Here is a 144,179-nt window from a genome sequence, read left to right on the forward strand (position 1 = left end):
GAACTTCTTCTCCAGCCAAAAACTGAGGAACTGCCCTATACCCCTTGGAAAAAATCAGCTGTGGTTCCCCCTGAACATCTGAGATGGATGCCTGCAAAGCCTCTTCAGATGTGCTGCCAATTGAACCCTCACTGGCCTCTGACACGGCTGCAGGAGAAACACCTGGCAGAGGCTGGACAGTGGAAGATTCTGGTCATACCTTTTTTACCTTCTTCCTCCCTAACGTCTGATCCTTGGGAAGGAGATTCATTCCATTGTATCTTTAGTGAGAAGCTTAAGACACTGATTCTCAAGATACAAGGAAAGAGAAGAAAGTCTACTGTGAAGTATTTTTGGAATGAACACCTGACAAATAGAATAAAATGTACAATCATGAGAAGCTCCTAGGCAAAAAAAAAACACTTATTGTGGTGGTCTTTATGGGGAATCTGTCTCCCACACTGCCATTTACCCTTCCTGGATGGCATTAACCCCAAGGAGTACAAAAAAGGTAAGAAAAAACAAAATCCCCAATGTGGCACTTATTTGCAACAGGCATAGATAGTCACTGGAGAATGAAAATGTATACAATTGGCAGAAAACAGATGCAGGCAAGCAGACCGATGGTAAAAATATATGTTAGACTGGTGACAAAGAAGTTCTGATTATGGTAGGCCTGAATATCATCTTTATGCCCTACACTACACAAGGAATGTTTGGGTGGTGTTTGGCATACAAAAGCAACAAATACTCTTTGGTAGACTGGCCGGATGTTCAGGCTTCCATGGCAGGGAATCCCATCTGTTCAGAATACTGCAGCAGTGAATGTAAGGACATTTTCCATTACAACTCCAGACAGACTTCTTTATAATCTGGAACTGGCTGTCTGCCACTACTTTATTTCTGAATTTCAAAAAGATGTGTATGATTTCCTTTGCCATATCATGATTGGTGCTCCAGCACTTTGTGAGAGATTTACCCCCTATTTTCCCCACAGCTCAGGTTGAGAAGCAGAAGTATCAGGGTGTTTGTCTTGATTTAACCCTATAATTCAAACGTGACATGGAATTTAGTGTGTATAAAGCTCTTTAACAAATCTAATGCCTTAACATTTAAGGTAAGGAAACAAACATGAGTATTCTGTTTCTGTGGTGGCCACTAATTCACTCAAAAACAACTTAAAACAGACTGTATTTAATAAAGTTTGCTGGTTCCTTTCTATTTTAGACCTTTGCGAGCATCATTGTTTAACATTAAGAACAGCCGGCTGACTCCTAGTCATTGCTGCAGTGTCCCTTTTCTAGGCCTGTCTGATGTTTAAACTCCTACTCCTATATTACTGAACACCATTTGCATGGAAAATTAGCTGTAAAATCCTCTAAGTTCAGAAAATCAAAATACTGTAAGGTTCTTTTTCCATAGCATTGAAGCCAAGGCCCTTTCCAAGAGCATCCATTCTACTTGGAGCAATCTATCTCCATCAATTAGAATTTACCAGAAAGACTAAAATTTTAGAAGAAAATTGTCTTGCTTTAAGAGACGTATAAATATCATTGCTTTAAGAAAACAGTTCTCAGTTGTTAGCCTCTGTGCTCCTTATGCCTATTCTGTTGTTTAACTCTTCCCTTTGATGTTATATTCCAGGTGGGCATGTTGCTGCATATTCATCAGCACAGTGGCACAGCCTTTAGCACTGCTGCCCTGCAGCACTTGGTTCACCAGTTCAGATACCAACTGCAGTGACTCCTTTGTGGAGTTTACATGTCCTTGCTGCATCTGTTTGTACTGTCACCAGGTGGTCTGATTTCCTGCCACATCCTAAAGACATACCTTAGGTGAATTACCGATCCTCTAAATTGCCTGTAGGTATTTATGCAGTGTCTGACTTGATTTCATATGTGCATACTGTAACAGACAAGCATCCAGTCTAAAAAATGGTTGATCTGGCTTATACACACTAAGTGACAGGAAAATATCCAGCTCCATAGCACTGAATTGGACTAAATGGGAAATCTGAAAATGAACAAAGGATGTATTGCAAAGATTACAATTTGTTAGCTAAGACAAGATGAAAATAAATAAAATGGTATTGGGATGTTTATTAAGACTACAGGCACTAACAATGCATTTTAAATTCTGACACTTCTATAAAAATATTAGTAACCATATAAAGATTTGTGTGTGTACTTCAATTCAATCTATTTTACTGTTTTACCTTATTTTAAAAATTATATAAATGGTATACTGAGCTACCCTAAGCTGATTGTTCCTAGATGTGCTCAGCTTTGTTAAAAAAGCTTATTGCAGCCATTTCATTGGATGAAGTTACAGGCACAAGTTTTGGACAGGTCCATAGTTAAATGTTTATTATGCTATCTGTTAAGTACACCAAGGATGGCAATCTGTTGTACTAAGTTTGGTAACCTTAGTATCCTAGTTCTTATGAAGTAGTTTGGTATGATCTCATCCCCTCCATCTACCAATTGCTGAATGACAGCCCCCATATGGCTTACAGCATGCAGAGTGAAAGTAACAGTGAATATCACGAGGAAAGCAAAAACTGGACTTGACAGTGGTGAAGATTTTCCTGGTACACATTTACATGGCCAGTAGTTTGACAATCTATAATACCAGTAACCTGAGCTGGCCTCAAGAAAAACATGTTGTAAGACTCTTCAGCATACTCATGCAGTAATTAGCCACAGGAGTCCAGCTCTTACTACTTTGCTAAAAGGGTCTTCTATATTTGATTTAAAACTGTAAGAAAGGCTAACCTGTACAATACCACATCTTTGCCCCATGCTATTGCCATTGGTATCCTTACACCCACACACACTATGCCATCCTCTTCAGGATGCCAAAGCTTCCAGATTTCTTCAGTGAGATTCTGATCTTATGTGTAATTATTTTCCCTTTAGAACAAAGTACCATCCAGAATGCCACTTGCACTATTTTAAGAAAAAGGAGAATCTGGCTATCAAAGCACTTTTCTTTTTACAAATCATCATATCTTTACACAGTCAAATGAAAACACAATAAATGTCACTTACAGGAAAAGGCAATTTGAAATATTGTTACTCACTTATAAACTTGTGATTTTACTTGTCACTTTACTGTAACTGGTAACAGTTACCTCAGTCCAGGTGTCAATGGAAAGTCTGACCACCAGGGTTTCTCAGATACATTTATATGTTTTTGTACGTTCCAGAGGGCTTGCTTAGTCAGCTATACAGCACAGCAGTTGCCTTATCTAAACAGGAAAGGATTCAACAAATGTGTTTTCAAATGCTTTCACAGACTTTCCAGAGAGTATCTACTTGGTGTTGGTCAGATTAAAAAAAAAAGACTTTCCAACCCTCTATTTAAAGCAGTCTGAATTTTTTGGAAGTGACTTTTTTCTTTTTTGCTCCTGTGAATCACTCTTTGCCACAGTATTGACAGAAGAGTGCACACTGCAGACAGAATGTATGTATTCCATTTATCCAACAGGGAAGCCGCTGCTTGTTATAAATTATACATCACTGCAGAGAAGTAGTGTTTTATAAATTGATTGCAGTTTCATCCAAATTGTTAGTGCTTTATATAAATCATTTCTGATCATGCCAAAGGATCTTTACAGTAGTCAATTTGTGTATGTCACCACAATGACTCTGTAATCTGTTCAGTCTTTTTTATATACTTTTTCCTTAATGGCAACGTGACATTCAACTAAGGGCAAGAACAGGGAGTTGTCAAGAAGACTTTGTCGCAGAGAAGTGCAGCATATTGAAGCCATCTACTGGCTTTCCAAAAGACTTGTGTTTAACTGTTATCTAATGGAAATTCAATACAAGTTCCCTTTCATCAGCATTTTGTTCAAGGCTCTCTTTTTTGTGTGTGTATATAAATTCTATGGAATCTTAGCAACTGTTCAGCCAATCGGAAGCCACAGCACCACTATGTATATTACAGGCCTTGCAGACAAAAGAACAGCATATGTTTGCTAAAATCTGAGAATAACTTTTTAAAGCTGAGGCTTTCAGACTGAAGAATCAACACCTATGATATATCACTGTGGTTACACAGTCTCTCCTTGACTTCAAAGAAGACCTTTACAGCTAATTATGTAGTAAATGCAGAAGAATTATATCGTCAAACTGCTATATCTGTTTATACAGTGAAAATCCTGTGTTTGTCAGGATGTAGGCTCTAGCAATTAAAAGGATAAAAGTTATATTTAGCAATGCTTTCTAGAAAAACAAATGTGTAAACATACTCTAAAAAAGGGATATGTTATTGTTAGAGGAATTGTATTCACTTTTACAGTTCCTTGTGTTTGTTTGATGATTAAATACTATCTGTTTGATATTCTGCATCAGAGCTCCCAGGACACTACATTACTGAACATCTAAGACTAAGTGTGAAGGAGTCAGGCATTTGGTAAGCTATTCCCTCACACTCTGCTAAGATGTCAGAAAATTGAGGTGCCTGTTGATACACAGGCTGCCCATGGTACATGCCCCCTCAAAAGATGAAAGCTGGGCAGTAGGTCCTAGAGGGCATCATGCTGTAGGGAAGCAGATTTTTAAATGACCTATCCTCATCAACACTCACTCTCCCCTCACATTTAGCAAACACAAGAAAAAAATGGGTTTGAGTGTGTTCTTCCATGGGTTCAAAGTCCTAATGCTTCTTCCTATATACTGTTCTCCTGCAATGATATGCTTTTGAGCTATGGGGAACAGAAGAGATTTGCCATTATACTTCCTCAGAAAAAGAAAGTCATCTAGTTCCTGATGCTGTCCTTTTGTTTCCTCATGGTGGTCCCTGGTATGCGGACCACTGAATGAGCCTAAGCAGTGACATTGCAGACAAAAGATCTCCATTTGGTTGGCAGTAGTAAGTGACTCCATGGCAGAATTCACTAATACCAGGCACAAATGAGAATGGGAAAGGGTGAAGGTCAGGATGAATAGAAAGTAGAATGTGAAATGCATTTAGTGGGTAGACAAAATAGACTTGCTGTGTCTTTTACCACGAAGCAAATGATGCATAGTATAATATAATGTTGCAATGGACTGCCTCAAGCACATTTTTTTTCACGTGTTATTAATAACAGTGATGTCACACGTTTTTTTCACTTGTTATTAATAACATTGATGTCACACATTTTTTTTCACGTGTTATTAATAACATTGATGTCACACGTTTTTTTTCACTTGTTATTAATAACATTGATGTCACACATTTTTTTTTCACGTGTTATTAATAACATTGATGTCACACATTCTTTTTCATATGTTATTAATAACATTGATGTCACACATTTTTTAACTCGCAGCACCAACCAGGCATAAAAAACATGCAATGGTTTTCTAAATAGAGAAACTAGGACCCTCTGCATGTTTTATTTCTTTGACATAAATGGATACAGCTTGAAACAAACAGCTGTTATCTTCACGGATAGTATGGGCATTTTGGGCTGAAATGTTACTTGCTTAGTTAAGTGATATAAACTGAATGTTGTGCGAGTCTAAGTCATGGCGCTTGATGTGCCAAATGTGTCATTAGTTTATTACTGCATCAGTTTAGACATTTTCAGAGAAACTGCTTAACTGTTTCTCTTTTCCATGCATATAACATTTCAAGGAAGTGAAGAAACATTAGGATTAACTTTCTGACTTCAACAAGTACATTTAGTTTCACAGTTGTTACCTGCACTTAGCTTAATATTTTGCTTTACCTGAACACTTGCTTTGCTGAGTGCACAATTAGTGGGCTAAAAATATAGTTATTAACCAGTTTTTGAAGCTGGATGCTATGTAACATGCAAAATAATTTTCTTGGCTAGCCAGTAAAATACTTTCCATACCATATAGTGCAGCAGTTGATAGTCAAAAAGAATGAGCAGTAATCCATGGTAGGTTCCATGGTTCATGAAGTAGATGGAGATTACAGTTGCCATTCAGACATGGTAACCCTTACACCCTACAAATGTCCTATGGTTTTAAGTGGGCTCCATCCTTTCACAGAATAAAAAGATGCATCCATCACATAATCATCTGCATTCATTCATTCTGCTTACCCAAGTTATACATTTCAGGGTGTCCGGTCAGCCAGAGCCTATCCTAGCATTCAGTGGGCAAAAGCAGGAAAACAATCCCTAAAAGCATATTAATATGTCATGGGATACAGAAATAAACATACATAAACACACACACACACACGTACACGCGCATGCGCACACACACAAATGCGCATACACACACACACACGCACCACCATGCACGCGCATGTACAAACACACACACACACACACACACACACACACACACACACGTATACACAAACAAACATACATATGCTCATGTGCAAACACTTCAGCCACAGCCTCAGCCAGAATGTATCCACAAACAAAGATAACATACAATAAAAGCCATATCATACATTTAGAGTGATGCAATTTAAGTAGACAAACATTTAGCATTTTACACAAGGAGTAGTTTGTTTGCATACAAGTGTACAGGTCTTGAGTGAGTTATAAATTCAAGTACTTAATTATTTATAAATTACATAATAAAGAAGTGAAAGCTTAATTAATGAACAAAGGAGCTAAAAAAAGTTGAGTTTGAGGAATATCTTTAGAGTTTAGGTAGAACAGGAGTGGGGAGAAGAAGAAGTGTATAGAAGATGGAGGCAGCATATGAAGAGAGGGGATGGGGAGGTACTTAGAGTGGGAGGATTCAAGTCTTAGTAGGTGCATCTAGATGATGGCTCTTTTTGGCTTAGAATGGAGTGAAGAACTGTTAGCACAGAGGTTGAAATTGTGTTATGGAGATAATTGAAGTATTTGCATATTACTTTTTCTTGTAAAAGGGTTATTAATTTGGATCTTAATTGGTTGTAGTCAAAGATGTTGTGGATGTGAGGTGGGAGGGAATCCCAGAATTCAGTTGCTAGTGTAGATAGGGTATGCTCTGCGGTGAATAATATGACTTCAGATCTAGTACATATGTGGACATTGTTGGCTTGAGACTGAAATCAGTTGGGCAGGTCTCTAAGAGTTAGTATCCTACTTAAACAGGTTGACATAATGGTTAAGGTTGTCACCTCATATACATAAGATACAGGGTTTAACTCTGACCTCGGGTTGTTGGCTAGATTTAAAATGGGCCTTCAAAACAGTTAGCCTATTACTCCCTTATATACTTATAAGTGGGGTGCAAATTCAGTGTAAAATGTTTTTGTGGACTAGTAAGAGGAGTAGTAGCTTGACAACTCTTTTAGGAAGCCACTTGGACCTTTAGAGTGTTATACAGTCATGTTCATTTCTAGGTGAGAAACATGTATTGACATATTTTGCTTGACAAAATTTGTAGTGCTTTAAGTTTTTTAGTGGATGAGTATGAGAACAGAGGTAGACTGTATTCATGTTAAGGCTATAGGACATTTTGCAGATGGCTTTTCTTCCATAAGGGATGACAGAATGTGAGAGTTAGAAGCAACCATCTTGTGTGATTGATTTTGGCTTTTATATTGTCGGCATGGGGTGAAGCTACTCTCTTCATAGGGTGGCTGATACAGAAGACAGAAAGATAGACAGTAAGGGGGATAGTTTTGTGCAGAACCAAAGAACATGAGTTCATTTTTTATTTTTTTTTTAATATTCCTTGTGAATTACTAGTTGTCAAAGGAAAAAACTTCAAAGACCAATACACGCAAGGTTCAGTTAAGGCACTTTAATTTACTTGCAGCAAGAAGACAAAAACATGCAAATACAAGGATTTGTCTAACTGCTAACAGGAAGTATGTTCATTCTTATACTATTTTACAAGACATGGCCTTCTAAGCTGACGTAATCAAACACAACTTTTAGCATTGTTCTACAGCAGATGTTACTTCAGATTTTCTGCTGACATGACTAGATTTGTGAGAAACTTTTCAGAAAAACAACCTGGCCTTGGTGACTATTAATCCGTTTACAAGCGTCTCTTGTACAGTGTTACTTTTCAAGGTACTTTTCTAATACAGATACAAGCAAATGCTGATTGCAGTTCATATTTTCAAGCAGGCGTTGTACTACTTATCTATAACTTCTACAGCTGTGTATTTTCTCATGGCACAGCGGAACTTCTTGTCTAAGTTTCATACAAGTAGTATTGTTCTATTCATTATTTTCCTAACGCAAGCAGAAATCACCTGCTTCTCAGTAAATTTTTGCTTTTGGCATGTAACAAGATTTTTGTCCAGTTCAAAGTTTTTAACTAATTTACAGTGCGTCAAGTGGATCCAGGAGGCACGCTCCACAATTTTGACTGCAGTGGGTGTTGATAGAAGCACTTGATATGGATCTTCCCACTTCGGAGACACCCAATTTTTCTTCTTAACTATCTTCAGCCAGATCCACGCTCCAGGGGGCACTGCCACTTCTGATGGTCTGGTTCGTTCTTTATCTGAAACAGAATTTAACTGCAACAAATGTTTAGAATTTAACAAATTACACATATACTCTGCTAATGTACTGTCAGTTTCCTGGTCTGCGGGCATGAGAGATTTCCACTGAGGTATATAGTAAGCCCTTCCAAAGAGCTTTTCAAAAGGAGTCAATCCTTTTGCATTTAGAACAGTTCTCATGCTCAACAGTGGCAGGGGCAGACAGTACACCCAGTTTCTCTGCGTTTCTGTTATAAATTTTCTTAGCTTACTCTTTAAAATCCCATTATGCCTCTCTACTAGCCCTGCTGATTGCGGGTGATACGCACAATGGTTCTTTAGAGAAATACAAAAATGTTTACTTAACTGCTGTATGGTCTGATTCATGAAGTGTGTGCCGTTGTCACTGTAGATCCTTTCCAGAATGCCGAATCTAGGGATGATTTCTTTGACAAGCACTTTGGCCACAGTCATAGCATCTGGATTTTTAGTCGGAAAGGCTTCCACCCATCTGGAAAACATATCTACAATGACAAGACAATACTTCTTATTTTCACATTTATTCAACTCTATGAAATCCATACAGATAGTATGAAACGGATACGGTGGTGTAGGGAAACTCCCTTCCTTGGGCTTTAGCACCCCTTGTGCATGATGTTTATTACAGATGTGGCATAACGAACAACATTTTTTAGAGTAGTTTGTAAATCTGTACGTCGTGAACACTTGGTTCACCAGCTGTACCATCCCCCCTGTTGAGACTTGCACTGCCCATGGCTCAACAAAGCTGCATATCTAAACAAATTAGACGGCAATATTGGTTTCCCTTCTTTAGAAATGTACAGCCCCTTTTCGAGAATTGCTCCTCATTTTACCCATCTTTGTTTTTCAGTTTGTATAGTAAGTGTTTGTATTGTCTTCAACATTTCTAAGTCTAAAATCTCAGAGGGTTGTAGTTCCTTATTCAAAAGAAATACTTCTGTAGCTGCCTGCTTTGCAGCTGTATCAGCTCTTGCATTACCTTTTGAAATCCTGTCCTGTTGCTTGGTATGAGCTGTGCATTTACAAATAGCTACTTTCTGAGGTAACTGAATAGATTCTAAAAGATCTAAAATAAACTGTGCATGATTGATTGGTTTGCCAGTAGATGTTATCATTCCTCGATTTTTCCACTGTTGCTCAAAAACATGTACAGTAGAAAAAGCATACTGGCTGTCAGTAAAAATGTTTACACATTTACCCTTTGCTAAGGTATATGCCCATGTCAAGGCAATCAATTCTGCTGCCTGTGCAGATAAACTATGTGGTAAAGATTTTGCTTCTATAATGTCTATGTCAGAAACTACTGCATATCCTACTAGGTTCTCTCCTGCAGGATCCCTTTTGCATGAGCCGTCCACATAGCATTTCACCTCGGCATCATCCAAGGGAACATCCGTAAGATCTTTTCTAGGCAGTGTCTTTTGCTCAATCACCTGCAGGCAGCTGTGTGGTGTGCCATCTGCAGGGGTTGGGAGCAAGGTAGAAGGGTTCAAAGTCATACATCATTCAATTGTCATATGAGGTTGGCTCAACAATATAGTCATACAGGAAAGATGCCTAGCAGGGGAAAGATATGCTACCTTCTCTTGTAGTAAAATAATCGCGACTGCATGAGGCACTCTCAATGTGAGAGGGTGGAACAACACTACTGAGGCTGAAGCCTGTACTGCCATTGCAGCTGCAACTACTGCTTGTACACAGTGAGGTAAAGACTGTGTCACTGGGTCTAGTTGTGATGAATAATAAGCAATAGGGTGTTGCTTGTCCCTATGCTGCTGTGTTAACACTGATGTCATATAACCTTGCTTACAATCTACAGTTTGGAAAAAACGTTTATGATAGTTTGGTAATCCCAAAACTAATGAGGACGCTATTAACTGTTTCAGTTTGCAGAAGGCAGATTCTGCTTCTGGTGTCCATTGTATCAAATCCTGTGCTGCCATAGGCTTTTTATAAATCAGGTTAGTCAACGGTGCAGATTCCAAGGCATAGTTTGGAATCCAACTCCGACAAAAATTAGTCGTACCCAGGAAGGACATAATTTCCTTCTTGGTAGTGGGTTTTGGTGCTTGCAAAATCGCTATTTTTCTGTCCTCATCTAATGTCCTGCCTTCCTTGAATATTACATATCCTAGGTATTTAACTTATTTTTTCCAAAGCTGCAGTTTATTTTTGTTTACTTTATGTCCTTCAGTGGCTAAAAATTGTAATAGCGCTATGGTATCTTCTTTACAGTCTTGCCGGGTGGGGGACGCCAGCAGGATATCGTCAACATAAAGCAAAATCTGACTACCTCTTGGAGGGGTAAATCCCGCCAAGTTGCTTGCCATTTCTTGTGAGAATATTGTTGGACTTTCACAATACCCCTGTGGTAGTCGCGTATATGTATACCTTTTTCCCTGAAATGTGAATGCAAACCAATGCTGGCTGCCAGGGTGTATCGGTATTGAAAAGAACGCATTGCTGATATCTACCACATAAAAATATTTCTGTTGAGGTTTTAAATCATTCAACAGGGTGTGTGGGTCTGGCACCGTAGGTGCCCTTGGTATTACTGCATCATTTACAGCTTGTAAATCTTGGACCATACGCCACTCCCCATTCACTTTCTTAACAGGAAATAAGGGTGTGTTACATGGTGAATCAGGAGATTCCACCAGCACCCCTTCCTTAAGTAAAGCTGCTATAATAGGTTTGATTCCTACCTCTGCATCTTTTCTTAAGGGATACTGTCTCTTTTGTGGTCTAAATGCTGACTTTGGCGTAATAGTAACTGGTCCCGCTGTACGAATAAGTCCTACATCTGATTTTCCTGTCGACCAGAGATTTTCTGGTATATTCTGTAAGGCATTCTCTTCCTCCTTCAATAGGAGTGCCAATCAGCTGTCCTTGCTAGACTGCAAGTGTACAGCTGGGTGGGTCTGAGTTATCCAGTTCAGCTTCTGCATTTGTATTCCCTGTTCTGACAGTTCTAACTCTGTCTGTTTTTCCCATCTCGTGACTTTTTCTCCTAAGTCTACCCAGCTAACATGTGGTAATCGATTAGATTTATAGAGTGCAAAGAACTCCTGGGGCAATGAACAGCTGGCTACACTGTTCCCTTCTGTGTCCCAGTACAGATTACGTAATACCAATCTGTTTGCACGATTTCTAAACAATTCTTGCTTATATTCCTTATCAGGTCCTGGTGTATTACAATAATACAGAGTACAGTGCAACAAATGCTGTTTATCAATGTCAAGGGAGGGGAACTTACTGATGGCTACGTTCATCAACTCCTCGGTCACCACCCCTGGACCAGTCGTAACTAAGTCCTGGCTGTACCAATAAAACATTTCACCCTCCAATTGCACTGCAAAGGTATCAATTTGTCGCTGTGCTTCCATACCCTGCATAGTCGGAACTACTGCTATACCAAATAACTGCATAAGGTCTCTGCCCAAGAGGTTTACTGGGCATTTTGCAGATACAACAATTTTGCTTTTCTGGGTCAATCCTGAAACAGGATCAGTTATCACAATATTATGGGAGAGGGGCTCCTGATACAGCTGTCCATTAGCTGCTTTCACTAATATGTAATCAGGCGACTCTGAATTCTCTGGCAGTTTGGAGGGATGTACCAGGGTCCATGATGCCCCTGAGTCACACAAGAATCTGACTTCCCTCCCTTCTACCAGGAGTGTAACTTCTGGTTTCGTGTCTGCTAAATAGAGCTCTAAGCTCAATAAAGCCAAATCCAATATTTAATTTTCTTCATTATCCGTGACTTCTTGCACTTCTTCTATTTCTTCTGACACATTCTCTACTCCCTCTATCACATACTCATTTGTCCTTTCTCTGCTATCCCCTTCTAGTGATTCCTGACTACCATATAGTCAGTCCTCACCCTCCTTATCCTCCATGGTTGCCTTCTTGTTTTTCTTGCAATCCCTTGCCAAGTGTCCTTTCTTACCGCATTTAAAACATTCACCCCTTTTCTTTCACCCTTCAAAGTCCTCTGATCGTTGATCAGATTGTTTGTTCCCCTGGGCATTTCTCTTGCCCTTTTTCCCGGACTGTACTACATAAACTTCTGCTCCATCTTCTACAGAAAATACTTGGGCTTTCTTTTTCTTTTTGCTATTAAAATGCCTTTTGGCATGCCTAGCATATTCAAGCAATGACTGTAACCTGCTTGTACAATGATCTACCATGCGTTTTGTAATAAAGCTGCCTATAGGTGCAATACTGCCTTTCAAAAATGCATTCTTTAACTGCTGCTTGTATGGGGAATCGTGTGTCTGGTCTTCAGGAACCTGCATTCCACAATGGTTATTAAAACAGTCTAATAGTCTGGCATAATATCGGTCAATAGCTTCACCTTCCTGTTGGATACATTGATTAATGCAAGTCTAGTCTGCCCTAGGTTTCCATTTCTCAGAGATTCGGTCTGTAAGACCTTTCACCCTGTTGTCTAACTCTGCGCTGCTATGTGGGAGGGGCCTGAGCGCAATGTCACGGGGATTCCAGTCACCACTAATCATGTGCCAATCTGGTCCCACAATTTGTCTGACTACCTTTTCTACCTCTTCTCCATTTAAATTATAACTCAGCCTCATTCCTTGCAAATCTTCTAAGAACTTTCTAAAATTAACTTTTGGATGGGGAATTCCCTCAGTGGCTTTCCGGATGTCTTCCGGAGTCCAGGGTCTATACACTAGAATAGTTGGGTCCTGACCTTCTTGCCCTGCCTGAGGATTAGGCACTTCTATAAGTGGGCATATTTCTTCTTCACTCATAAATCGTGAATTTCTACCCATTTGATATAACTCAATGTCCCCTTTTGAGTTTCATGCCCGTGTTCGACACCTGGTCTCGACGGGATCTCTAATAAACGGTTTCGCTTTTGTAGTGTCTCTACTCACAGTGACAGTAGGATATCGCGGGGGTGGACTAATTTGTTCACTTGCCTCATATTCTGGTAAGGGAGGTGGAGGGGCTGACGCTATTACTAAGTTATTGTCCTCCTTATCTAAAAACATTGCTTTTGAATTATTACTCTTTTGTTCCCTTCGGTTTACTTCCTCAATCCACCTGTGTGCCTGAGGAATTCCTAATTGACGTTGCTTTTTTACCCAACCTCTAGAATCGGTTTTAAGCTGTTTGACAAGTTTGACAAGTGAGGATTTTTCTAGTTTACCATCAAATTCATACTTATTAACCCATTTTGAGTAGTATTTAATATTATCAGCACGCTGTGACTGCATGTATATCGCATCTTCGGTTAACGGTGGATTTTGGGACCTTTTTGTACAATTATTACCCATTTTCTTCTACCCTTTTTAATCGTTATGTAACACCTTATTTTTAACATGGTACCACGGATATTTTTATAGTCTCTTCAGAATGACTGCCTACCTGCTCTGTTTCCCTGATCTATGACAAGACAGTAATCTTTCTGTCCCTGACTTATAAATAAAGTCTTTAACAGAACAAATACAAATCTAGTCCCTGATCTAAAACAGAAAAAGGAGGTAGATTCACCTTACCTGAGCCTTCGTGATTGATCACCTGGTTCGAGTAAACCCGTCCTTCAGTCGCAGATCAGAAAGTGGCTGGCCTCTTTTGTATGACAATTCAGTCAGAGGACTTTTCAAATAAGAGGAACTGATGTGGTTTCTTCCCCGTATGGTTTCAAGCCACCTGGCCTGTCTGATCCGATGTGAAGTGAAGGTTTCCGGTCCGAAGGACCAATCTGTCAAAGGAAAAAACTTCAAAGACCAATACACGTAAGGTTCAGTTAAGGCACATTAATTTACTTGCAGCAAGGAGACAAAAACATGCAAATACAAGGATTTGTCTAACTACTAACAGGAAGTATGTTCATTCTTATACTATTTTACAAGACATGGTCTTCTAAGCTGACGTAATCAAACACAACTTTTAGCATTGTTCTACAGCAGATGTTACTTCAGATTTTCTGCTGACATGACTAGATTTGTGAGAAACTTTTCAGAAAAACAACCTGGCCTTGGTGATTATTAATCCGTTTACAAGCGTCTATTGTACAGTGTTACTTTTCAAGGTACTTTTCTAATACAGATACAAGCAAATGCTGATTGCAGTTCATATTTTCAAGCATTTGCTTTGTACTAATTATCTGTAACTTCTACAGCTGTGTATTTTCTCATGGCACAGCGGAACTTCTTGTCTAAGTTTCATACAAGTAGTATTGTTCTATTCATTATTTTCCTAACGCAAGCAGAAATCACCTGCTTCTCAGTAAATTTCCAAGGCACAAGCAAGATTTTAGCTAACAGTACAAGGTCAGAAAGCAACTACAGTTTGTACAGATTTATGTAGTATGAAATATAATAAATGTGTTAACCCTTTTCAAGCTCTAAATGCACTAAGGATATTGCTAATACACACATTAATACATATTTTTCTAATACTGGTTAGCCAGGATTCCAGGTTGTTGAGCACAATCTAGACATTATGGTAAATGGTATTGTGATTGATAGCACACTGATAGAAGATAATATCACAAGCAGAGGGAATGGTGTTAGAGGTGTTCATATCTAGGGAAACTGAGTTAATGAAGATGCTGAACAAAGAGGCAAGGAAAGACCCTTGTGGACACATGCTGAGACATACAGACCTGTTTCAAAGCTAGTTCTACTAGAAAGGTAGTTAGTTAACCAGTGGATTGTAGAGGATCCAAACTTGGCTATTACAAGAGATTTGAGTTAATGGAGTTGAAGGCTTTGATAAAGTCCATAAAAAGTGTTCCTATAAGGAGTCTTTGATTTCTGCTACTAAATATAGAATCAACAAGTACATGTGGGGTTGTTTGGGTACTTTTACTCTGTACAAAACCATGCTGATATGAGGAGACAATGTTGTTTTTACAGAAAAAGTTTGCAAGATCGTTGTATACTGCCTTTTTAGGAGTTTATTGAGGTGTGGGGGAACTGAAAATCTGCTGTGCAAAAGGATTTGATGATTTTTGGCTTTTTTCATGTATCCGGGAAGAGCTCTTGAGAGATGGACAAAGTGGGAGACATAGTGGACTTATTTTGAGATGAAATCTGTGTGTTTCTTCAGGAACTAGGGAAGGAGACCATCAGATCATGGAGGGTCTGTGTTGGGAAATCTCTGAAGGAGATAATTTCTTTCTTGGAGGTTTATTTGAGGTAGAATGAAGATTACATAAGGTTTCAGGGGTTCTAGGTTAGACTGATTTATAGGGAGAATGTGGTAAGGGTGGTTGAATTTAGTACTAAAGTTAGAGGCAGTTATGTATTGGAGCATGAGTTGCATTTTCGTGTGACCTGTGATGTTGTTGGCCTCTTTTTAAAACATTCTGGGACAGGAGAAAGTAGAGGATTGCCTGCTGTAATGATATATTGTCTTGATTCTATGAATACCTTTCATAGCTTTATTGCATTGGTGGTCTCAGGGAAAGTGAGTGAGCTTGTTTAAAGACTATTCCGGGCTAAGTCTCGTTGCTTGATTTTTGTGTTGTGAGTTGAACCATGGCAGATGTGAAGTCATACATAACTGAAATACATTTGAGAAAAAATTGTGTTGTATGCTTAGAAGGGCTTTGATGAGAAAAGAGGTTGTTTAATTGGCATTTAAAATGGAGAAGAGAATTTACTAGTTAATGTTCTTATAGGTAAATATTTGGCTATTCTGCTGTAAATTAAGAGAAGCATAGTTAACATTCAGAGGTCAGAATCAAACACTGTACCTTTTATTTGTAAGGTAAGGGCCTTAACCATTGTACCATCCCTTTGTTGAAGCTTCCCTAACACCAGGAATTGAACCCTGGCTGAGGATGTGAGATTGCTTAATCCTTATCAGAAGCCCACCTAGGACTCCTCTAAAAGATGTAGGCAATGGCTAGTTAATAATCAGATGGTGATCAATGGGGAGAATGAAACCCTGTATTTTGTGTTTACAAGGTAAACACTTTAACTATTATGCTGACTATTAACCCCCTCTCTGTGAAAACATCAACTGCTTGGATGTTTGTTGGTGGGATTAGTAAGGGCTTAGTAATGTAGTCAAAGGCACATTGGCATTTTTTAATGTATTTATTTTATTTATTTATGTATTTATTTACTGACATTTGTTAACTGGGTTGGCCCACCTGGGCTTGTGGCCCATTTTTAGTGGAGACCCGAGGAGAAAACCTCCAGTTACAAACACTTTACAGCATATAAAAAATTTACAGTGTATAAAAAATTTCACAATCAAAGAATTACAGGAATTTGAAATACAACAAGTCTAAGATACAACGTAGAACATTAATCACACTTTGACTTAGGAATGGGGTCCATTTCCATCATGGTATTAGAAACATAAAAGATTTGGAGAAATTAAAAAAATGTGAAAGTAGCACCCACAGCCTTCTGCACTAAAGGCAAGCATGCTACCTGCTGTGCTACTAACACTGCTTAGCATGGCAAATATTAACTGAATAACTGCAATGTCTAAAATAGTTATATGTCTTGTTTCTCTAACCAATATGTTTTCTCTCCACTTTATTATACTTCATATTTAACTGTTACTATGACCTGTTACATAATTGTATATTCATTTGTTTTCTAATTATGTCTTAGTTCTCTTTGGAATTATTACATACATACATACAAATGTTTCAAGCACAGGCATTAAAGCCCTTCTAGCTTGCCAATATGCCAAAACACTTGTTCCCATAATAAATGTCCAGGCTGTTCTTAAAAATATCTAAACTAGTACTTTATTTAATGGAATTTGGTAGTCTGTTCCAAGCATCAGCTACTCTGTCAGAGAACCAATTAGTACACTTCTCATTCCTATAGCATCTTCTACATAGGTTATCTGATGATTTTCTAGTACTTTCTGATAACCCCAAACATTCCCAGAGGTAGTTGTCCCTAAATGCCCTATATACCTGAATAAGATTGCCACTTACATATCTGTAAGAGACACTGTACAAGTTCAGATATTTTAGTCTTTCATAATAACTTAGATTTTCACATCCATGGCCCTTAGTATATTTCCGCTGTACTCTTTCCAGTTTATTCATGCTTGTTTTCCTATAGGGTTTCCATATTGTTATTCCATACTCAAGTTTGGGTCTAATGTAACTAACAAACAATGACTTCATTATGTTTGATTTCCTCGACTTTATAAATCTTTTTATACAACCTATAGTTCTATAACTATCATTAGACAATTGGTTGATATGATTAGAAAAACTCATAGCTGAATCTACCCATATACCCAGGTCCTTAAATGAGTCTACAGTTTCAATCACTGTGTGCTGTATTAAATATTCACCTTTCAGTTTATGTCTCCCAAATCTCATATGCTTAGTTTTTGATGTATTTATCAACATATTATTCTCCTGTGCCCAAATGGTCAATTTAGTCAAATTATTTTGCAGACGTGCCTTATCTGTAATCAGTTTACCCAATTTCAGGTTGTCAGCATATAGATTGTAGAACACCTCAGATGAAAAAGTAAGGTCTGAAAGATACAATCTAAACAAGCAAGGGCCTAGTACAGAGCCCTATGGGACACCTTGACTGTAACCAAGGATTTCCCTTGTCCAGTTTGTGTGTGATACTTGCCATGTCCTATTTGTAAGCCATGCAGCTATCCATCTTATCAACAGTACATCAATACCTAATTGTACTAATTTATTGATCAGTGTTTTGTGCATGACCCTGTCAAATGCTGAAGTTAAATCTATATAAATCACATCACAGCACAATTTTACATTCATAGCTGTTATTATATTGTTATGGAACATCATGTTACAGGTGGTAATAGATCTGTTCTCAGCGTATGCATGCTGATATATGGTTTCAAGTCCCAATCTATCCAGTTTTGACAATAACTTACCCAATATTACCTTCTCCATTACTTTTCCACAACATGAAAGTAGACTTAAGGGTCTATATGATTCTGGGTTTGTCCTACTCCTCTTTCCCTTAAAGACTGGTTTAATAAGTGCATGTCTCCAATCTTGAGGAATCTCCCCATATTTATATGACATATTGAATAATAGATGTAATGGCAGTATACGTTCTTGCTTAAGTGTTCTCAAATCATTGTTACTTATTCCATCTCCTCCCTGCGCTTTGTTCGGATCCAGTTTGCACAGTTCTTTTTCAATATAATCTAATTTGATTCCAGTATCTGGGTTACCTGGATGTCACTAGGACAACTTACCACCCCTTTTGTGGAGCCAAACTGTTTTGTATAAGATTTTGTAAATATATCCATAATCTGTTGTGTCTGAGAATAAATTTTAGAATCTGCACACAGTTTATGAATTTGTGTGTCTTTACTCCTTCCACATCTTATGTATCTATGAAAAGGTTTCCTATTATGCTCAATATCTTTATATAAATTTTCTTCAATTTTTTTCTTGATCTTGTCTAACACTATGCTTAATCTGTTTGTCCAACTCGTTTTTTCAGTTTTCAAAGTTGTAGTTCGACCTCTCTTCCATTTCTTATATTTTTTGTCTCTCACCTTAATCAGGTATCTTGTTCTTATGGAAATATTCCCCCTGATGTTACGTGTCTAGATCCTGATGTTAACATTTTTTTTTACTTTTTGCACTCAAACAATTTCTCTTTTAAAACTTTCCACATTCCATCTGCAGTTTTTCACTGAACACCTCACTTCAGTTTGTTTTATATAGCAACTTTTTTGCTTCCTATAATCTGTAATTAACCTTCTGTACATTGGCTTAGATTTCAGTTTGGCAGAATTATCTAGCAACAAATTAACCTTTGTGACCCCATGATCACTGCACATCAATGGTGGTAAAACTTGACTTGATGTTATAGTAATTTCTTTAGGAACACAAACAATATCTAGTATATTCCATCCCCTGGTAGGTTTTTTACAATCGGAAGCATTTCCTGTTCCTGAATATACTCTGTGAATAATTTCTTTACTAACGTTGTTGAATCAATATTATTATAGTCTGTTTCTGGTAAATTTAAGTCCCCAGCTAATATTATTCTTCCCTCCTGTGTTTCATGTAAGAAATGTATGAATTCCTCTAGGTCATCTGCACTTGACTTTGGTGGTCTGTACACTCCAACAATTGTTATATGTTCCAGGGTTGTCTTTACTGTCACAGTTACACAGTCTATAGTATTGGTATTATCACTGAACATGTAATAATCACAAGTCTGTCACAGTTACGCAGTCTATAGTATTGGTATTATCACTGAACATGTAATAATCACAAGTCTCATAGCTATCTTTAATCCATGTAATAACACCTCCACCTGATTTTTTGTTAGAATGTCTGTTACAGTAAAAACATTTATACCCTGACAGAACTGGTTTCCAGTCATTGTTCTTTAGCCATGTTTCACAAACTATAACAACATCAATCTTGTGGAAACATAGCAAAATTTCTAATAAAAAAACTTTATTATTAATGCTCCTAGCATTAACAACCATCAGAGATGCATCAAATGTTGCATCTGTGAACTTCTACATTTTTGACCTGGCAAAAATCCTGGCTAGTGTTTGTCAAATATTGCAAAATATCTGCTGCAAAAATTCTCTTCCCTGATCTAGACAAATGCATACCATCCTGTCTGAACACGTGTGCCCAAAAGAAGGACATTTTTTCCATGTAGGTGTTTATCCAAAAAAATCTTTTCATTCCCAGTGACCTGACTATCCTTTCTATAGGTGATTTGTGAAAAATATGTCCTAACACCAGTACAAGCTATACTATCTAGGAAGGCTGTCAGTTCCCGACTAAAAGTCAGAGAATCTTTGTTGGTGACATCATTTGTACCAACATGAATAAAAACAGATCCATACTTCCTTACATTAAGGCATTCCAAGGCTTGTTTCACATCTTCTATTTTTGCTCCTGGCAAGCATAACACTACTCAATGTTTATTATCATCTCTGCAAATATAAGTATCAGTTCCACTAATAACTGAATCTCCATTTACGAGAATATCTTTGCTGACCATCACTGAAGAATCTTCAGCTTCTAATACAGTCATTTCAGCTCTATCAATTGTTATGAAGGATAGATCTTCATCACTATTAGTCTTATTAATTCCACTGTTTTCATTGCATATTAAATTCTCATCCAGCTAGCACTGTAAATTCACAGCTTGAGCCATGTAGTCAATATCTCTCTTTCTCTTCTTTTTTCTTACAGTAATTATCTTTAATCCTTCCATGTTCAGTTTTGATTTCTTCCTTTTCACCTGCTCCTTGCCTCTTTTTCTACCTTTTCCATTGGAAAGGTGATGGCTTTTTCTGTAGACTGAGGGTTTTCTGATAGACAGATATCTTCATTCCCTGTCACCAGTGTGTTACATAACAAAGCTGTGTCCTTTTTACTATGTATTCTCTTTCCTCTACAGCAAGAGGTTCTCCCATTCGATTCTTGGCTGAAGTGCTGGGAGTGCCTTCTCTGTGGAGTCTGGATGTCCTCCCCACGGTTGGATGGGTGTTCGAAAGGCATACGTAAATGGGCGTGCCTTCGTTGAAGGTTGGACATCGAGCTGGCACCTCGGCGTTCGTGAAAATCTACTGCCAATCATTAGCAGACCGGAGTTCCGCTGTGGCGACCCCTAACCGGGAAAAGACGAAGGACAAACAACAAACAACAACATTCTCTTTCCTTTACAGTCATTAGTCAGTTTCTTTTTCTTCCTTGTTATTTGTTGAGAACTTCTTCCTCTCTTTCTTTTTTTGTTTCCTTCTAAACAAACTGGATCCTCAGATTGCTGAGTACTTGCATCCACAATTCCATAGTTCTCAGGGGCCTCATCATCTTTTATAGGAGTTGAATGTTCTTTGCAGAAAATAGATGCATCATTTCCTAAATCTGTTCTATTTGTTCTATGTTCTATTATTTGTAACAATGTATTGTTATATTTGTATGTATTTTAGCATTCTCTGCATATATCTAAATGTATGTAAAAAGTTTAGATTTTCAAAGGAATGGTATTACTTAATAATGCATGCTGTTCATCAACATCACTGTTGCAGTAGCCTTTAGCTGTATGAGTTCTTTCCTGCCCAGGGTATAACATCTGGCCTGTCTTTCAAAGTCTCTGGTTTCACACTGTTCATTCATCCAGGCTGCTGTAGCATGAGTTCCAAAGGGGAAGAATCAGCACGGGTATAGAAAGCACACAGCACTTTCTTTCTGCCCTGGAGCCCACTCCTCCTGGGCTTCATTTGCTGGCAAATAAGTCTCCTTTGAGGAACCCTTTCACACTACTTTTTTTTTTAATTTCTATCTTATTTTTGACTAAACTGGTACTGGGTCTCTTTAAGTGGCATTTCATTCTGTTTCCTAATTTACTGCAAATATCTCATCTGGTTTTCTTTAGTGTTTATTTTTATTTGCAGAACTAAAATATGGTAAACATGTTCTGCTTTTGAACTATTTATATTTTATTTTAAGGAATTATGTATTTTTAGGCAAAAGTAACTGTGTTTAGTGCTTGTGCACACTTCAAGACAATTACTGGCATTTGGAAGTGTGTGTTCTGAACACTTTGGTGACAAGTTACCTACCAACCAACTCCTTCCAGCTGTGCTTACCAGTAAACAGATCTCTCTCTTAGCAGGAATATGAAAACCTTACCTATCCTGTGGTTCATTCTCCTGCAGAAGAAAAATAAAGCTATTATTGAGGCCTTGCCAAAACCATGGGCTCAGACAATGCCTCAGCCACTGGTGGGTGACTCCTTTGTCATCATGGCTTGCACCTCTGATCACTCATTGGTTCCCCAGGACCACTAGTATAATCCTACTACCACCATGGACTGGAGGTTAGCCATATCCTCTGTGGCTGTTCTTGTGTCTTTTGGGGGATGAGAGAACATCTTTCTTTGATCATGGATGTTTCACTGGGAGGTTTTTCCCAGGGTAACTGAAACAAAATAACTCTTTCCTGGGTTGAAGTGCCTTCTTTAAGTCATCCCCTTTCTAGGGGCATCTCTAGGAAAAAGAGACAAAAAAGTCAAACAGAATCCTTCTGTTAACAGTTTTTCTGTTGATATAGATGAACATCTTTGGCTGAGTGCTTATTGCAGGCTTCTAAATCCTGTAAAGCAACAGTAAAGTGTGAGTGTTATACATAATTTTTGTTTCTGAACTCGCCAGTATCCCTTGTCAGATGATTCTGATATGGATCGGGACATGGTTTCATTTGTGCTTTCTTCCAATGTCCCAGACTGTGCTTCCGAGGACAGTGTTTCCTCATTTTCTCCTGTAGAGGAATTTTGTTTGAGTCTGTGTCTAGAGTAAATAATTGATTTCCCTGGGAAATGGATGGATGTTCCCCCTTCTATAAGAGGCAGGGTGTCTGCACCAAACCTCTGAACACTACATTGCAATGGTTTCTGAATATCAGTCTGCGCTAACTAACTATTTTCTGCATCTGAAGTATCTCTCATACCAAAACCCTGTAAATGTCCTGGAAATGCTACACACCTCTTTAACTTTGGTTACCAAGATTGCTTGTACTTAATATACGGCACATTCTTTTAGCACATTTTATTCTTATCAGTATTCTTGACCAAAGTTTATTCATCTGTATTAAAACATTGCTTATATAAATCTGCTTTAATATGGCTGCATTTTAGGCCTATGAGAAGAGAATACTGTAACAAACTAGAATTAAGTGAAACCTAATCTTACAATTCCCTCTGAGACCTCTAAACAGGGGTTATTTTTGTAGTTCCTTTACAATATGAAATATAAAATGGAGACATAGGCCTAACCATACATTTCATGCAAGGTCTGTTTTACAAACTGTATTTATGTCGGATTTATTAAAATATAACAATTGCCTCTGAAATTACTGGACTCAGATTTACTTCTGCCATTCCTTTATACATTTATTAATATAGTCTGCAAAGGATACTATAATGATCACTAGAACTAATATAACAACTATAAAATAATGTCTTTATCTGGTGAATACACCTGCAATTTTAATTTTGACCATTAGGCATCACTTAAGCATTTATGGTCTGTTAATTATCTCAAAATCTTTTGAACTGAAGTCTCTTAAATTTATGATTTAATTATAACTGCACAATTCTCAATTATTCTATGTAACAAGAGGCATATAACCTTCCTTTTTAAGCCTATTTGTATCTCAAAGCATAGTTATTGTATACTGTATTAACCTGTTTCTCTAAATTTTCAGCTAGATTGATTGGGTTAAAGTGTGCATTCAACTTTTTAATTTGTATGTGTGATAGATGTCTGCATTTTAAATTTCTATGTCAAATATCCTGTAAACATCTATGTGCTGTAGTAGTGGAGTTACATTTTCTAAAATCTATGCCTTATGAATTTAAGAGCTATACCTTTTCATACTCCTAGTCCTTCTATTATGCCAGTCTTGGAGGATGTTGTTTACTTAACCTGCAGTAATCCTGATAGTCAATCTTCAGCCCCTAAAAAGGCAGACAGACTTCAAAAAGTTCATCTTCTGACAAGGATGGTAAAGATTTTGAAAGCTTTAGGTAGAGAATTGTTTCTTCTTTGCTTTAGCCTTGAGAATTTTGAACTGCAAGGCCCATATGTTGAACTACACAACGGCTTCTGTGGATAGGTTAAGGAACTTTATTATGACTTTTCCTTCAGAATGTAGATCCACCCTGAATCTTCATATTGCTATTCTTTTTCAAGTGTTTAAACATTCTTTAAAACGAGTGTACAACTGTGCAGATTCAGTGTCCAGGGCTGCAGCTATTCCTACTGTGATGAGACTTTTCACCTGTATACTTAATCAAATATTTGTTGAGGATGTTAAATCTGTAATGTTGAATTCTCATTTGGATTACTACTTTGGTACTCAAACAATCTGATAAAAGAGTCAGATTGATTCTAGGGGATTCTAAGATGCTTTTCAGTCCTGTTTTTTTTTTAAATCTGTTATAACCTCTGTCTCCTTTTTCAAAAAGCTAATCAGGCAACACGTTTCTGGCAAGTAGGACTCTAAGAAAAGTGGCTGGAGAGATCAAATAAAAAAAAAACAATGATCATTTCAGAAAAAGGGACAGGAAGGGTGGGAGGTTGGCGTAATGGTTAAGGTGCTTACCTTAGAAGCACAAGGTGCAGGGTTTGATTCTGACATAGGGTAATTGGCTAGGCTTAAAATGGCCCATAAGGGCAGTTAACCTAGTACTAACCTATGAACCTATGAACCTAATTGACTTCAGACTGTCCCAGAGACTGGTTCTCAGTCTTCCAGTTTGACAGCAGATTATCTTAGACCAGTAGGTTTTAGAGTTGTTTAAGAGGGTTACAGATGGCACTGGGGAAGCCTGCCTTCTTTTTGTGATAATCCACCTCATTCACCAAAACAGACAGAACTGTGTTCCCTTGTTCTAAATCATAAGCTTTCATGTGAATCATAGAAACAGATGCCCTTTATCAGATAGGGAAAAAATTATATTCAATAATGTTTCTGGTGCCAAAGAGGAATGATTCCTGGAGACCAGTTGTCAACCTTTCCATTCTCAATGTGTTTGTTTATGTAACAAAGATCAATATATTGGCTTTACGGAGTCTGTTACTTTCATTCCTCTGGAGTGTTTTATGGCGGTTCTAGACCTGAAAGATGCTTATAATCACATTCCCAGTGCCACAGACTTCAGAGGTTTCCTCAGATTTTCTGTGTTGGGGCCATATTTTCACTTCTCTGCATTATCTTTTCAGTTATCTACAGACCCCAAGGGTGTATATGAAGTGTCTAGATCTAGTGCTAGATCATTAAAGACTCCAGAGCATTCATATATTTCTTTATATAGACTGTTTGCTTAGCTTTGCAGGGTTTTTTACAGGTTTCAGGAGCCCTTACATGAGTTACAAATCTCCTTCCCAACCTGAGTTTTCAGATCAATAGTCAAAAATCCTCATTTCCTTCTGGATGGTGTTTCTAGGATGTTCTCTATATTCTTCCCTGAAAAAGGCATTCATAACTCAGTAGATAGTGGACTTGTATCTGAAAGACTTCCTGTATTTCTTCATTCAGTCTCATATTTCAGCCAGAGAGTATCTTAGTATTCTAGGATTCATAGCTCCCTCGATTCTTATGATTCCTCTTGCCAGGTTACACATGATAAAATACAATTGTTCTTAAAATCTGTGTGTGTACCCAACATTCTCACCTTCTCAAATTTTAAATCCTAATCTTGGGTTTTGGGAAGAGAGAATTGCTTTGCTAGAGAGAACAGATTCCCCTGAATACAGTCTCCCATTCTCCTTTTCACCCTCTGCTCAATTTGTTTCAACAGATGCATCAGTGGGGGTAAAAGTGCAGGATCTTTGGAACAAAACAGACAGGCCAAAGCACATGCATGTGAAAGAAATGTTAGCTGTTACCCATGCTATAGAATCTCTTCATCAGTTGCAGTCCCCTGGACCTCTGCAGGTGGTTACAGGCAACACCACAGTGCTCTTGTACCTAAACAGACAAGGGGGACACCAGATCTTATCCTCTGTGCAGGTTGTACAGTAGCTCACTCTGAAGCATTTTTAACCCTCCAACCTTTCTAAATTCTGTCAGAGCAAAATGTAGTGGCAAACCAGTTGAACAAGATCAGGACAGACCCTCAAAAGTAGAAACTGAACAAGGGGGATATTCCAAGATTTGATCCACTTGTGGGGAATACCCGAAAGAGATTTGTTCACCTCCTTTCAAAAAAAAAAAAAAAACAACTAAACAAATTCTGCACCAGGACTCTTTGCAGGCAAGCAGACAAAGAAAACAGGTGGGTTTTATGATTTTCCACCCTTTTCACTGATCTCCAGGATCATTCGAAGGATTCAGAAGGATTCTCCAAAAGGCATTGTGGTGGCTCCCTTCACGCCAAGGCAATGATGGTCAATTCTTCTTATGGAATTGGCCGAGGACAATTACCACAAGTTTACCCACAGAACACATCACCTTGCACAAGACTGGGAGAGTTTGATACACCACATTCTGAAAATTTGCAACTGACTGCCTGGCTAATTCAGCTTTGGCATCTTTCAAGCACCCATTTTTCTGAGGATGTGCAGCAGGTACTAAAGCAGGCAGAATTCTTATGTTGCTAATTAAAAAAAATGTAGTCGGTGCACCATTAATAACTAGGGCCCATTCAGGAAATCTGCACCACTGGTTCTTCAGCAGCTGTTTGCTTTGTTACTATCCACTGGTATGTCTTGTTCCTTTAGAAAGCTGCATCTGTCAGTCATTTCAACATGTCTGCCTATGGATCCTTTTCTTTCTTCTCAGACTTTTGCCAAGATGCACTTGAAAGGGATTTTGGATTTAAGAACAACTAGGAAACAGGTGGCAATTTGCTGAGATCTTAACTTTGTGATGGAAAGTTACATCTGTGTGGTTTTAAACCAGCTCTGCCAGCTGTTTTATGGCTCACAATTTGGAAGAAATTTTGCTTATCGTTTTGACATGTACAAGAGAGTATCTGAGCTGAAAGCTCTCAGTGGACGAATGCTATTTGGTTTTCCACAGAGATAGCATTACATTTAGAATAAATCCCTCATTCATGCCAATACTAGTTTCAGAGTTTACATTGAATCAGCCTATTAAGTTCCCTGAATACTTTCTGAACTTTAAAAAAAAATATATATATATATATATGGAGAAAGGACTGTCCATACTCTGGACATGGCTAGGCAACTCAGGTATTATCTCGACAGTCCTTTAGGAAAGCTGGACAGCTGTGTATATCCTACGACTGGACAAAGAAAGGTCAACCCACACCAAAGCAGACTATTTCCAGATGGTTGTCCCTTTCCATTGCATTTTGTTATTTCCACCATGGTTCATCACTTCCAGGCATGATCAAGATGCAGTTTACAAAAAACATGTCTTTTTTGATGGCATAGTGGAAAGGCATGGACTCTAGAAGCTATGGTAATCTACCCATAAAGCTAAAGACCTCCACAACACTGCACTTACTATAATAGTAGATGTTCAAAGTAATTACTAATGCAGTAGTTGCACCCTCCCTCCACCCCCTTCCTAGTCTGTTTATAGCTATGTTTTGGGATAAAGTTATGTGTTCCTAACATTTCTGTTTTTTTTTTCAGGACAGTAGGGTGTCTCTCTTTTGGGGGTCAGGAAAGTCCTGAGTGCTTTTGGTGCCCAGGCTGCTGTATTCTCCGTTTGGAGTTTGCGCTACAGTAGCTTGGGTTCATGTGTGGTGAGGGCCCAGAGACTTTAGAAGACTGTCCATATGTTATATACTGGGCAGGATAAAATCCATATAGCTAAGGGCTACTGTTGCAGTGATTAGTTCTGACATCTACTGCTGCGGTCAGTGCAACTTACTCAACTGTACTTTTTCTTTATTTGTTCTGTCTGAGTTTGATTATGAAATAGATCCAGATGGATGAGTAATCTTCTATGGGGAAAGAAAGAAAGAAAAAAGAAAGAAAGAAAGAAAGAAAGAAAAAAGGAAGAAAGACAACATAATATTGTGTGTATGAATATGTGAAAGGAAGTTCTGTTGAAATTTCACTTTGATATAAAAGGTGCAGAAGTCAACATTTACTTTTTAGGATGGCAAAGCTGCCCCTATGCAATGTACTTTGCCCATTTCAACTAAGAGAACATATTATTTGATCTGTGACACAGATCAGATTTGACCTGCTGTCTCTTTGTGCATAGCTGGACTGCAAATAAGTATACCATTATCCATAACAGCACATACAGTTTAGACTACTAAATGGACATGCTATCAATCTGAGGCCTGCATTACTGCCTCTAAGTTAGTGTCATCAGACCCCATGTACTATAATTCTTATAAAGAAAAGTAATATTACTTTTGGATCTCAGTAAAGTGAAATACTATACTGCTTAGAAATGCTTTACTTCTTGTCAGTAATGTTTTTTAAGACTTCTGTGGTTACAATAAAAACAAAACAAAACTGATCTTTAAAGACTAATGTATTATGTTCAATCTTTCAACCCCCCCCTACAAAGAAAATAGACATAGCTATAATGACTACTCATACAATCAATTGACCTGTGGAAAATATAATTTAAGGTTTCATTCTTAAAGCATTGTGGCTTAAATCCAAATGCCACTTGCAAATTCTATAGTACTAGCATGGGGAGAAATGTCTCAGTGGTTCACCTTTATAAGCTAAAGTAGGATTTATATGCTTACCTGTGCATATTTGATTTTACTAAGTTTTCAGTAAGAGAAAACCTCCCTGTTTGCAAATAATATTCTTGGAAAGGAATTGTTGAGTGCTGCTTTGGCTCTGTGATAAGCAAAAAGAACACCACCTTGCTTTGTAAAGGTGTATATTATGGGTTCATATCTTCAACAGTTTTCTTGCAAATGTATGCATATCTTTTATGCTGGCCATCTGTGGCCAGAAGGTTGCTTATAATGGCACAAGACTTAGTACCACAAATGTCTTAAATTCTTCACAGCTGAACTGCTGTTGTTGTTCAACCATTGTATGACTTCTGACCACTTTGAGTGTGCATCCTCTGTAATTAGGAACAATGAACGCCCAAAGGGTCAATACCACTATGTTGCCATGGTACAGATATGCATCCATAAGGGCACAGGGTGAAGGTAGTATGCATCCCAGACTATTTGGTATCCAGTGTAGCTTATAACACTTTTGTTTCTGTACTACTGCCAGGTTACCACAGACAGCTTCTTTTTGTTGTCCCCATGTATCCCTCATGTGTTGTATCTATCCCTTTGGGAAACAGCAACATTAGGCTTACTTCTCAATTGCTATGTAGTTAGATTATCTGATATGTGAACTGCTATTTTCCCTTTGCAGCAAAATTGGCTTATAGCAAGTTAATACACCCCAGCCTGCCCCTTTTGGCCAAAAATGATTATATGAAGCAGTAGGAAACATTTTCCGTCAGCCAAACTCTTCAGTCCAAGCTGTTTTTATTCTTCCAATGTACAAAGACACAGATTTAACGCTTTCATCTCCTAAACTAGGGACTTCATCAGAATCTAACTGCACTCCATAGTACATCCTTTAAATACTGTTAAAAATGAGTGATGTCATCACCCTTCATAATCCTTTAAAGATACAACTACCTTAATGCTCAAATGAAATGCACTACAAACAACTATTAACACAAGAACATTTTAATAAACATTATTTATAAAAAAGAACTTTTCAAATTCCAAGATATTCATCAAATGTAAACTTAAAAATTATTTAACATAAAAAAATCAACCACATTTTATCCGTTGACTTACTTTAAAACATATATATACTGTGTAGTTGAACCCCCCACACACACACACATACACACACAGAATAAGATACACAGTACTTATGAGATAGATTTCCTCACTAATATTGGTTTTAAGGATGCCATTTCATTAAGACCTGGTGCATGGGTCACAGCTAGTTTTATTTGCCACTTAATTTCCCTTTTGTCTATATAATTTCTCTAATATCCCCCTCTAGGATTTGGTCATACTCACTCCACAATACCAAATAAAAACTGAACAAAATTTGCACATACTAATGAATGTTTATATAGGGCATTATTTATATTTCTTGTAGCAATCTGGTACTGGTGCCCGTATATTCTGTCCCTAAGTCGCCTTTGTGTCTTGCCTATGTAGTAAGCTGTACAGGTTTTACAAGCTGCCAGATATATCACCCCTGATGTTTGACAATTTATTTTTTCAAAGAAAACCTTAGACTTCAAAATGTTTTGCAGGGTTACCATGTTCTTAGCTTGCATGAACTTGCATTGTGCACAAGCACCACATCTTGTTGTACCACTCTTACCCACTACATAACTTTTGTTAGTAAGTTCAGATACCCTTTTTAAATTGAGACCAATTTTGTATACAAAGGGGATTCCTTCCCAACAACTGTAAATATTTTCTAGGGTTATTTTTAAGAATGGGCCGGTTGTCATAAAGATCTTTTTCACTTGTTTGTTTTGTCCACAAACAAGAATAATGATAGCCCTATTAAATTGTTTCTCCTCTTCCAAATTTTCTTTTTCCTGTAATACATCACCTAACAGTGGTTTAAATTTTTTACCCCACTCACTTTTAACATATTCATAATTTTTTATACTATGTTAGTGGGATACATTCTTTCGTAAAATAGTTGTGCTGCTTTTTGTAAATCTCTATCTACATCTTCCTCATCAGAAGTCATACTGGCAACTCTAACTAGTTAACCTTTGACTATATTATTTTTTTGATGGTGGGGGTGATTACTAGTATACTCTAAATTTGAATTACTAAATGTGGGTTTTCTATGTTGTGGTTACGCAATTTCAAGTGCATCTCAACTACTTCAGTATTGCAGTGTTAGCGCAATCCCCAGTGCAATCGTTTTTCTACATTATTGTGCATTTCAGTATGCAGGCCTTCTGCTACAACTGCATCATACCTAGCAACATGATGTCTGACTGCTTCCAGTACTTTTTTACAGAAACTGCACCATTATTCACCTTTTGGTGTCAGTTCACCTCACCTTAAGCATTCCTGCATCAAATCCTGATTAGCTTGAGGTTGTTACAGGAGATCTCTGTACTTGCCACAATATTATACCTTTTTCACATTCCTTTCCTTCTCATCTGATCCTTCTCCTTAGATTCTTTCTGTTGTTTTTTGGCACATTCAGTTGTAGTCTGATTTATGTCTACTTCTTAAAAACAACATGCATCTGCTAAAATAAGGAGGGAAGTCATCTTAGACATCTTCTCCTCATGTTTTAAAACTTTCGATATGTTTGTATCTAATGAAGTTAGCATATATCTATGCAGTCCCACAACTGCATATCTATATCCGTAATCAATTTTGAGGAGACCCATACTTCCATCAGAACGAGGAATTTATAATCTTGGTATACACTGATTTTTATATTTCATTTGATAAGAGTGAAGCATTATTCTTGTTTTCATGTCCAATTGATATAAGATCTTTTGAAACCAGTCAATCACCTCAAAACTGTAAGTTAGAGGAGGAAGAACAAATTGGTTTATAGCTTGGACTTTGTTTCTGGATATCAAAGCTGTTTTCAGTTTTAGTTGTAGTCTTCTGAAGTATTCCTTACTGAGTTTTATTCACATTTGTTCATGTCTTATTGCCAATCCTTTGCCAATTTACAAATAATTATATACTCTTTCCTGCTCAAGTTCTTTTATATTACATTCCTGTCCCAGATTAATATTTTCTTTGTACTGTACCTTTCCTGCTTTAAATATTGCTTTTGCACATTTGTCAAGACCAAATAACATTCTTATATCATCTGAGAAAGTTTTAACCACTTGAAGTTGTGCTTTTAACTCCTCATCTGATGACCTATACAGTTTTAAGTCATCCACAAAAAGTAGATGAGAAGTCTTTCAAATAATATTGTTTTCGGGGAGGCAAATTGTAAACATGGGCTAATCTGCTAAGTAAACAGCTTAATGGAATAAGAGCAAGACAAAACAGAAGCAGTGACAAAGAATCACCCTGACATATCCTTCTTTGAATTTTTAGCCCTGGAATAATAATTTTCCCTTTGCCGTGGCTTAACTACAAAGTGGTTTGCCACTGGTTCATGGTTGCTGTAATGTAATTGATCAATGTAGGCTGTATCTTACATCTGTAACCAATCCTTTATCCATGAATGTGGAATGTTGTTCAATGTTTTTTGTAATCTGTCCATGCCATACTAAGATTTTTCACCTTTTACAATTCTATATTATGGCTTTATTTAGCAAGAAGTGATCCTTTGTTCCATATGACTTTATTTTGTTACCCCTTTGTTCTGTTTCCATGACCGAGGTTTTTTTTTTTTCTAAATGACTATAAACTCAGTCTGCATCGATTATAGAATATAGCTTGTACATTCTTGGAAAGCAAGTTATCGGTCTATAGATTTTTTAGGATGACTTACAAGTTAACTCATAAGGAGGAGTATGTTTTTTCCTGTTGTTAATGAGACTGGTGTCTGTTCAGGATGAACATTTAAGTAATTCTTAATCAGCACTAAATCTTTGTGTAATGATATGAATACATTTATCAAGAAGTTAGGTATTGTATCTCAGCCTGGGGTTTTCCAACTTGAAGCTTTTCTTAATTTTGTTTCAGTTTCTCTGACCACTACTTCATCCCATTTCATATTCTCTACATATGAACACCAATGTGTGCATGTATATATATATATATATATATATATATATATATATATATATATATATATATTCAGTATCTTTGTTATGTTCCAAAATGTGTCTGTTTCTTCTATTTTTGGTGATGTTTCTATTTGTTTTGCTGTGTTTCCCAGTTCTCCATAAAATTTTTTGGGGTCATCAGTAAATTGTTTATTTTGTACTTTTTCTATATTTATCTGCTTCTGCCTGTGTTGATATCTTTTGTTTATTATTTGTGAAGCTAACAATATGGGGTTGGAAGGGTGGCCTAATGGTTAAGGTAAGGCACAGGGTTTGAATCTCACAGCAGATAATTTGCTAGGTTTAAAATGGCTCGCAAGGGCAGTCAGCCTAGTACTAATCTATGAAGAAGCCCTATAAGGGATGAAAGCACTTAGCTCGTGTGTTTTTTATCCATTTTTATTTTTTATTGTGAATAAAGTGGTATTACTGCTGAGAAGGTATTTGTTTTTCTTCATTTTTGCATTATTTGTGATAGTGCATGATAGATCCTGGTCTGTTCTGATACTGTGTGTTCCTATTACCAAAGGGGGAATTCAGTAAAACTTACACTTTTTTTCATGTACACATTGCAACATCTATATGGACAGAAGAGGATGTAAAATTCCACAAATATGGACATAACTCCACTGAAAATAGTATATCACATACATATGTATACAAAACACATATTGTGGATGTTTGCAGAAAGAAAAGGGATATGTACATTTTTTTTTTATATTTTTCACGTTTGCACTATGTGCTGCATTGCACAAACATGCTTAACACAAAAATATGTTAAAATAACATTTCAAATGTAGTTTCACAAATGTACTGGTGGACCTTGTTGCATCTGGTCCGTGCAATGGTGCATTTGTGCTGTTACCCAGCTTACATGGCTAAGAACCATGCAGTTTCAAGGCTGTCAGTATAAATATGTATGCAAATGAGGTTGCTTTTTTGAATCGCTAAAAGGAGCAACCGTGTCCGCATATCCACTTCGTGTAGGCTTCTACATGGTTTTTATATTCCCACTGGATGTGGGTGACATTGGGGGTGTGTTGTGTTACTTTTAAGATGTTTTTAGTGCTCAGTACACATGTTTGTGCAGTGTGCCACATAGTTTAGCATGTTCGGGTGGACAAACTACCCAAACGACAGTGATGACATAGGCGTCTAGCAATTAAAACCAGATATATTCAATTAATAATATATACTTTTGTATAAAGTAGGGCCTTTAAATCATGTCAATTACATCCTAGGTAGGTGAACTGCATCATAATTAGTCAATCCCACATGGTGGACCTACAGCAGAACTGTATGAAGTATGCATACACCCTACATTCTGATTTTCACTCAGTACTCTGAACCATTATAGGAAATTTTAACTGATATAATGCTATAATGCTAGGGGCTGCTGCATCTATGCTACATCTGTATGTGCTAGATGCTGTAGTCAGTGCTGCTGATGCTGCTGACAATAGGAATAGGCAGAGAAGGAGAAGAGTGTTCATGCCCAGGGTAACCTTCCATGAGCTACATGAGCTGGAGATTGTAGAGAGCTACAGGGTGGACAGGGACATACTACAAGAACTCAGTGAGCTCTGCCTCCCCCAACTCAGAGCCAGAGCTAACAGAAGGGAACCCACAGGCATATGCATCCAGGATACTACAACAATTTCTGGATGCTATGTTCCCTCATGCTAGTGAGCACATATCTTTTCCACTTGACCCTGACGTGAGGGCCAGCAATATGCCACACTTCTACCATGTAGCACACTACCCTGAAGTACTGGGTGCCATAGATTGCACTCATGTCCACATCAAGGCACCACCTGGAGAACAGGGTAGAATCTACATTAACCGGAAGGGATACCATTCCATCAGCTGCCAAGTTATGTGCAACGCCCAGAGGATTATGATGAATGTGTGTGCTGGCAACCCTGGCACCTATCACGACTCCCATATCTGGCACACATCACAGTTGTACCAGATATTTGCTGTGGGAACATCCCACAGGGTCATTTACTGGGGGATGCTGGCAATGCGCTGGAACCATTTTCAGTGACTCAGCATGTTAATGATGTGTGTTTGGAATAACAACACAAACAGTTCGGGGTTTGAATCCACATTAGGGATACTTTACCTTACCCATGCAGATGGACAATACAGTTACGACTGCTGAATCCTACACAGATGCACTCTATAAGCACTTACACGAGTGCATGGATCGTGCTACCCCAAACAGAACCAAGACACTATCTTCTAAAAAAAGGAATCCAATCTGGTGGTCCCCATCCATAAACAAACTATACAACAGAAGGAAGAAACTGTTGCAAAAGAGAGTAAAATCCCATGAGTGGAAGAGTTCCCTGGTCAGCCTCAGTAAGAAGTGAGATCCCTTATAAGATCCTCCAAAGCTAGCTCAGAAAACAAAATTCCCACTGATTCTAAGGACAACCACAAAGCATTCTATAGCTATGTCAAGAATCTCAATGGCAACACCCAGATCTGCTCTGAGTTACAGCACAACGGCATGAAAATTACAGAACCAACTGATATTGTCAACGTCGTGGCAGATAGGTTCAGTGCTAATTTCACCCCCTCTCTCCCCTAAAGGGCCCATATCCATGCAGGAAGAATGCAGAGTTCCTGTAATCACAACTATGCAGGTAAAAACTGCACTCTCTAAAGCCAAAAACACAGCATCCATGGGACCGGACAACATCCCAGGCTACGTTTTACACGAACCTCAGAACGAACTGGCTCCCCACCTAAGCACCATGTTCAGTCACAGTCTCACATCAGGCTTTGTGCCCACTGAATGGTGCACAGCAACAGTTATCCCACTCCACAAAGGGGGAGCCACCATTGATCCCGGGAACTATTGACCTGTTAGCCTGACGAGCCTGGTCTGTAAGGCCATGGAACGTATCATCATGGAACTCATAAACAAAGACATTGGCAACCTCCAAACTCTAGATCCCACCCAGTTCGAGTTTGTGAAAGGCAGAACATGCCTTCTGAACCTGATCGACTTCTTTGAGGCAGTCACCAAAGCTGTAGATGAGGGTAAGGTGGTTCACACAGCCTATCTTGACCTCACCAAGGCTTTCGACACTATCCCCCATTCTGGAATTATAACTGAACTCACTAAACTAGGTATAAATCCCAATGTCACAAGATGGGTTGCCAATTGGCTCACTGACAGAACCCACACTGTAAAACTTGCAGACTCCAAATCTGACTTCAAACCAGTGACAAGTGGAGTACCACAGGGTTCAGTCTTGGGACCTCTCCTGTTTGGTATCTACTTCTCTGAAGTACAGACTAACACGGAAGGCCTTTGGCTAATGAAGTTCACAGATGACTGCAAATTAGTAGCCATAGTTGAGTCCCTAAATGATGTGGACATCCTACAGAAGGGCCTCACTGAGACAGATGCCTGGTGTCAGAGCCATGGCCTCAAGCTCAATGCCAAAAAGTGCATTGTCATCCCCTTTGGTAAAAACTCTGTACCCATGAACTACCACATAAACGGCAGTCTACTTAACACTGAATGTGTGATAAGAGACCTGGGGACCCGGGTGGACAGTAGTCTCTCCTTTGATAACCACATTGCCACAGTAGTCAGGAAATCCTTCTATGTGGCACACCTCATCACAAAAGGGTTCTCAACCTGAAAAAAATAGGTCATTTTTCGCCTCTACTCGACACTCATTAGACCCATTATAGAGTACAATGCCCCTTTTGTAATGTACCTCACAAGACATCTGCAGCAGCTGGAAAGGCCACAGAGGTACCTCACAAAGAGGATTACTGGCCTCATACAGATGCCCTACACTGACCGTCTCAAAAAACTCCAGATTTACTCTGTAGCATATCATGGGTCTATATTAGAACATCGAAGTTTCACAACTTAGAATGTTCTAATATCGACCCCTATTCAGCGAATGCTGAAAATAACGAAACGACAGAAAAACAAATTTTTTCCTACAGAAAGAATTTGGTTGCCCATTTCTGTCTCTTCGCTATATTCAGCATTGTGGTGGAAAGGTATGGGTCGGCTTCAGGTAAGTGTGCGATTAGGCATGGGTTAGGTGAGTTAGGGTTAGGGTGCGGGTTTGGTATGTGTGGGATTGTGTGGACATGAGGGTTAGGGTGGGTTAGGAGAGTTAGGGTTAGGGTGTGGATCAAGTAAGTCTGTGATTGTGTGGACATGAGGGTTAGGGCGGGGTAGGTGAGTTAGGATTAGAGCGGGGGTGAGGTGTGATAGTGACGGACCTTAGAGTTAGGGTTTGGGTTAAGGTAAGTGGAAAGTTAGTGGTGTTTGTACAGTTTAGTGTAGGGTTAGATGTAAGATTTTTAGGTGTATGTGTGTGGATTGCCGTTTGTTTGGTTTGCTTGTGTTGTGCATATGTGTTTTGGAACAGCAAAATTTTTCCCTAGGAAAAAATTTGCCATTCTGCATGTTTGATGTTCTCAGCTTTCGCTGAATAGGGGTCGATATTAGAACATTTATAGTTGTGAAACTTCGATGTTCTAATGTAGACCCACATATCGCCTACTCCAAGGTGATCTCTGCCTAACATATAAAGCTATGTCAAACCCAAAGCTGTTGGACATGCTACACCTAAAGAAATCCCAATCCCTCTGAGCTACATGGTCTAGGGACCTAAACCTTGTCACCACAATAAACAGGACATGCTGGAGAGATAGATTTCAGTTCCAGAGACTTCCCATACTCTGGAACAAGCTACCCATCTATGTCAAGCAAAGTTCCTCATTAGCAAGTGGATGGGAAATAGGAAATACACCCTGGGGATCACTTCGGTGGCTCTGCTCAACAGGAGCACAGGAAATTAACTTTCTTGGGTGGCGTAAGCCAGGGAACCTTGTTGGCTAGGCTTACTTAGGCCCTTGGGCCAATAGCCTAGGCCCTACCTGTGAACCTATGAAGACACCCATCAGAAATTAACACATACCAACAGAGGAATGCCATAATGAGGCACATGCACAATCTAGGAACATCATAGAGCATGTGTTTGAGCTGCTGAAGTCATGGTTCCTGTGAGCTGATATATCTGGTGGAGCCTTGCAGTACTCTCCATCCACATGGGCCCATACATTTACAGTATGTGTCATGCTACACAATATGATCTTGCAGAAACAGCTGCAGCAGGCTCAGTAAAGGGAAGGGATATACAGTCCCCACCACTGCCTAGGTCACCACAGCCACAGTCACAGGAGGACTCAGAGGAGAAACCTCCTGCTGATGTCCCTGTAGGCAGACATAGACATTCTCAGTATGCCCTGGTTTTGACTAAGAGACAATGCATAGCTCATTTACTGACAACCTAGGGGCCTGGGGACTAACACCTTATTTGTACTCACATACAGATATGAAAATTGATGCCAGCCAAATCACATATCCTGTACCTATCCATGTATTGTCTGTGTACTGCTCACATCAGACAGAGTCAGGCCTGAAACAGTTGTGGCAGCTGCTGCACTTGCAAGGTAAGTCCATACGTACACAGTAGTATAGTGGATTGTTATGTTATGTCATTGTAGCTATGGACTGGGTGCATTATGCAGGCAACTATACTGGGTTATTTGAACAGCACTACATCCACATGGGACTACCGACACCCATTCCACTAACATGTCACCGTTTGTATTCGGTAGGCTTCATACATGGAATGTTCATGCAGTCCTATTGCAACAGATTACTGGTACTTCATTCAAAGGATATGTTAGAAAGTGAGATTAAATGATAGTCAGACTAGTGTGTGTCCTAGCAGAATATGGGCTTTTGTTCCCTTACCACCCAAAACAGCAGTGTCTCCCTGTGACTGCCATAACACTAAATCATCTGTGCTGCATGCACTTTTCACACAGTTAGTATGCCACACAGCATCAGTACAGCAATGTACAATTTGAACTTACATATTATGTGTTAGTTAACTGAGAATAGCAAAGGACATATTTAGGCAGGTGATGGTGTGATGAATGAGCCCCTTTCTGTCAAGCAGTCTCTGTGGCTCAAAAGACTTAGTGGGTAGCTTGTGTGATGGTGTTCATGGCTCTAGCCCTGAGATATCTAGATATTTGGCATGTTAAGGAGTAATAAGGATTGTTTTACAGACTGTTATTCTGTGTGTGCTACACTAGTATTAATCTGTTTCACATATCAATTACACATTTGCATCTGTGCTGCATCTCCAAGACATATTTAAAAAGTCTTAGTGAATTTTGGATTAGTCAGTATCAGACTGTAAAGGTTCAGACTTAAAACCATATATTAGCATGCATATGTTGGAAATAGATCTAAGTACCACCTGCAACATGATGTACTATGACAATATAATAACAGCTATGAATGGAAAATTGTGCTGTGATGTAATTTATAGAGATTTGACAGGGCCATGCACAATACACTGATCAATAAATTAGAACAACTAGGTATTGATGCACTCTTGATAAGATGGATAGCTGCATGGCTTACATATAGGACATGGCAAGCATCATACAGCAATTGGACAAGTGGAATAAGTGGCTTCAGTCAGGGTGTCCCACAGGGCTCTGTCCTAGGCCCAAACCTGTTCAGATTTCTCTTTAGACCTATCCGTTTCATCTGAGTTGTTCTACAGTCTGTATGCAGATGACTTGAAGTTGGGTCTACTGATTACATATGTTACAGATGGGGCATGTCTGCTAAATAACTTGACTAAATTGATCATTTGGTCACAGGAGTATAATATGCTGATAAATACATCACAAATTAAGCATATGAGATTCGGAAGACATAAATAGAAAGGTGAATATTACATACAGGATAAACTGTTTAAAACCAAAAAACGATCTGGAACACAATAAGAGAAGGCTCAAACTATAAAAGTAATTTAATATTGCCACTGTTAAATAAATTCGTTAGAGTCAGACTGTAAAAATCATTGAGTTATTCAAACACAATGTCAATTAATAACAAACAATAATGCAGGAAAGCTTGAGTATTTTAAAGCTCTAATGTACATTAGGAGGCAAAAAACCATACACAAAGTTTGTATAGAATTTTGACTGCTTTATTGACCAAAACACATTGGTTATATACATTTCATTATCAGTTTTGCCCACCTTACTGGTGTGGTCAGTGACAGGGTCTTTACATCATAGTAATTCATAAAAGTGCTGAATTTGTGTTTTCAAAAGTCCTTTTCCCATGAGAATGTTGCAGCCTTGCAAGCAGCTGGTCAGTCACGATGACCTCCTGAGGATGTAGCCAATTCAAGGTTCTCTGATTAGTTCCAATACAATAGATGTATGTCTTCCTTAAAGCCTCCCTTTGTCTTCCTTGCTCCCAGCTGGGCACTATCAGAGATAGTGCGACAAGGCTCTCTCCTGGTGGAGGCAGGAAAGAGGACACACATGCGAACAGATTTATTATTTTCTAACTTTGCAAAATAATCTTTACTTGAAAGACATGAGCCAGACTGCATCTGCAAGCTGCCAAGGTCAAATTTCTGATTACACTGCAGCTTGTGCTTCAAGCAATAATATGCAGGTTTATTTCTACTGTTATTCTAGTAAGACAGAATTAAATGCATTACCTTTATTCTTTATTTTTAAGTACATTTATTCCTAACTAGAGCACACATTTCTCTATATATTTGATCACACAACTTATATATGTTTGAATGATTAAATACACATCTTCCTAAGCAGCACACCTTGTAAATATATTTTTCTAGGCAGCATGTAGATTTTTCTAACATTCTCCCTCCTTTTAATGCATTTTATTCTGTTTAAAACATAAACAATATTATTTCATTCCTCAGCCTTTTCCTTTCAAGGGCTTTCAGCTAAGTAAGTTATTGGTTTTATATTTTAGAAAAAGCATCATTTGAAATTAATCTTTTAATTTCAACACTTTGGTAAAAAGTTTCAGTAGCAGATATATCAACAAATTTTTGATTAATCTTTTCATGCAGGGAATTTCACAGTAAACACATGTTCCTATTAGGAGTATACCCACACAAATAGCAATTAAATGTTTAATAGGATGGAACCCCACCCCCCCAAACAGATTCTGGAAAAAGTCCGTCAGTGGGTTTGGGCCTGGTTTAGTCATTGCTGATACTTGCTGAATTACCTCTAGGTGGTCATTGATTTCATGTTGGTTGTCTGGAATGTACGCACAGCATTCTTCTTCGTGTACCACCTCTTGCCGCTAGGGTGAAGTAAAGAGCCATTCGATTTTGTAGCACAACAGTTTTTATTGCATTCAGTTCATTAGTCACCAATTCTAGGGTGGAAAAAGTTGCATTGCTCATGACTTTTTGACGGCTTCCTCAGCTCCCAGATCGATTTGACTGCTCCATAGGCTGGTGGCATTCCTGCCCTGGATATAACACTGTTGCCCAGGTTCATATGAGTCAATTTACTTTTGTCTTTCACTGAATTATGGCCTTTTCAACCAGCTTCGATTTTACCAACTGGATTCACAGGTTTTTTTTTTCACTGGACCTTCAGATTTTCGAGCTGTTTTCCTTACGTTTCGTATTTTACCCAAAGGTAATTCTGCAGTATGTCTTCATTGCTAAAACCAGATAACCCAAAAAACAACTGCCGGACCAATTCTCAGGTAACCATTTATATGCCTTTTTCCCACAAATAAAATCATTACTTTGGTACTGATACGTGTTATCCCTGCATGAAACATTTTCCTATTCTTAATAGACAATTGCTTAGTTAAGACTAGATTGTCACATACTGCATTTAATGTAGTTTTCATTGAACTCAGATATGAATCATGGTTTGTATTACAAACAGTACCCCCACTTTTGACTTTAATGTAACATTTATAAGACATTGTTATATTACCATTACTCCAGCCCACCTGGAGGGTATTACTCTTGTAGAGACATACAATTTCTTTTTGTGTGAACAGGTAAAAATAAAGCAATTTTGTCCTGTGATCTCACAGTGCCTGTGTCAAATAACAGGTTTTCCCAAGTTTTATTTATTCCCAAGGGGACAGCAGACATTAAAAGTCCTCCATATGCTGTGGGTATTGCAGTACAGACCCAGCAATTTGAAACGTTCATAGTCTCTACATAAACTCGTTTCATAGCCAGGTATGTGTTAAAGTTTGGGTGCCAGTCTGTAGCCAGTCCTTCATCACGTTTTATTAATTTTACTTCTGTAGTTATATGCAAGAAAAACCATAACAACAAAAAAGGTTACTACAAACATAGTTATTAAGTGTATGATCAGTAGGCCAGTAAACCAATGTCTCTGGGGTTGTTTCACATTTTTATTTATTCTGCCTCTGGCCATCCTGTTTCTGTGGTATGTCCAAACTGAATTTCTTAACAGGTTTGCAGTGGGTTAAATGAACCCAAGATGATCTCTCAGCAATTTTCACTGCAGTGGGTGTTGCCAACAGTGCCTGGTACGGACCTTCCCACCTTGGACTCGCCCAGTTCTTTCTCTTTATGACTTTCAGCCAGATCCAGGACCCCGGGGTCAGCACGGCTTCTGGTTTTGTTTCTTGTTTATCTGAAAAAGAGTTCAACTGCAAAACAGTCTTATTTATAACAGTTTCTTTATTTAATTAGCTAGTGAACTGTTAGCCTCCAGCCCTGCAGGCATGAGAGCTTTTTACTGAGGCACATAATATGCCCTTCCAAATACTACTTTAAAGGGGATCAAACCCTTTACATTTGTTACTGTTTTTCATGCTCAGCAATGCTAGAGGTAAACAGCAAATCCAATTCTTCTGAGTCTTACTCATTAACTTTCTTAACTTGTTTTTTTTTTAAAATCCCATTGTACCTCTCCACCAGTCCTGCTGACTGTGGGTGGTAAGCACAGTGATTCCTTAAGGAAAAGCTTCTACCCATTTTGAAAACATATCTATGATCACTAAACAGTATTTTTCCCTCACATTTATTTAACTCTATGAAGTCCATACAAATAGTATGGAATGGATATGGTGGTGTAGGAAACTCCTTGCTTGTTTTAAATGCTCCTTGTGCATGGTGCTTGTTACAAGTATGACAAGCTGCACAAAATTTTATTGTATAATTTATGTATCCATATGTTTGGAATATTTTATTTACTAACTGTACCATCCCCTGTTGAGACATGGCTCTGCCCATGGCTCAACAAAGCTGCATTCTAAATAAATTAGACGGTAATATTGTTTTTCCCTTTGGAAATGTACAGTCCATTTTAAAAATTGCACCTTGTTTTACCCAGTTTTGTTTTTCTGCTGTTGTAGTAAGCATTTGCATTGTTTTTAACATGTCTAAATCTAAAATCTCAAAGGGCTGTAATTTTTCATTAAAAAAAATAAAGTTCCTGAGTCTGAGGCTGCTTGCTTTGCAGCTGCATCAGCTTGTGCATTACCTTTGAAATCTTATCCTGTTGTTTTGTATGAGCTACACATTTACAAATAGCTACTTTGGTAGGCAACTGAATAAATTCTAATAGCTCCAAAATAAATTGCGCATGATTAATAGGTCTTTCACTGGATGTAATCATCCCTCTATTTTCTTTATTATTGTGCAAACACATGCACTGTAGAAAAAGCATACTGATTATCAGTATATATGTTTACTTTTTTTGCCTTTTACTAAAATACATGCTTTTGTCAAAATTACCAGTTCTGCTGCTTGAGCATACAAGTTGTGTGGCAAAGTTTGTGCTTCTAAATTTTTAGTGTCTGTAACTACTGCATACCCCACCAGATTTTTCCCTGTAGGACCCCTTCTGCATGAGCCATTCACGTAATATGTCACCTCAGCATTATTTAAGGGCATATCTGTAAGATCTTGTCTAGGTAAAGCTAACTGTTTATATGAGGTTGACTCAGCAGTATGGTTATACATGAAAGATGTCTAGCAGGAGAAAGGTATGCAACTTTTTCTTGTGGCAGAATTATTGCAACTGCATGAGGCATTCTCAATGTGAGAGGGTGGAATAACACCATTGAGGCTGAAGCCTGTACTGCCATTGCTGCTGCAACTACTGCTTGTACACAGTGAGGCAAAGATTGCACCACTGGGTCTAACTGTAATGAATAGTAAGCTATGGGGCATTGCTTATCCCCATGTTGTTGCTTTAATACTGATGTCATGTACCATTGCTTACAATCTATGGTCTAAAAAAAAACGTTTGTGATAACTTGGAAGTCTTAAAACTAATGAAGAAGCTATTAACTGCTTCAACCTGCAGAAAGCCATTTTTGCTTTTGTTTTTCATTGTAAAATAATTTGGTACCCAGTTCCAACAAAAATTAGTTGTACCTAGGAAAGACATTATTTCTTTTTTAATTGTTGGCTTGGGTGCTTGCAAAAATTGCTGTTTTTTTTTTCCCCTTTTTTCTTTTCCCACTATTTAGTATTTTACCTTTACTGAATATCACATATTCCAGGTATCTAACCTGTGTTTTTTTCCCAAAGTTTGTAACTTACTCTTGTTTACTTTGTGTCCTTGTATTACTAAAAATTTTAACAATGCTACTGTATTCACCCTGCACTGCTGCTGGGTGCTGCTAGCAAGATGTCATTTACATAAAGTAGTACTTGGCTGCCCCCTGGTGGAGAAAACCCTGCCAGGTTGCTAGCCATCTCTTGTGCGAATATCGTTGGACTTTCACTATATCCCTGTGGTAGTCGGTGTACGATACCTTTTGCCCTGAAATGTAAATGCAAACCAATGCTGGCTGTCAGGGTGGATAGGTATTGAGAAAATGCATTGCTAATATCTACCACAGTGAAATATTTCTGTTGCGACTTTAAATCATTTCATAAGGTATGTGGGTCTGGCACCGTAGGTGCTCTTGGTATTACTGCATTATTCACAGCTTATAAATCTTGTACCATTTGCCATTCCCGTTTGCTTTTTTTTTAACAGGAAATAGGGTGTATCACATGGTGAATCAGGAGATTCTACCAGTACTCCTTTTTGAGTAATGCTGCTTATTATAGGCTTAATTTCTACTTTTGCATTTTTCCCAAAATGTATTGTTTTTCTGTGGTCTAAAAGCTGACTTTGGGGTAATTGTAACTGGTCCTGCTGCTTGAATAAGCCCTACATTTGACTTGCCTGTTGACCACAGAGTTGTTGGAATTTTACACAAGGCCTTTTCTTTTCTTTTAATAAAATGCTAATTAGCTGTCCTTACTAGATTGCAAGTGTACAGCTGTATGTGTCTGTGTCAACCAATTCAGTTTGTTTTTATATCCCTTGTCCTGACATTTTTAAATCAGTCTGTTTTCCCATTTTGTTACCTTTTTTTTCTAAGTCTGCCCATTTAAAACTTTTGTTTTTGTCAAGCTGACATGTGGCAGTCTATTGGACTTATACAATCTCATGAACTCCTGAGGTAATGAACAGCTTACTACACTGTTTCCCTCAGTATCCCAGCATAAAGTTTGTAATATTAATTTGTCAGCAGGATTTTTACTTATATTTTTATTAGGTCCTGGTGTGCTACAGTAGTATGGAGTACAATGTAACAAGTGCTGCTGATCAGTGTCAAGGAGGGTACCTTACTGATGGCTACGTGTATCAGTTCTTTGGTTACTGCCCCTGGACCAATCATAACTAGGTCCTGGCTGTACCAATAATAGGCTTCACCCTCTGATCACACCACAAGAGCATTCATTTGTCTTTGTGCTTTCATACCCTGCATGGTAGGAACTACTGCTATGCCAAATATTTGCACAAGGTTTTTTCCCAGTAAGTTTACTGGATATTTTTGCAGAAACTACAATTTTACTTTTCTGAGTCATACCTGAAACAGGGTCAGTTATTGCTATATTATGGGAAAGTGGTTCCCTGTATAGCTGTCTATTTTCTGCTTTTACTAATATATAATTAGGTGATTTAGAATGTTTTGGTAACTTGGAGGGGTGTATCAAAGTCCGTGACGCTCCTGAGTCACACAGGAATTTGACCTTTCTTCCCTCCACTAGAAGTGTTACTTCTGGTTTTGTATTTGCTAGGTAGAGCTCCAGGCTCAACAATGCTAAATCTAAAATTTTATTTTCATTTTTATTCTTTACATCTGTTTGTACTTCCTCTATTCCCTCTACTACATTCACATTTTCTTTTTGTTTATTAATCTTTTCTGATGATTTTTGGTTATTATCACTATTATATAGTCAGTCCACATCTCCTTTATCTTCTGTTATTGCTTTCTTATTTTGTTTATAGTCCCTAGCTAGATGCCCTGACTGTAATACAAATACTTTAGCTCCGTCTTCAACAGTGAAGACTTGTGCCCTTTTTCTTTTACTATTAAAGTGTCTTTCAGTACGTCTAGCATACTCAAGTAAGGCTTGCAGCCTGCTTGTTCAGTGATTTATCATATGCCTTGTAATAAAACTACTAACAGAGGCAATGCAACCTTTTAAAATGTATATATATATTTTTTTTTTTAATTGTTATTTTAAGCATTTTAATAATCTAGCATAATATCCATCTACTGTCTCATTTCCCTGCTGTATGCATTAATTAATGCAAGTCCAGTCTGCTCTAAGTTTTCATTTTTCAGAGATTCTGTCTGTTAGACCTTTCACTCTGTTGTCTAAAAATGTTTTAGAATTTTTTAAGCTTCTGTTTTTCTTTTGCCTGACGCCCTGCATCAGATTAAAACTTGTTTAAGGAGTTTAACTAGTGAAAGTTTATCTAGTTTACTATCAAATTTATAGTTGTTAACACATTTTGCAAAATATCTTACATTATTTGCTCTCTGTAATTGCATATATTTTGCATCTTCTGTTAGGGGCGGGTCACGTGACCCTTTAGTGCATTCGTTTCCCATGTCTCTGAAAGAAAAAAGAAGAGAGAGAGAGAGAGAGAGAGAGAAAAAACAACAACAGAACTGTTACGTAACCCTTTTTTTTGTACCACGTGGTATTTCTATTCCCCGTATTCACAGTAGTGTCTAGAATGACTGTTTACTTTGTTTTGCTTTATTTCCTGATCTATGACTCAAGATACAATACTTTGACTACCTCTCTCCCTGCTATCACAAACCTTAGCAATAGCACAGTGTAACCTGGTCCCTGATCTAAAACAAAACAAAGAGAATTCTGCTTACCCGAGCCTTCTGCTTATGTTTGATAGGCTTTTTAGGACCCAGTTTTTCGCTTTTTGGCCACAGATCAGATAAGTGGACAGCCTCTTTAGGCACGACAATTTAGTCGGAGGTCTTTCCTTCTTCTGCATGACTTCAGTACCACCTATATATTCTGACCTGTAGCTTACCAAGGAATTCCGTCCGAAGGACCAAGATGTTAAATAAATTGTTAGAGTCAGACTGTAAAAATCATTGAGTTATTCAAACACAATGTCAATTAATAACAAACAATAATGCAGGAAAGCTTGAGTATCTTAAAGCTCTAATGTACATTAGGAGGAACCATACACAAAGTTTGTATAGAATTTTGACTGCTTTATTGACCAAAACACATTGGTTATATACATTTCATTATCAGTTTTGCCCACCTTACTGGTGTGGTCAGTGACAGGGTCTTTACATCATAGTAATTCATAAAAAGTGCTGAATTTGTGTTTTTCAAAAAGTCCTTTTCCCATGAGAATGTTGCAGCCTTGCAAGCAGCTGGTCAGTCACGATGACCTCCTGAGGATGTAGCCAATTCAAGGTTCTCTGATTAGTTCCAATACAATAGATGTATGTCTTTCTTAAAGCCTCCCTTTGTCTTCCTTGCTCCCAGCTGCGCACTATCAGAGATAGTGCGCACAAGGCTACTCTAACTAGAGCACACATTTCTCTATATATTTGATCACACAACTTATATATGTTTGAATGATTAAATACACATCTTCCTAAGCAGCACACCTTGTAAATATATTTTTCTAGGCAGCATGTAGATTTTTCTAACAGCCACACAAGTGAAATTAGCGCTTTCGGCAGGTAAAATAACCCACCTTCCTCAGATTACACAGCTGGACATGAAAAACTCATTTATACATTAATGCATAAAATATGCCCAATTGCCTTAAAGTGCATTATTCAAACAATTAAGTTGCCATAGCGACCTTAAAGTAAGATCGCTACCTGCATGATTTTACTTGCGCTGCTGTCAGCTATAAAAATGCATACATATAAAAACACCAAATATTTAAAACATGAATGCATATCTTGCTTATTGCTAAACAATTAACCAAAATCTCTTCCCTTGCATTACGGCAGGCTGTTTATGTATTTACAAATACGGAAATTAATGCAAAAGGTGGATAATCACTTAAAAAGTAAAAAACCATATACATGGCTCTACACTTTATCAACCACAAAGGTTTCAAAGTGTAAAATATCCATTATACATTATATTGTAAATAGTACTGTTGTAATGGCACTTATTATTTAAAAACTGATGGTATTATACATACATTTGTACCTAAATAAATCCAAAAGTTGTGTCAAAAGGTCACGCTATTGCTAAACAGTTCTTACTCTTACTGCTATAAAGCAATGTTAATATGACACATGAATATACCCTTAAATAAATAAAACGTTAAATGTTAGTTCCATGTTCAAAAAGGCCTAAATTTCATATTAAAGCCCACAAGTTCGTTCCTCTATTTATATGAAAACCAAAACATTATATTCACAATCATGACATGTATTGTATTATATCTACCTATTATAGGCTAAACACTAAAACACATTTAATAGAGAGAGCCTCATTAATACCTGGTATAACTTGTGCCCTAGTAATTTGCCAACATAATTCGTCAATCTCCAGGCGGACTTGCCAAGGTCCCCTCTAATGTCTTGTTTTCTTTGCTGCAGGATAACAAACTTAAAGGAATGTCCACTATTTTCAACTACATGCCGAGCTAGAGCATTATTCTGATCCTGTTTGGAAACCGCATTTATATGCTCATAAATTCTAATTTTTAATTTTTAATTTGCGCTCGGTTTTTCCTATGTAAAAAGCTTTACATAGATTACATAGGGCAGCATAGACCACTGATTTTGTTTCACAATTGAAGTGGCCATTAATCTTATATTCTGTGTCATTTATGCTACAAGTGGTACCAATCTTTATATACATACACTGACTGCATGTTCCACATCTGTGCATCCCTAATGGACAGTTAGACATCCTTTTTTGTTTCGTTTTTTCCATAATGCATTTGAGGTTGTCCTCCTGTATGTTATTTTAGGTTTATCACCAACAAGGGCAACTAGTCCTTTATCATGTTTAACAACCTCCCAATTTTGTTTATAATTTCCTTATCTGTTGAAAATCCATAGAATATGTGTGAAGGAAACTACAACAAAAGTTAGGCTTAGGTAGATTATATGTGAATGTCTCTACTTGTAAACTTGAAATTTCAGGATTAACATCCAAGTTATTAGTTTTTATAACAGGAAGCAGGGGTGAAAAATAACCCCCCACCCTTTTGTTAGTAACTTCTAGTACGATATTATTGACTAGACATAAAGGATACCCCTAGATGTGAACATAGCTATCAATTTTTCACATTCCATTTGAAAATCGTTATCATCCGTCACCATCCGTGCTGCCCTGACCAGTTGGCTCTTAATAACTGATCTTTTTTGATGATAATGGATGGTTGCTCGAAAAATGTAACAGTGAGTTACAATATGTGGGCTTTCTATATATAGTACTTTTGAATCTATTATTGGTAATGTCCTTAGATAAAAGAACATCCAAGTAATTCATTTCAGAGTCAGCCACTGAATATGTGAAACTAAGGAATTCAGTCATACTTGTCATATTATCGATAAACTGTGGGATAACTGATTTATCTCCCTTCCAAATACAGAAAATATCGTCCTGATACCTTGTGTAAAAGGAGACATGTTGTTGAAAAATATCATCCTTGAACAGGAATTCATCCTCCCAGTGAGTCATCACTGCATTCGCATAAATGCGCCCCCACAAGGGGAGCCCATCGCCACACCTGATGTTTGTAGGTAGAAGTTACCTTCAAAGGTAAAAAAATTGTTCTTTAACACTAGTTCAAGAAGAGTTTCAACAGTGTAAATGATATCATCCGATATTTTCTAACTGACAAAAACTCCTGACCCATGATAGGCCTAAATCCTGGGGTATGACCAGATAGAGGTCTTTAACATCTATTGTCAAAACACTGAATCAACGGCATATGTTTGATTGCTAATATCCTCAAGAAAGACCAAGAGTCTTTGCAAATGTGCTTGACTGCTCCTATAAGAGGCTTCAAAATGCTATCCACATACTTAGCAAGCATATGTGATGGAGCCTCTTCCATCAATAATAGGTCTGAAAGGTGGGGCCTGTAATCGCTTATGTAGCTTAGGTGCACCAAAAAATGCAGGAATTCTAGGTGCAGACATCTCCAAATAATGGAAAACGTCTGAATCAATAAACCCCTCCAAAAACAGATCATTGAGAACACCATATATTTTTCTATGCACCATGGATTTCATTTAATGATACCTGCTCATAAGCCGTTGTGTCGAGATGTTCCATCATATTCGACATATTTATATTGATCCATCAAGACCCCCACCTTTGTCAGGTCTCATGACCCGGACGTTGCAATCCTGCAACAGGTGTAAAAAGTCCCATTCGAGTCTTGACATGTTGTTACCACCTTTAACCCTGCTATATATGACGTGGTTTTTAATAGCCCACAAATCTAATTCACACATTTTTTCAAGGTTGATAAAATAGGATGTAACAATGGGTTATAAGAACTTGACACTTTATACTGTTAATAACCTGAGTGTTATTCCCCATTAAAAAATTCAAGTTTAATTTTTCTTTTTTGGTCTTAATTGTTTGCCTATTGAGGGTTTGATTTAAAAAAACCCATTCCCGTTTTATTTTTGGGGTTTTCAAAAAAAGTCCCTTGAATTCTTGAAAAGGGGGTACCAAAAAAAAGGTTTGGTACTCCTTCCCCGTTTTTTTTACTTGCTCCTCTTTTTGGGGGGTTTTCTGGAAAGTTACCGTAAAATATTATTTTTTATTGTTCCAAAAAATTTTTGGGGTTTAAACTTGACCGTGTTGTCTTTGGTTGGGGGGAAAATTAAATTCCTTTTTGTTTTAAACCTGGGTCCTTCTTTTTTTCAGTTTATGTTTTGTTACTTTTTTTTATTTAATTTGATTTTTCCCCAAAATTATGGGTTATTAAAACCCCCAAATTTTATCTTTAGGATTTAATAGGCCTTTAAAACAGTTTATCCCGTTATTTTTTTTTAGGAAAATTTTAGCCGCCAAATTTAAAAATTTTTTTTTTAAAAAACCCCTTGTTGATAAGTTAATTTTAACTCCAAAAAATTTAATTTTGAAAAATATACTTATTGTAAAATCATTTTTCGATAAACAATCTAAAAATTCTTGAAAAAAGGGGAAAAATAAAACCAGAGGAAATGAGATTAATTTTTTTTACATCTTGAACAATGCCTTGGGTTGATTTCTTTCAGTTCGTGTTACTACTGGCATTGTTTACTTAGCCCTTTGTGTGGAATGCCAATCTTTCTACATTGGAAAAACAGAGAGGAGGTTAAATCGTAGAATTTACGAGCATTATTACAGCATTTCTAGGAGGGATGAAAAAAATGCCTTATACAAAGTCATCAAGAGCAACCCCATCCACAGTTTCAAATTTGGTATCCTGAAAGTTGTAAACAAGGATTTTAGAGGGGGGGATTGGACAAACAAATTGCTCAGGGCAGAAACTCGATGGTAACTTAAGTTAAATGCCTGTGAGTTTCCTGGCATAAATGAAGCCATTAGTATTAAACCTGAGTTAAGATACAGGACTAACAAAATGAAATAAAACAAAAACAAAACAATTTTTATACATTATCTAAGAATTTTTTCTCAAGCCTTTCAACACATATTACTTGATTAATGTTTTTTTATCTGTTGACAACATATTTTAGTGATTTTGTGTTATTTTAAATGTCTAGCACTTTAAACATTCAGCATGTGTCTCTCAATTGTGATGAATTAAGGGGATATAAGTTATGGTTTGATTATTTTAAACCGTTCTGATGAAGTCATTTTGACGAAAGCGCTTGACGACTGTTTGAGTGGATTTTAATAAAGTTTGGATTTCGGCCGTATTTGTGGATTTCTTACATAGCAATTCCCTCATCCATTGGACTCTCGGGGGCTAGTTATTGGCTTGGAAGCGGTCATTTATTTATTCTAGATTTAAAATGGCTTGCAAGGGCAGTCAGCCTAGTACTAATCTATGAAGAAGCCCTATAAGGGATGAAAGCACTTAGCTTGTGTGTTTTTTATCCATTTTTATTTTTTATTGCGAATAAAGTGGTATTACTGCTGAGAAGGTATTTGTTTTTCTTCATTTTTGCATTATTTGTGATAGTGCATGATAGATCCTGGTCTGTTCTGATACTGTGTGTTCCTGTTACCAAAGGGGGAATTCAGTAAAACTTACACTTTTTTTCGTGTACACATTGCGACATCTACACGGACAGAAGAGGATGTAAAATTCCACATATATGGGCATAACTCCACTGAAAATAGTATATCACATACATATGTGTACAAAACACATATTGTGGATGTTTGCAAAAAGAAAAGGGATATGTACATTTTTTTTATATTTTTCATGCTTGCACTATGTGCTGCATTGCACAAACATGCTTTACACAAAAATATGTTAAAATAACATTTCAAATGTAGTTTCACAAATGTACTGGAGGATCTTGTTGCATCTGGTCTGTGCAATGGTGCATTTGCGCTGTTACCCAGCTTACATGGCTAAGAACCATGCAGTTTCAAGGCTGTCAGCATAAATATGTATGCAAATGAGGTTGCTTTTTTGAATCGCTAAAAGGAGCAACCGTGTCCGCATATCCACTTTGTGTAGGCTTCTACATGGTTTTTATATTCCCACTGGATGTGGGTGACATTGGGGGTGTGTTGTGTTACTTTTAAGATGTTTTTAGTGCTCAGTACACATGTTTGTGCAGTGTGCCACATAGTTTAGCATGTTCAGGTGGACAGACTACCCAAACGACAGTGATGGCATAGGCGTCTAACAATTAAAACCAGATATATTAAATTAATAATATATACTTTTGTATAAAGTAGGGCCTTTAAATCATGTCAATTACATCCTAGGTAGGTGAACTGCATCATAATTAGTCAATCCCACATGGTGGACCTACAGCAGAACTGTATGAAGTATGCATACACCGTACATTCTGATTTTCACTCAGTACTCTGAACCATTGGAGTAGGAACTTGGAAATTTTAACTGATATAATGCTATAATGATAGGGGCTGCTGCAGCTATGCTACATCTGTATGTGCTAGATGCTGTAGTCAATGCTGCTGATGCTGCTGACAGTAGGCCTAGGCAGAGAAGGAGAACAGTGTTCAGGCCCAGGGTAACCTTCCATGAGCTACATGAGCTGGAGATTGTAGAGAGCTACAGGGTGGACAGGGGCATATTACAAGAGCTCAGTGAGCTCTGCCTCCCCCAACTCAGAGCCAGAGCTAACAGAAGGGAACCCACAGGCATATGCATCCAGGATACTCCACCAATTTCTGGATGCTATGTTCCCTCATGCTAGTGAGCACATATCTTTTCCACTTGACCCTCACGTGAGGGCCAGCAATATGCCACACTTCTACCATGTAGCACACTACCCTGAAGTACTGGGTCCCATAGATTGCACTCATGTCCACATCAAGGCACCACCTGGAGAACAGGGTAGAATCGACATTAATCGGAAGGGATACCATTCCATCAGCTGCCAAGTTATGTGCAACGCCCAGAGGATTATGATGAATGTGTGTGCTGGCAACCCTGGCACCTATCACGACTCCCATATCTGGCACACATCACAGTTGTACCAGATATTTGCTGTGGGAACATCCCACAGGGTCATTTACTGGGGGATGCTGGCTATGCGCTGGAACCATTTTCAGTAACTCAGCATGTTAATGATGTGTGTTTGGAATAACAACACAAACAGTTCGGGGTTTGAATCCACATTAGGGATACTTTACCTTACCCATGCAGATGGACAATACAGTTACAACTGCTGAATCCTACACAGATGCACTCTATAAGCACTTACACGAGTGCATGGATCGTGCTACCCCAAACAGAACCAAGACACTATCTTCTAAAAAAAGGAATCCAATCTGGTGGTCCCCAGCCATAAACAAACAATACAACAGAAGGAAGAAACTGTTGCAAAAGGGAGTAAAATACCATGAGTGGAGGAGTTCCCTGGTCAGCCTCAGTAAGAAGTGAGATCCCTTATAAGATCCTCCAAAGCTAGCTCAGAAAACAAAATTCCCACTGATTCTAAGGACATCCACAAAACATTCTATAGCTATGTCAAGAATCTCAATGGCAACACCTAGATCTGCTCTGAGTTACAGCACAATGGCATGAAAATTACAGAACCAACTGATATTGTCAACGTCGTGGCAGATAGGTTCAGTGCTAACTTCACCACCCTCTCACCCCTAAAGGGCCCATATCTATGCAGGAATAATGCAGAGTTCCTGTAATCACAACTATGCAGGTAAAAGCTGCACTCTCTAAAGCCAAAAACACAGCATCCATGGGACCGGACAACATCCCAGGCTACGTTTTACACGAACCTCAGAACGAACTGGCTCCCCACCTAAGCACCATGTTCAGTCACAGTCTCACATCAGGCTTTGTGCCCACTGAATGGTGCACAGCAACAGTTATCCCACTCCACAAAGGGGGAGCCACCACTGACCCCAGGAACTATCAACCTGTTAGCCTGACGAGCCTGGTCTGTAAGGCCATGGAACGTATCATCATGGAACTCATAAACAAAGACATTGGCAACCTCCAAACTCTAGATCCCACACAGTTCGAGTTTGTGAAAGGCAGAACATGCCTTCTGAACCTGATCGACTTCTTTGAGGCAGTCACCAAAGCTGTAGATGAGGGTAAGGTGGTTCACACAGCCTATCTTGACATCACCAAGGCTTTTGACACCATCCCCCATTATGGAATTATAACTGAACTCACTAAACTAGGTATAAATCCCTATGTCACAAGATGGGTTGCCAATTGGCTCACTGACAGAACCCACACTGTAAAACTTGCAGACTCCAAATCTGACTTCAAACCAGTGACAAGTGGAGTACCACAGGGTTCAGTCCTGGGACCTCTCCTGTTTGGTATCTACTTCTCTGAAGTACAGACTAACACGGAAGGCCTTTGGCTAATGAAGTTCACAGATGACTGCAAACTAGTAGCCATAGTTGAGTCCCTAAATGATGTGGATATCCTACAGAAGGGCCTCACTGAGACAGATGCCTGGTGTCAGAGCCATGGCCTCAAGCTCAATGCCAAAAAGTGCATTGTCATCCTCTTTGGTAAAAACTCTGTACCCATGAACTACCACATAAATGGCAGTCTACTTAACACTGAATGTGTGATAAGAGACCTGGGGACCCGGGTGGACAGTAGTCTCTCCTTTGATAATCACATTGCCACAGTAGTCAGGAAATCCTTCTATGTGGCACACCTCATCACAAAAGGGTTCTCAACTAGGAAAAAAGAGGTCATTTTTCACCTCTACTCGACACTCATTAGACCCATTATAGAGTACAATGCCCCTTTTGTAATGTACCTCACAAGACATCTGCAGCAGCTGGAAAGGCCACAGAGGTACCTCACAAAGAGGATTACTGGCCTCAAACAGATGCCCTACACTGACCATCTCAAAAAACTCCAGATTTATTCTGTAGCATATCACAGGTCTATATTAGAACATCGAAGTTTCACAACTTAGAATGTTCTAATATCGACCCCTATTCAGCGAATGCTGAAAATAACGAAACGACAGAAAAACAAATTTTTTCCTACCGAAAGAATTTGGTTGCCCATTTCTGTCTCTTTGCTATATTCAGCATTGTGGTGGAAAGGTATGGGTCGGGTTCAGGTAAGTGTGCGATTAGGCATGGGTTAGGTGAGTTAGGGTTAGGGTGCGGGTTTGGTATGTGTGGGATTGTGTGGACGTGAGGGTTAGGGTGGGTTAGGTGAGTTAGGGTTAGGGCGTGGATCAAGTAAGTCTGTGATTGTGTGGACATGAGGGTTAGGGTGGGGTAGGTGAGTTAGGATTAGAGCGGGAGTGAGGTGTGATAGTGACGGACCTTAGAGTTAGGGTTTGGGTTAAGGTAAGTGGATAGTTAGTGGTGTTTGTACAATTTAGTGTAGGGTTAGATGTAAGATTTTAGGTGTATGTGTGTGGATTGCTGTTTGTTTGGTTTGCTTGTGTTGTGCGTATATGTTTTGGAACAGCAAAGTTTTTCCCTAGGAAAAAAATTGCCGTTCTGCATGTTTGATGTTCTCAGCTTTCGCTGAATAGGGGTCGATATTAGAACATTTATAGTTGTGAAACTTCAATGTTCTAATGTAGACCCACATATCGCCTACTCCAAGGTGATCTCTGCCTAACATATAAAACTATGTCAAACCCAAAGCTGTTGGACATGCTACACCTAAAGAAATCCCAATCCCTCTGAGCTACATGGTCTAGGGACCTAAACCTTGTCACCACAATAAACAGGACATGCTGGAGAGATAGAGTTCAGTTCCAGAGACTTCCCATACTCTGGAACAAGCTACCCATCTATGTCAAGCAAAGTTTCTCATTAGCAAGTGGATGGGAAATAGGAAATACACCCTGGGGATCACTTTGGTGGCTCTGCTCGACAGGGGCACAGGAAATTAACTTTCTTGGGTGGCGTAAGCCAGGGAACCTTGTTGGCTAGGCTAACTTAGGCCCTTGGGCCGATAGCCTAGGCCCTACCTGTGAACCTATGAAGACACCCATCAGAAATTAACACATACCAATAGAGGAATGCCATAATGAGGCACATGCACAATCTAGGAACATCATAGAGCATGTGTTTGGGCTGCTGAAGTCACGGTTCCTGTGAGCTGATATATCTTGTGGAGCCTTGCAGTACTCTCCATCCACATGGGCCCATACATTTACAGTATGTGCCATGCTACACAATATGATCCTGCAGAGACAGCTGCAGCAGGCTCAGTAAAGGGAAGGGATATACAGTCCCCACCACTGCCTAGGTCACCACAGCCACAGTCACAGGAGGACTCAGAGGAGAAACCTCCTGCTGATGTCCCTGTAGGCAGACATAGACATTCTCAGTATGCCCTGGTTTTGACTAAGAGACAATGCATAGCTCATTTACTGACAACGTAGGGGCCTGGGGACTAACACCTTATTTGTACTCACATACAGATATGAAAATTGATGCCAGCCAAATCACATATCCTGTACCTATCCATGTATTGTCTGTGTACTGCTCACATCAGACAGAGTCAGGCCTGAAACAGTTGTGTCAGCTGCTGCACTTGCAAGGTAAGTCCATACGTACACAGTAGTATAGTGGATTGTTATGTTATGTCATTGTAGCTATGGACTGGGTGCATTATGCAGGCAACTATACTGGGTTATTTGGACAGCACTACATCCACATGGGACTTCCGACACCCATTCCACTAACATGTCACCGTTTGTATTCGGTAGGCTTCATACATGGAATGTTCATGCAGTCCTATTGCAACAGATTACTGGTACTTCATTCAAAGGATATGTTAGAAAGTGAGATGAAATGATAGTCAGACTAGTGTGTGTCCTAGCAGAATATGGGCTTTTGTTCCCTTACCACCCAAAACAGCAGTGTCTCCTTGTGACTGTCATAACACTAAATCACCTGTGCTGCATGCACATTTCACACAGTTAGTATGCCACACAGCATCAGTACAGCAATGTACAATTTGAACTTACATATTATGTGTTAGTTAACTGAGAATAGCAAAGGACATATTTAGGCAGGTGATGGTGTGATGAATGAGCCCCTCTCTGTCAAGCAGTCTCTGTGGCTCAAAGGACTTAGTGGGTAGCTTGTGTGATGGTGTTCATGGCTCTAGCCCTGAGATATCCAGATATTTGGCATGTTAAGGAGTAATAAGGATTGTTTTACAGACTGTGATTCTGTGTGTGCTACACTGGTATTAATCTGTTTCACATATCAATTACCGATTTGCATCTGTGCTGCATCTCCCAGACATATTTAAAAAGTCTTAGGTAATTTTGGATTAGTCAGTATCAGACTGTAAAGGTTCAGACTTAAAACCATATATTAGCATGCATATGTTGGAAATAGATCTAAGTACCACCTGCAACATGATGTACTATGACAATATAATAACAGCTATGAATAAAAAATTGTGCTGTGATGTAATTTATAGAGATTTGACAGGGCCATGCACAATACACTGATCAATAAATTAGAACAACTAGGTATTGATGCACTCTTGATAAGATGGATAGCTGCATGGCTTACATATAGGACATGGCAAGCATCATACAGCAACTGGACAAGTGGAATAAGTGGTTACAGTCAGGGTGTCCCACAGGGCTCTGTCCTAGGCCCAAACCTGTTCAGATTTCTCTTTAGACCTATCCGTTTCATCAGAGTTGTTCTACAGTCTGTATGCAGATGACTTGAAATTGAGTCTACTGATTACATATGTTACAGATGGGGCATGTCTGCTAAATAACTTGACTAAATTGATCATTTGGTCACAGGAGTATAATATGCTGATAAATACATCACAAATTAAGCATATGAGATTCGGAAGACATAAATAGAAAGGTGAATATTACATATAGCACACAGTGATTGAAACTGTAGATTCATTTATGGACCTGAGTATACAGGTAGATCTAACTTTTATTTTTCTAATCATATCAATTTATGGAACATTAAATCTCTGATGTAAGCAATGTGCTGCCTATTTGTGCGCTGCTTAGCAACATACAAACAAGAAGAAATGCAAGTGGGCATGCCCGTATACTTAGTTAAGCAGAGCGCAAATCCATTGCTCCTCGCACAAGTTTGTTTAAAACATTTATATGTAAATATGTGTGTGTGTGTGTGTGTGTGTGTGTGTGTGTGTGTGTGTGTGTGTGTGTGTGTGTGTGTGTGTGTGTGTGTGTGTGTGTGTGTGTGTGTGTATATGTATATTATTATATTTATATACATATATATGTATATATGTATGTCTGCATTGCCCTATATACCCAGATCATGGAGAGTAAAGCTGCCTTACAACACTTATAATGCTGGACGATGGACCAAAAGGAAGGTCTCAACATTAGATAATGCATTTACACATATGTGGATGTGTGTAGAATAACATGTGTTGCAAATGGAGGACTACTGGGATATCTGAAGTTCAGAGTTCTGGCAGTCTTGTCTCATGTCATGTGTAAATGATACCTCATTTGACAGCAAACCACAACTTTGTGTGAAACACACATAACAATGAGTCAAACCTATGTACTTGCTGCAAACATCTGGACAGTCATGAGTCATAATCCCTATTACAGCATGTGGAAACCTTGAAAATGTATGCCATCATATATGAACACTTATATATATATTGTCAAGCCATATGTTTGTATCTATGGCAGCAACAACACCCACATTCACTATAGATCCCTGTGTCTGCTGGATTTCACCACACATACATTAACAACTAAACAAGTTGTATAATGTATTATGTTCTGTGCACACTCATTGACAGGGCTAATTTAACTTTACACATCAAAATGAAAACAGACAAATATACCCAATATGGGTGTTGTTGTCACATAGCTAGGCTACAAAATAGTTTTCTGACTGCAGATGACAGTAGGAAGCAATGTAACTCTGCAGGACTCCCAAGCTGTTCAACACAGGGCTTGTTTATGTTCTCTAGGATTACTTCACCTGCAGTCATTTACCAAACAGACTTGTGCAATGGCATGTGCATTAAATACTGTAATCTGTAATGTGTAACACCTAGATAGTTAGATGTTCTAATTTCACTCCAGCCACTTGGTGTGTGTGTGAATGTGTGTGTATGTGTGTGGGTTTGTGTGTGTATTTATATATATATATATATATATATATATATATATATATATATATATATATATATATATCTCCAAAGAGCAAGTACATACCACACTGACTTCAAAACTGGCATTGCTTTGCACTTTTTTGGCTCATGCAGTTGATGCAGGTCTCCAAACTCTCATTCTCCACAAGGCCTGCTGATGTCATCTACCATAAGACTACCTCAAGCCATGCTAATGTCTGCCTTAAGTCATGTTACATGTCATAAGTACTTTTCTCTGTAGTATGTAAGCCTAAATAAGTAGGGTTCTAATTTCACTGTGGTCCACTTGCTCTGTGTGTGTGTGTGTGTGTGTGTGTGTGTGTGTGTGTGTGTGTGTGTGTGTGTGTGTGTGTGTGTGTGTGTGTGTGTGTATCTATACATATATATATATATATATATATATACATGTATATATGGGTTACCCTTAGTCGAAAGCGCACTACATCGAATTCCACTTCTTTGACATGGCAGAGCATCGACAAATGAAGTGCTGACGTTTCCTGCATGGTAAGTTATTGTTTGGCCATCCATCTGAACTTTGCCCCGTACCCCCACGGTAGTGCATTCTCGGAGTTCGAATATTAAGTTAGGGGGGTGTGGGGGTGTAGCCTCCCACATTTGTGTAGTCGGTTTAATGGCAGTTTTTCAGTTCTGGATGACCAACCAGTAACTTACCGTGAAGGAAACTTTGGCTCTTCATTTGTCGATGTTCTGCAGTGTCAGAGAAGTGGAATTCGATGTAGTGGGTTGTCGACATACTAAAGGTAAATGTCAAAGAAACAGCAAAGGTTCCAAGCACGGCTTAGTTCAAAATATTTAATGGGTACAAAAAATACACAGGGTAAGCGCTTTCACGGACCAAAGCTAAAGCATGTCAGCAGTTACTCAACATTTAAACCTGTTTCATCCAATACAAATCAAGTTTGAGAGTGATGTAATAATTGGCATTAATTAGTACAAATGTACAAAAAAAAAATATATATATATATAAAACTTGTAGTTACTGATATGCTTGGACTGATAGACAAGAATAAATATAACCATCTCATTCATAAAAAAGCATGCTTACATATTTGGTTAAAAACTCAAACATCCTAATAAAAAACCTTAATAAAAAGTATTTGACTACAAAACATCTGATTCAACTTATTTAAAACCTACGAATGCTTCAATGGTCTTGCTCTTAAAAATGGTTTAAGTGAAACTCTGCTGTTTAAACCAGGATACCTGTCAGCTTGTAATTTTAGTATCCACTTCTGCTCAACAGATTCAGTTCTATTGTTGAGGTCTCCCCCTCTAACATTGACATGTAAAGTTTCTACAACAAAAAATTTAAACCTCTGTTCACAACCTTCCTTCATCACATGCATAGCTAGGGCATTAGACTTTTTAGAGTTCCTGATGTCACGAAGATGCTCTAAAATCCTATCTTTGAAGGGTCTCTTCGTTTTGCCAATATAATATGCGTAGCATGTCGTACAAAAACTAAAATACACTAGATTCTTGGTATGGCAGTCAGCATAAAAATCAATATTAATAACAAAACCTAGCTGTGGGTGTGTAAAATTACCTCCTGAATAGATATACGCACAAGCTATACATCTTCTACATGTGAATGCGCCCACCCTTTCTAACTGCACATGAGTGTTATGTTTCAGGGGTCTATAACATAGTTGTTTCTTCAAAGATCTATTATTTCTAAACGTAAGATCTGGTTTATTATTGATAACACCTCGTAACTCGGGTACTGTTAATAAAATGTCCCAATTTGTCTTAATGACATCACATACCATATTAATATTGCTGGCAAATGTCAAAGGCATTCTCAGTTTAATGCCAACAGTATTATTTGTGGATCCACCATCATCAATCAGATTGCAAGTCAGACCAACCTCTGTCCTAGAGTCAGTGCTAAAGAATGGTCTACACCTACCCATCCTCTCCTTCCAGGCTTCATAAATCTGTGTGTCTATGGTGTCACACGTGTAACCCCTACTTAAGAACTCTTCTTTAAACTAAGCTAGGGCAATGTTCAAGTCAGTTTCTTTATTGTGAAGATGCATAATGAGATAAACTTGACCCTTAAGGACATTCAATTTTGTATGGTTCAGATGCATACTGTTGTTGTGCAGGATATTGTTTTTTCTAACACTTTTCCTGTAAACACTGGTAGTGACAGTGTCTAGCATATCCCTGTTGATCTGCAAATCTAAAAAGTCTATCTTGGTAGCTGAATATTTATGAGTAAACTTTAGAAAATCATTCGTACTATTAATGTACTGAATAAACTCCAACAATAAATGCTTCGTCCCTTTCCAAAGCAAAAAACATCATCCACAAACCGTACATACCAACCAACTGAGGAGCTGTATCTGTCATTTGTAAGTACGTGTTGTGTCTCCCATCCTACCAGAGCCAGGCTGGTGTAGCTGTTTGCACAAACTGTGCCCATAGCCATGCCAACCTTCTGCAGGTAATGTACTTCATTGAAAATGAGCACATTGTTCTCCAGAATGATTTCCAAAAGACTGCAAATCAGTCTGCCCTTGTCATTAGATACATTGTGTGTGTGTAATAGAGACCTAGCAATCTCTATTCCCCATTCATTGGGTATCACGGTAAAGAGGGAAGCAATGTCTAGTGTAACAAAGAAACACGTACCATTAATATTACCAAGTTGGCTAGACAGCTGAGCAAGGAAATCTTTTGTATCCTTTAAAACAGTTTCACACTTATTCAAAACAGTACGTAGATTTTTCTCCGCAAAAATAGACAACGGTTCTGTAAGCCAGCCCCTGCTGGACACAATAGGTCTCATAGATGGTCAATAAAGATCTTTGTGTATCTTGGGGAGCCCATATAGCATAGGGGTAATGGGAATGTTGACTTTAAAGTACTCAAACAATGGCTCTGTTATTAAACCAGTAATCAATAGATCAAATATTAAAAACTCAACTTTCTCTATAACACCTGTCAGAGTATACAACGGTATGGGAACATAGGTGTCTGTGTCTGTTAATAATTCCATCATCAATGAGATATACAAACATTTGTCCAGCACAGCTATGGCTCCACCTTTATCAGCTGGTCTTACTTCAACACTATTTAAACATTTCAACTCAGATAAAGCCTGCCTCTCATCAATAGTCAAGTTAAAAAAACAATCATTCTGTCAGTTGCCTCTCACAGACCTCTGTAAACAAGTCAATAGTAGAGTTGGAAGGGGGTACAAATACACTAGGTTTCTTAAAAACACTATCATTACAAACAGCATCCTTGAACATTGTTTTCAAAGTTAAAGTCCTGCCAAACATGTGTAAATCTTGTAGGACATCAGTTAAAACTGCCGACTGTGCTGGTACAAAAGTCAAGCCTCTATTCAGAACTGCAGCCTGTGTCTCAGTTAACACAATAGATGAAATGTTGTATACTAAACCTGTTTGGTTCTTTTCACTTTCCTTGCTGTGTCTTCCTCGCTCTGAATCCATCTTATCCTGGGATTCTAAAACTGATTCCTCGATCTCCCTCATATTTTTAGTGGTTCTTTCAGTAAAAAAGAATTGGAACCACCTGCTGAATCAGTCAATGTCGTTGCTTGAGCTACTAATACCGGTAGAGGTGAAGCATCATGTGCTCCACTTAAAACTTTCGGTTTTGCAGGAGCACTACTATTAGGGATGACTGTAGAGCTGTTGCTAGCAGCATCCATACTGTTAACTTCAACTCTATTGAGACTCAGCCGAGTCAAAGAGGTTTTGGATAGCTCCGGTTTACTACGTTTTCATAGTTGGTTCCTTTGTCGAAAGTGAGGTTTGTTTGCAGATATACTAAAGGTAACCCATATATACATATATACATATATATATATATATATATATATATATATATATATATATATATATATATATATAAATACCTCCATCAAAGAGCAAGTGTTCATACAACACTGACTTCAAAACCGGAATTGCTTTGCATTTTTTTGTCTCAGACATCTGATACAGTTCTCCAAATTCTCATCCTCCACAAGGTCTGTTGATGTCATCTACCATAAGACTACTTAAAGCCATACTGATGCTAAAATTAAGCCTTGGCATGTGTGATAATTAACGTGATCTAAAATGTACATGGCTATATAGGAAGGGGGTTCTATTCTCACTCCAGCCCACTTGCTATGTTGGGTGTGTATGTGCAACTTCTTAAAAACAAATATGAATCTAACACTGACTTACAAACAGAAAGGGTTTTGCACTGTTTTGGGCCTAGCAGGTGATGCAGGCCTCCAAACTCTTGTTCTCCACAAGGCCTTCTGATGTAATCAACCATAAGACTAACTAAAGCCATGCTAATGTCAGGCTTAAGCCATGGTGTGTGTGTGCATTAAGTACTGTGATCTGTAGTGTATAAGACTAGATAGGAGTTTTAATCTCACTCCAGCCAGCTTGGGGTGTATGTTCTATGTAGTGGTCTGTAGACATAAATAAGTTGTGGTACTATCCTCACTGCAGCCAAGTTTGTGTTTGTTAGAGCATTTACATCAGTCTATGGGATCCTTGGCTCACTGGAATTTACTAGGCTAATGGCCCTGGTTCCCTTAATATCCTAGCCAAGTTGTTACCCTTATTTACATGATCAGCACCTATTGTCCCTGTCCAAGAGGGACACAGCTGGAACCACAGTGGTGAAATTATGGTCACCTATCCAATCGAACAGATTGCATAAAAAATGGATCCATGATTTGCTATGCCTGACATGATGTGAGAGTCTGTTCCAAAGGTGTTTAGACAATTCTCTCCTTCCAGCAGGTTGTATTAATGTCACATACCAGGTTAAGGTCTATACAGCGAGTAACCTGTGTACCATTTGACTTACGGATATGCAGCATTTCCAATACAGCACTGTCAGAGATTGTCTCATATGCAAGGCACAGTTCTTCTCTGGGTAGTCTGTATGACACACTTTAAAGTGACAGTGATATTGGATGATCCCCATGGACAGATGCTGAAAACCTGAATTTACCTTGTCAAGAACATATGTGGTCTCTCTAATTGCTGCAGGTGCTTGGAAAGGTACATACCAAAAGGGCAGTTGCACTCAATTACTGGTTTGCTGAGGGAACAGTACATGGACATTATAGCATCCTCTTTTTCTGGAGACAATGTCCTCACTTATTACATTAGCATGATAGAATGTCCTTCTTACCACAGTGGAGACATGGTGCTCTAGGGTAAGTTAGCTGTCAACCTGTGTGCTCAGATCTCCCACCCCTGAGCATGTATGTCAGGTGTTGCTATTGATGTGTCACTTATCAGGAACTTCACTGTTACTGAAAGCAATGATAATACATTTATTTGCATTGCTTTTAAGGCCATGACTTTGGCAACAATCATTTGTTCAAGTAAGACCCTTGTGTAGGATGTTAACATACTTTGGAGATTCAATGACCACTCCCAGGCGGCATCAGCAAACCTTGTCAGCCATAGGCATTTACTTTGTGCTTATACTTTGGAGAAATGGATTCCAAACAGTAGAGGACCCATGACTAAACCCTGTGGAACACCACTGGTTACATCTCTGCTATTGGAGGTGGAGTCCCTATTTTGACTGTATGGCTTCTATCACTGAGGCAGTGAATGGCCCCTCTAATGATATAAGGGTCAATACCTAGTTGGTTAAGTTTGTCAATGATGGCTGAGTGGGTGCACAGATTTCCCATCATCTAGGTCCTTGGTGACTGTCTCAAATATGTCCACTAGGTTTAACAGGCATGATCTCCCTTTGAGAAATCCAAACTGTGAAGGGTCAACTGTGTGAATATTACCTATATCTTTGTTGATAAGGTCTGTGATGATTTGCCCCATGTCCTTGCAGATATGGCTAGTCAGGATAATAGGTATATAGTTTCTCAGAGTCAGTGGATGCACCACTTCTGTGCAATGGGATAATGGTGGCTCTTTTCCAGACAATTGGGACAAAGCCAGTGGTTACACTCGGATTGCAAAGAGTTCCCAATGGAATTAGTACTCCATGTTGGAACCCATGTAGGACTCAGCCTGGGTTGTTATCAGGTCCCATAGATGCTGTGTTTTTGTCCTTAGAGTGGCCATTTTTGATCTGTTCTTTAGAGATATAAGATAGGGGACAGGTGGCAGGGATGTCATGGGGTAAGTGTGGTGGGGACAGGGGAGTGATGGTTTTACAGAAACTGTCAGCCAACATGTTAGCTATGTTAATAGGCTCTGTATATGTGGTATCATTAACTATGAGCTCAGCACAAATGTGGGCCTTTCCTTTTGGTTACAGATAGAACTATATAATGCCTTGTGGTTGTCCTTTGTGGAAGAGGCTAATTTGGACCCTTACTTTGTTTTGGAGGACTTCACAACAACACTTATTTGCTAGTTTAAGCTAAGCAGGGAGTGTTTCCTGTTTAGTGGTGCTCCCTCACCCCTACCCTTAGACAACAATGTCTTCCTATTATTGTAAAGTATGCTACAGACAGTTGTCCACCAGGCAGGTTTGCTTCACCATGAGGCACTTGTTGTGCTCATGTCAGGTACAGCCAAGTCAATGCAGTCAAGAAGGTGTTTGTATAAAGCATTTGTGTAGAGCTCATCATAGTTGCCAGCTACATCTGAGGGAGGAGGTGCAGTGAAGCTATTTATACCCTCCCATAGGAAGTTATAATCTGGATCAGTGAAGTTCTTTAGTATATATGCTGCAGGGGTAGGGTCAGGTGTGATACAGATTTGTGGTCAGATCTCACCAGGGAGCACTTCACAGTGGGGGTGCTACAGTGGTCACCCATATTGGTAAGCACCAGATCCAGTTTGTTAGTTCCCCTTGTGGGGGTGTCAACCAGTTGCTGCAGGACATTGGAGTTAATGAAGTTAAGTAACCTTTGGGCAAGTGAGTTTGAGCATGAGTAATCTACCCAGTCAGTGGGTAGTAAATGTCATCCCAAACCATGGTGTCCAGTTGTATCCTGATAGACTCATGTAGATTCAAATAAGCAGAGTGGGTGTCTTGATCCATGGAGAGGGTCTTGTAGCTGACAATGACTTGAATAGGTGCCCCACAAACAGTCAATAGTACGTGAAATGTATCCATGGAATCATACTGTGCAACTTTTTGAGTGTGTACCTTTAACTCCTAGTGGGTGTGGCCTGAACATTTAAAACTGAAGTTATCACCTTACAATTCTAAAAAATACTCATTGACCGAGATCAAATATTAATACAATTGTATTTGCCATCATGTATGCTTCAAGATAAAATATTCTGATACCTTGTATGTAGCATGGTTTTGGCATTATTAATGGAAGTATGAGCAAGTAATATCTGATGCCTAGAGGAGCAGTAGGAGGTAATTGCAGATGCACCTGGAGTATCACTCAGATGTAATGAGTTAATGAATATTTATACACCACCACCATGAGTTTGCACACCTTCAGTTTGAGGTCTGCATGTGTGGAAGGAGGTATAGCCTGGTATGGCTGTTGTGCTCTCCACAGACTTGAACCAGGTGTCTGTGACTGCACAGAGGTCTGTGTGTTCCAAGGTATGGACAGCTTCCAGTGAGTGCAGTTTCCTGTTGACATTTAGCAACATAACCTTGAGGTTGTTTGTACTTGGGTTTTACATTGGAAATTTTGTACTTGAGACACCACCTAAAAACAGCACAATGGGGGTGGCAATAAACTTGGCCAGTAGTCGAAATCCCAAGGGTGACAGATGAAGAACATCTGTAGCAAAGCATCGAGGTCTGTTCAGCATGTCATCCCAAGATGACAGATAGCGAATCTCCTTAGACTGACACCAGCTGCTAAGTCTATTTTTGAGGTCAATCATCTTCTGTTTCTATTGAGGTGTCATCCTACGTGAAAGTAAAATGCAGCTAACGGCCAAGGGCATACCTGCCTGAGATTCATAGTGTGAGAGCTCAGTCATGTCTGTCATCACACAGTCCAGAGAGGTATGTCTCAAGTCTTACACACCAACAAGAACTATGATGTAGTCATAACAGTACCTGTTGTTGACAGATTTGAGTGTATGTGTGATATGCCGTATCCTGGCACCTCACAGATAACTGACCGTGATCTTTTCCGTAACTAACCTGGTGAAAGGGACATCAACGTGACTCAAGATGTAATCACCTATGGCTAAAATGTTTGAAGTTGTGTTTTACAGTAAGGGTTTGACCAGTGAGACATTGGTGCATTAGCTATATGGGTAATGTGTTCTGCAGAGGTAGTATTATGTGTAGCATGCTTGCTCTGTTTGTGAGGTGTCTGGTGTTTAGGCATGTTTCTGGTACAGACCTCTGCATATGTATGCATGTATGATGTACAGTTGGATGGAGTAGGAGGTGAGGTGGGCATGTTGGCACCCCATTCATTGTCATATTTACTGACAGGTGTGGGAGAGAGCATGGATTCAAGGTTTTTAATGTAGATGCATTTCTCACACATTGTGTTTGTGTGGAGTAGGAGCAGAAATTTGGGAATGCTGTCAACATCTCTTCAGCAGTCAGAGATAATGCCGTTAGCAATAGATTATTGCTTGAGTATACATCACAACAGGCCATGGTTAAGACAGTGGCCTGACAGATGCTTATATGTAACAAGTTATTACTTTTATGGTATCATTCTATGGTAGAACAGTACCTGACAGTGTGGGATAAAATGGTAGATTGAGTACGCTGCTTTGCCAGGGTTGTGGTACTTGCATGACCCATAATCCTGTTATTAGGCAGGGTTGCAATAGCATACTTACAAATGTGACAATGAACAACTCCAGCAAAGTAAGGGTCGTACTGCTATACCCTTGGGGGGGGGGGGTCACAGCCTCAAACACACTCTCCATAGGCACTCTTTGCAGTGAAGACATGCATGTCAATGCATGCACAGAAAACTTCTCCAACTTTGCAGTCATTACATTAACCTTGCAAGTCTACAATGTCTGTCAGACAACCGGACAGAAAATGGATGTTGTGTAAAATGATGTGGAAACACAATTTAGTGTTCTGGGAACATAAATGTACAGTATGACAAACCTAGGACATGTGGGAGGGACAGAGGCATTGCCCAAAAGTGGCCACCCTTCTGCAGGAAGCCTCACATCCATGTCATGCAAATCACCATCATTATGCTGTTGAAAGGCAGGCTTAATGATTTGCTGTGAAACTGTTACCTAACATGGATCACTGCCGCTGTGGAGCTTGATAGAGCAACCTTAGACATCTATGTCACCTGAGACTTTCCTTATATTGTGGCGCAGCAGCTGTGCTCGTAATCACCATTAGGTCAGTACCCTAGTCAAATGCTATGACCCTCGGAACCCAAGGCATAATACACACAAACATCAAATGATTGGTCTGGTTGCTAATCAAAGCATCTACCTGGAAAAAGCTACAAAAAGCCTATAGAACCTTCCATTATGTGAGACATGTGTGTGGGGAAACAAACAGGCTGTGGCCTGCTTCTTATCTTGAGCTTGGTGCTAACATTTTGCGTCTGGTGAGAGATAAAGAATAGGAGCTTTGTATCCCACCAGAGTGAGGCCATGGTGAGATCAGCAGTAGTAGTAGCCAGGCAGCAGCAGTTCAGATGAATCGCCTTTTTTCAGCATTCCTCACAAGGTAATTGTTTGTTCTCAGTATGCACTGCTGGATTAGTGTACAGCTTCGGAATAACTGCCTAAATATTCCATCCTTAACTTTACAGGGTGTATGTATCAGTTTCCCTTCCAATGTTTAGTGGTGCTCTATACAGACTCAGACACCTTGGATGACATTTTTATCGAATACCATGATGGCATTAACTCCAATACTGAGTTGCACATAGGACAACCAGAATGCAGTGTCAAACATTGTCTCCATAGTTACAGAACAGATACAGTACTTGTGACATTGAGTGATATTCTCAGTTCAACTGTTTAACCAATAATGAATTATCTGTTGCTATGGATATGAGGATTCCCACTGTTAACCTTACCACCCTGGTGGATATGGGCATGCTGAGGCAATGTAGAAATCACCCCATGTTTATTGACAACCACTTCATAATCAAACAAACTGATATGGCATGTAAGAGATGTATACACAATGTCACTGGAGGCAAAGCTGTCACATAAAAGTACTCTTAATGTGAATAAGGTAACCAGTAGTACCCATACCACACCCATCACACAACATCCAAAACAGACAGGAGCTGGGGCACTAACATGTAGCCTACATAAATCAGAAACACCTCATAGAGAAAGTCCAGATAACAAATACCCTCAGCAGCCCCATATGCACTCTGTGAAAATAACACACATATCAACACATAGAGCAACATCTCATGGAGGACCAACCTATAAGCCCATAAGTCAAGCCGACACACAACCCGACTTTGTAGTCATTGCAGACTTCATGCAAATGAGAAGCTGTCATTGGATCCCACACACTGACACAAATGTTCTCCAGGAGGGACTGACACAGACAGTTGATGTCAGAGCCATGGACTAACACAAAATACCAAGAAATGCACAATACTATTCTTTAAGAAGTCACCCATCCCTGATAACTATCGTATTGCCAGCACATCTCAAACAGTTGACCAGGTAGTCAGTGACTTATGGACACAGACAGTGATCTAGCCTTTGACAGTCACATTTCTTTATTTTATTCTATTTTATTTTACATTTGTTAACTGGGAAAGTCCGACTAGATGCAGGTCCATTTTCAGCGGAGGCCCGGGGAGAAAAGCTCCAAGTTAGTTAATTTACAAGTTGGTTAAATCATTTGGTACAGATGTAATAAGCATCAATAGAGGTTAATGTCAAAGTTACAAGTTGTCAAGTGTGATTCTATGCAGCAAATAGTCATACTCAGTTAAATATCGCATGATACATTGGTCACATAAAAATGGTTGCTAGATTCTTAGTCTACCATAGGTCATATGTAGGCAGTCTTACAAAAAGTAATAATTATTATTATTTTTTTTACCTAGAAGGGAGAGCATCAAAAGAGCAGATGTTTGCTAGGAAAAAGTTCTAGAGTTGGTTGTTTAATTGTTAGGATACAATTTGAGAGATAGATAGTCTTAGATTAGGAGGTTACTGTTTATAAGGATTCAGTTTTGTAAGGAAGAATTCTTCATTCATATGGCCAGTAGAGGTTAATTCTACAAGGAACTTTACAATGCTTTGTAGGATTAAATATATATTGGTGGGGATCTTAGTGATTTGCCATGGTGTGGATTAACCTGGGGAGTAGCATGAGCATAGCCAATTATTAGAGTAGTGTTTTTTTAGAAGGTGTTTAAATTGTTTTGGAGAGGTTGTGGCGGTTATGTGGTTTGGAAGAATATTCCAGGCCTGGGCTATTGTGCAGGCATATAGGGATTTACCTGCTTCATTTTTGCGTTTGATTACTTTTATTAGATTTTGGTTGCTAGATCTTAGTTCTCTAGTGGATCTGTAAGGCTCAATAATGCTCTGAAGTGCTGGAATTTTATCTGGTAGGTGGTAGAGCTTTTGTGCTGTTGAGGTTTGATTTAGTAGTAATACATTGGGTAGCTCTAGCCAATTGAGCTGTTTTAGGGATATGCAATAATGGGACCTATGTGAGGTTTCAGTTTCAAATTTGGTAAACTTGTTGTAACAAGATTCCATTTTGTTTAGGTCTTTTTGACTCAGATTGGTTAATATGGGGAGGCATATAGTAGGATGGATAGCAGGTGGGTTCTAGCAGAAGTAGTTTTAGTATGTGTGTTCATGAATTGTTTGTTTATATAGAGTAGGCCTAGTTTCTTGTTCACTTTTTTGATGGTTTGTGCTATATAGGTATCAAATTTTAGTTGGTGATCGATTTCTACACCTAGTAGTTTTGTATGAGGAGTTGGTGTGATTTGAATATTACTTTTAGAGTTTATAGTTAATGTTTCTTTTGAGGGATGAGATCTTCCGGGATTGAACAGAATCAGTTAAGTTTTGTTGGGATTGAGAATAAATTTGATACTGGCAAACCATGTTTCAGCTAGAGTGAAGTTTGATTGGGTCAGGGTTTGTAGTTCTTTAATGTTTGGGGTGGCACATTTAATGGTGGTATTGTCTGCGTATTGCACTACTGAGGCAGTGGGTAGGGCTGAAGAGATCTCATTAGTGAAAAAGAGAGAATAGTAGAGGGCCTAGGATAGATCCTTGAGGGACTCCTATGGAAACTGGCAGTAGGGTGGACAATTTGTCTTGCCATATTACTGCTTGATGTCAGTCTGATAAGTAACTGTGAAACAAACTTATTGTGGTGGAGCAAAGGTTAAGGTTAGACAAGGTTTGGAGAAGCATATTATGGTTCACCATGTCAAAGGCCTTTGATAGGTCTAAGAAGATGGAAGATACAAATAAGCCTTTGTTCCTATGCTGGATAACTGTGTTGGTATAGGAGAGGAGAGCAGTAGTGGTGCTGTGGGAGGGTCTAAAGCCATGTTGGGTTTTGGATAGTAGATTGTTTTTTTGGAGGCACTATATTAGTTGGGAATGGACAACTCTTTTCAGTATTTTGGACAGAGAGGATAGGATAGCAATTGGGCAGTAATTGATCAGTTCTAGGGAAGAGCCACCTTTATGAAGTCGAATGATATGTGAAGTTTTCCATAAGGTGGGTACTTTATGTTCAGATAGAGATCTGTTTATGAGGATAGATACAGGATAGGATATGGCCTCTGCAGATACCTGAAGAAAATCTGCAGGTAATTTGTCAGTGGCCAGGGTAGTTGGTTTAAGTTGCTGAAGGAGTTTTGAGATTGTCTTGGTTGGGACTGGTTGTAGGGAGAAGGTAGTAGTGGTCTGTGTTTCCTTATTGTGGAGTGGGGTGAGTAGTTGTGTTGGAGTGTTTGTGTTTGGTTGGGCATTTGCTAGTTTTAGTATGGTTTCTATGAAGAAATTGTTGAATTGTGTGGGGATATTGGTATCATTATTTGGGAGCACAGGGGTAGGGGTGGAGGCTTTACCTAGGTATAGTATTTTATTTATGCTGGACCAGAATTTTTGTGGATTATGTGCATATTTGTTTTGAGTGTTTATATAGTAGTTAGTTTTGTTGGCCTTAATCTGTCTTTTAGCTTTATTATGAAGTTCTAGGTAATTTTGCCTTAGTTTAGGGGATTTATCTTTTAGAAACAGTATCCAGCTTTTATCCCTTTCTTTCATTGTGTTTTTAGTTTTCTTTGTGAGCCATGGAGCACGGTTGTTTTTTATCCTTACTGTTCTAGAGGGTGCATGGTAGTTTAAGATATCTAGAAAGGTGTTATTAAAATATTGGACAGCATCGTCGAGAAATAGTTGTTTAAGGGGAGTCCAGTTGCAGCATTGTAGTGATCTACTAAAGTCAGTGGCTTTGAAGTTCTTTTTGTTGCGTATCATTCTGAGGATGGGCTGGTAGATGTGTTGGTTAGATCTATTCCTAATTAGGTTGGCTGGTGATCACTTAGACTGTCTGGGAGATACCCTGACAGTTGTACAAGGGAGGGATGGGATAACAGAATCCAGTCTAAGATGGATTGACATTTAGTTATTTTGTCAATTCTGGTGGGGTTGGATATTATTTGGGTGAATCTGTGGAGGTTGATGTGGGTAGTGGGGTTGTGGTTAGAGCATTTTAGCCAGTCTATGTTAAAGTCCCCTAGTACTATTGTTTCATGGGGAAGGGAGTTTGAGGTCCAGTTAAGTAGGTTTTCTGTTGTATTGATGTTATTGCCTGGAGGGAGGTAGGCTTCTGCAATTACTATTTTTTTGTGAGAGTTTAGTTTGAGATTTGCCAGGATCAGTTCTATATCCTTAACTGCTTGGGTATCACAGTCAAACTGTTCCAGGGTGAGATGGTTTTGAAATAAGATAGCTACTCCTCCACCTTTCTTTTCTACCCTATCCTTTCTTATTATATTATAGCCTGGGGATATGATTTCATTATTGCTATGTTCAGGTTTAAGCCAGGTTTCTGTTAATACAACTATGTCTGGTTTATATAAGGCTAGTAGGGCATGAAGGTCCTGGATTTTGTTTAGTATACTTCTTATGTTTATGTTTAGGAAAAGGAGGGATGAGGCGGGTCTGTTGTAGATAGGGTTAACTAAGTTTGGGTTAGTGGTAATAGTATGAGTGGGTCCGGGGTTGGGGTGTATGTCACCACAGCAGGTCAGTGTGAGTAGGAGGTATAGATAAAGTTTAATTAATTTGTGCAGATTTTGTTTTGTTTGTGGGAGGTGAGTGGGTTAGTTTTTGGTGTTAGTTTGTTATGACTGTAGGTGAGTGTCTTACAGGTATTAATATCGGTTGGTGTGATTGTAAAACATTTTAAGTGATTGTGGTAAGTTATGATTGTAGTCTGCCATGGAGATGGATTGTTGCCTTGTAAGCTGACCAGGTACCCTCAACAGAATATTACAAAGTAGGCTAAGTAGGACTAGGTAGATCATATATATAACACATACGTTCTTTAGTTAAACTGGGACTGTTGTTGGCAAGGTTTCCACTGAAGATGCAACGCGCAAGGGAGTTGTGGTCTTTCCAAGTGGGTTAGGATTTGAAGAAAACCTTAAAGTTTTGGTGCCAGGGACCTGTAGGATTATTATGGAGAAAATAGAACAATTGCGAGATACATTTATAGTAGCTAAAGTAGCAAGAAACAGGTATTATGGAGGAGGAGGTGAGATAATGATAGGAGGGAGAGATAACCTGTAACAGGGAGGTGGTAGATATATTGGGAAAAAAGGAGTAGGGGTATATTTAGAGTGTTAGGTAAAGGACTAAATTAATTTAGGTAGAGCAGTGAAGAGACATTAATATGAGGGTGTACAGAATAATACAGGAGAGAAGATAAGCAGCTAGCAAAGGATTCAATACAGTTCTTACACAGAAGTATGCACCGTAATTGATGGTTGTAAGCTCTAAGATAGTTAATAGCCACAAATCAATTATATACATCCAATGCAAACAAATTTCATATAAATCACTTCACAAATATGCACTGGTATAACTCTGTATGAAACAGGAGAGTACAGTCACAGCACAGCAAGGCAAACACCTTTCAACTGATAATAGCCTATGCTTAATGTATTACTACACAAAGATAGGGGATACAGACTAACCATGGTACTATCAGTCAACTCATCGCTACTAAGATCTACTAATCTGGTCACGCTGTTTAGGTACAAAATGAGTTTGTAATAGACCTAAAAAGTGTTACATCAGGTCACATTTGAGAGAACAACATAAATCTAATATAGTAACACAGCAATATTCATTTGAGTGCAATTAATATTTATTTATTTTATTTTATTTATTTGCATTTGTTTAACCAGGATAGTCCATTGGGCTCAAGAACCCGTTTTCAATGGAGTCCTGGGGAGAAAAGCTCCACATACATAATTAACAGAGAATGAGGATAAACATAGACATTACATGGGGTTCAACATGAGAAAAGTAACAAGTACAGGGGAAATACATATACATTTGATGGGGTAAAACATAATACAATGTACATAATAAATCGTGTAGAAAACAGCTGAGACAAGGCAATAAGAGTTACACCAAATTAAAAAACAAAAATATGCTGCCTGGTGTTCTTATAGTCAGAGCAGTCAGAGCTGAAAGAGTTACAAGATGAAAATAGTATGTTATGAAGGGTGAGAGCAGGAGCATTGCCATGAGGAAGATAGATAAGAGTGGAGTGATTTTTTGAAGGATGGGAGGCTTGTGATAGTACGAATAGAGGGAGGAAGGGAGTTCCATGAGCGTGCTAGAGAGAAGGACAGGAGGTTTTGTCCAGGAGGGTGGTGGGGTCTGTGTATTTCTATAAGGTTTTGATTGTTTGATCTTAGCTGTCTTTGTGTGTGGTGCACTTTAAAGGTAGAAGCGAGTGAGGGGCAGAGGGATGGCTGGAAAATCAGTTTGTGAGCATATGTGAGTTGGGTATATGAGAGGTAGTTGGGTAGTTCTAACCATTTTAGTTGGTGGAGTGGTTCACAGTGGTGTATAGATGATTTGTTAGAAGTGGCAAATTTGGCAATTTTATTGTAACAAGAGGATAGTTTGGTTTTGAGGGAAGATTGGAGGTTAGTGAGAAGGGGTGCTCCATAGAGGAGGGAGGGTAAGAGAAATGTAGTTGAGAGTGTAATTTTGGTAGCTGGGCTAAGAAAGCGATTATGACGGTAGAGCATGCCAAGTTTTTGGTGTGTTTTTTTATGTTTTTTAGCAGATGGGAGTGGAATTTAAACTGGTCATCGATTTGGACTCCTAATAGTTTGGTTTCTGATACAAGCTCAAGGGAATGTTATTATGGCTATAGATGGAGAATGATTTAAGATCGATGTTAGTATTTTTGAAGGGTAAATATCATGAGTTTGGTTTTAGTAGCGTTAAGGGCTAGATGGTTGTCTTTCATCCAATTTTCAGTGGTGGAGAAGGCTTCCTGGGTAAGCTTTAGTAGAGTTGGTATGGATGAGGCAGTGCAGATGATTGTGGAATCATCTGCATATTGAATAATATTAGCTTGAGGGATAGCGTGATAAAAGTCATTAATGAAAATATTGAAGAGAAGGGGCCCAGGATGGAGCCTTGTGGGACACCTGTAGGGTATTTAGAAAGGAGGAAGTGGCTTTTTCCATTTGACTGCTTGTTGTCTGTTGGAGAGATAGCTGTTAAACCACTGGAGTGAAGTGAGAGAAAGGTTTAGATTAGATAGTTTAGTAAGAAGTAGGTTATGGGATATAGTATCAAAGGCCTTGGAAAGATCAAGAAGAGTGGTAGATACAATGAGTCCAGAATCCCTAGCTTTGTTAACAGTTTCGAGGAAAGATAGAAGGGCTGTCATAGTACTATGATGGGGTCTGAATCCATGTTGGGTGGGGGTTATTTGATTGTTGTCCAAGAGGTGGGGAAGGAGTTGAAGGTGGATGCATTTCTCCAAGACTTTAGAAATGGGAGAGAGGATGGCTATAGGACGAAAATTGGAGATGTTAGTATTATTTCCACCTTTGTGTAGAGGAATAATATAGGCTTTCTTCCAGGATTCGGGAACAAGACCTTCTTGAATAGAGCGATTGATGAGGATGCTGATAGGGAGGGCAATGGCATCAGCAGCAATACTGAGATAGTATGAGGGAATGTTGCCAGGGGCATTGGTGCCTGGTTTTAATTTCTGTAGGAGTTTTCTTATGGTAGCAGTAGGAGTAGGTTTAATAGAGAAAGGGTGTGATTGAGGTGGGGATGATTGGGACAAAGGAGTAGGAGGAGGAGATTGAGGTGAGGGTGAATGAGATAAAGGAGTAGGAGGGGAATGTTGGTTGGCAGAAGAGGAGGTATTAGGTGAATTGTTGTGTGTAAAAGAGGAAGTAAGTTTAGAAATAGAGTCTATGAAGAAACAATTGAATTGGGTAGCAAGATCTATGTCCTGTGAGTCTGGGCTGGGGTTTGGGTTTTCTATAGTACCAGGTTTTAAGAGTGAATTTATACTTGTCCAGAATTTTCGTGGGTTAGTTTTATGATTGTTTTGAAGGTGGATAAAGTAATTTTGCCGGTCTATTGAGATAAGTTTTTTAACTGAGTTACGTATAGTTTTGTATTGATAGAGGTTTGAAGTAGATTTGTTTTTCTTGTATTGTGTCCATGTTTTGTCTCTGAGTCGCATGGAAGTCATTGTATTTTTAGTTAGCCAGGGGGCTGCTTTCCTTTTTATTCTTTTGGTTATTAGGGGAGCATGATTATTTAGGATGTTTAGGAAGGTAGTGTTAAAGTGGGATACTGCATTTTCGAGTGGTAGGGTTTTTAAGGGAGTCCAATTAATAGATTTAAGGTCACTGGAAAAAGCTTCAGGGTTGAAATTTTTATGGAATCTGGTAGTTATGTAATTGTGAGTAACTTGTACGGGAGTTGGAAGACGTGTAGTGAAGATGGGAAGATGATCACTGAGGGGGTCAGGAAGGGTTCCACTGTCAGAGTAGTTATGGGGATGGGAGACTAGAATCCAGTCTAAGATGTTGCCCCTTGAGAAGTCTTTGGATGGCCTAGTTATTGTGTTGATTAATTGAGAGTATTTGAAAAGGTTGATGTTGAGGGGGTGTGTAGTTGACTGTATGGAGGACCAATTAATGTTGGTATCTCCCATGATTATAGTTTCATTGTTAATGTTACTTGATAGCCAGGAGAGGATGTTTTCAAGTATTGGGATATTATCTCCAGGGGGAATGTAGAGTGAGGCTATAGCAATGGATTTGTGTGTATTTAGTTGGAGATGAGCTAGCAGTAGTTCTGCATTAGAAAACTGGGGAATGGTTTTGTTGTAAGGTGTTAGGCATAGGGAGGATGGATAGAGTAGAGCTACTCCACCACCCTTTTTGTAGGGTCTGTCTAATCTAATGATTGAGTAGTTTGGTGGTAATATCTCGGCATCCTTAATGTGGGGTTTTAGCCAGGTTTCAGAAATGGCTAAGATGTCAGGTTTGTTATGGAATATCCATGCATGAAGGTTAGGGATTTTGTTTGCTATGCTTTGTGCATTAAGAGAAGTGAATAGGATGGATTTAGGATTTGTGGAGTGGTTTGGACCTGGGTTAGGTGTATATCACCAGATAAAAGTATTGAAGTTAAAAATTTGGTTAGTAAGAGGAGGTATTTGGGTTGTTTAGTTTGAATAGAGTGGATGGTAGGATTAGAGGGGATATGAAGAATAGTGAGGGTGTGATCACTTTATGAGGAAGGATAATTTTATAGTGGAAACATAGGTTGTTGCAGAGTGGGTAGAGGTTAGGAGAGATGTGGTTATTGTAGTGAGGTTCTGTTGTATGGAGATGAAAGTTGGTATGTAAGTGGGTAGAATGGTTGATGAGAGAGGGTTGTGTAAGAGAGTAAAAATAAGTGAGGCTGAGAAGGAGTAGCAGTTGAATTGGGTAGGATGAATAACTGAGAGACATGTTGTGTTGAGTTCTAAAATTATATCTAGGAGGATAAGGGGAAGTTGTCATGTGAGTATAGAGAGGGGTGGGGCGGGAGGGGATGGAAAGAGGAAGGGGAGGAGTTTGATAGTTTGGGAGGAAGTAGGTGTGGTCTTCAGGCTATAAAGCTAGATGTAGTGGGGGTGCAATGTGAGTGAAATCACCTTGACCAATGGTACTATCACAATAGAGAGCTGTGTCTAGTTTGCATTTGGTACTATAGATTAGTACAGGAGCGTCCAGCTGAGTAAAATGCCAGCCATAAAGCATTAGTATAAAGCACATGTCTGTAATACTGTGGACATCATTCAATGTTGTGCAACCTATAAACAAAGGTATGGCATGTACATCCAAGGAAAGCATTGTTCCACTGTAATATGCATTCATCAGACCTATCATTGGTGCAATGCCACCTTTGGTATGTAAGTAACCAAGCATATCAGACAACTGTAATATCCACAGAGGTTTCTCAGTACAGCACTACATGGTATATGCAACATGTCCTATGCAGATCACATCAAGGCCATATCCATGTATTCTGTCTCCTACATGTTTTGGAGTGGAAGTGTATGCCTGCCATACAGGGCAGTGTCAGACCCCACTGTGGGCCTCTTGCATATCCACCAAACAAGTAGCACCAGAATTACCTGTCCTGAAGACCTACACTGTGCCTGTAGTATATATAGGACGTGTTGAAGAGACAGGTATGTAACCCAGAGACTACACCCTGTATGGAACAGGCTCCCCATCCATGTGAAGCAGAGTTTTGCCCTAATGCAAATCAAGTGCAAGTTACACAATTGGATGGGGAACAAGACAATCATAGCTGCTTGTGGACCAATATCTCTGATGGACACAGGGAAACTGTGGATGGTTCAACCCCCATGCCTCAGCTTGTAGATGTTTCTGCTTCTAAAACCCTGCTTACACTTATCAATGGTATCAGATCTTGACAGTGTTTAGGGATGCAATACTTGGCTTAAAGAAGTCCTTGCACTCATTAGCATATTAAACACTTATGAATCTATGATCCCCAGAGCCTATACTGTGTTACTATTCTGATGAAATTTGTCTTCTGTACTGATATTCAATTCCGTGCTCTGAAGTTGATGGGTTGTTTGTAGATGTGTACCCACAGGTGTGTCCTACACAATCCTGAAAGTGAAATATAAACATTTCCATGTGACACCTGTCATTGTGTGACTACACAGCCATTATAACAGCATCCATCATAATGTACACACATTATTATGGTATAGTCATTATAAATGGCAAAGAGCAAATTCTGAAATAAGCTAGTACAAGTGGCATGTTAAAAGCAACATTGGATGAAAATAATTCATATAAATTTAGATAGTCACCCTGTGCATCAGACACATAGCTTTATTTCCCTGCATCCATGAGAAAGATGATAGTGATGTGGCACAGGTATCATCACTTGCACAGTGTGTTGTGCGAGGATGCAGGAGGCCTAGGCTGACCCAGTAGGTTGGCAAGCTTTTGTGTGAGTCAGGAAGTGAAGCAGGCAAGATGTAATATGGAAATGTAGTGTGTGTGTCTGTAGGTGACCTGAATGTGACAGTGGTGTGTGAGTGTCTGCATGAACACAGCCAAGCTCAGTGCTAGCCCTATGTATCTGTATATTGGATAACTATAAGCCACACATGATAGAGCTGATAGTTCATTGTCTCTGCCCCTGAACATGTAAACTGGTTCTGCCAGGAGTTGCACTGGTATCTCCATGCCCAACTTCAGATGCTGTGCAACTACCTGAGGGTGACTGCTGTCTGCTGGGAAAGTGCCCTCCACGGGAACCCCCAGGACCATGAGCCCCTGGCCTGCCACATCTGGGTGTGGACAGCACACTCCCCTCTGGAGAGCTGGATGTACTGCCACTACAGGAGAATGATTGTGCACTGCCATGTTGACTCACAGCAGATGTAGTTGCTGACCTTTGCCCATGAGGTCAATGCTCAACTCCAATTAGACATTTCATCACAGACAAAATGTGTTCCAAGGCAGATAGTGTGGGTTCTGTCTCAGACCAATATCTTTCCACTGTGTCAGTCAACTGTTCCAGGGTATCAGCAACACGGTGGAGGTAGTCACAGATGTCAGACTGTGCTGCATCCATAAGTCTGAGCATTCATCTGAAGTTTCTTTCTGAATGTGCCTGTGCCTCCATGACAGCCCTGAAGATACGAGTGACACAAGATGAGACATCTACAACAGGTGGTGAACCTCACCAACTGTCTGGCTATGGCCAGTGTCAACAGTCACTGCAGCCACAGTAGCCACACTTCCCTGTTCAATGTCCCCACCCTCCAACTGTCTAATATCTGTGGCTATAGGGGACTGGGTATGCCTAGGCATACTGGCTGTATGCAGTGATAATGAGGGCAGATGAGAGATGTCAACCTCTGTATCAGATTCAGCCCCTGCAACCCCCAGCTATGCCTCACTTTGGCCACCACCATCATCAGAGTCTGAAGAGACACTGACATCGGGTTGTGAAGGGGACAAAGACCAATCACCCTGGTCACCTGTGATAAAAAGGGAACAGCATTGCATTAATACCTGCACTACTATGCTCTGCAAGACTACATTGCAATATTTGTTAACCTGTATACACCTTTGCCACTATTACACACATATGACAACCTCATATAGTAGGACATGAGGACATTATTTTTTTAACCCAGATCTGCAATCTTATTTGGAATACTATTCTGGCTAACTCATAACATGGCTTCAGACTGTTCCATACTTCCACCGGTGCCCTTTTCTCCTTCTCTAATGGTATAAATCAAAACTGCAACAACAATATGATTTCTTCTGCCCTCTTTCTTGATCTCTCAAAAGCAGTTGACATGGTTGATTACCACCTACTCATACACACGCTTAAAGCTATTCCCCTAGATGCCCAGGCTATCCAATGGTTTCAATCTTAACTGAGTGGTTGACAACAGGCTGTACTATGGCAGGGCAAACTATTGTCCCCTCTAGCTAATACCCTAGGTGTTCCCCAGAGCTGTATATTAGGACCCCTCCTATTCTCTATCTTTATCAATGACCTGCACATGGTCATCCCAGCAGCATCCTGTATTCAATATGCAGATGACTCCACTTTTATCTGCTCTGCCACCTCCCATATAGACCTGCAGACACTATCCCAATATGTTTTTAATACTGTCACAAACTGGCTCCTTAACATCTCCTACTCAACCCTAACAAGACCAAACTACTGCTCTTCTCCCCTACTCGTAAGTCCTCCTCACCTACCTTTACTATAAAATCTAGCAATGGCACTACCATCGCTCCAGATACCTGTACTAAACTCTTAGGTGTTATATTCGACAATAGCCTGAAGTTCAATCTACACATTAATCAACCTATTAAAAAAGTTAATAAAAAACTTAGCTGTCTAAACAAGATCAAACCATTCTTCACTCCTCTAGCTAGAACTGTGATTTCCCGCACACATCTACTTTCCACCCTACTCTATGCCTCCCCTCTTTTCACGAACTTAAGTAAGTCCAACCTCAACAAACTCTCCAGCTGCTATAATCACATAGCTAGATTTGCCACTGGAAGAACATACAGAACACATCACTGGCTGAACCTAACCTACTAGGTTGGCTTGAATTGCCTAGTCAACTTCAATACAATCAACTAATCATAGCATATAAAATTCTCTACCAGCCTGAAAATACACCTGCACTTATTAATATTATCACCCCTCACAGCAACCTCAAGACACTCCACTCATCCAACAAATTACTAGTTCAAACTCTCAAAACCAATAACTCAGCCGGTGACTCTCTGTATGCTAACTCTGTAGGCAAATTATGCTAACTCTGTAGGCAAATTATGGAACTCACTTCCTGACGAGCTTACTTCAGAAACCTCTCTAACCTAATTCAAAAAAGCTTAAAAAAATACCTGAAACGGAGATGACTATGTCCTTGCTCCAATCCTGACTAACTCTTACAATAGAAGCGCATGCTAATTGGAACTTCTACCCTCACCTAGACTGCTTCCTAATCTTTAGACAGGTAAAGATTTTGAGTTAGGCATGATAGATGGTATCACTTTTACTCCTTTGAAATGCATATATAATAATGTTCTACTTGCAAAATGTTTCTGTATGCATGCTATATGTATATTTTCTGTATGTATGTTGCATATGTAATAATGCCCTACTTGCAAAATGTTTTCTGTATGTATGCTTTATGTATATTTTCTGTATGTATGTTGCATATGTAACAATGTTCAACTTATAATATTTTCTGTATGCACATTGGAGCTTTTCTCCCCAGACCTCCGCTGGAAATGGACATGTATCCAGTCGGACTATCCCGGTCAACAAATGTAAAATAAAATAAAAATAAATAAATAAATAATGGTTCTTTAAACAAGAATCTAATGAGAAAAACATAAATAATGTACACTTTTGACATTCTGCAAAACTGTTCACAGTTGACAGTTATGGCAATCTGTGATGTCCTGACAATATTGTCAAATTTATCACTGTGGTCACGCCTACAAGGCATATGCATGAGTCTGAACTGTGTACAGTCAGGTAATATCTGTACAGTTGGCAGTCATGCAGACAGTACATCACTCCAGCCAGCAGGCCTGTGATGACACTTTAGCAAATACATTGAACTAAATTTACAACTCCGACAAAACAGTTTTTTGCTTACCAGCAGCAAGAGCATGGGCTTTTCCTATTCCTGATGGTCCTGTAAAAGATTGAGGGAGAGGTAATGTAAACATCAGCGTGTTGCAGTATAACAGGGGTAATATGTCCAAATATCTCACATTTACAGTAGGTGGTATGTTAATAGGTATGTGGGTCACAATCTGTGCATGAGCTTAAAACTGCATAAAACACCTGACACTCACGTAAAACTGTATGCACACTGAACACTACAGTATTCCACTACTGATCCAACTAAGCATACCTGGACACACCTCTTGAGTGGAAATGGTTGCACCTACATCCATGACATATTGGTAAATGAATGCCTGGGAGCTGTCCTGTGTTGCAAGGTTCATCGGGAATTCTTCAGTTGCTCACAAAGGTTGTTCTGCTGCAGGCCCACCACCATAACCAGATGATGTCTGCCCACGTCCATTGCACATCAGTGTGCCGAGTTAATCATGTCAGTGGCACAGTGTTGCACCTGCTCATATGTGCGATTCTGGAGACCCACAGCATTAATGTTATGCACCAGTTCATCCCACAAGGCTGCACGCTCTTGCCTATTTGCTGTCCCTCTGGATAGCAGGACTTGGTAGTGGTGTCTCAAGGCCTCAATAATAAGGTCATTTCTGCCCCAGTGAAAGATACACAGTGTCTGGCATGCATGATATCTCCTGAAATACAAATAAATGAGAACACATGACAGGATCACATATGTGGTAGTACAGCATGTAGAGATACAGCAATAAAGGAAGCCTGTTAGTATTCCCTGCTTGATTACATGTCTCATAATCGACACTGTGCCAAACATACAAAGGTTGTGAAAGCACTAGGATAGTAGCAATAGTGACCCACTCCTGTTTGTGACACGACAGATACTCACTTATGATTGTACAACAAACACAGGAGTCCATTGTGGTGTGCCCCATAGCAGGGAAACCCTCACCCATAGCATATTTATAAACAGCAGTGCCAACCAAATAGCAGGGTACTACTACAACTGCTAACAAAGGAAGTATCCAGGAGACCTGTGTAACTAATTAACATAGAGCAATATACCCTTGCTGTACTCTACATCCTTTGTAGGTGTAACACAGCTGGAGATCACTGGCATGTCATCATTACATTTGTAAGAAAGGCTTGCTGATGTAATCCCCATTCGCCCTACGTATATTCAAACATATGCATCATGGTGGAAACAAAATAGTTACATACCTGATGGAGTACAAAACTCCTCTGTTGAAAGATACAGCTATATGAGTACTGTGTGAAGAAGTTAACCATACAAACTAACTCTCATACACAATGGTTCCCCTAGCTAGGTATTTGTCTTTTTAAGATGGTTCTCATTAGCAGATGATCGCCTCTGAACCAATCTGTGCATGCAGCATACACAGATGATCTGTAGTATAATCAGCCAATTCCATGTAACTACTCAACGATTTTTTAGGTTCTAAGTCTTAAACTGAATTTCATAAGTCACAGTAAACATGGTAACTATTACATTTGTAATATTGTGTAAATAATTTACAATATATCAGCAACCCCTCAAGTTAAACACATACTGTCAGCAGCGTTTTATTCATCTAGCTGAAAGCTTTCTTATGAAGTTATAGAGTTCTGTCTGTTATATTTAAGAATTTATACTGGTGATGTACACATGCATATATTTTAAATGCTTGACATAGCTGTATTTGAACCCAGGACCATGTGGACCAAAAATGAATGTTGTCAAAGTATTTAACAGACTGAGTCACTGTTGGAGCAGCTGTATTTTTACATGTTGTTGATATAATTGCACAGTTACCTGCTGTTACATACCTTACTTACATCTATTATTATGTGCATGGCTTTATAGTGATGTCTTTCTCTACCAGAGTCCCAGTTACACTCCTATTTTTCATTAATATTTTAGTAGGTGTATTTTTAAATGTTGTCACTGTAACTGAACACTTAAATCTATTATTATGTGCATGGCTTTGTAGTGATGTCTTTCTCTACCAGAGTCCCAGTTACACTCCTATTTCTTCCATTAATATTATAGTTGATTTGTGCAATGCGGCGCAATGCACAGCATAACTTAAACATGATTAATGATGGGAAAATGACTAGTATGCTTTGCTTAAACACCTATGTTAATCAACTGGCTGTGTGGCTGAGCAGGTTGATGCACTGCTCTTCAAGTGCAATGGTCCTGGGTTCAAAATAGTGTGCAGGTATAGTTTTTGAATGTGATTACTATTTTTTTTCAAATACATATCTCAATATACTGCCATTTAGCTTAGCTTAGCAATGCTGCACAACAAGCAGCATTGTGCAAAAATTCTTTAAAGAAAAGAAAACTGGGGAGATAAGACAGTGGTGAAATGGGGTGCAAGCAGGGGAAAAAAAACATAATGAAAGGCAGGTAGGTATGTGCAGGAAGGGTGTAGGAAAGAACCATAGCTATCCATTTCTTCTCCGACAACAAGTGTGCTCTTTACAGTTTTTTTTAACTGAATTTGGACTGTCACAGCAGGCTTACAATAATTGAATACATCCAGTTTCTATTTTTATCTGTCTAGCAGATGTATAATTGTTAAGTACACTATGCTATACCTAGCTAAGTAATGTGCGGCATCATACAAACAAGCACAAAATGAAAAAAATAAATAAATTAAAAATTATTTATTAACATTGAATGCATACGGTTTCTATCTTTAGATGTCTAGTGGATGTCTGATGTATATGTGCGCAAAGCTAAGCCTAGCTAAGCAATACGCCACGCTGTGCAAAATTAAAATGTAATTTAATGATATAAGATGTCTTGTACACCTTTCAGCCAAGGTAGATGGACTGAAAGGTGTGTGGCTACACCGTCTTACATGGATTCAATATCCATGTTGCTGTGATCTCCCTTAGGCAAGCACTATAATTAATATGTATGACTCACTGCTGAGTGGGAACCATGGCTGTGTACATGGATACCTTCCATGTAGGCTCTACATGGAGCCTACATGGACTTTATTAATTCCTGTGGCATATCTATCTTTCTAAGTATTTGTATTGATCTGTTCCCACTTCTATACACTGACACTTCTTGTCTTAATTGTCTTAATTGCTTTATAGTTTTCTCTGTTCAATGCTTCCATGGTGGGATTTTATTTGTTCATGTCCTTTCCCTTATTGCTTTATGTTTTTGTGGTAAGAGTTTATCTGTTATCAATTTATCTGCACAGTAGTATGTCCTATTTACTTCTGTTTTATCACATGACTTTCTCAACAGTCTTAATTACAGTGTTCATCTGTTTTATCAGACGTTTAACATGCTGGATCTTATTTGCTTTCTGTAATTTATTTCTTTCATCAGTCTTAATATGTCAATTCATAGCCTGCAACACAATTGCCACTGTTTCCTGCTCCTTCCCTCGTGTTACAACTTCAACTGAAATTGTGTACCAGTTTCCTACAGAAGGCTCAAAAGATGTGGCAAGTCATCAGATATCTTCCTTTCTACCTGTTTTCTCCTTATTTTGGGAAATAATTGTTCCACCATGTTGTGACATGACCTGGGTTGAATGCTCTTCATTAAACCCTTCACTTTGCAGGTAACCCATAATTTCAGTTTCTATTTCTTTATCTTCTCCCTTACTTCTCTATTCTACTATCTTCCTTTGTTTTCTTATTTCTTCTGTTGTGAACGTTTCAATATCCAGGTGCCTTTGCCTTGTATTTCTTTTCAAATATCTTTGATGCTGCTTTTTAGTATTGATTAGTTTGGCTTTCTTTTTGCATAAGTATTGTACAATATCAAATCGTATTCATTCCCATGTCCTTATTTTGTTTTCAGATGTCTCCTGCTCCACCTGTTTTTCTTTAGTTTGGGGACTCACTCTATCATGCTGTGACATTATCTGTGCTGGATTCTCTGCACTAAATCATTCACTTCACACGTATTCCATAACTTCAGTTTCTCTTTGTTTAGCTTTTACCTTGCTAATCCTCTGTTCTCCACTCCCCTTTTTTATTATTTTTGTATTTTAAAATTTGTCATACCTGGGTGCCTTTGTCTATATTTCTGATCCAATATCTTTGGAGTTGCCTTTTTTGTACTGATTAGTTTAGCTGTCTCCTTTGCATAAATATTGCACAATATCTCTTTTTCTTTCCCATGTCCATGTTTCTTTTTTCTAACTTTCAAAAATCTCTGGGTTTGTTCTTTATGTTTTTGCACTTCCTCTGTCACTTCCTTTTCCAAGAGGCCCAAAATTTCTTCATCTACATAATGTTTTTCGTGAATATGTTGTATTATTGAACTAAAATTTGTATTTGAAGCTTTTGACAGTTTTTCTTCAGCAAGTATTTTTTGTTTCTAATTTCTCTCCTAATCTTTCTGAATATCTTCCATTTGGAAAGTCTAGGTTTCTTGCATAATACTAATAAAACATAATTGCTTCCTTATCCTCAACAGTCCTCTCTGTCATCTTCATTGCTGTTTTTTTGGCTTGTTAATTTTTGTGGATTTTTTGTGCACTACTACTTCCTTCTAAAACAGAGAGGCCATCCACCCCTGAACCTGGGCTAGCCCAGTTATAGGAATGTTTCTGTGTCTTGAGGATTCTACACTGACATTTTTCCAGTCTAGGTACCAGTCTGTACACCAAGATTTGGCACTATTTTATCCTGGGACTAGGGCAGCCAGATGTCTTTTTTATTTTTTAACCTACTCTTATCCATGATATATGCTATATAACATACAGTAGATATATCAGTGTTGTCTTAGTGAGATTTGTGAAAACAGTGTCCACCTCATGAATCACCAAGACTTGATGGTGACTTCAGTTCTGGCAATACTACTCTCCTTTCTTGCTGAATTCATCATCCCTCTATTTGGACCACCCTCATTCTGTCAGTGAGGCTTCACATATTACTACTTGAAGTAAATATCTTTATGATACCAGTGATTCCATCTGTTCATTTATTTACAACTCAGCAGTGTTGTTCACTTATGCTTATGACATTTGGAAGCACATATTACATGTTCAGAATCTAATTTATTTTCTTACAGTCAGAAACCTTCTCTCCCTATATATGGAATTTTAGGCCTTGGACCCCAACAACTTCTCTTGAGGCTGTTTTTTCTCCTGTACCAGTTTCACTAATATCACTCCCACAAGTGTTAAGCTTGGTACAAGAACCGGTGACATCAGTACTTTCTCCAAATTCACTAATGTCAGACATGTCATCATTAGTAATACTGGTATTTGTTTCTATTGCATCAGTTCATCCAGTATTTCCCTACCATTGCTGGTGGTATCAGTATTGGCCCTCCAAATGTTAGGTGTGTTGATACCAGTTACCTGGTGCCAGTTGTGCTGGTTATACAAATATCTGTGTTGCTAATGTCAGCTATTCAAGTCCCCACTACTCTTGACAGGAAAACATTATCTCTTATTACAGGGACTATTAATGCAGTTGTCTGTTTTCCAACCTTCAGGATGCTTGTGTGGTATTCATAGGCACTTACACCTCTTACTCAGCTTTTTTCCTTACGTTCACTTTGTGCCACTCTCAATGTCAAAATATTGCTCTAGCCATGAAAATGCTCATCCCTCTGAGAGTGATACTGAAACCTCAAAGAGATTCATCATTTGGAGACTAGGCTAGATCCACTGACGAAGCATATGGAGAAGGAGGATCAGAACACAGGTACTGCTCCTTCTTCTTCCTATCAATGTGTCCAAGCTTGGAGAATTTCATCAAGAAATGCTTCAGTGTTGTGACTTGACTATTGAACCAGCCTCCTCTCCAAAAAGGATGTTACAAGAACCAGGTAATTTCTCACACCAGTCCTACTAGTTGGTCTTCGCACTCTTGCCAATAGTTTGCAAAATACTGTAACTATTGCCTGAAAGATCTATGATATTATAGCTTTGGTTTTCTGGAAGGCTAAACAGATAAATTCTCATGGAGTATTCCTTATGGGCAGTTACCCCAAAGACTGGCATTCAGTCTCTGCCACAACAATTGAGAGGAAATCCTACTCCTCAGAGTCTAGCTGCTCATTCCCCTAAGTGATGGACAAGTTTAGAAAATTAGTGTTTATGTCCTCTATGCTGCCCTTCAGTGTATTGAACTACCTAACCACATGTTGGAGGTCCAAAGAGACCTCAAGAATGCAATACAGCATGCGGCAGGGGGTGCAGGAATTAATCTATAGGACCTCAGACTTTTACACCCATTATGCTAACTAACCTCATGGTCTGAGTATTATACAGCGTGATTGAGGGGGTTGCTAGAGTAGCAGTCTCCAAGATAAGTGTCCACCAGCACTGATACCTGCCTTTGACTACTGTCTGTAAAAATAATGCCCCTTGCTGTTACATCCAGAGGAAGACAAAATGGTTAGATCCATGTGTCTGTGAGGTTATGTTTTCATCCTCTACAATAGTACTTTTTAAGAAATCACTTTTGCTTACATTTCAAGAAGGAAAGGCTTGCAGTTAGACATATATGTGCACCCCAGTCTTACACAGGTTAGAAAAATAAATGTTATATCAAATAGACATATGACTGGTGCATCATCATTTTACAAACAAAAACATCATTATACAACATGACATAGAAAATATACCTATTTTTATTAATGGTGCATCATATACAATCATTGCAACTTGCAATGATTATTCATTTATTCCATCATTTACCTTGAACTTAAACTCCTAACTTTCTTCCTCCTTCATCTTTTCCATAATCTTCATAAATACTGAAATGCAGGTCTTAGAATATTAATAACATTTAATATCTGCTGTTCCTTCATATTTTAATTTTTGTCGACATAAGGCGTAATGATGCATAATATCGTTTCTTGACTCTATACCAACTGTTGTCATGCTTATTTACAGGCCTTCTCTGAAACGCTGATGTTATAACTCTCTATACTACTACATCGACTATGCAGCAGTTTTAGTAATTATCTCTAAGGCTAGGTTTTACATTTATAATGTACAGGCCCCGTTAAAAAATTTAACAAGGTTTTACTTGTTTAATGATTGTAGTGGTGGTCACACGATTATTCTGAGTAAACTGGAATGCTATTAGCATCCTGTGGGACTGAGTTATAGCTTTTAATTGATTCTATATGTTTAAATTCTCTTTATTTTTCTGCAAGGATTTTCTACTTGATTGTTCCTTTTACATAATACTGACAGCATGTCAATAAGTATATCGTATTGTAGCATAGCTACCATAAGAATTGCATAGGATATTTAAGCTTCCTAATTGTATCTATATGTACATCTCTCTATTTTACTGCAAATCTTGGTTGTTCCTTTTACTGAAATACTGTTAAGAGTTTACGTAAGTATAATGCATTATGTCATAGCTGTCACAAGAGGTACTAAGAGTAAGTGAGGAGAGGTTTTTGTTTAAATAGAGCTTTACTAGTGTAAGTATCAGCAAACATATTCATTCTACACCTTTTCTTTACAGTATGTTAACTCTAGCAACTACCTCTGAAAATGTCCAGTATTTCAGCTGGGATTTCTTTTAACTGCGCTCAGTGAACCCACTCAAGTGATCTGGAACTGTAAAGTGCTGGAAGAAAAACTTCCAGCATGAAAAAATCAATGTAGGTCACAGTCTAGACTGTGATTAATTAACTGGCTTGTTATTAGGGTATTTGGAGAGCGCACCACCAGGGACCATTTCAAGCAGTTTCTGTTTTATTTACGCCCCCAATCTGATAAATAAGCTCTAAGTGTATTTGTCTCCCCTTAGCTGTTGTTGGGTAAAATAGTAAGATTGATTACCTATGGTTGTAGCTTTTCTCCTTATAGCTGTTGCTAGTTTATAATACTAACAAAAACAAAATTACCCTATAGCTGTTTTGTGATTACTGCAGTCCATTACGATTGCCTCAGAATGTTGTTTACAAATAAGTAAAATCTACTTGCTTTAAAAATAAAATAAATCACCAAGGAACTACAGTTCCTTTAACTTCCTACCTACCTTCAACCCAGACTATTTTGTTGATTGTTTTTTCTGGTCACAAGCATACTGACTGGCTCTACCCACTCCATTCCCCCTCCCTTTGCTCGGGCTCTCTCTGCTCCATTACTTTAACCCCATTTCTCACCCACATCTGCTATGCTTATACATATTTCAAAATAAACACTCCCCTGAATTAAAATAATCCTATCACAGCTAAGATAAATCTAAATTTATATCATTCTAGTTATCCAATTAAACTGTATCATACTAACTCCCATATATCACACTCCACTTGCTTAACTACCTGTTACTTTACATCCTTTAGTGTAATAAGTCATAACCAGATAAAAGAATAGTTTTAAATCCCCCACATATCAAAACTCAGTTGCAACTAACAATTATTCCTACCCACCCATAACATTATTACCTTAACTTAGACGCATCTGAAGCATTAGTAGTGAGCAATATGATAACTTTATACTCATCAATCCTTCTATTTCTATCCATTACAGCTCACATAACCTATTAACATACAGAACTTAACAACACACAATCTGTGTACATTGCCCCCATCCCAGACCCATTACATTTAAAACATACAAATTTAATAATAGCACCAACTATCTATAAACCCACAAACATAAACCATGCACTATTCACCTTACTCACACAACAATCTTACCCTAATGTTAGACAGAAATACGATAAGTTTATATCAAAATCTATAGTGCACATTGCATTGCAGCTTGTACTTAGTCGGGACATTCACCCCAACCCTGGCCCCCAAACACAACCAACCCATCTAGATCTTCACACCCCATCCTATCCCCAACAACTATTAACTCTCCCCGGAAAAGGTACAGACTTACTGCTACTTAATGTAAACCTCAGGAGCATTATGAACAAAATTATACTCCAGATATAGCCCTTATAAAAGAAACCTGGATAAAACAGACATCTCTAACAAAGAAATACTTCCCCAGGATACAACATATATAGGCTAGATAGACAAAAGAAAGAGATGGTGGTATTTCCTTTCTATACAAAAAACAATCTCAGTTTAGAAACTCTAAATCTAACCAACCCAAATTTAACAACACTGAAATACCGTTTACTAAACTAACAATTAATCCAAAGAAACATTAGAATATATTGGGAGCCAATATCCCTCCTGGGAACAATGTGACTACTCTAGAACACATCCTAAATTGGATGGCAACAGCTCTCCTTCAGGAAACAATTATAATGGGTGATGTTAATGTGGACTAGCTCTCCTGCAACTCTCAAAATCCCTCTGACCACATTAAAGTGCACAGTTTCTCACAAAAAATCTAAACTTGAGTAGACAAAACTTCAAATAAACATTCAGTCCTAGACTGGATCCTTACAAACAGGCCAAATTTATCCCTACACTCTAGCTGTCTCCCAGACAGCCTAAGCAACCATATTCCAACTTACATTCTCTGACACTGAATAAATCCACATAAACTTACCAGCTATCACCAAACCTGAGATAAAAAAATTACCCCCCAAGACTTCATAGCTAGTTTAAAACAATCCAACTAGGCACCACTCAAAGGTCTCTCATGAGATACTGCAGTTGAATACTTTAATTCAACCTTCCTCAATATCCTAAACATCTTGCCCACCCCTTCCCCAGAACAAAAAAATCCAATTATGCCCCCTGGCTAACCAAACAAACAAGATCACTGTTAAAAGCTAGAGATAAGGCCTGGAAGAAATGGCTCATTGACAAAACTCCAACTAACAAACAAACATATCTAAAACTATGAAATAAAGCTAGAAAACATATTAGATAGGACAATATAAATTACTATAGCAGTGTCCAATCTAAAAATCAAAGAAACCCACTAAAATTATAGGCGCCCATCAAAAAAAATCCTACAGCCAGGACAAACTAGTTCTCCCTCCCCAACACTCACCGATACTAAAGACAACATAGCCTCCCAGTTTAACAGATACATCACTGAATCCATATTGGTCCTCACAAACAATAATTGTTTTTCCCCTACCCAGACTCACATTGTACCCATGCTAGATCCCAATGACTTCTCTTTCCAACATGTCCCAATAAACACTATAGTTAAATATCTCAAAAGGCTTAAACCTACTGCACTTGCTGCTATCTACTTGGTGAATATCTAAAAATCGCTGCAGAAGCAATATCCTATCCAGCATCCATATTAATAATCAATCCATCTCAGAACAACAAGTCCCTAAAATTTGGAAAGTATCAGATATCATCCCACTACATAAAGGTGGAAACTCAACAGAATTATCAAATTACTGGCCAATAGCTATACTATCACCATTATCAAAATACTTAAGAGGTGCATCCATTCACAAATCTTCAACTATCTAATAATCAACACTCTTCTGTCTAACACTCAGCATGGTTTCCATCCTAATCATAGCAGCACCACCACTCTTGTTAACTTTCTAACATTATTAACCACCATCAGAATTATGGCAATTTAGTTTCCTCCATCTTTCTTGATCTGTCCAAAGCTTTTGAAACTGTCTCCCATTCTAAACTCAACTGCGCTCTCAGAACTTAAACTTAGCCATTCTGCACTTACTTGGTCCCAGCAATATCTAACTAGATGCCAGCAAGCTGTAAAATGGAAACAAAATCTCTCTTCATTACTGCCTATAACCTTGGGAGGTTCACGGGGATCTATTCTGGGCCCTCTATTTTTAATTATATTTACTAACAATCTTCATACTGCCACCCCACTTGCCCCCATAGTTCAATATGTGGATGATTCCACCCTGATATATGCTGCCCTACTTGTACAAAAACTACAAAAACAATCACCCAGCAGTCATTTAATATTGTGGAATATTAGCTAAACAATGCACAACTTATAATTAACCCTACCAAAACAAAACATATGCTCTTCTATCTAGCTAGAGCTGCAGACGCCCACCCACCATTCAATATCTCATCATTAAACCGTACAATTATTTCTCCAGTTTCCCAAACAAAATTACTTGGAGTGGTCATTGACCATAATATAAAATTCGACATACACATATCACAGACCATAAAAAAAGTTCACAAAAAACTAGGAACCCTGTACAGACATCGACACTTTCTAAATAAATCTTTAAAGGTCACTATAGCAAGAACCCATCTAATCTCTACATTACTATATGCCTCACAAATTCTTACACACATTAGCAAAACTAGTTACTTGCTATAATAAAATCACAAAGTTTGCCACAGTAACAAATTTCAGATCTCATCATTGTTTGGCTTTAAAACAACTATCTTGGCTCGAACTACCAAATCTTCTTCTTCTTTTGGCTTTTCCTGATTAGTGGTCACCACAGCAGATCAGCTGACCACTTATGATTGGCAGTGGAGCTTTATAGTGTCAAGTTGCCAGCCTGGCACCCAATCTTCCACGGAAGGCACGCGCATGCACATACTCATGCCTAGGGCCAATTTAGAGTATCCAATCCACCTACAGCATGTCTCTGGGGATGTGGGAGGAAACTGGAGCACCTGGAAGAAACCCACACAACCACAGGGAGGACATGCAGACTTTACACAGAAGGAACCCCAGTTAAGGATCGAACCAGAGAATGTCTTGCTGGTTATTGGCCTGAAATTGTCCATTGAAATGATGAAACAAGTCATGGGCATTCAGAATTGCCAATTAGCTGAAACACCTGATGTTCATAAGGGTCATTTGCATATATCCCATGTGCCTCTGATACAAGAGGTTTGGGAGGTCACTCAGTGGAAGTCCTAGCTTTGCTGGAGTTTTCATTTTGTTTTTATTGATTGGTTTTTCAGTGTCCTTTTCACTTATTGTTTTAGTTTGTTATTTGGGATATTTTTGCAGTGACTCTAATGATAATAGACATCAGCTGGATATAACAGCCCTGTGTTTCTTATGCTTAGTCAAACACTTTGCTTGTGCTGTGCTGACAAGGTCATAACAAGGCCGAAATATGCATATCCACAGCTAGTGGGATTTGGCTTTATTGGCTTGAAATTGTCCATTAAAATGACTAAACAAGTCATGGCCATTCAGAATCACCAATTAGCTGAAATACCTGATGTTCATAAGGGTCATGTGCATATATCCCATGTGCCTCTGATACAAGAGGTTTGGGAGGTCACTCAGTGGAAGTTCTAGCTTTGCTGGAGTTTTCATTTTGTTTTTATTTATATACCATTTATAAAACATACAGTTGTGGACCTTATTTTGTAACTTCTAATCACTTCTGTAAAATATAGAGTGATTAACATGTAACTTGTTTAAAAGTAAACTATAAACCATATAAATGTCCACTCACAGACAGTCAAAGTACATTTGGTTAATTGCATTTATTTAAACAATACTATAATGTCAGTAGCTAAGGACGACAAGGAGACATGGTTGTGGAATGAGGAAGTACAGGAGAGTATACAGAGAAAGAGGTTGGCAAAGAAGAAGTGGGATTGTCAGAGAGATGAAGAAAGTAGACAGGAGTATAAGGAGATGAGGTGCATGGCAAAGAGAGAGGTGACGAAGGCTAAGGATAAGGCATATGAAGAGTTGTATGAAAGGTTGGACACTAAGGAGGGAGAAAAGGACCTGTACCGATTGGCTAGACAGAGGGACCGAGCTAGGAAAGATGTGCAGCAGGTAAAGGTGATAAAGGATAATGAGAGAAACATACTCACAAGTGAGGAGAGTGTATTGAGGAGTTGGAAAGAGTACGTTGAGGGGTTGATGAATGAAGAGAATGAGAGGGAGAGAAGGTTGGATGATGTAGGGATAGTGAATCATGAAGTACAATGGATAAGCAAGGAGGAAGTAAGGATAGTTATGAAGAGAATGAAGAATGGAAAGGCTGTTGGCCCTGATGACATACCTGTGGAAGCATGGAGGTGTTTAGGTGAAATGGCAGTGGAGTTTTTAACCAGATTGTTTAATGAAATCTTGGAAAGTGAGAGGATGCCTGAGGAATGGAGAAAAGTGTTTTGGTACCGATTTTAAGAATAAGGTTGATGTGCAGCGCTGTAGTAACTACAGAGGGATTAAACTGATAAGTCACAGCATGAAGTTAGGGAAAAGAGTAGTGGAAGGAAGGTTAAGAGGGGACATGATGATTAGTGATCAGCAGTATGGTTTCATGCCGGAAAGAGCACTACAGATGCGATGTTTGCTCTGAGAGTGATGATGGAGAAGTACAGAGAATGTCAGAAGGAGTTGCATTGTGTTTTTGTAGACTTAGAGAAAGCATATGACAGGGTGCCTAGAGAGGAGTTGTGGTATTGTATGAGGAAGTCAGGAGTGTTAGAGAAGTATGTAAGAGTGGTACAGGATATGTACAAGGGTAGTGTGACAGCGGTGAGGTCTGCGGTGGGAGTGATGAATGCGTTTAAGGTGGAGGTGGGGTTACATCAAGGATCAGCTCTGAGCCCTTTCTTATTTGCAATGGTGATGGACAGGTTGACAGATGAGATCAGACAGGAGTCCCGTGGACTATGATGTTTGCAGATGACATTGTGATCTGTAGTGAGAGTAGGGAACAGGTGGAGGAGACCCTGGAGAGATGAAGATATGCTCTAGAGAGAAGAGGAATGAAGGTCAGCAGGACTAAGACAGAATATATGTGTGTGAATGAGAGGGAGGATAGAGGAATGGTGAGGATGCAAGGAGTAGAGGTGGTGAAGGTGGATGAGTTTAAATACTTGGGGTCAATAGTTCAGAGTAATGGTGAGTGTGGAAGAGAGATGAAGAAGAGAGTACAGGCAGGATGGAGTAGGTGGAGAAGAGTGTCAGGAGTGATTTTTGACAAACGAGTACCTGTAAGAGTGAAAGGGAAGGTCTACAAGAGGGTAGTGAAACCAGCTATGTTATATGGGTTGGAGACAGTGACATTGACAAAAAGGCAGGAGTTTGAGCTGGATGTGGCAGAATTAAAGATGTTAAGATTTGCACTAGGTGTGACGAGGGTGGACAGGATTATTAATAAGTATATTAGAGGGTCAGCCCAAGTTGGAAGGTTTGGAGACAAAGCCAGAGAGGCACGATTACGTTGGTTTGGACATGTGCTGAGGAGGGATGCTGAGTATATTGGGAAAAAGATGCTAAGGATGAAGCTACCAGGTAACAGGAAAAGTGGAAGGCCTAAGATAAGGTTTATGGATGTGGTGAGAGAGAACATGCAGGTGGTTGGTGTGACAGAGCAAGATGCAGAGGTTAGGAAGAAATGGAAACAGATGATCTGCTGTGGTGACCCCTAATGGGAAAAGCCGAAAGAAGATGATGATAATGTCAGTAGCTGGAGAACTCCTAAAAGACTGAGACATCCTGTGTTGTGGTAACGCAGGGCCACATTAAGTTAAGTGATTTATCTAGGCTGGTAGATTATGTAGCTTTCAGTGAACCAAGTATAAACCAAGTTTTCCAGAATTTGTGGCATAGATGTGCGTCCCCTATCTTTTCCCTGGCTATGAAATGGTTTTAGACATACTAGCAAGAGTTACTCAGGTTAGTTTAATAATCAAGGAATAAGTGTAATAATTATAATCTGATATATAATGTTTTTGTTTGAATAATCAAAGAGTATACTCCTTTAGATTTCATAGTCTAACAATAATTTCAGTATCTGGATGCCCTCTTGGAAGTTCGAGACTCAGCAGTGCGAATCCTGAAACAGAGAAAAACAATGTGATCTGCAGCAAACAACTTCAGAAAGTAAAAGTCACTGTTACATATTAAAAGGGTTTTTCTGAAGGGACAAGATCCTGCACCCCCAGATCTCTACTACTTATCTATGTTGTCTCCAAAATTACTGTACACTGAGTGAAATTGATGCATAAATGTTATGTTATTATATTATTTATGGCATTTCTTAATACAGAAAAAATATAAATGCCTCTGAAGATTTGCAAGGCATGACTCCATGTAAGAAGTAACAAAAAGAGCATACCATCAACGCTGTGAGTCTTCCAGATGTACACAAATCAGTTCAGGAGTGTTTCTCGTATCTGTCAAACACAGCCCAGAGTAAGAAAAACCAAAAAGTAAAAACAGAAGTAATGTTTTACTGATTAAGTAAAACAAATACAACATCACAGCAAAGAAAAGACTTTTAATGTCCTAGGAATATGTTTCATTTCTAAGACGTAGTTATTTAAGTATTACAAATCATTCTTTTTTTCAAATGGGATATTTTATTCCATAGTAGATCAAAAAAAAAAAAACAAAAAAAATATACTTACAATCTGAGTGTAGTATAAAGTTCTACATTTTAGTTAGTGTTAGACATTTCACTTTTCTGTGTATATTTAATATGTCCCTTTGAGTATCACAATTTGTAAACAAATTATTTGAATTACATAAAATTTGAAACAGCATTTTAAATATGTGGGTGAATTCTTCATAAAATTTATGTTTATGGTTCCCAAACAAAAGTTTAGTGTTTATAATCAGAGCTCATCAGCTATTGATCTCTAAGCCCATGATTTTGAACTGAAACTCTGACTTATTTCCTGTCGGCAAACTGGCACTATATTTTCCATGCTATGAGAAGTGCTCAGTTATCTCTTAAGTGATTTATATACCATTTAAAAAAATAAATGAGAAGGTCACCGAAAAAACAATCAGTAAAAACAAAATGAAAACTCCAGCAAAGCTAGAACTTCCATTGAGTGACCTCCCAAACCTCTTGTATCAGAGGCACATGGGTTATATGCAAATGACCCTTATGAACATTAGGTGTTTTAGCTAATTGGTGATTCTGAATGCCCATGACTTGTTTCGTCGTTTTAATGGACAATTTCAGGCCAATAAAGCCAAACCCCACTAGCTGTGGCTATGCATATTGGGGCCTTGTTATCACCTCATCAGCACAGCACAAGCAGAGTGTTTCACTAAGCATAAGAAACATAGGGCTATTATACCCAGCTGATGTCCATTATCATTAGGGTCACTGCAAAAATATCCCAAACAACAAACTAAAACAATAAGTGAGAAGGTCACTAAAAGAAAAATCAGTAAAAACAAAATGAAAACTCCAGCAAAGCTAGAACTTCCACTGAGTGACTCGTTTGGGAGGTCACTGATGTTCATAAGGGTCATTTGCATATATTCCATATGCCTCTGATACAAGAGGTTTGGGAGGTCACTCAGTGGAAGTTCTAGCTTTGCTGGAGTTTTCATTTTGTTTTTACTGATTGGTTTTTCATTGACCTTCTCTCTTATTGTTTTAGTTTGTTGTTTGGGATATTTTTGCAGTGTCCCTAATGATAATGGACATCAGCTGGATATAACAGCCCTGTGTTTCTTGTCAGCTTGTGCTGTACTGATGAGGTTATAACAAAGCTGAAATATACATATCCACAGCTAGTGGGGTTTGGTTTTATTGGCCTGAAATTGTCCATTGAAATGATGAAACAAGTCATGGGCATTCAGAATTGCCAATTAGCTGAAACACCTGATGTTCATAAGGGTCATTTGCATATATCCCATGTGCCTCTGATACAAGAGGTTTGGGAGGTCACTCAGTGGAAGTTCTAGCTTTGCTGGAGTTTTCATTTTGTTTTTCTTGATTGGTTTTTCAGTGTCCTTTTCACTTATTGTTTTAGTTTGTTATTTGGGATATTTTTGCAGTGACTCTAATGATAATAGACATCAGCTGGATATAACAGCCCTGTGTTTCTTATGCTTAGTCAAACACTTTACTTGTGCTGTGCTGACAAGGTCATAACAAGGCCGAAATATGCATATCCACAGCTAGTGGGATTTGGCTTTATTGGCTTGAAATTGTCCATTAAAATGACTAAACAAGTCATGGCCATTCAGAATCACCAATTAGCTGAAATACCTGATGTTCATAAGGGTCATGTGCATATATCCCATGTGCCTCTGATACAAGAGGTTTGGGAGGTCACTCAGTGGAAGTTCTAGCTTTGCTGGAGTTTTCATTTTGTTTTTATTTATATACCATTTATAAAACATACAGTTGTGGACCTTATTTTGTAACTTCTAATCACTTCTGTAAAATATAGAGTGATTAACATGTAACTTGTTTAAAAGTAAACTATAAACCATATAAATGTCCACTCGCAGACAGTCAAAGTACATTTGGTTAATTGCATTTATTTAAACAATACTATAATGTCAGTAGCTAAGGACGACAAGGAGACATGGTTGTGGAATGAGGAAGTACAGGAGAGTATACAGAGAAAGAGGTTGGCAAAGAAGAAGTGGGATTGTCAGAGAGATGAAGAAAGTAGACAGGAGTATAAGGAGATGAGGTGCATGGCAAAGAGAGAGGTGACGAAGGCTAAGGATAAGGCATATGAAGAGTTGTATGAAAGGTTGGACACTAAGGAGGGAGAAAAGAACCTGTACCAATTGGCTAGACAGAGGGACCGAGCTAGGAAAGATGTGCAGCAGGTAAAGGTGATAAAGGATAATGAGGGAAACATACTCACAAGCAAGGAGAGTGTATTGAGGAGTTGGAAAGAGTACGTTGAGGGGTTGATGAATGAAGAGAATGAGAGGGAGAGAAGGTTGGATGATGTAGGGATAGTGAATCATGAAGTACAATGGATAAGCAAGGAGGATGTAAGGATAGTTATGAAGAGAATGAAGAATGGAAAGGCTGTTGGCCCTGATGACATACCTGTGGAAGCATGGAGGTGTTTAGGTGAAATGGCAGTGGAGTTTTTAACCAGATTGTTTAATGAAATCTTGGAAAGTGAGAGGATGCCTGAGGAATGGAGAAAAAGTGTTTTGGTACCGATTTTTAAGAATAAGGTTGATGTGCAGAGCTGTAGTAACTACAGAGGGATTAAACTGATCAGTCACAGCATGAAGTTATGGGAAAGAGTAGTGGAAGCAAGGTTAAGAAGGGACATGATGATTAGTGATCAGCAGTATGGTTTCATGCCGGGAAAGAGCACTACAGATGCGATGTTTGCTCTGAGAGTGATGATGGAGAAGTACAGAGAATGTCAGAAGGAGTTGCATTGTGTTTTTGTAGACTTAGAGAAAGCATATGACAGGGTGCCTAGAGAGGAGTTGTGGTATTGTATGAGGAAGTCAGGAGTGTTAGAGAAGTATGTAAGAGTGGTACAGGATATGTACAAGGGTAGTGTGACAGCGGTGAGGTCTGCGGTGGGAGTGATGAATGCGTTTAAGGTGGAGGTGGGGTTACATCAAGGATCAGCTCTGAGCCCTTTCTTATTTGCAATGGTGATGGACAGGTTGACAGATGAGATCAGACAGGAGTCCCCGTGGACTATGATGTTTGCAGATGACATTGTGATCTGTAGTGAGAGTAGGGAACAGGTGGAGGAGACCCTGGAGAGATGAAGATATGCTCTAGAGAGAAGAGGAATGAAGGTCAGCAGGACTAAGACAGAATATATGTGTGTGAATGAGAGGGAGGATAGAGGAATGGTGAGGATGCAAGGAGTAGAGGTGGTGAAGGTGGATGAGTTTAAATACTTGGGGTCAATAGTTCAGAGTAATGGTGAGTGTGGAAGAGAGATGAAGAAGAGAGTACAGGCAGGATGGAGTAGGTGGAGAAGAGTGTCAGGAGTGATTTTTGACAAACGAGTACCTGTAAGAGTGAAAGGGAAGGTCTACAAGAGGGTAGTGAAACCAGCTATGTTATATGGGTTGGAGACAGTGACATTGACAAAAAGGCAGGAGTTTGAGCTGGATGTGGCAGAATTAAAGATGTTAAGATTTGCACTAGGTGTGATGAGGGTGGACAGGATTATTAATAAGTATATTAGAGGGTCAGCCCAGGTTGGAAGGTTTGGAGACAAAGCCAGAGAGGCACGATTACGTTGGTTTGGACATGTGCTGAGGAGGGATGCTGAGTATATTGGGAAAAAGATGCTAAGGATGAAGCTACCAGGTAACAGGAAAAGTGGAAGGCCTAAGATAAGGTTTATGGATGTGGTGAGAGAGAACATGCAGGTGGTTGGTGTGACAGAGCAAGATGCAGAGGACAGGAAGAAATGGAAACAGATGATCTGCTGTGGTGACCCCTAATGGGAAAAGCCGAAAGAAGATGATGATAATGTCAGTAGCTGGAGAACTCCTAAAAGACTGAGACATCCTGTGTTGTGGTAACGCAGGGCCACATTAAGTTAAGTTATTTATCTAGGCTGGTAGATTATGCAGCTTTCAGTGAACCAAGTATAAACCAAGTTTTCCAGAATTTGTGGCATAGATGTGCGTCCCCTATCTTTTCCCTGGCTATGAAATGGTTTTAGACATACTAGCAAGAGTTACTCAGGTTAGTTTAATAATCAAGGAATAAGTGTAATAATTATAATCTGATATATAATGTTTTTGTTTGAATAATCAAAGAGTATACTCCTTTAGATTTCATAGTCTAACAATAATTTCAGTATCTGGATGCCCTCTTGGAAGTTCGAGACTCAGCAGTGCGAATCCTGAAACAGAGAAAAACAATGTGATCTGCAGCAAACAACTTCTGAAAGTAAAAGTCACTGTTACATATTAAAAGGGTTTTTCTGAAGGGACAAGATCCCTGCACCCCCAGATCTCTACTACTTATGTATGTTGTCTCCAAAATTACTGTACACTGAAGAAAAGAGAATTCTGTGACATGCAGCAGTTTTGGATGCAAAGCAGTCTTCAAACTTATATCATGATCCCCAGTAAAATCTGTAGCTATGTAGAAGTCTGAGAACGGACAATGAATTGTTATAATCTTCAGCATCTGACTTAAATTTTCTTTACTGACAAATGTTATAAAAAAATATTTCTGGCTTTCAGAAAAGTAACTTTAACTAAACAAAATTTCTCTGTAGGCTGTCCAAAGTCAATTGTAATATAGCTTCTACAGATGTTATCAATTGACTCCCGGCATATATAATGGTGTTGTCAGCACATGAATGATACATCCATGATGAAATCCATCAATCTTTAGTTGTTCTAGTAAATACTAAACAAAATGGATTTAACAGATATCCAAGTGGAATTTCAGAAACAAATTTAAGTAAATCAGAATGCAAGCATGTAGCGACACTAATTAAAAGCAGCCAAAAACTAAAACTGATGTGTCACTTTCTCTGCATTTAGATAGTATGATATTCTTATCTAATGGATACTAATGTTTAAATATGATCAGGATACCTTTGCCCTCTCCCCACTCACACAGATTATCACTTTTATATCTCTAGTAAATTTCTGTAACGCCGATGCAATGCCTTATAATATCATTTACCGGTAGTAACATTTGAACAACACTTTTTATGCAATGGGAAATACCTCTGCTTGCCAACAACTGATTTTTCAAATGTATCTTAATCTGTCAGTAATAAGTGAACTATTAATTATCTGTAATAGCCTTTTATGCTTTATTTTAATTGCATTATTAAAAACACTGAACAACAATTCAGCACAAGTACAGCATAGTGTTTTTCTGTCACACAGTATTGTCTCAGGAAGTATTCAGATATGATCCATTTATGTTGTTATGACGTAAAAAAAGCAGTAATGTATAGTTCATCACAGTCTTTATCATTCTTATTGCTGATTAGTTTCCTTACAGGCTCTTAAACTCTTATGGTAGCTAAATTTCAGATTTATCAAGCATACCTCATTTGCCGAAGTACATCAGTGACTTTTAATGGACATTTTATAACTATCTTCTAAGTGGAAGTCAAAATCATTCAGCAATTAAAATTAACAAGTTAGGTATTTTGAAAGAGGATGGCATTAGCATGTGCTCTGCTTTAATAATTTTAGTTATAGGATATATTTTGTAATAATAAAACATTAAGTAAAACATTGGTATGTAAATGTATCTGTGTATACAGTATATGTGTGTGTGTGTACATTTACCCAGCCTTATTTTGCATGATAAAAATGTCAAAACCATCACAGCAATTATAAACACTTCACCATCTTGCATATGTAATAAAATTTGTTACCATCCTTTCTGCATCATCACCAGCAGTACTGACCATATTGCGGGAGAGTGACTTAAAAGTTAAAAAGGTGTAGTTATACTCAGCACCATGTTATTTCCAGCAAAAATATCTGCAAAATAAGCATTATATTTAATGAGAGTTGCCTTCCATTTCTTGTGAAACTTTCAGAGAAAAACATGCAAATATCGTGTTTACATTTAAACAAATATGAATAAGTTTAAAGTAAAAGAGAAACACAATAATGGTATTGTGAAAATGAAAGTTACACAGCATGTTGATGAGACAAACTTATATGAATGCACACACACACACACACACACACACACACACACACACACACACACACACACACACACACACACACACACACACACACACATTTACTTTTCAAATAATGGGCAATAAAGGGCAAATCAGTTTTTAAGCATTCTACAGACCAATGTGAACAGCTTTAGAGCAAATGACAGCAGCAGGGTACTCGAGACACAGAAGGTTATTCAACAGTCCGTTATCTGTGGGATAACTTGTAAGTTTAAGGTTTTATACAATTGCTCAAGTCTCGGTTGCTCACAGACCACAGTCTGCAGCTGATAACTGGAGGATTCTGCACCTCACTTTTGCTGCTGTTTGCACTCAGGCTCGAATATGTGTTTGGGCAAGCTGTGGCAGCCATATGGAGAGAATGGATTATGGAGCTGACAGCTGACAAACTAATTCAAGTTTAAGTAAGGTAAGTGTGGCAGACATGGGCAGGAGAGAAGTTTGGAGATTAAGGACTGAAACACAGTTTTAGGGTTAGGGTAAGGGAACAAGGATTCAGGTTACAGTTTGAGACTGAGTGGGAGTTTTAGGATTAGAATTGGTTTGTGAGAGGACTATGTAATTCACGATTAGTTTTGTGTGAGATATGGAATTTGCTTTTTAAGGAAAATAACAGTAAGTGTGCACTGAAAGCTAACAGCATGTGAGCACTTGTAGCACCCTGAATTTTTATATGTATCTACTAATTGTTCCATAACTACGTAAAAATACAAACAAGTCCTAATGTTTTAAGCAAGCAAATGCGAACATCTTTAACAGAAAAGCAAGGGCTAAGTTTAGCTGTTAATTTTAGAGACCAACTTAAGTTCAGGTAGTCATCAGAAAGTTTAGGTTTAGGGAACAGGAGGACAGTTTAGATTTGGGGTGCTTGAGGGGAGTTTAAGTTTTAGGAGTGAAAAGGGAATTTAGGTTTAGGGAAAAATCAGAGATGTCCGGCTTACAGATTACCTGAAGAATTTAGGTTTAGGGAGTAGAAATGAAGTTTAGAGTTAGGGAGAAATTGTGGAATTTAGGTCTAGGGATTGATCTGGGAATTTAGTTATAGGAACAAGAAGGGGGTTTAGGATTAGAGTTAGAGAGCAAGGTTTCAGGTTATGGTTAGGAACCAGGTGAGACTTTTAGAGTTACAGTAGGCTAAGAAGTTTACTAAGGTTGGGTTATGGGATGGATATGTAATCTACTAGAATAAGGCTAATGGGAGATAGGGTACTGACCTTTTCAAGCTAGTGGCAATGAGCAAGTTATCCACAAGCTACCCAGAAATGCAAACATGTGCACACGCAGTTTAATGGAATTTGGTTAGATAACCATCTGAACTAAATGCTTTCACAGTTAAGTGCAAAAGCATTTATTTGAAATGCATGTGTTACCACATTCTGTTATAATACAAGCAAATAATAAAACACTATTTATGTTAATTATCACTTTGTTATGTACAAAGTGTCTATGAATACCGGTCATAGTTCCATGTATGTCAGTTAGCTAAGAGATGGGACATTGGTTATTTTTTTTTTGCACATTATTCTTTGACATTACCTTCCATGCTTTGCAGAACCTGGTGCTTTTGAAATGGCATAACCAAAATTCAGTTTCACCTTTGTTTTGACAGTTTTTGATTTATAAACTTACAAGGTGGGAGCTATATTGTCCTATAACATTATGAACTCTTAATTGCTTTTTAAAAGTTTTCTATACAAATTCAGGAGTATACATCATTAATCTGTAATCATCCCACATATTAAAGAGGATTTATGTTTTCTGCTTGATAATAGTTTAGTTTAATGTATTTTGCTCATATCCACAATTATTGTTAAGAAAGGAAACTTCTGCTGTAATGGGAAGGAAAGGTTATAGGTGGCATCTTTTTATGAGATTTATTCCAAGAAAAGTCATGACTACTTCCAAGGTGTCTCTCAGTGTGCTATTATACAGATTTAATAGACTGCACATTTTTTACATTACATATAAAAAATTCTACATAAAAATAACTCCAGTGATTAGTGGCCCACCCTGCTTGAATTAGTTCTTTTGTTACTGCATAGTAACTGCCAGTTATGAGAAGCAAGGTAATTAGTTATTGACAAGAAAGAAAAATGAGTGCCAAAGTGGAACTGCAATGTCAAGCAAAAAGATTTATTCCAGAGACCTTAGAGGCAGCAGATTAAAATGAAGGCATCCATGTCCAAAGGTTAAAAACATGGAAAATAATTTTTAACAATTAAGTAATGGGATTACTCACTAGCCCCCTCGGGTACATAATATCGGTGTTAAGTTTCCTGTAGCAGAAAGCATAACTATATTATAATTTTCTTTGTTAAATTTGTGTATAGAATTATGTGGCTTTTATTACTAGAAAATACAACTGCAGATCCCAGGAATGCAGAAGTCATGCAGTGAATTGGCTTTAGTCTCAAATACATAAATTAAAGGAATTTAGATTAGAGTTAAGAGCCAAGCTAATATGAGTTGTGCCATCAAGATAATGTGAGTATTTGTCATGGTCCAGCAGATAAAAGAAGAGCAGCAATGTATAGGTTCATTGGTTCATAGGTACTTACTATGTTATTGATCCGTGAGGATCTTAAAATACATAGTATTACATTCCTATGGTAGTTTTTAGCAGTTAGAGTATACATGCAAATAACTAGGATATGTTGGGATATTTACATATTTCTGCTATCCATGAGGGACAGGGGCACTAAACTGGGGTGAATTTTCAGTTATCTATTCATTCGTCTAAACTGCATTTGAATAGAGTAAGAGAAGCATTTTGCTCTATGTGGAGTGGAAGACAGTTCTATGGAAGTGAAATTCTCTTTGATACAAACCTATCTCTACAACATGGTTTACTTATTTCACGAAATAGATTGAGATCCCACGAGTATGTGTATAAAATAGCATTGAACTGTGAATTTATAATAGGTCTAACAGAATTGTTGAAGCTGCATGCGTAAGGCAGAAATCACCTGTCAGTAGCCTGTATGATACTAAAGATGAAGGGCAAGGCTTTGAGACAGTCTGCATAACTGTTACAATTTAGGCCCTTGACTTTTTAGTAAGAATGTCTAGTGGTTGTCCTAGTTGTGACACATGTTTGGACAAGTACGTAACAAAAGGGGCATTATACTCAAGGATATGCCTGAGTGCAGAATACAGTACAGGAATTACTTCTCTGGACCTGGATGCAATACTTTTAGGTATAAGTTGCACAATTAAAAAGGACTTCCATACAACAGTGATCAAAGACCTGATTATTGTTAACACAGGCTCCCAGAACCTTAACTACTGGATCAAAGACCTGATCATTGTTAACATAGGTTCCCAGATCCTTAACTACTGGATACATTTTCAAGGGTGTATTGTCAATGTAATACTTACAAGGGAGTCACAATTATACCCTTCTTGGCATTTAGGTTTAGTTCATGACTTTAACACCAGCTATTTGTTTGGGACAGGCCCTCTTGGATGACCTTGGTGTCCTCTGGGGACTTTATGACAGCATCAAGATAGCAATATTCTGCAAACCTGATCGGCAACAAACCCTTAATATTAACTTTGACCTCCTAGAAGTAAATGCTAAAGATAAGTGGCCCAAGGACTGAATTCTGGGGTACACAGCTAATGACAGCACTTTTGGAGGAGGTAAATCCACCCACCCTAACTTCATGTGTTCTTTTTGTGGGTCAGTTTGCTATCCATTGAGTTACATAGTTTAGTTTAATTTCTCAAAGTCTTTTGGGTTTATAATACCATGATGGGAAAGGACCCTAGTCATAAATCAGGGCATGATTAAAGTTCATGAAATTAGTATTGTTTCAGTTTTTAAGGCTAACCAAAAGTGCTCTTTGCAACACCAGCAATGTGTCCATAACTGAGTCCTTCTGTAATTCATATGGAGTTGCATGTATCGGTAGCATATCTAAATACTACTGTATTTTCCATTAGACCTGTTGCTCCAACTACTCTTATTGGAACTGGCTGTGTATCTTTCTTTCACATTGTTTTCATTACTGCCTGAAATCTTGGTATTTTATGAACTTGTGTCTCACTCTGTACATACGACACTGTAATCACTGGGTGTAGTAAATCCAATGATCAATGCTACTTTTGTCTTTTTTTCCTAGTCTACTGTATCTAGTTTATTCACATCTGTTTTTTGAACTGTCAGTAATGGGTGATACCCAATGATACACGTCATTATTCTCTACAATGCTTTATGGTTCATGCTTCTATTGTTTATCAACTACTTCAATATTGCATTGCTCACATAAGGGTTGGGATGTTGCCATAACGGTTAAGGTGTTCACCTTCCAAGCAAAAGATGCAGCATTTGATTCCCGCATAGAGTAGCTGGCTAGGCTTAAAAGCAGCCCACAAGGGCCGTTAGCCTAGTATGAACTATGGACCTAATTCCCATTATTGCATCTTTCAGTATACAGGCCCTCTGCCATGAGTGTATCACAACCAGCAATAGTTCTTTTTGATAAAACTACTAAACCAATGCGTACGTAGTCTGCTATCCTGGGCCACCATCATTAACCTTTCATCTTTTAGTTGTAATTCACCTCTGCTTAACCATTTTTGCATCAAATACTGATCGACATGAAGTTGTTCCAGGAGATCTTTGTACTTCCCACAATATGTATGCCTTTTTCACATTTCTTTCCTTCTCATCTGATCCCCTCTTTATAATCTTTCTTTTGTTTTTTTTTTTTTTTTTGGCACATTCAGTCACTGTCTGATTTTTTTTCCAACTTATTGTTTGATTTCCATTCCCACTTCACAACAAAATCCTTCTGCTAAACTAAGAAGAGAAGTCATCTTAGACTTCTTCTCCTCATGTTTTAAAACTTTCATTATGTTAAGATCTGGTGAGATCAGCATATATGTATGCAGTCTCATGCTTGCAGAGCTGTACATGTAATCGGCTTTGAGAATGCCCATACCTCCTTCAGAATGAGGAACATATAGTCTTGGTATACATTGGATTTTATATATCATTTGATAAGCATGAAGCATTTTTCTTGTTTTCCTGTCCAACTGATCCAAGACCTTCTGGGGTCAGTCAACTACCCCAAAATTGTAAGCAAAATCAGGAAGAAGAAATTTGTTCATAGCTTGGACTTTGTTCCTAGATTTTCACGCAGTTGTCAGTACTAGATGTAGTCTTCTGAAATATTCCTGAGTTTTATTCACATTTGTCATGTTTTATTGTCAATTTTCATTAGTTTCCAAATATTTATACAAAACCTCCTGCTGAAGTTACTTTATATCACATTTCCATCCTAGATTAATATTTTCTTGGTGCTGCAGTTTTCCTGCTTTAAACATTGCTTTTGCACATTAATCAAGACCAAGTGACATTCTTATATCATCTAAGAAAGTTGTAATCACTTGCAGTTGGCTTTCAACTCCTTTCTGATGAATTATACAGTTTTACATCATCCATAAAAAGTAGATGAGAAGTCTTTAAAGATGGTTGTTTTCTGGGAAGCAAATAGTAACCATGTCCAAATCTGTTAAGTACACAGAATAATTGGTTAAAAGCAGGACAAAACATAAGTGGTGACAGAGAATAAAACTGGAATAATCCCATTTGAATTTTTATCCCGGGGATAATAATTTATCCTTTGTCATGGCTTAGCTGCAGAGTAGTTTGCCACGGTTTCATAGTTGCTGCAATGTAATTGATCAATGTAGGATTCATCTTATACCCATGAATTTGGATGTTGTTAAATACGTGTTTGTATTCTATCCACGCTATACTTTGATTCTTCTCCTTTTTCAATTATCATGGCTTTATTTACTAAGAAATGATCCTATTTTCCATATGACTTTCTTTTGTTACCCTTTTGTGCTATTGCCATAATTGAGGTTTCTTTTTTCTTTGGTGATGTTTCTATTCCTTTTGCTTTATTTCTCAGTTCTCTATAAAGCATTTTTGGGTTATCAATGAATTCCTTATATTGTACTTTTCCTTTTTATTTATCTACATATCTTCTAAGTCTTTTTTGCCTTGGATGATATTTTAGTTTATTAGTCACAATACTATATGATAGATCCTGGTCTGCTTTGATAAGGTGCATTGCTTTTACTATGTCTATCATTCTAAGTATTTTTTTGATGATCTGTCCCCTCTTGTTTTTCTGGGAGAGTTTGTCCATGGTAGATGAGTGTGGGATGGTGTTGAACACCTTTGCAAGGTCTAAATATGCTGTGTACATTGTTTGCTATCATCCATTGCTTCAGTACATTTTTTGAAGAAGTCAACAAGGTTAAGTAGGCAGGACCTGCCCTTGATGAATCCAAACTGGGTCAGGATGAGAGTCTGTGTATTACCTATATCCTTACATATTAATTCCATAAGAATCCTTTCCATAGACTAACAGATGAGACTGGTCAAACTTAAGACTCACCTGGGTTCATTAAAGTCCCACCATTGTGCAAAGGAATGACTTTTGCTGCCCTGTATTCATCTGGCACAAAGCCTCTTTTGATATTGAATAGCTTCTGTAGTGGCTCAGACAAGTCATGTTTCAGACTGACCAGTAGGCAACCTGTTATGTTATCTAGTCCAGTAGACACAGTGTTCTCGGCCCTATGTTTTTGGGAGATTTGAGATTTGAATTTATAGCTAATGTTATGAGGACTGAATGGTAGAAGAACAGAAGAACAGAAGAAGCTAAATGATTAATAGTTCAGTTGCTTAATGAAGTCCTTGACTAGATAATAAAATAAAACTGTCTTGAGAACAGAAACCAGGGATACAATATCCTTCTGTTTAGTTTTGCAGAAAAGACAGTGGAAAGCCTGATAGTATTCATGGAGCATTTCTTCAGTGTGGCTTCAGAGTCACATCTAATTATTTCCCCTGGGAAATGAGTATTAAACAGGCCACCACCACTGAAACCTTTGAACACTGTAGCAGCTACTGAGTGAGATATGAATGACGACTTACTTTCGGTGGGACAACTGAAATAAAGTGAATGCAGATAATTTTGCAACTGAATAGTTCCTATAAATAAACCAACACCACATCCGGATCTGGGATTTTTTCTAGTACACTTGAAAGTGATCTCCGATAAGGAAGCATGTATTTATGACAATGTACCAGAAGCCTGGTAAGATGTTATGAAGGATGACGGTGCCAAAAACGGGCAATTCTTTAAAAAAAATATTGTATGAGGTCTCAAAGCAGAAGAAAAACATTAAGGATATTAAAATACCACCAAGACCACCGATCCAAGAAGTAAGCAAATTTAATGAAACACTTAGTGCCTCAGCTTGCACAGCCTTCCAAGAGTAAAAACACTACAAAATGCTGTTTGCGTATATACAGCATATTGCACAAAACAATTAATCAATTAAGCATACAATTCAAATCACATACTTCCAATTACATCCTTTGTTGAGTCCCTGAGGCTCCAAAGTATACTTTCCCCTTTGAGAAACATTGTAAAGATTTGCTTGCTGAACAGCACTAGTGTGAGCTGTTCATTCTATGCGTTGTCAGAAAAGTAAACAACAAACACACAGAGTAATAATGATTATTTTGTGTGAATTAAACAATATGGTTAGAGAAGCTGAATAGAGGGAGTCATTTATGAGGTCAATTGCAATCTTACATTAAATTATTCAGCTCGATCTACATTTACCACATTTCACTATAAACAGGTGAAACCGGATTCTGCACAGCTATTGCACAGCTGTATGATTTTCTCTTCATCAAAATGTATCTGGATCTGTTCTCTGTTGCACTATCATTCTTTTTATTGCCATATTATTATTGTCTAAGGTATATTTTAAAAAGTGCCTGAACTGGGAAGACCTGCTTCATTCTCTTTTATTTTTGTATCTTTTTGATCAAAACATTTTACAGTACAATGTACACTGATATATTCATTGTTAGTATTTTGAACAGATTCTCATTCCTTGACACTCTCTCCTGGCCCTGGATGACCATTGTGTGTCTTGTGTTTACTTTGATATGTTTTTTTTTCTTTGTTATCCTTAAACAGCCACCTTACACAAAAATGACTGCTGGTAGTGATGTTATTATCAGCCTAGTGTCTGGGAACATCCGTGAACAACATCACCCATTAAGATATATAATAGTTTAATAGAATTAAATCTATGGACTCAGCTATAATAGCACATCAAGAAATTAAGTTAAAATCTTCCAAAACATTCATTCAATCATACATTGCTACTTACCAAGTGTAGCCAGTTGTCTGACAGTTAGCACAGAGTCTTAAGACAACAACTTGTAAATGAGCTTCTTGTGGTGCAGAGTTTGTTTCCATCAGCCTCCATTTGTTTTCTGTGTGAAGCTGAGCAAGATATTTTACCAGACAGTGCTTTGGAACAATTGGGAAACTGAGCTAAACTCCCCAATGGTCTCCTAGACCACATGCCTAATAACCACCTACAAACCTATGAGGGTCACAGGGAAGATGCAACCTATCCTAGAACTCAGTAATGCAAAAAACAGGGAAACTAAACCCAAATAAGATCCTACTCATTTGTGGTGATGCATGCACATAGATCACATACATTCAAACACAAACACTCACGCACTCACATTTACACTCATTAATATGTGACACACGGAACCACATGAATAGACAGCCTGTGCTATCATGAATTTACTTTCAACATGTCTTTATGACGTGGGATGAAATGCAGCACGTAGTGAAGAAGCACACAGTCACAGCAGACCATCTAGACTCTACACAAAAGGCAGTCTAACTAATAATTGTACAGGAGAACTGTTATACAGCATATATACTTTTCTGGCTAATGAGGTAACTACAGTGAAATATGTATCATGTGTTGCACGTAACTTTTATAAAACAGTTGTTATAAATACTTCATGGAAGCTACAGCATACTACCTCTATCTATGTGTGTTGGTTATTAAGCATCCTGATATGATGTAATACCAGAATACAAAATTATTGGTCACAGCTAAAGAAATATATCTGCAGAAGTGAATAAATAATTTGTTTTCAATGGTCTCTGTGCTTGGAACCAAAAAAGTAAAATTCTCAGTGGACATATGGCTTAAATGCAAACATCATCCATTCATTTATTGCAAGGATGGAAATAGTCAGACTCAGAAGTCTAGAGAAGTATGATTTGCTACATCCCTGCACTTCACTGGAAAAGTCACAGAGGTATTGAACTCGGAGAATGACAAAATATAACACTAACAGAAAAAAAAATGTAATCATTGTCAGCCAAGGAAGAATTTGCCAAATTTATTAGGCATTTGTCAAGGATATAGATGCCTATGTTAATGAGCTGAAGAAAACAGCCAAATATGGTGAATCCTGTAAGGTGCATACTTTTCTAGATCTACAAATTCATCGATAATCCAAAGTCACTGAGCCTCATGACAATTTTCATCTTGCCACTGCCCTCCCTCAGGTAGCAGCCTCTTCTCTCCCGCAGGGCCATACCAGTCATTTTGTGGATACCCATCCAGTCATCTACTTTATGTTTAAAGGAAGATAGTTGCACTCCTTAACATGCAAGGGAAGTTTATTCCAGAGGTTTAGGCGGTGTTATTTTATAAACCTGTCCGTCTATCACATTTTGTCAGTTGGTAACTTATAAAGTGGGACTTAGTTTAAAAAAAAAATAGCACATACTAGGTTTGATACATCAGAGACATGTTTATATAGACAGATAGGCCATGGTAAATCTTTTCAAACCAAACATTGTGGAAATTTTAGGGTCTGTAATATGCTAACCAGGGATACAGTTTGGTCCTTTCCAAAAGGCAACTTTGTTATACATGGTTATTGCACTTGCAGGTTGGCAATGGTAATTTATGTTTTGTTTATGTAAATTATTTTATATTGGTAAAACAACAAGACAGATAAAGGTAAAGATGTGTGTGCATTTAAAAGACTGTCACAATAAAAAAATTTGACAATTCACTTGCTGATAATTTATGGAAAAAACATGCTAATGATATTTCAGTGTTAAAGTATTTTGCAATGAGGCAAATGCATCATAAACTTGGTTAGATTGAAAATATGTGTTTGCTTGCCTGAATAAACTTGAAGTGATGTATATATTACAACTCAAAACTTTACAACCTTTTAGTTTAAACACAGAGTTCCCATAGAAAATGTTTTAATTGATTAACTGTTTTCTTAATTATAGTATTATTCAATTGCTCCATTTTGAATGAATTGTATATAACCTTAGGGGTGTATGCATTTTTAAAAAATGTTAAACTCGCAGTGTCAATTCATAATAAAGCCTTTTTACATCTACATTTTATTTCTATTTGGTGAAGATTTACATCCCTGGTTCTAGTAATGGTAGAGATACTGGGCTTGTGAGTAAACAGGATGTACAGGACAATCAAGTCTCTAATGAAGCAGTAAGTAAGACAGAGATCTCCCCCCAAATGTCTGTAAGACACAGCATATAAGAATATTGTTTACAGCCCCCCTTAGTAGCTCCAGAACTTTAGTCCTGTGACCATTTAGGTTAGGGACCTTTGGAGGTCTTTCTAATTGTTTGATATGTTTAGTGAAATACATCCTAAAGGGAGCATTGCACTCAAAAAGTGGCCTGATCTATACTAAGTATTAGGGAGTAATTGCATACTTGGACCGTGATGATTCCCTTTGGCAATTAGCTGGGATAAACAAAAGGATTTTCTGACAACAGTTGTTGCATGATGATTGCAAGGGATGGAGCTATCAACCCAAGTACCTAGATCTCTGACTACATTTATGTTTTATAGAGGTAATATGTCTAGACAGTATGAGAATATTAATTGCCTTTTAAGAGACAGAATAATTTTTGGTATAAGAAATAGTGATATAAGGGGAAGGCTAGTAAGAGAAACAAACCTGATGCTCTCAGAAGCATTGGATGTGTGCAGAGCAAATACAATTACTAATGCAAAGTTAAAAGAATTGGAAGAGTTATCTGGTAAAAAGGATTGTGCATAATAGAATATGAGTGAAATAAAAGATCATACATGAGAAATAAAAGCAGGATGTGCTGTAAAAATGAAGACGTGGCAATAACGGACATGCAAAAATAGAAAATGGAGGACACAGAAAATGCAGTGCAATGTCAATTCAAACTATGAAGAGATGTGTATTATTCACTCAAGCGTGTAACATCTGTGTTAAAAAGGGCATTAGGCAAGAATGTCTAAAGGCAAAAATGATTGATCAACACAATTTTCATATGAAATTATGCCAATAAAATAGAAAAATGAACTGCTTGCTGGTGCTATGGAGCTCTAAAGACTGGATACAATGAAATATAAAAATGCATTTAAAACAGTGAAACAGAAGTGCAAGCCTGACTTTTAGAACTAGTTAGAATTATTGTTCAGAATGTGGAATTTAAAGTTAGCATTGGTGCACATTGTAATATATTTTCAGAAATACGTTCTAACAGCTAAGGCTAAATAGCACCAGTTAAAGAACTGTGTAAGTATTGTAATATATTCTGGACATTACTTGACACCAGTTAAGTTAGTTAATTATCTTAATACTTGGGTTATGTGGTTTGTGAAAAACTAGGAATGGTAAAATGAATTCACAGTGTAAAAATAAATGTTGCAAGATGTAAAGACTCAATCCCACTGTCATGGAGATATTTTGATACTATACAAAGGCATATCAATGATATATTGGTTTATTTACTAGCTCTGGAAACTTGACAGCAGAATATTGTATACAAATAAAAAAAAACTTTCTTTTATTAGTGATTCATGCTCGCAAACAAGTACCGGTGACTATCACATGTAAAGCTGAACAGTAACTGAAGAGAATAAGAGTATATACATCATTAAGAAGAGATTAGAGCCAAAAGATTGAGTGAAAAGTGTGGTCACTGTTGTGAAGAAATGCATGATCTACATTTGTATTGATCTACAAGATCTGAATACCGTGATTAAAATAAAGCGTTTCCCCATTATTTATAGTTGAATAACTGACCTTAAGAATATCAAATGCTGCATTTTAAGTACAAGAAAGAAAAGCAAAGTTTTGAGCACTTATGTGTAGATGAACCCAACTCCATTTTATATGCATCTAATACACACAACTCCATTTTGTATGCATCTAATACACCATTAAGAAAGTATACATTCCTAAGACTCCATATTGGTAATTCATAATCATCAAGGATATTCCAAAGAGTTGTTCCTTAGATGACAGAAGACTTGAATGATATAGTAAATACAATTGATAGTCTAGAAATATGACAGCATGATAACAGACTTAATCAGCTCACAAGTAAATTAAGACAGTGCACATTCAAGCTAAACCCGAAAGGTAAGACCAGAATGAGAAGTTTAAAGTGCAGAGGTCATATTTTATTGTTAGTAGGTTTGAAACCTGACTTCCAAAAAATGTCTAAGCAGTTGTATAAATGCTAAGGCAAGAAGATGTGCAGGTATTGCAAGTTTCTCGGAATGTGATACTGATTTGCTAAATTTGTACCTAATATTCCCAAGATAACTATATCTTTAAGAGAGCTATTAGAAGAAGGTATAGGCTGAGAATGGAGTTAGATGTAGGAGCATAATTTTGAAATGCTAAAGAAGCTAGTTAGAGATCCTCCAACATTAACATATAATGTGAAGAAGCCACAAGTGCAACAACAACTTTTCAGTCTTAATAGTGTAGAAGGTGTGAACCTACAAAACAATAGACTGACTACCTATGGGTTGGGAGCAGTTACAAAAGCACCATGGAAATAGCTCAAATATGTTTCAAACTGTTACCAAAAATGTATGGATGTGAGTGTTTTAACAAATAGGTTTATGCAGAGGAAATTCAGATGAAAAAAGGCCACCTTGCAATATCTTTCAGAAAGTATTATTGTGAAACACTTCCAAAATTAGAGCAGATGTTTCTTAGTCTACAAAAAATGAACTAAATGTAATGTACAGGTCAGGCAAGGAACTACAGAGGGAAGGTATGCTGAGTACAAAATATTTGCCAGAGAATAAGAAAGAAAAACTGTTAGAAGAAGCACTGCAAACTGTTAGTATAATAAAGCTGTGATGAGTTACAGAACATATAGTGAAAGAGTTAAAATAATGTATAGATACTGGCTTAGAAATGTAGCTACTGAAAGACAATGTAGTGAAATGGTGTGCCTGGTCACTGCAATCAGATCATTGTACCATTTTATACCTCTCTGATCTCACCCATTATGGAATACAGTACTGTGTTTTCTGGTCTTAAAGCAAGACACCTTAAAATACTAGACAATATACAATGATTCCTAACTAGAAAAATCATAGCAGTAGAAAACCAGAACTAGACAGAAAGACTTTCAAAAACTGTCCTTATATTCTTTTTCTTAAGGGTTACTAATGGGTGACCAGGGGTGCCTCGTGCTATAGGACTAAAGGACTGCAGCCCCCCACCTGTAGAAAGAAGAAAAAAAACAAAACAAATTACTTGTCCCAGAACTCTGCACATGCTGGAGTTCCTGGAACTCACAGAACTCCAGACTGCTGTGTCAGCAGTCCAGATAGGGGCAAGGCATCTCTGCCCTGCAGATGTCCAAAAGTCTATGCGGTGATGACCACACAGAACAGAAGAACTCCAGACTGCATCATCTGCAGGCTAGACCCTACTCTCACAGTGTGTGTGTGAAATGCCCCAGTTGCTATATACTGGTGGCTAGAGAGAACACATGGTGGTGGGTAGAGAATACCTCAGGCTTTAACTCTGTACCTTGGGTGCAGTGGCAAATGCCTGAATTCCCTACCCACCACCATTTGTAAAAAAATTGCAGATTTTTGCCTCATATGTGTTCTGTTCTGTTCCACATAAAATCTGTGTTTTTTATATTTATGTTTCCTTACACAGTTAGTAGTCCAGTGGTGTAGTGGTAGCATTGTTGCCTGACAACTACAAGTTCTCTAGTTTGATTTTTGGCTGTGGTGCCTTCTGTGTGGAGTCTGCATGTCCTCCCATCTTACAAAGACATGTGCCTGGAGTGTTTCTCCCTGGGCCTCTGCTGAAAATTGTTTTTTGTTCCAAGTCAGACTTTCCTGGTTAACAAATGTTAAATAAATAAAAATGACAGGCATTTGAATTTCAGACTTCATATTCTTCAGAAAGTACATGGTAACATAAAACCTTTTATTCTAGCAATTTTCTAAGTTTATAAGATGGATATTTGAAATTTGTCCCTATGTTTGGAACTGTATTCCCCCATTATTGGCTTTGTTCAGGTTTTTTGTGCTAAGGTTGAGAGATGTGGTGAGAACTGAATTCACTGAATATGTTTGGGGGCTGTATTCCCCCATTATTGGCGTGTTCAGGTGTTTTGTGCAAAGATGTTGACAGCTATGATGAGAACTGAATTCACTAAAAAGTAGTCATTTAAGTTTCAATCTTCCTCTCTTTCACTAAACAGCTGATCTGGCATAGTGGTATGTTGCTCTGACTGTTTTGCATGGGGTCCTGGGTTCAAGTATTGGCAGCAAAATGTATGGTGGTAACACATCATTTTATTCTAGCAACTTTCCAACATTATACAAGCAATGTTTAAAATGTGTCCCTGGTTTTTGGGATTTTGTTCCCCTCCAATAAATTGTGGCTTTTTCTTGTGCTGCAAAGTTCAGAGATATAGCTGAGTGTTGAGTAGATTTTACAAGGAGCTGAAAGCTGCAGGGGAACAAAAGTTTAGTGCTGCTTATGCTGAGTTGGCTTGCATTGTTAGTAGCACAACAGGTAGTGTAGTTGCTTTTGATGCCGAAGGCTGTGGGTTATACTCCCACAGTAGGTAGGTGTATTGCTGATACTGTACTGTGTTGTAAAGGGGGTGGATGCTGCAGTCCTTTTTGGTGAAGATATCTAGTAACTATGAACCTGTTATCAGTTTGCCATCCATTCCCTATTGCAATATTACTAGCTTATCATTTTTTTAATGCAACATAGGCAATTTATTTTTCAAGGGCAACAGGCACTTTATTTGTAGATGAAACAATGAAATATAAAGCTGTTTGCTAGCAGCAACCTCTTCATTAGTTACAGATTTCTTTAATGTGGAATTATTTAAATGACTTTTACTTCTTCAGAGATTGTGCATATTTACTGATACTGGTGGACTGTTGACATTTGAGTAGACTTTTATGATGGAAATGTTCTAAATTGGGCAGTTTTGTCATTATTGGTGCATGCATTTTGTTTCATTGTTTACTGGAAAAATGTTCAAAACAATAAATTTAAAATGCCCTCTAACAACTGTACTGTATTGTACAAGGAATATAATTTAATACAATCAGGAAGGTGTATCAAAGAGCATGTGTATGTTTCGTGTGCAAGAGGCCTATGATTTGAAAACAGCCCAATGTTAATCTTTGTCTGCCACTGGAAAAATGCATTTTCTTTGAATGTGGGTTTCAATGCTGTTTCAATGAATGTGAGTTTCAAGGGCAGAGAAGTTTTAATGCCACGTCTGTTTTCAATGTGAGACTGCATTGCTTTGTTTAGTAGATATCTATTAGTGTTTGTGTTGCAAAATGCAAAATAAAACTTTCAAATGAAATCCAAATCATCTCAGAAGTAAAGCAGTTTGCACATTACACTGTTTATGGTAAATGGGGTGAAATAACCAAGGAATGGGACATTGGAATGGCTGCAGGGGGGAGGCTCCATTTGACCATGATTTTGTGAGGGGGGAAGGGCAGCAAACTCAAAGACAGCCCTGGCTGAACTATACCTCTCAACTGTCCAAATCTTTCAGAATGAATAGATTTTTGCTTCTTATTTTTGGTTTGTTCCTCATAAAATGTGTGATTTTCTGGCAAATCATTTAGGAATGAAGTCACTAAATAATAACAGACATTAAGTTCCAGACATCAGAACCTTCAGAAAAATGCATGCTAAAGCAAGACCTGTTATTCTAGCAACTGTGAAACGAAAAAATAATTCACAAACTAAACATAAAAAAGTAACAGATGTAAGAACACCACAAACTCTATTTATTAAGCACTTTTCATCCATCACAGTGGTTGGACTTCTTCAGATAAAAGAATCAACTTTATAGACACTCTTAAATATTTCAACAATCCAGTCATGTGACCAATGTCTCAATTAAATCTCTTAACAATGTTCAATTAACACATCACTTGATAAAAGTTCTACCATAGTTAAAAGTACAGAGTTAAAAGCCCCGACTAAAGAACAATATAATACATTCTCCCCTAAATAAAAAACCTTCATCCTTCACTGCTCAATCAACAGTAAATGTATTTATACCTGGTGTATTAAAAATAAAAAAATATATATAAAGCATGTTAAAATTTAAACTTTTATCAAGTGATGTGTTAATTGAACGTTACTAATAGGTTTAAATGAGACATTGGTCACATAACTAGATTGCTGAAATATTTAAGAGTGTCTATGAAGTTGATTCTTTTATCTGAAGAAGTCCAGCTACTGTGGTGGACAAAAAGCACTTAATAAATAGAGTTTGTGGTGTTCTTACATCAGTTGCTTTTTATGTTTATTCTATCAACTGTCTTTAGTTTATATAAGAGCAATTTTTAGTACTGTTTGCATGTTCCCCCAATATATTTGGCCTTGTCCAGATTTCCTGCATTAAGAGGTTGAGAGGTACATGCAAATAAATCACTTTATAGAATTAGGAATATCTAAACCTCTCAACTTTCCCCAATTTTGGCTCAAAATGTTGCTGTCCCCCTAATAATCCCTCCACAAAATGGCAATTTTGGAAGAAAACGTGGAGGGTTTACAATTATAAATAACTGTAATTATCAGAGTTATAGATTACTTTTATTTCGGAAATGAATGTAGATTCTCTTATTTTGTCAGCTGCTCAAGCTAACAGCACTAATATTAAAAAGGCGTCCCTTCTTTGACAGGTTCCAAGCTGTATTGTGTGGCAATTTTATATTTTTGCATCAAATTTTTGGTCTGTTTTTCATAAAATTGTGGTTTTGGGTCAAATTAGTGGCAAATCATTAAAGAAGTGAATTTAGAAAATAATGGCAGACATTTGAGTTTCAGATTTCATACCCTCCAGAAAATTCATACTAATGTAAGACCTACTACTATTCTATTATCTTTCTATGTTTATAAGCGCAATATTTAAAAATCGTTCTTATTTTTTGGGTCTGAGTCCAACTTTTATGTATGGCTTTGTCCAGATTTCTTGCTCTGGGGTTGAGCGGTATGAGTGTCAGAGCCATCACCATCAGCCAGAGACATTTCAAATTGTGACATACTTGTTTCACCCCACTCCCCCATGTAGTGACTCTGGATGTATCCAAGCAAGGCAAGGAGCAGTTATGCAGTGTAACTGTGCAGAGTATTCCCCCATCCAAGGTAGACACATATACGACAGTGGCTTTTCATCTGTCCTTAATCTTGCAGAATGTTCTGGTTTTCTGTCATATTTTTATACTGTTGATTTATGCTTCTTATTATTCAGAAAATGCATGCTGTTGCAGTTCCCTGTTGCTCTGTGTTTAAGTAGCAATGCTTTAATGACCATCAGTTAAGCTTGTCGGAGATTGTAAGCTGCAAGTAAGCTTTAATAAGCATAATGTTAAAGAATTACCAACATTGAAAGCCTTGTTGTTGTTGCCATGCAGAGAATATTTACATAACTAGATAACATATAAGCCTTAGGTATTGAAATGCCTATGACAGTATTTGTAATAAAGGACAGGATTACAGTATTTTCAGAAGCTCCTTACATTTGTTGGAGACTTGCAGTCATATTTGCAGGCTTTACCCGTAAACTAAACAGAATGCCAATCTACCATGTGTGGTCCATAACTTCTGCAGTAATCCTTTAAACAATTTATCTTGAGCTTGTTTCTTGTTTGTTGTTCATTTTTTCCTTTGATCATGTCTTCCCTATGAAACGAGTAGATAGTTGTTGTCAGGCAGCAGGTCTTTTTTGGATAAGAAACATTTTTACAAGTAGGGGTATCACAGAGATTGCTACTTTCAGCATGTTACTTGGTAATTTTATAAAGCTGAATATAAATTATAATTAGAACTGCAGTGCAAGGAGAAGTGGTTTGAGTTGAGTGCTTCGTTTTTTTTTTTATACTTGATTTTGACTGGCATTCCAGTAATGTATTTAAAAAGTAATTTATATTTTCATGCCTCACAACCTTTGTGTTTCCATCTAGATATTAAGTAAGCTGTCATGTAGCCAATGCATTGAAATATGTTTTTCTTCTACACTTCATTTTGCCTTGATTGGACTCTTGTAATGATGGTTTGGCACCCAGGGCAGCGTATTTAATTAAAGTTCCAGTTGTTGTGGTTTTAAGCATAGCTCCACCCCTTTCTAGTTGGCCACACCCCTTCACATTGGCCCCACTCGTCCAGCTGTTTCCTGCAGCCCCCCTTTAATTTGAAGTCACCAGCTGCCACTGGGGGTGACTCCTATCAGTCTATTAAGTAATTCCTGATCCACTTCTTTTTGGACATCTGTGCTTGGAAATAATAACTTCAGAAGTTATCATATCAGTGAACCTGATTCCAAAATAAATATTAACAATAGAAAAAAGTGACAAATACATTTCACAAAACCTTTCAAGAGTATGGAATAAGTATTAACTTACTATCAAGAGAAGTTATTAATTAACTTTCTTGAAAAGTAATCAAATTAAACTGATAGTGTTTTGTGATCAGTTCTTATAATTGTAATCACAAAACACTGTAAATGATGAACATGAACAAGAGTTGAGTTTAAAAAAATATATAAAAAAATTAAGAGGTCTAAAAAAAAGCCAGTACAACTGATCAAAAATCAGCTGTTTGAAAAATACCTTTTGTGTTTGTGAGATCAGCTAATGGCAGGGAACTACAAATTTGCCCTTTCCCCAATGCAGTACAATCTCAGAGTTGGTATATAGAATTTGCAGAGGGTGTGTGGGTGCAGAGGGGGCTTGACCCTCTACAAAAAAGTGTGATTTTTTTTTTTCTTTTCACATTTTGTGAATCAAACTTTTAACTTGGATTATTTTAGGTTCAACCGTTTGACATTTTAAGAAAGTGATATATAATATATATATATATATATATATATATATAATCTAATATATATCTATATGTATATATATATATATATATATATATATATATATATGTATATATATATATATATATATATATATATATATATGTATACATATATATGTGTATATATATATATATATATATATATATATATATTGAAAGTAAAAAATATAAACATGGGGTTATGGGAATCGTGCTTTTTAAAGGTCAGTAAGTTGCGAGTTTAACAATTGAACCTATGAACCTATAAACCTATCGCTAAATAGTTTACAGATGTGTAGAATTGCATGGATTTCTTGTGTCTTGAGTAATGCTGTAACTAGAAATTAATCTTTCAGCGCTACATGAGGGTGTATATCGCTCAGTCAAATATATTGTACATCTTAATTTGAAAAACTCAATTTACATATTGAAAACTTTAAATGATAAACTGTAAGTGTCATGAGCCAGGCTTAAATTCTTTTTCCAGGGATTTTGGGGCAGTATCTATAATTGTGCCAAGCTTGTATTCCCTGCAGGAGGGTGCAGGTATCCATGAATGTGAGAACTGCTTTCAGAAAAGTACAGCTAGCAAAAGATGAATAAGTATATCTTTGATGGCATTACAATAAACAAGAATGTATAAGCTTTGATAGTTAAAAGACATCATGATATACATGCATAAAAATGATTTTCAGTGGCACATCTATCTCCCTCTGCAGTGATACCTGTGCCTGTTCCCCAGGTTTAGTAATCCATCATGACAATTCAACTAATGCAGAAACCTCAAATGTCAAACTGTAACTATGATTATAATGGTAATGTTAAAGTTATATCACACTAACAGTTGAATCTTATTTTCTAGACGGAAGCAGGACAGATGAGGTAATCAGGAGCCTGCTTTAGCAACATTATTAAATGAGAAAAGCAATTAAAGCAATGACACACAAGTGAAACACTCACAAGTCAGGAAGGAAGTGCATAGTCAAAAGGAGTTCATAGCCATTGAGGTGCAACTTAAACATTCCTCAATTTATGAATAGTTTAGGAAGCTTACACAGTTTATATTTACTTGGTTGAGGACGTATTAATGAAGATCATTCTTTTATTCTGTCTATTATAACTTACACTGTGGTTTGGTGATCTCACATCTATTTATTATATAGGTCAGGTTCAGTTTCCTGATGTAGGTGTTACAACCCTCTCAACAGAAAAAAAATACCCAAAATCCCGTTAAGTCAGAAGGACCTAATTAAATGGTCTTTAAGTAATTGATCATAAAAGGAGCAAAGTTTATCAGGCTATCATAGAAAGAGGACCTAGGCTTAAAATTATATTAATAAAATGCTATTAGTTACAAGTAACTGGTCATATGTAAGTGTAGCAGGAATTTCATAATGCATGTTTCCCTTCTCTTTCCCAGAAATCATTCTGTAATGTAGCCAATCTGTAAATATTTGAGAAAGAAGATGCAGCCTAAACACAAAGAGAGTAAATGCAAGCTGGCAGTAATACATTTGCACTTATAAATGAAAAGAATGCTTATGTCCCATTACTGTTAACACTGTCATGCCATTATAAGCTGTTTTGGGTTTTTGCAGTTAAAAATAGTCCTGCTGTATAAATATTGCTGTACAATTTTTAAAAGTTTTTCTGTTTGGAAAAGTCTTTCAATAAGTACAGTAAAATATTACAATTAAATACATTAAAATATTGCAATTAACAAAAAAAAAATGCAGTGAACACTCCTTGCAATTTCCTACCAATATCCAACATATTCCCTTTTCCAAGAATGTGTGTGTGTCGGGGGGGGGGGGGTAATGCTACAATATCAGCAACTGAAAACTCCTCAAAAAATAAAAATGGGCCTCTGCATATTTTTTTCTTTCTTTATTTTTTTACAATGAAATAAAAAATATCTACCATCCTTTCAACTACCCTTACTGACTTTGCTGATCCACTACCAAACACTCTATAAACTTACCATTGAAAAAGCTGTAAAATCATCTCTGCTTACTGAAATAATGTTTTTTACTCTTCACAAATCTGCTGCAGACTGACAAAGCCATATTAATTTCGCAATTATTTTCCATGAACTTTCAGCATAGAACTCTTAACTTTCTAAGTCCCCATTTTTACTATATCATCTGTAGGACCTCCCACACTTTGCTCTGCTGTTAAGGAGTTTCACGTGGAAAGATAATATTAAACATTGATTATAAAATCACTTTTCAAGTCTGAAGTGTACAATGTCACTTAAATTTTCATGACCTATAGTTCAAGGAAAAGTATTTTGAAATGTTGTCCAAAAATATTAACAGCTGTGAAAGTTAAGCCTCAGCCTTAGTGAGAATGATCCAGCAGGCAATGCCTTCAACTATAATGAAGAACAGAAGGTTATAACTTCTATATCCATCAGGTGTTTTGATTCTTGTTTAACACAGGTTCACAGGTTCACAGGAGGTTACTAGGCTAATGACCCTAGGGCTCTTACAAGCCTAGCCAAGTTCAACACTTGTTCCTTTAAGAGTCTTGGAATATAATCTATGTTATAAGCAGATCTAAATCAGCACAGACTGCATTGGGAGGTATAGTTTATGCCACAACTCTTGAGAATAATTCATTTAAATTGCAGGTTTGGCATCTTTTCGATTAGAGAGTTATACCATCTATGGGAAATCCTACAACAAAAGTAACAGTGTTTTCATTCACAAAAAAACAACAGACGGCCACTGCATTGCAGCAATAGGGGGCACTACAAGACTGAGATGCCATCCTTCTGATGAGATGGTAAACTGAGGTCTCTCTCTTTTTTAATTTCTCCAAGTTTTTTGGGTTTCTAATATTATGATGGGAATAGACTCCATTCCTAAGTCACAGTATGATTAAAGTTCATGAAATTAGTATGTTTCAGTCTTTGATGTTAGCCAGAAGTGTTCTTTGCAGCGCCCGCAATGTGCCCAGTAATGACTCCTTCTGCAATTTGTACAGAGTTAGATGTATGAGTAACACATCTAGGTATCTCTGTAAATTCTCTTTTATAAAACCCATTGTTCCGACTACTAATAGAACTATCTGGGTATCCTTCTTCACATTGCCCTAATTTTTGCCTGCAAATTTTATTTATTTATTTATTTATTTATTTATTGATCATTTGTTTACTGGGAAAGTCCAACTGGGATAGAGCCCATTTGCAGTGGAGGCCCAGGGAGAAATACTCCAGATGCATGGCTTTGAAATGTGGGAGGAAACCAGAACACCCAGAGGAAACCCATGCAAATGCAGGGAAGACATGCAGACTCCACAGAGAAGGCTCCCCAGCTCAGAATCAAACCGGAGAACCTCTTGCTTTGAGGTGACAATGCTAACTGCTGCACCATTCTGACACCAAATCCTAGTCTTTTATGACTTTATGTCTCTCTGTACATAAGACACTATAGTCACTGGGTGCATCAATTTCAATGATCAATGCTACTTTTGTCTTCTTTTCATGGACTATTATATCTGGTTTTCTTGCATCTGTTTTTGAACTGTTGGTAATGGGTGATCCCATGTGATATAAACTTCATTATTTTCTGTAAAACTTTGTGGCTCGTTTCCAGTGTTTTTCAGCTACTTCAATATTATAATGTTTTCACAATCACTAGTGCAACAGTCTTGTGACATTATTAGGCCTTTCAATATACAGTCCTTCTGCCATTAGTTTATCATGACCAGCAACAAGATGTGTGACTATTTCCAATTCTGTTTTACAGAACCTATATTTGTCTGTTTCTCCCCATGTTCAATGGACTTTGTAAGCTAACGTGTAAGTAGTCCACTATTGAGGGCCATCAATACTAACCTTTCATCTTTTGGTTTAAATTCACCTCTCCTTAACCATTCCTACATTTGATCCTGATCAACATGAGGTTGTTCCAAGAGTTTTCTATATTGCAGCTATATTTATGCATTTTCCACATTTCTTGTCTTCTCATCTGATCCTTCACCTTATATCATTTCCTTTGTTTTTTGGCACATTTGGTTGCTGCCTGATTTTTGTCTACTTCTGGTTTGATTTTCATTCCCACTTGATGCCGATATGCTTCTGCTAACCTAAGCAGGGAAGTCATCTTAGACTTATTCTCCTCATGTATCAAAACATTCACTATGTGTGGGTCTTGTGAGGTCAGTAGATATGTATGCAGTCAAAAGATTGCAGCTCTATACATGTAATCAATTTTGAGGAAGCCCATACCTCTTTCAGAACGGGGGAATATATAGTTTTGGTATGCCCTGATTTTTGTAAATCATTTGATGAGCATGAAGCATCCTTCTTGTTTTCCTGTCTAACTTATCCAACTCCTTTTGGGGCCAGTCAATCACTCCAAAACTGTAAGTTAGGACAGGAAGAGCAAATTGGTTTATAGCTTGGGCTTTGCTCCTGGATGTCAACACTATTTTCAGTATTAATTTAAGTCTTCTAAAATATTTCTTACTAAGTTTTATTTGCATTTGTTTGTGTTTTATTGTTGATCCTTCATTGGTTCCCATATATTTATACACTCCCTCTTGCTCAAGTTCATTTATATCACATTCCTGCCCCAAACTGACATTTTCTTAGTGCTACAGTTTTCCTGCTTTAAAGGTTACTTTTTCACATTTATCAAGACCAAATGACATTCTTATATCATCTGAAAAAGTTTTGACCACTCACAGTTGTGCTTTCAGTTCCTCATCTGATGAACTATACAGTTTTAAATCATCTAGAAAAAGAAGATGAGAAGTCTTTACACGTTGTTGTTTTTTAGGAGCCAAATTGTAGCCATAACCTAATCTGTTAAGTAAACATCTTAATGGGTTAAGAGCAAGACAAAAGAGCAGTGGTGACAGAGAATAAGCCTAGAATATCCCCCTTTGATTTTTTTATCCCTGAAATAATAATTTGTCCTTAATAGTGGCTGCCACTGTTTCATGGTCACTGTAATGTAATCAGTCAGTGTAGGGTGTAACTTATACATTTTTAAGCATATTTTTCTCCATAATGTGGAATACTGTCAAATGCTTTTTTGTAGACTATCCATGCCATACTTAGATTCTTCCCCTTTTTACAGTTCTCCATTATTTAACAACAAATGATCCTTTGTTCCATATGACTTTCTTTTATTACCCTTTTGTTCCACTGCTGTGATTGAGTTTTCTTCTAAATGTCTATAAACTCTGTCGGCATCAATTCCAGTGTGTAGTTTATATGTTGTCAGAAGGCAAGTTATTGTGTATAATTTTTAGGAAAGCTTGCAGGTTCAATCTTAAGTAGGAGTATTGATGTTCCTGTTGTTATCCAGGCTGTTGTCTGTTCAGGGTGTGCTTATAAATAGTTTTCACCCATGGCTAAATCTTCATGTAAAGATATTAATACTTTTAGCCAGAAGTTAGGTACTGCATCTGGGCCTGAGGTTTCCATTTAGGAGCTTTTCTTAACTTTGTTTGACTCTCTCTGGTGGTTACTTCATCCCATTTCATATCCTGTACATTTGAACTTCTTATTATTTCTTTTACTTCTTCTATCCATTTAGCATCTTTGTTATGTTCCACAGGATCTTCATAGATATTTCTCCAAAATGTGTCTATTTTTTTGGTGTTTTTTCAGTTCCTTTTGCCTTGTTTCCCAATTCTCAATAAAATGTTTTTGGGTCATAAATAAATTGCTTATTTTGTACTTTTCCTTTATATTTATCTGCATATCTTTTAAGTTTTTCTGCCTGTGCTGAGAATTTTAGTTTATCATTTATGATAGTGCACGGTAGATTTTGATCTGTTCTGATATGCATATTGCTTTTATCATGCCTGTCTTTCTGAGTATTTTTGTTGATCTGTCCCTTCTTCCATCCCCTTCTAACAGTAGTACTTCTTGTCTTAATTGTGTTATAGTTTTCTCTATTCAATATTTCTATAATGGCATTCAATTTCTCCCTTTCCTTTCCTTTCCTTTAATACACTGTGTTTTTGTGGTAAGACTTTTATCTGTTATTATTTTAACTGCACATTAATATATCCTATTCACTTCTTTTATATCACATTAATCTCTATGGACTATCCTAATTACTGTGTTCATTTGTTTTATCAAGCTTCTAACTTTTTTGGCTTTATTGACTTTCTGTAGTCTCTTTCTTTCATTGATCTTAATATGTCTGTCCATCTCTATTAAATCAAGCAACTCTTCTCTTTCTTTACCTCAATAGTCTAATCTACAGTCTTTATGGCTTTTTTTGACCTATCAATTTTGTGATTTTATGGACTACTACTTCCTTTTACAACAGGGGGGCCATCCTCCCCCCCTGTTCCTGGCCTAGCCCCATTTTGGGAATGTTTCTGTGTCTTGAGGATTCTACATTGTCATTTGTTTCCCGTCCTGGCACCAGTGCACATACCAGGATTGGACAATTTTTATTGTGGGTCTTGTGCGCGCACCCAACTATCTTTTTAAATTTTTAACCTATTTATGTCCTTAATATATGCTATTCAAAATACAATCTATATATATCAGTGTCAACTTGTTGAGTTTTTGTGAAAAATAGAGTCTACATCAGTGTTATCTTGATGAGATTTTGTGAAAAACAGGGTCCACCTTACGAAGGTACTCAAAAAGACTTGAGAATGAATTAAATTCCAGCAATACTACTTATTTTGCTTGTTGATGTATCATCTCTCCATTCAGTCCTATCTGCTTGAATTCATGGTAGCTCAGATGGCTGTTAACTATCTTAAGTTGCTTATCAAAATTAGTAAGGGATTTTTTTTATTAAATAGCACAAATATAAAAGACACAACACTCAAGACAAAATGTAGATTCCTATCCGAATAAAAAAAATATTAATTTTGCAACTACAATGTATTTTCTGATCACTCATAGCCCCAGCCCACCCTTACTAACAGAATGGATATTTCTATTCTCCAAAGTGTCCTGTCCTGTCCTGTCAACCAATCCATAGAAGCAAAAGAAACATATATTATTCCACCACACATGCAACTTAGTGATAAGAGATGGGACACTCAATACTGATGTCAACATGCCTCGACCATTGTTTACACTCCCAGCACTATACTTTCTTATACCACAGATTTTAAATCACCCCAAATACCACCTGCCTCCTCACTATGCCACACCATTCATCAACCACATCCACTGTTGTACATACTCATTTTTCTCCAATCTTGTAACTTTTTTCACTTTTACATCCAGTGTTTCCACACAAAACTTTTTATTTGTAACCTACATAAATACACGCATATACATAAATGTGCAGTTTCAGCTTATTCTTTCTTTCTTTCTATCTCATCTCATTTATCCAATTATTATTTATATATTCTTTCTTTGGTATTTTATCAGTGCACTGACATTCTTTCTGCCTACTCCTACTCACAACTCATCTACTTTCTCAGTCCACTCCTACTTGTCCACTACTTCCACCACTCACATTCTGTGTGACAATTGTTAACATTTTTATACCAAAAATGAAAACAAAATAGTAGCTGATTTTCCTCAGTCTTGCCCATAGAATAACTTTCACCTTCATGCCGTATTTTGTGTCACGCAGCATACATTTTCCTTACCCTTACTCTTATTTATACATATTTCAACTCTGTTTTGTAATAATTAAAAAAAGTAAGAAGTTAAGATCTGAAAATGATTTTATAAAACTTCCTGTTGGAGCAGATTGGAGATGGTAATAGCTAAATATAATGAAAAGCAGTTTTGAAGTTTAGTTTTGGATGATTTGACAAATGTCTATGGTTAATGTATTTTAATATTCCTTCCCTTTTATGTGTATATATTGTAATATGTTAAAATTATTAAAAACAGAAATGTCTGAATAATTGCCTCTCTGAAAAATAAAACATGCATTCATTGTAAAGAAAAAGCTTGTTTAATGTCTTTTACAGTAGCACCTGAAGTTCTTCCCTCCAACTCTAACACCACATCTTCTTCATAGCACTTCTGTTTATTTCACCGATTACAAAACCATTCTGTCTTCTTTAACAGATACTGTTTTTAGTATAAAATGTACATAGTATCTTCCAGTGTACCACAAAATAAACAGCAGCAGCAGCTTCTACCTTTGAAATAGCTGATTGCTTAATATCATTGTACAGTCCCTCACCATGTTCTACCTCATAAAAATGAACCACATTATGATCTAAATTTTGTTAGTTAATTAGTTATTGACATTTGATTATTGGAAAACTCTGATTGGGTAGGAGCCCATTTTCAGCAGAGGCTGGGGAGAAATGCTGCAAAGTATTACAAAACATTTTATAAACTACATTTTAAGTCTTCAAAAATAAAAAAAATAAAAATATACAGTTTTGACAATTGTGCCAAATTAGACATAATGATAAAAGACTGGTTTAAAACAGATACAATTTACATGAAAATAATTTAATATTTAGAGAAGTTTTAGCCAGTTTAGAGAAATTAAAGGTAAATTTGTATAATAAAAAAAGGAATTGCAATATGAAGTGGGAGAAAAAAAGGGTCTATACTATATATTCAAACTTTCTAAACTTTGAATCCCATATATTCGACAACATATGATCGAACTTTAAAAGTTCGAATATATAATAAAACAAACAAAAAAAATGGAGATAGAATTTTGCTTTGTGTGTCTAGTTTTATTTCATCTCCAACTTCACATGGCTGATGGAAGCATGGAAACTTTACAATTGGAACTGCCTTTTAATTCTAACAAGAGTGGCAGCAAGGAGCTTAACAAATGTTCCTTTGAACGCTTTAATGATCTACTGACTGTTACTGATAATCCACTGCTGAATGTGGGTCTGCAGACATCTGATACTGCTGTAAGTAATGATTTGGACCTTTATGATTGCTTTCTTACTAAATTTAAAGACCTTGAAAATAATCTGTACAAGTTTAAGCGCCTCCAATGGCAACGGTTTCATTTTGAGGCTTTACTTAAACATAATCTTGTACCGAGAGGTTTTAGAGTTTGGACAGATTTACCCAGAATTGCTTAGGCAGTGGCAAATCATTAATTTGGAGTGTAGTGCAAGATACCTACATCTCCTTATTGATTTTTTTTCCGGCTGTACAAGGAATAACTGGCCAGAGACATTGATTTCCTACATAAGCAGATATATGATCAATATCCCCTAGAATTGCTTGGCATCAAGATGGAGACACTGCATGAAAATATACAGGGTTATGAAAAGAGGTTACTTGGCACTAAAATAAGTAAATTGAATAGAGACTACAATGATTTTCAAGCAAAGAATGTGTTTTCTTGGGTGAGAGAATGGCCCATCATGAATAATGTGCAGCATATAGCCACAGCTGAACCTATCACTGCTATCAGCTTAGAGGGGTGGGATCGAACAGAGCCGTTGAGAAAAACGTCTTCCACTTCCGGGTTGGCGAGTGTACAAGTGAACGCTACATAGCTGAACCAACTACTGATATTGAGGGCATGAAGAGAACAGCTTTTGAGCAGAATTCGATCAGTAAACCATCTCCGATATTAACAAATGCTTGTGAAGGCTTGGTAGTGAAACTTAAAGACCCAAGGAATCAGCATCTGCTCGCTAACGGCCAGAGGAGTGCTGATGATGCTCAACCTTCAAATAATATGAGCTGTTTTTTACTAGAGAATTCTCTCCCCATTAGAGGACGCTCAAAGAACCAAAATCCATGGACACCATTGAGTGCAGAAGGACAGAACTGAAAGAGGTTCAAACAGGTTTGATTTTCAATATTTCTTCACATGTTTTAACTGAGGCCCAGATGACACTACTGAAGAAAGGCTTGAACTTTATATCAGCTAAGAAAGCTGTCCTTAGTGATGTCTTGAAAGACTTGAGACTTTTTGGCAGAAACTTGACTTTACATGCTATGTTTTCTTCATCTATTCAGTCAGACAAATGTATTTTTAAGAAGCCGAGTGTGTACCTTACCCCTAATAATGCTACTATTGACACTTTCATTGAAGTCTGTGATAGACAGATAAGAGAAGTTTTGGTCTCTGATATTTGTTCTAACAAGTTTTTTAACTTATCTAGTGTTGAATACACTGCTTTAAATGATTTGAAAGCCTTAGGTTCGATAGAGATTCGACCTGCTGACAAGGGAGGGGGCATTGTGCTTCTTGATAAAGATTTATATTTTAAACAAATGTATGTTTTATTGAATGACACGAGAATGTACCAATGTGTAGCACTGACTGTGGTGAAGAATATTATAGACAAAATATCCTTTCTGGTTTTTGATCTATTGATTACAGGGATGATAAATGAGCCACTCTATGAATATTTTTCAGTTAACCACCCTTTTATTCCTATGGTATATAGTTTACCTAAGGTACATAAATGTCTTTGTAACCCACAAATGTGCCCAATAGTATCTAGCAGAGGATGGGCCACTGAACTTCTGTCTATATATGTCGAAAAGAATTTACATCCTGTACTTGATGGCTGTGACAGTGTTCTCAAAGATTCCAAAACTTTTTAGAGACACTCACTTTGAAATGGGCCTCTATATACTGATTGTTTTTTGTAACTTTAGATATAGAATCACTGTTCACAGTTATTCCGAATCAATGGGGGAAAGACAATGTGAGAGAAGTGCTGAATAATGCAGGCGTTACTTCCAGTAAACGTGATTTAATTTGTACTTTATTGAATATTGTTCTGACAAATAATATCTTTATTTTTGGTAGTGATTACTATATCCAGAAGGTTGGCATAGCTATGGGCACAGCTTGTGCCAATAGCTATGCCAACCTTTGATTAGTGCACTAGGAATATTCCCTTGTTCTGTCCAATGAACTATATAGTGAACACATAGTTTGGTATACTAGGTTCGTGGATGATATTTTTTTGTTATGGCAGGGCACCGAAGTTGAGTTGAACAAATTTATTTGTTATTTAAATGGGACCACAGAGTTCCTTAGATTTACGTTTAATTATTCTACACATGAAATTGATTTTTTGGACGTGAGAGTGAGCAAAGACCACCTGAATAATATTAAGACTAGTCTTTATAGGAAGCTAGTTAGGAAAAACAACTTTCTGCACATCACAAATACTAGTACCTAAACTATACCAAATGCAGTGTAATAAAAGGGCAAGTATTTAAAGTAATGAGGCTCTTTAATGACAATGTTGAGTTATATGGAGCACTCCAGAAACTAAAGTCTGACTTTTTGGAGAGAGGCTATGATGTCAGATGATTGATAGATATATAAATGAAGCATGGAAGACCAGGGGTGACCGCTGTAAGCCATATTTTAGAGACAGAGTTGTCCTGAATTCTACCAATGATGCAGAAGCCAGTTATGCCAGTTTACCCAGTAATGTAGCTGATAAACTGAAGATGCCTTTGTCCTTTGCCAGTAATATTAGCACTGTTTGTGATGTCATTAATAGGAACTGGGGTATTCTTTCTATGATCAAAGGTCTAAAGGGTGTAATTGAAGCTAAACCAAATTTTACGTTTCTTTACAATAGAACATTGAAGCGCCATCTATGCTATAGGTCTGACGTACCTAGTACCTGGTGTAAATCTGACAGTTTAGGCACATATGCATGCAGAAGTTGCACAGCCTGTACACACATTCACACAGGCAGGAATTTTAAGCATCCATAGATGGGCTATAGTTTTAACAGTGCCCATTATGCTGATTGTAAAACATCTAATGTTGTTTATTTTGTGTATTGTGTGATATGTTTTTCTTTCTACATTGGTAAAACTAACAGGCGGTTCAAGGACAGAATATTGGAACACTAGAGAGACATTAGAAATTGTAAAGAGAGCAGTGCCCTTGCCATGCATAATAAAAATGAAGGATCCAATCACACATTTAAATTTCTAGTTTTAGAAATTTTATTTGATAATAGAAGAGGGAAGGATTTGGTGAATGACACCGAGGCTGCTGAACAGAAATGGATAATGTTATTCAGTGCTGATAAACCCCCCGGCCTGAATAACAGGGTGTCCTTGAAACCTTTTTTAAAAGCTTGGCCATTAAAACATTAATAAGCCATCAGTTGTTATTCGATGCTTATTTGATAAGTGATTTTATACACATTTATATTTATTTTTAAGTTATTGCACACAATATGACTATACTTCTATGAGTATAGTTTAGAGGTTATTCAATGTTTTATATATATATATATATATATATATATATATATATATATATATATATAAACACAGGTATACATGAAGTAGTTCTATTGCACATATCATGGTTGATTTTAATAGCTATGTATGTTCTTAGGATTCTTGTGTGACTACAACATCTTTAGATGTTGTTTTTAATAACCTTATATGCAGAGTTTTGCACATTTTTATATACAATATTTTGATGATTTTATGTTTTTTTTTACTATAATTAATATGTTTAAGAGAATAATGTTACTGTTTTTTTAAGGAAAGTCAATTGTCCTTAATTGATTCCACTATAAACTATGTAAGGTTTATTCACTTGTTGTCTGATGAAGGGGCTGGATCCCTGAAAGCACTTACTACGTTAATAAACTACGTTGCTGTGGTACAGCTGGTGTTTCTTCTTTTGTTGGATCAAGAAAAAAATGTACCTTAATGGTGCAAGCAAGGAGCCAAGCCCTCCTGCACCCCCCACACCCCCCTACTTAAATATAGCAACTCCAAGATCGCACTTCAATGCAGAAAAGGGAAATTCTCCCATTCTGCACTGAACGGTGTTGTTACATTTAACCTTTGAACTCTTGAAATGTTGATCATATGGTGTCGACTATATGACATTCGACATTTCAAGCATTCACAGTTCTAATAGGAACCTGAAAAAACAGGGTTATGATATATTTAGATACACAGTCAGTGGAGAGAAACTGAATGAAGTAAGGAAATGAGTGAAGAAGAGGAAGTAAGGAGGTATAAAGTATGAAAAGGTGCGTGTTCATATTTAGGGATATAATTTATCCTGGGGTTGAGCAAGAGCAGAGCCAGATTTTGGCTAGGAAGTCTTTCAGAACAGTTTTTAAATTACTGGACCGAGGGTTTTGACCTGATGGATACTGGTAAAGTGTTCCTGGCCTTAGCAACATGGTACAAGTACAGACTATGTCTAGCAGATTTGTGAAGAGAGAGGAGTTTTTGGCCACTGGATTGCAATGACCAAATGGAAACGATTGTGTAGAATGGTATTTAATGCTGGACAAGCAGATGGATCCTGAATAATTTTATAGGTGGTGAGAAGCTGTCTATATGTTAGTTGATGGGGTAGTTCTAACCAATTTAAGTTTGTAAGTGCTATTAACTGGCAGGTTCTGCAAGGGTTATTTGCTGCAAATGTAGCCACTTTATTATATATATATATATATATATATATATATATATATATATATATATATATAATGTTTAATTTTGTTTTTAGTGATGCCTAAAGGTTAGTACTGATAGGAGTGCCATAAAGTAGTAAGGGGAGTAGGTAAGTAGTGGAAAGTATAGTTTTTAGTCTCATAGGTGAGAAAGTTTTTAGCTGTAAAAAGCATCCCTAGTTTGTGTTTTTTTTTTTTTTTGTCTTATGAAATTTTGTACATACAGGTAGAATGTAAGATGACCATGCACTATCATCCCTAATAATTTGCTATAAGAAGTTACTTCAGTGGTTGCATAATTAAGAGAAAGGATTTTAAATTTGTTTTTTTTTTTTTTGCATGAGGGAGGGATTTGTGGAAAAAATAAGTATTTTTTGTGTGTATGGGGGGGGGGTTGAGCTTGAATTGTTAGAAAGCCAAGTTTCAGTGGCTGTTAAAGCTTCTTGACTAATATCTGGAGATGTGTCACATTGCCTGATGTGCATATGAGTGTGGAGTCATCTGTGTGTTGTATTAGGGAGGCATGTTGTATGGATGTGTGGAGAGTGTTGGTGAGAATGTTAAAGAGGAGGGGACCAAGGATAGAGCCTTGTGGTACATTAGTGGTGGCTAAGAAGAATGGAGAGAGGGTAGAGTGTCATTTTACTGGCTGATACCTATTGGAGAAGTAGCTTTTGAACCAGAGAAGGGTGGGATGAAATAGATATTTGAAGTACATGGTTGCTGTGACAAGCTGTGTTGAAAGGTGTAGTCAAGTCTAGGAATGAGAAAGAGAGTAGTCTACCATTATTTCTAGCTTTGTTCACAGTATCTATAAAACTAAAAGTGCAATGTTGGTATTATGGGAGGGATGGAACATGTGTTGTTTGGGGGACAGGAATTCTTCTAACAGGAGATAATTTAGCAATTGTTTTTGAATATATTTTTCAAATATTTTGGAGCTAAAAGACTGTTATAGGTGTAAAGTTAGTGATGTCTTTTGCATTTCCTCCTCTGTGTAGAGAGATAATATGTGTTTTTTTTTCAGAGAGAGGCAATGTGGAATTCTTGGATTGACCTATTTATAAGAGTTGAGACAGGATAGGCAATGCTATTGGCTGCTATTTTAAGGTATTCACTTGGAAGTTCATCAACTGAAGTAGAACATAGTTTGAATTTGGTTAAGAGCAGTTTGATATGAGATGTAGACACAGGTTTGAAGGTGAAAGTAGATATAGCAACATGTGGCTGTTCATCAGGGTTGAGATTAGATATTGGGGAATACTTGGTTCATAGATTCGGTTCATAGATTAGTACTAGGCTAACTGCCCTTGTGAGTCATTTTAAGCCTAGACAATTGTCCCCTGTGAGATTCAAACCCTGTACATTGTGTTTGTAAGGCAAACACCTTAACCATTAGGCCACCCTCCCAACCCAGGAGTTAAGGACTCTATAATGTCTATGAAATAAGAGGTGAATTCTATTGCAGTTTTGAGTGGTGAGTTATGGAAGAGGATTAGGGCTGACTTTTGGTGGGGATGTAACATTTCTTTAATATCTGTCCAGAATTTTTAGGGCCATATTTACTATTGTTCTAACATTTGTTATAGTATATATTTGTCTTCCTTTATTTGCTTTTTAGTACAGTTGCAGAGCATTCTGAAGTTTTCGAGATATTGTGGTATTTTATATTTTTGCCCTTCTTTCTATGCTTTTTCTCTATTCCACATTAGCATTCTACTCTTTTTGGATAGCCAAACTGTATTATTTAATTTTAGTTTCTTCCTTCTAGAGAATGGAAGAGCAGCTCTGAGGAATTGAGCACAAACCCACACAAACACTAGGCTTATATAGAATCAGAAAAATAAGTTTTACAATGGCAAGGCATACGGACCTATCAAGAAAACACACAATAAGCTTTCAGCCAGCAACCCCCAACTCAAATAGGTTTGCTACAGTACACCTCTGCTATATGCGAGCAGTCTGAAAATTCTCTTAATGTAAAAATGCTGGTTTTAGAGCTCAAGTGCAAGGAAGCCACACAGTCCAGAAATTACTCTCCTGTAAAACTAGCAGAAACAATATAATTAAATACTACAGCAGCAGTGGAAACAGTTCAACTTTAAAACCCTACTAAAGTGGGAGAAATGTAATAATTAATACATAATATGTATGAAATACAGTAAAAGTAATCAGCAGAAATACAAAATGATACTTATTTTCCTTTCTTTTAGCGTCAGCAGATTTAAATGCAGCAGATTCAGTGTAAATCTCAGGCAAAGTAGCCAGGCCAGTAGCAGCTCTGAAGACATGAGCTTGTGTTTACGGAGGAAGTATAAATAGGTTATTAGGACAGAGATGGAAAGATGTTGAGAGCTATTATTGAGTCATGGTAGGATGTGAGATGGCCCAGTAGGAGGACAAGAACAGCAGATAAGCTGAAGAGTAGCATGATTAAGTAAATCACTGAAATACTTTATTTCCTTAACAATCACCTCTTTTGATTAATATGTGTATTATTAATCTTTTTGTCACATATAACCTTCTTAATTACATGCACTTTGGTCTTCTATCAGCTTAAGTGTTCTAGCATCATTTTACCTTTTCCTCTATTGATTATTCATATCCACACCTCACACCATATACCTAAATATTTAAAAAGGGGATCTACTTTTTTCCAAAATTCTCTACACTTATCCCTATTACATGGTGCATTACATTTCATTAATCTTCATTTACTACCCTCCTGTATAAAATGTACTGCTAATTATCAATCTAACACCACACTTTCTCAATCTTGCCAACACCCTTATTTGTGAACATATTCTAGCTATGGTTTCCCTTCATATGCTCAATATACAATTAATGGCATGTAAGGGTTCATAATATAGAGGCTTATGAATGGGTTACTGATCATAACCTGTTTATTATTTGCTCTAGACATGCATGTCAAGAGATTCACCTTGATCCCCCCTTAGTAAAAGTTTTCTTGCAGAAATTTAAATAAGTGCAAGGATCACCCATCACCAGACATTTAACCAACAGTATCTCTTCCAAAAGTTGCTAATGATCATTCCAGTGCAGCAGGCATCATGCCACCTAGATCACATCACTAGACTGTTGTGCATTGTGCTACTGATGACATAAGAGAGATATACTAGGCAGTGTTGTAAAATGCAGAACAGTAGAGGTCTCTGTTGGCTAAGCTAGAGGAATCTGATAATATAATTGCAAAGTTTGCAAGTAACATCATTAACTTAGTATGTGGCTCCTCACTCTCTTAAGTGGCTGGAGGTATCTAATAAGCTAGCCTATTCTCATAATAAGACTACCCATGCCATCTTCTATACTGCAGACAACTGCCCTCCCACTGACAGTTATTAAACTGATATATCCCCCACAGAACTCTACTCACTAAACCAACACATCTTAGTCATGTGAAAATCTAAACATCATAATGGTGACTGCCTATTCTCTGTACACACTGCTAAATTATAGGCCTATAGGTATGTACTAGGCTAACAATTACTGAGTCTTATAAGCCTAGCTATGCATCCTAAACCTCTGACAAGTTCTGGTACCCCTGGTAATGTAAGCAGGGAAGTGGGAGATGAAATATTTACAAGCAGGGGACTAAGAAAAAAACATTTACTGGCTGCCTGTATCAATTAGAGACATAGGTGCCAAACCAGGGGTAAATTTCCAGTTCCCCATCCAATTGTCCAAGTTACACTTGAATGGGGTTAGGGAGTAACTCTGTTTTACATGGATGGGGAGCATTTTCCAGAGAAGAGGTAGTCCCTAGGATACACACCTGTCTCTCCATCAGATCCTATTTATATCACAGGCAAGGTTTAAATCTTTAGAATGGGTAATTCTGGTGCTGTTTCTTTTACACATATGCAGGAGGACCATGAGAGTAGCTCCAATGATAACTTGTATGACAGTCATAGATCTCCCCTAAATAGCTTGTAGAAGACAATATATGGGAATAGGTCTTTGCGGCAGTATGCATGAGACATGTTATTTAAACTCTATATTCTTTCAGTGAGGAACGTCTGTGAACATTCCATTTGTTGGATGTGCCTGGGTAGAAATGCACTAAACAGGACATTGAAATGAATGATATTTCTGATGAGTGCTGAATACAGTAGAACAATGACCTCCTAGGACCTGGATGCCATAAACTTTGTTTATAAGTTGCACAGTGTAGAATGAATTCTTCACCCACAGTAGACATGTGGTGGTCAAAGGCAAGATTACTGTTTACATGTGTCCCAAAATCCCTAACTACTGGCAGATTTGGGAGACTCTCACTCTGATGCCTTCCTTTTGGGAGGAATAAAAACACCTTGTTGAAGATTCAAGTAGTTTATTCAATTAAGTAGGTAGATGGATGAGTGTTTTTGTTCTAATGTCCATTACCAGGGGTGGCTGACTTCTCAGAGGGTACTATTATGCATTTATTGGCATTAGAACAAGAGCACTTGTCCATCTACCTACTTTACTGAATAATCTACTGGAAACTTCAACAAGGTGTCTTTATTCTTCCCACAGAGAGGGTATCAGAGAGAGAGAGAGAGAGAGAGAGAGAGAGTCTCAGAGATCAGCTAGCTAAAGTGATTTTATCTGGACTAATCCTTTATACTGTATTACCCTCTGGATGATATGTGGAATAACAGACCTGACTCAAGCTTTCTGGATTACCCCTAGTTTCATGTCCCTAACTAATGGGTTGACCCTTAGGGGTGTGTTGTCAATATGGTAGTTACCAGAGGTGGCTGACTTCTCAAAGGATACTATTATGAATGTCTAGGCATTTAGTTTTAGTCCATGGCTCTAACACCAGTTGTTTGTCTTTGCAAGCCCTACTTGAAGATCATTAGCATTGGTGAGGGATTCTGTGATGGCTCCTAATTTGCAAATTTGGTCAGCTAGAGACCCTTAACATTGGCTGTGACTTCAGCAAAGTCAATGCCAAAAAGGAGAGGTCCCAAGACCAGTCCCCAAGGGACTCTGCTGGTGACTTTTCACTTGGTCAAAGTGGACTCCCCAGTTCTAGTTTCCTAGGTCTTATCTGTGAGCCAGCTGGCTATCCACTTGGAGAAATAAAGGTTTATACTAGACTCTTGCATTTGTCAACAATACCTGAGTGGAGTGTTGTGTCAAATGCCTTAGCCAGGTCAAGGAAGGCAGTGTGAACTGTTTTGCCCTCTTCCATTGCTTTGATGAATTTCTCAAAGAAGCTCACCAGGTTGCATAGGCATGACCTGCCCTTGACAAAACCAAACTGGGTTGAATCCAGTGTCTGGAGGTGTCCTATGTCATTACTGATTATTTCCATGTAATTCTTTCCATGGTTTTCATAGTAACGTAGTGAGATTTCCAAGTCTGCAGTTTCCAGGGCCTCTAGATGGCCCACCTTTGTGCCAAGGGATGATGATTGCCATTCCCCATTTGTGAGGTACAAATCCTTTTTGGAGGCTATGTTTAAATAGTTATTCCAGATGGCTTGATAGGTCATGTTTTATGCTATTTAGAAGGCTAAAGGGACATTGTCAGGGTCTATTGATGCAGTGTTCTTGCCCTTAGGAACAGCACTGAGGATATGTTAACTAGTGACAGTTAGGGGAGATATATATGATGGCATTTCTTGAGAGGAGGCTGAGGTGGGGGATAGGGGGCAAAATTAGAGCTGAGTTTATCTGCAAGTAGGTTTGGAACTTAATCCCAGCAGATATCAGAAATATCTCTTCTTCTGTACAATTTAAAATCACTGTGAAGACATACCTTTCAAAAAATGGTCATGCACTTGTAACAACCCCATTACTAAAACCCCTTTTTATTCTAAATCTTATCTTATAATTTACATTACTATTTAAATTGTATCTATCAATAAATGTACCAATCCCATTACTAAGTCCAATTAGTACGTTCCCTCCTTATGCAATCAAATCAAACAAATATCACAAAATTCGCACACATTTGCTACAGTAATCTCCTGGTCACAGGACTCAAGTAAGTTAATGTATTTGCATATAATATGCACATGCCTTATTTATTATTGAATATCAGTTTAAAATGTTTGCAATATGTTGGAGCTTTTCTCCTCAGGCCTCCACTGACTACACTAAATCCTTGATTGTTATTCAGTATGATGACTCAGAATTATATGCAGGCAGCTCTCCTAAAACCAATGGCTTGTCTCTAATTTGTGAGGATGTGCCTGCAAAGCAGGGCTTTATGCTATTTAGCTGTGCTGTCCTACTTGTTTTGCAGAATAATCAGGAGCTGCTGCAAAGTGAAAATGGGGTGGATGAGCTGCATCCAAAGGCATGTGTGTCAGCTGTCAACCTGAGTTTGTGTTTTAGAAAGGTCATGTTAAATGAGATGAAATACATTCCAATGGCTGGTAGAAAATACTGGTAGTAAATGTCTTCTGGATCTTTTACTTCCTTTTTCCAGATGGCCTATAAATTAGTTGTACTTCACAAAGCACCGAATGGCCTCAACTTACTGAAATGTCCCTGTGGCCACTTCTTTAATGTGTCCTGGGCCCTTTCCTTGAGACAGAAACAATAATTCAGATAATACTCATAGTTGTAATAACAGCCCTGGACCAGTGCAGTAGACAGCTCTAATGTGGTGCTTCTCTAATTGCTACAGTATGATCTGGCCCAGATTAAAAAAACACGCCTTTGGAGTGAGGTAAGGGTGAGCAGACTTTATGGTAGCTCTCTCAAAATCAGTTAAAACTTACTTTAGTTTCAACTCCAATCCTTTTTTCTTGAGGGATTCACTCTGTATCTTCCACACCTGATTGTGGCTGGCCAAACTTTTCCTGCTCGTATATAATATATAATATATAATATTATACTAATTGGTGCCATTGCAGTTACTTGGTGCACCAATTCTATTATGCAGGTTATACAGCTGCTAACAAACCATGGCTGAGGTGAGGGTTGTACCATCACAGAGTAGGCTGTCCGAGGACTAGAGACTGACCAGTTTGGTAGCTGTGATCAACAGGAAGAGTGTGTACCCAGGTTCCATTTTGTAATTTGAGTCACATAAGCTTGTTGAGGAACTCTTTCAGATATCCCATTGTAAATGTCATTTTCAGAAGTGGCAGTCCTAGTCTAGAAAGATTATTTTGTTGAATGTGTCAAAAGCTAGTTGTGCTAGTTTCAGGATTCTCTTTTCTTCTTAATTAAGATCATAATTTTGACAAATATTGTGCCAATCATTTCT

This window comes from Protopterus annectens, chromosome 3.part1 (genome assembly GCF_019279795.1).
Source record: "Protopterus annectens isolate FY-2018-M chromosome 3.part1, PAN1.0, whole genome shotgun sequence".
In the NCBI taxonomy this organism is placed as follows: domain Eukaryota; kingdom Metazoa; phylum Chordata; order Ceratodontiformes; family Protopteridae; genus Protopterus; species Protopterus annectens.